General features: G+C 37.2%; 1 protein-coding gene across 5 annotated transcripts; it reads left to right on the top strand.

Moving 5' to 3' along the window:
• Positions 1-26,081: 26,081 nt before the first annotated feature.
• Positions 26,082-125,705, top strand: XIRP2 (xin actin binding repeat containing 2). 5 transcript variants are annotated; one of them, XM_081142117.1, is made up of 10 exons: positions 52,687-52,861; positions 78,562-78,722; positions 83,884-84,057; positions 85,216-85,320; positions 103,055-103,165; positions 103,557-103,629; positions 104,576-104,706; positions 105,345-114,729; positions 117,054-117,187; positions 123,756-125,705. In XM_081142117.1, exons 2-9 carry the CDS (start codon positions 78,666-78,668, stop codon positions 117,146-117,148), a joined length of 10,131 nt encoding a protein of 3,376 aa, XP_080998243.1. In that variant the 5' UTR covers positions 52,687-52,861; positions 78,562-78,665; the 3' UTR covers positions 117,149-117,187; positions 123,756-125,705. The 5 variants fall into 5 exon arrangements, with proteins under 5 accessions (XP_080998245.1, XP_080998247.1, XP_080998243.1 ...); XM_081142119.1 differs by lacking the exons at positions 52,687-52,861; positions 85,216-85,320 and adding an exon at positions 26,082-26,131; XM_081142118.1 differs by lacking the exon at positions 85,216-85,320.
• Positions 125,706-144,179: the final 18,474 nt, after the last annotated feature.

The following is a 144,179-nucleotide window of genomic DNA, read 5'->3' as shown; positions in this document are numbered from 1 at the left end:
TTCTTTCCTTTGTGACATGTTTCTTTGCCTCCACATTTTGGCTACTCCCAGGTGTTTGTTTCTATGTATTAGGTAGAGCTGCTGTGTCTCCTGGAATTTGTAGAGTGGCTTTGTGTAGTAGGGTCCTGTAGGGTCCAGTGGCTCAGCCTCCCCAGTCACCTGAGCTGGGCCTTCTAGGTGCTCCCGTGTGGGCTGTGTGCACTGTCCTGTTGTCATTGAGCCTTGGTTGCTGTTGGCATCCCTGGGAGGAATTGACCCCCAGATCAATCAGCTGTGAGGACCAGCTGCAACTAGAGCCAAAGAGCTGCTGTGCTGGAGACACCCCTGTGGAGCAGGATTTATACTTCAGTGGGGCTTTGGTGCTCACCAAGTCCACCTCTTGATGTGGTAGGGTTGTAATCCAGCGTGGGCAAGTCTGAGCACCAGGTGCACTGTCTCTGGGGCCTCCCGGGAGATGCAAAGTCAGCCTGTGCCAGTGCCTTGCCCAGGGCCACCCATCATGAGCTACACAGCAAACCGTAGTTGGCTGCTACTTGTGCTGGGCTTGGAGGTGCCCAGGAGAGGCCAAGCTATGAGCCAATGCAGGCTGCCGCTAGTGCCAGGCCTGGGGCCACTTATCAAGCCGTATGGGGCACGTTGCTGCTTGTTTGAGAGATTTTAGGAAAGTCCTAAGCATGAGGCTCGAGAGGCCACTTGCACAGAAAAGCCCCTGGAAATGACCTGGATGAGCTGCAGGTGGGGAGGGGCGGGGCCTCCGGGAATCACGGGGTGGGGCCAAAGGTGAGTCAGGTGCTAGCGATTCAAACATGGCGCCTGCCTGCCGGCTGTGTGCGGGGAGGACTCGCCAAGGGAGCCATGGCCTCTGTCAGCCCTTCTGCCTGGGAGGAAGCCGCCCCTCCACCTCTCGCCTGGATTCCAGGCAGGTTAGTTCCTCCCCGAGTGTCCCAGGTCCTTTCAGGCTGCTGCCCGGCGCTGGGCTCAGAGGGACCGTCCGAGTGAGTTCGTCGGAGTGAGTCCTGCAGCCTCCGCGACCCTCAGTGACAGTCCCCGCTGGTTTCATAGCCCGAAGTGTGGGGCCGTCTCTTCCTGGCCCTGGAGCCCTGGGCTGGGGGCTGATGTGGGGCTGGGACCCCTCCTTCCTCCGGGAAACCCCCACCGCCGAGATTCCCTCCCGGGTTTAAACCACAGGGCCGGGTGTGGGCCCGCAGCCGCGTCTCTGGGATTCATCCCCCATCCGCCCTCGTCTCCGCCCCTCCTCCCGGTCTCCGTGCTGCTTCAGTCCCTGGTTGTGGGGCTTCTGTGCAGCCAGGTCTCAGGAGGCTCTGAGTGCTGGTGGTTCTGGATTTTAGTTGTCATTTTGATGTGGTTGCGGGAGGCGCGGGTGCAGCTGTGACCTACGCCGCCAGTTTGTTGTCTCCCTGCTTGTACATTCCTTGCCTTTGAGTACTGCATAGTTCGTATCCCATAACATTTTGATGTTTACCTTTAATATCATGGGTATCAATAACAATATCAAAGTTTTCTCAGTCTCTCCATTTGCAAGAAGTATTTTTATGCTTGAAGAAGACCTTATCAACTGCAATTTTATGTCTCAAACATACTCTGACCTTACTTGCACAGAACTGCACAATATTAACACTGAAAATAAAATAGTTTATAGAAGACATCCTTCCAAATGATATACTTTTTAGAGGAAAGATATTTTTCCCTGTGTGGCATTGCGTTTGTCTGTAACCTGTCCCTGGATTGCATTGTGAATTTAATTTCCATGTTGAATCTAAAAACCATTTCCCAAGGCAGCATTTCTTGAACACTATAATAAGTCCTGCCAATTATCTTTAATGACTTCCTTGACTTCTTGACTGCATCATGTACATGTTATGCAATTAAACATGCCAATGCCATGGCTCTACGTGGTTTACTCAGGTATTGACTTTATAAAATACACATGCTGCTAGAAACTGATGATTAGTTGTGAGTGGTAGAGAGAGATTTAAGAAAATTACAAACCAGATACTGATCTGATTTAGAAAGAGAAGACTCACTAAAGAACTGGGGTATGAAAAGACTATAATAGCAAATTTAAAAATATATCTACTCATATATATATTGCCTAGGAAAGTAATCAGAATTAGATGCTTTTTTAATCTCTTATACTAACATGATTGTACAATGACATTGAAGCAAAATACATTGTGCGAGTAGTTGTACAAGTAAAAATTGTTTTCTTATTCTATATTACCTTAGCTTTAACCTGTACTAGATTTTTCAACTTAAACTTTTAGAAGTAATAATGTAATATATAATTACTTATATTAATTAGTATAATAATGTAAATTAATATATGAAATAATATTTAAAATATAAAATAATTGATATATCAAATGTACATTTGATAATTATATAGATAGATATATCACTACATGTGTTTGTTTTACTTTTTTAATTCAACAAAACTCTTGTATTACCTCATTTACTTCTCACAATGCACTGAGAACTGAATCCAGGAGAAACTTTGCAGAAATGACTCTACCTGTGAGTTTAATTGATGTATGAACACAGGTTTATCTGATCCCCCCAAACCATGATTTTCCTACTATTCTATATTGTCAAACAGGAGAAAAATTGCATACTAGTGTTTACAATCATATATAATTTATGAAATATTGTTCAAGGACTTCTGGTTATGGCTAGGATGGTTAATTAATAGAAAGTTTTTTGAGAAGTGTTTACTTCTTTAGAATTTTTTCAAATTCTTATTCTATCAAAGTGCAAAAAATCCCTAAACCTCAAAATTTACATGAATAGTAAATAATGTAGCAGGTACATGAAAATTATTGAACCATATTTGACATGTTAGCCTGTCCAGATTATTATCCTGAGGAGAAACTCCAATTTAGTAGCGCCAAGTCCTCCCCCAATGAGGCAGACCACTAAAACCTTCAGCACTTCCCCTTGGCCCGAGAAGGAAGCTACATGTAGTGTCAATATTTTCAACAGACTCCTTTAGCAATTATAGTCTCTAATCACTCACCTGGGAGTGAGCATGTGTAGCGCTGAACTGTCATTTGTCTTTCCTGATTAAAAGCAAGTACGCATCTTGCCTACAGTAATCACTCAGAAAATACTGGTTGACATAAAATCAAAAAGCTCCCCGTTGTCAGGCCTGTGGATGCTACATTGATCTTCAGACTTCTACCTCCCTCTTGCTCCTTCCATCATTAGTAGTTCCCTGCTCCCAAGCCCGGAGTAGATAGTCATGTTTTAACACATTTTTCTCATTTCTTGCCAGCAAAATAAGTTACGGAGAAGATAAAATAGAAGTTTATTTCATAGAGGTTTGAGTAAAAAAGGATCTTTTTTCCTACTTTCTCTTTTGTTTTTATTGTTGTTCTTTATTCTGCTTTTCTCATCTCTGTATATGATAAGGTCACTTGAAGACTAAGGACAAAAACCTACTGGGCACTTTGAGTTAGTAATTTTACTAAACTGAGATTTACCTTACTCATTTCTTCCCTGTTTTCTAATTTTAAAAGTACAATTTAAAACTACTATATAGTTTATACATTGGAATACTGTCTAGTTGTGAAACAGAATGAAGAAAGTCTATATGTGATGATGTAGATAATTTACAAGATTTATTGTTCAATAAAAATTAAGGTATAAGACTGTATATAGCCTATAACCTTATTTGTAAAAAGTAAAATTAATTGAGTATGTATATATATATATTTTGACTATGAGTGGAAAGATATGTAAGAGAGTAGTTTCTGAGTTCTGTTAGAAAAGAGACTTTTTTTTTACTCATACACTCTTTCAAAAATTCAAAATTTTAGTAAAATGCTTAAAGTAAGTTCAATAAAAAAATGTCATGAAGTGACACAATTCAAGATTTCTCACAATGTGATTACATCAGATATAATGCATTCATCCGTTCATTTATTCATCCAAAAACCATTTATTAAAACTCCATAATGTGCTACCTATTAAACTTGAGTTATTGTCAGGGAGCAGGAAGTGGAGGAGACAGTGTGCTCTCAGGGCACAACAAATAGAGGGCATCCATCAACATCTCTGAAAGTTAAAAATGAATGCTTATCTGGCCAAGATGAATTTCACGCTCGTGTCCAGGTGGCGCCAGTGTAGATTAGCGGTCTCAACTGAAGAGTTTAGTTGCCCACGTAAGGAAATAAGTGGTTGCTCCTAGAGAGCTTGTCGAACGTCAGTAATAACTGCTTGATTTGGATTAGCTGGGACTCCAGTTTACAGGGAGCAAACCGGAGATTGTAGAAACAGAGTTGTCAGAATAAGAGACATGGAGGAGCACTGCAAAGTGTAGGTGTTAGAATGAAATACTCAAAATCCTAAAGCAAAGGAGTCACCTGGAATTGTGGGGTGTGAAGCTCACCCTTTTCACTGGTCATCTTTATACACCTTAACATGCCCATGTGTGAGTCACTGTCTGTCAAAAATAACTGCAAAAGTATGTATATTGGCTTTCGCGTAAAAAACCTAACATACAAATCAACATTGTAAGGAGCAATTAGCTTTAAGACAACTAAGAATTATAGTTAGAGCTTGAAAACACGCTATGTGAGAAAACTACATTTACTCTATCACTAATGTTGATATATTACTATCAAGCATTTCATTATAAATCTAGCATTTAAAATGGTGGTGATACCATTGTTTTTAGATGGGATAAAAATTGTAATAAATGCTCTCCTTTAATCTCCATGAAAGACCCATCTTCAGAAGGATCAGAAAGCTAAAGAGACCATCAAGTCAGATTTTATTACACACCTCTGCGTCTGAACATGGTTTGATCAGTCTAGAGTGTCTGTCACATGTATTCCTCCAACTTCTTATTTCTCTACAGAATATAGCACACTTTGTTGATAGCAAGTTTTTGCTCTAACACTGTATGGTTTCCAAACAAATTTTTTCCCTTTGAGATTCAAATGTTTTTCTTTATCTCTTGAGCCTTTTTATTAAATATAATTTTTCTATAACTGGCCTGTCAGACAAAAATTAATTCCTAAAAATAAAAATAATAAGACCCTTTGGATTTTGCCCACTGCAATCTACCAGATTAACTTTTTATTATTATTACTTTCACAGGAAGAATTTTATCCTATTTTGGCACAGTTTTTGAAGAATTGGCTTTTTACTTTCCAAATTAAAAATTAGTAACGATATCTGAAGAGCGTAATGGTCTATCACAGACACAACTTGCTTTAGTTTCTTTTTTTCTTGTTGCTCTTTAGGATTAGCCTCTTCTGGATTTGCACAGTAAAACCTTTCTCTATTTCTTACCGAAACAGGCATTTCCAACAAATCTGGAGACTTCAGGGAGTTACCCTTGCTTCCAGGAATTTATGGTGCCCAAAGTCAGCAAACAGACGTACCCAATATTACAGAAATGCTCTAGGCTACAGGAAAGCTGTTATTTGACCAGATGTTATTACAGGAAAGAAAAATAGATTACTCTTTATATTTTGGTTCTACAGAAACCTTTCATAAAGTAGTTATATCGAAGGAAATACAGAAATTTACTTGTCAGAAAACACTTTAGCTAAATGGTGTAAAAAACTAGCTATGTCCTTGCCCAGCTTATAAAAACTCATGCTTATGACCTCACTTTTTAGGGGGGAGAAATAGTAACATACCAAGGCCAAAGTGCAGCTAACTTTTAATGCAGCTACTCTTATCATTAGGCTCTATTAAGTTACTGTGTTATTAGCAGCACCAGTGATTGTTTTTCTGCTCTAATCTGAATTTCCCCTGTTGAAAAGGAGTCAGCTGACACTCCTAGTGCCTTGCGGGTCATAGTCAGAATTTCTCTTACAAAGTGTTCACTTTGAGAACAAAAGTTAAGCTACCAGCACACCAGTTGACATGAGCTGATGCTCTACTACAATTAATTCCCCTTAATAAGAAATTGCCTTATATTCTCTTGTTTTTTTTAGTATTTTTACTTTGCTGGAATAATCTTCTTACTTTTTGCAATATAATTTTTCTGAGTAGTTTTCAAGTTTCATTTTTGTTTTCCAATTTGTTGTTTCCACTTTTAAAAATTAGTGGTAAAAGTGCATACTGGTTAAAATTTCAAAAATATCATCTCATATAGAATAAAAATGATGTTTCCCTTTATACTTTTACTAAGCCTACATAACAATTTGTTTCTCCCCAAATAACCACTATCCTTGCAGAATATTCTTAATTTGCATTTATATACAGTTGCAGATTCTAATTTTCCACTTCTAACACATTAAATGACCAACTATTTACATTTTTTTCTGAAGTAAAATTAAATGTATGAAGTAATGACCTAAACCAAGTGTTTGTGCTTTATTGCATAAACTTACTGACATTTTTTTGGCATCTTAAAAATTTTTACTTCTATGTGCCTTTCTGAATTCTTAATAATTGTAGCTGTCAAATAAGTAACCTCTGGATAAACGCTGTGTTTTCGTAACTTTATTTTAATTTTCTTATTTTATTTCTTCCCACATGAAATTGAGTTTTTGCCATTCTTAGCTGTAGTAGACACATCTGTGAATCAAATCAGTTGACCTACAGCCATAGTCATGATGAATTTATATCATCAAAACTAGTTTTAATTTGCTTTCTCGATCACTCACAATATCTATTTATAATAACATTTAATTATCTTTATTCCTTTTTATAGTTCTTTTTTAAACTTTATTTTTATTGTTGACACTATTACAGATGTCCTCATTACTCTGCACATACCTTTTAGCTCATTTGAGCCACTAGTCCAGATGATGAAATCAGCCAAAAGAAATGTTTACTAAAAATAAAACCAAGTTATCAATAAAATTTTTCTGCTAAATTGATCTAGGAATTAAGTGTTAAATTAATATATTGAGTAGCAAAATCTACCTGTGATTAATAACTAGCTACCAAATGAATTAGTTTTTTAATCAAGTTTTATTTTGAGATTAAATTATAGATTCACACAGTTGTAAGGAATATTTAGAGATCTTGTGCACCCTTAACCCAGTTTCCCACATGGTAACATCTTGCAAAACTCTAGTACAATATCACAAATAGGATGTTCACACTGATGCAAGGTACAAAATATTTTCATCAGCATATAGATCCTTCCTGTTCCTTTTTATAGTCACACCCACATCAATCCCAGCCCCTCAACCCTTAGCTACCACTGACCTGTGTTCAATTTCTATAATTTTGTCATTTCAAGAATATTCTATAAATGGAATCACATAGTTTGTAACCTTTTAGAATCAGTTGGTTTTTGTTTGTTTTTTCACTCAGCATTATTCTCTGGTGATCCATCCAAGTTGTGAACGGTTTGTTTCTTTTCATTGCTAAAAACCATTTCATGATATGGATGTACCAGTTTGTTTAACCATTCGCCCATTAAAGAACATGTTTTTATTGCAATTTGGGGCTATTCAAATATAGCTGCTATGAACATTCATGTACAGGTTTTTCTATAAATGTAAATATTCTTTTTTTCTATGATAAATTCCCAAAGTGTAATTGCTGAGTTGTATGATAGCTGCATGTAGAGCTTTTTAAAAAACTCCCAAACTGTTTTCAAGATTGGCGGTACCATTTCGCCAATCTATAAATGATCCAGTCTCTCCACATCTTTGCCAGCATTTTTGTTTTCACTATTATCATTTTAGCCCACCTGGTGGGTGTGTTGTGATATCTTATTGCATGTTAGTTTACATTTCCTTAATAGCTAATTCTATTGAACATCTTTTCATGTGCTTATTACCATCTGTAGATCTTCTTAGGGGTAATGTCTCTTTTTGACGTTTGCCCCTTTCTAACTAAATTTCATTTTGTTTTGTTTTGTTTTTGTGGTGCTTTTTGAGAGTTCTTTATATATTCTAGATATCAGCCACTTGGTGTATACGTGATTTACAAATACTTCAGTTTGTTGTTTGTCTTATCACCTCTTAACAAGGTCTTTTGCTGAACAAAAGATTTTTTTTTTAATTGATGTAATCTGCCCAGCTTGCATGGTTCAGCAGTTGAACACTGACGTATGATCCAGGAGATCGAGGTTCTATTCCTGGTGAGGGCGCATGCAGGGTTTTGGGCTTAATCCCCAGCAGGCGGTGTGCAGGAGGCAGCAGATCAATGACTCTCTCATCACTGATGTTTTTCTCTCTCTCTCCCTCTCCCTTCCTCTCTCTGAAATCAATAAAAATATATTTTTAAAAAAATAAACAATAAGTAAATTGATGTAATCCAATTTATCAATATTCCTTTTATGGATCAATATTTTAATGTCAAGTCTAAGAACTTTTCACCTAGATCCTGAAGAATTTCCCCTGTTTATTTTTAAAGGCTTTAGAGTTTTACATTTATGTCCATAGTCCATTTTGCTTTAATTTTTCTGAAAGATCTGAGGTTTACCTTTAAGTTTTTAATTAATTATTTATTTATTTAAATTTTTTATTGTTGAAAGTACTACAGATGTCCCCTTTTCCCCCCATTGATCCCCTCCACTTAGCACCCCCCCTCCAGGCCTTCTCCACACTATTGTTTGTGTCCACGGATTATGCATATATATATATACATTCTTTGATTAATCTCCGGACGGATATCCAGTTGCTCCAGCCATTGTTGAAAAGGCTATAAAGCTGTTATGTCCCTCATTGAATTGCTTTTGTACCTTTGTCAAAAATCAATTGGACATATTTGTGCGGGCCTTTTTCTAGGTTTTCTGTTTTGTTCCATAAATCTATGCATCTATCTGTGAATATAACACAGTTTTGATTACTGTCCCTATGTAGCAATTCTTAAAATCAGGTTGATTGCTTCTTCCCACTGTATTTATTTTCTTTACAAAATTGTTTTTGCTATTCTGGTTTCTTTGATTTCCATATAAATTTTAGAATAACCTTGTCTATGTCTACAAAAAAAATTGCTGTTGTCTTTATTTTTGAATTAATTAATTTTTTAAATCCTCATCTGGGGATATATTTACTGATTTTAGAGAGAGGGAGGGAACGAGAGAGCGAGCGAGAGCGAGAGAGAAACATCCATATGAAAGAAACATCCTATGCGCCCTGACCAGGGATTGAACCCACAACCTAGGTATGTGCCCTGACCAGAAATCAAACCTACAAAATTTTTGGTGTGCGGGACGATACTCCAACCAACTGAGCAACCCAGCTATTGTTGCTAAAGGAATTTGTTAAATCCTTAGATTATTTTGAGTAGAATTGGCATCTTTGCTGCCAATCCCTGAACACAGCATGCCTCTCCATTTGTTTAGATCTTCTATTATTGCTTTCATAAGTGTTTTATAGTTTTTAACTTCTAAATATTTATATCTAAATATTTACTTTTTGAACAATTGTCTTATTGTATTTTTAATTTTAATGTCCAAGAGTTCATTGCAAGTATCAAGAAATACAATACTATACTTTTGTTTGTATATCTTGTATCATGTGATTTTGCTGAACTCACTTGATAATTCTAGGAATTTTTTTGTAGAGTACTTGGAATTTTCTATGTGGACAATTATGACATCTTCAAATAAGAACAGTTTCAATGTCTTTTCCAATCTGCATGTTTTTATTTTCTTTACTTGCCTTATTGTACTGTTTATAACTTCTAGTGCTATCTTGAATCAGGCCAGTGAGGTGGATACCCTTTCTTTGACCCCAAGTTCAGGGGGAAGACATTCAGTTTTTACCATTAAGTATCTTGCTAGCTCTAGATTTTTAGTAGATGCTTTTATCAAGTTGAGGAAATTCCTCTTTATCCCTACTTATCAGAGATTTTTTAAAGTCATAAATTAGTGCTTAATTATGTCAAAACTTTTCCGCATTAAATCATATAATTCTCACATTTTTCTCCTTTCACCTATTAATATGATGGATCTCAGGGATTGTTTTTAGAATGTTGAACCAGCCTTGCATCCCTGTAATAAATCCCAACAGCCTGAGAGCTCTTGAAGGACAAGCTTTTGACTGTTCACCTTTATAAAATTTTAGTACTGTTATTTGACAAAGTTTTGGCATTTTATAGGTGCTCGATGATGTTTGCTGAATGAATGGATTATGTTTATGATACCCATAATTATTCCAAAGTCTACTGAAATAATAATTCAAAACACACAAATTCAGAGTTAAAAAGATTAGATATTTCTTAATATGGCACATGCTAAATTTCAGCAGTTTATTTATAGGACAATTTTGTTTCTGCTTCTCTCCCTCATTGCTGCAAATTTTAAACATCAGTCTGTGGAATGCTAAGTGCTGATCTAATTGGTCTATAAGAGCCCTCTTTTCCCTTTCAGCATCGTAGAGATGTCATATGGATAATCCACTTAGAGCCTCCCTTCTGTGCTTCTATATTTAAAATAGCTCATTGTGTTGTTCATGTGGATTTATAAAATGAGTTTCTGAGGGATGAGAAATCACAGAATGCTAGTATGCTTTCCACTTTTCACTGAGCCTTTGAAAGGATTTACATCAGTCACAATGGGACTAATTTCCCTTGACATTTTTTGACCATCTATAGACCAGTAATACAGAAATGGGAACTCTCTCAGGAAAAGCTTTAGAAAAGATGAGGTCCATTCTATACTTCTCCAGTGCTGCACCATGAACTTCTCCTCTCAGGGGCCATATCTGTCTTCCTAGAGCTCCACATCATTATTTCTAGCAAAGAGCACAGTGCCCGAGGGAGGAAGGACTTGAGCATGCTTTCTTTGCCATCTGTTCCTCCATGGCATTGCTATATTCCTCAGGAACAGCAGATAACTGTGTTAGAGTATGCAATATATTTCCAAGTCTCAATATATCTACTCCTTGATTCAGAACAGGTCTAACTTCGAATGGAAGCACACAGCCTCTGAGGTATGTAAGGCATTTTATAGGCACTGATTTATTTTTTTAAATTAATTTATTTTTTTCAATGTTTCTTTATCTTTATTGTTGAGACCATTACAGATGTCCCCATTTTAACCCCACTGATCCCCTCTACCCCACATCCATCCCACCCCCAGGCCCTCCCCACACCAATTGTTTTAAGTAATTATTCTAATTATCACTATGGCAGGTCTGCATTATCATTGCTCTCAATTTATAGTAAAGAAAAGGAGTTACAGAGAGTTCATGAAATATCAAAGTTTCCAAATCTCATAAGAGATGAAAGAACACAAAAGCCCTCTTTGGGGGAGGGAGGTGATTAGAAGACTGTCTTCATAAAAACATATATCTCAGGCTCTTTTATAAACAAAGATCTCAATATGGTATAATTAGCCCATGAATATAAATATTTATACCTTGTGAAGATTACATTTTTTCCTGAATATTCAATGTGGTGTCTATAAGAGAGTTTACAGCCAGAAGACAAATATACTCCTCTTGAAATCTTAGGTGTCTCTTTGAATTTAGAAATCTCAGTTTCCTTCTTAGTATTTCATGGATGGTTGTCAAAATCGTGTATTGAAATATCTATGGAGTAGCTACCAGTGTTGAGTGCCTGATCCACCCAATGCCGTATTTCGTATTCACCTCAAAGTGAGTAATATCATAAGTTTACAGATAAAGAAATAAAAGCTTAGCCCAGCCAGGCGTGGATCAGCGGTTGAGCATTGACCTATGATCCAGGAGATTGACGTTCAATTCCTGTTCAGGGCACATGCCTGGGTTGTGGGCTAGATCCCTAGCAGGGAGCATGCAGGAGGCAGCTGATCAATGACTCTCTCTCATCATTGATGTTGCTATCACTCTCTCCCTCTCCCTTCCTCTCTCTGAAATCAATAAAAATGTATTTTTTTTAAAAAAAGAAATAAAAGCTTATAAAGTTGAAATAATTTTTTCAAGTTCACTTAAGCTGGAAAGTGGTGAAGCTGAGTTTTAAACCCAGGTCAACTAGCTTCCAGCCATTTTCCACCATGTCACCCCAATCAACACAATTATGTGACTGTTCTATCTGTGAAGAACTTTGTGCTCCTTATTAAATAAGCATAATTGATTCATTCTGAGCATTGTTAGATCATCCACACAAACATACATTTTTCACTGTTTTTTGCATATTGTTAGTATCTGAATACAGGATGCAGAATATAGTTTGAATACAGGAATTTGATTTTAATTTATTTATGCAACTCTAGGGAATATCATTGGGTTATCTCATTTTCAAAAAGTTAAGGGGAAATGAAATACCAAATGAATAGAAGAATAGGAAGAGAAAACACTTTGCATGCTAACACCTAAATCTCAAATGGCACATCCATTTTAAAATGTCTTAAAGCAGATTAGCTTTAAAACATTTAGCCATTAGGGATTTTTCCATTGCCAGGAATATGGTCAATTGAAACTAGTTAGAATATTTTAATAGAAGTTTTCTTTTCATTAGAAGTATTTCAAGCCTGGATATAGTCTCAAACTAATACAGATAATCATGAAATGCTTTAGAGCCCCATTTAAGAAAATGAGAGTGACTGGGGTAAGATGCAGAATTTTTATTCTTAATTGAGAAGGGAAAAAAGGCAGTATTTCTACTTTTTATAGAAAATTAACTGCCTAAATGTGATGCCAGCATGAAAATAAGGGTACATAGCACGGAAAATCTGCAACTCATGGGGAATTTTATTCAGTTCTCCCTGAGCATAAAATGCCACAGGCTTTCTTAGGCTCACAGCAAGTCAAATGAGCATGGTCTCTAAAGGAGTGAAAAACAAAGGAATATAATTATATGCACTGCCACTCAAAGCTCAAATAGCAACATGGTTTTTGTTTTATTATTATTATTTTTATGCATATGGGGAACTTCAGTGAACTTTGAAGCACACCTCTTTCAGTTTTGCAGCATCCTCTCTGTTCTGTCAGTAGCAAATAGAAAATAATAAAGTGTAGGTCCAGCTTCTAATTGAGATCAGTCCATCTAAAGAAATTAGGAAACATGCACACAAGACCTGAATCGACATTTCCCCTCCCTGAAGAGTCTTCCTTCCAGGAATATTATATAATAGTACATGCACATATGTCAATACTTTTTTTTAAAAAGTTGGGACATATGAGTTTTAATTTGGGACCCAACCAAAATCGGATATGAACCAGAACTATAACTATAATGTCTCTGTGCTTAATTTCCTCCCCCTAGAAAATAGGGATATTAACATCTAACTAACCATGTAGGGCATAGTACAAAGTTTCACACCCACAAGGTGCCATATAAACTCAATTGTTTTATACCCATCTCCACAATCCAGGAGAGGCAAGGAGGAACAGTTTCACTCTGCAGAGAAATAACGTAACAGGCATGGGAAAGGTTGAAGGCCTTAGTTAATAGTAACATTATTTGTGGTCCCAGAATTAAAGCCTATGTGACAGTGTTGGCTTGAATGTCTAGGCTCACCGGCCTCTAACAGAGCACAGGCACAAGAGAGGACCTGATTCTGTCTTCTGGTGACCTGAGGTCTCCATGGCTGAGCTCTCCTGAGTCTCAGCCACGTGACTGCCCACTAATTGCATTCATAAGCAAAAGTGCCAGTTTGAATAATATATTTATCAAATTATTTGACAATAGAGTAAGGATTAATAGGTGCATGACATTAGACAATCTATGGAAATTCAAGAGACTTTTATTTTGAGAACAATTTTTAATGTATGCCTTCTCCACTCTCAGCCCTATATGGGGCACTAAGAGGGAAAGATGAAAGGCAGAGGAGACATGTTCCCAAGGACTAGAGCATCCGTTGCTTGGACCTTGAAGAAAAAATGTTGGGAAGAATTTTAGTGTGCATCTCAGGTTTAGGAATAATAGACCAGGATGATAAAATTCAAGGTGTCTTTATATTCTTCTAGAACTAAAGTCAAGGTGAAAAAATAGCCTTAAGCGGTAAACCTAGACTTTAAGAAAAGAATTTAAATGTAACATAAAACATAAAGAGAATAACCTTGAAGGTCAATGCTATTTATGTGTTCATAGTTTTTTGCTTTAGGTCTTCACTCTAGAGAATGCTATGGGATTTGGTGCCTTAATCTGTGCTGGCTTATCAAGGGCCAGATAGAACTTGAATTCATTTTATCTGAGGACCTAAAAACCTATCCGAATTTAATAAAATTGACTGGGATACAGGCTGAGTCTCAGTGGGAGTATATTTGAAAAATTCAGAATTTCAAGAATGTTTATCTCATTTTGATCAGGAAGTTACAAAATAGCTAGGAAACCTTTTTGCCTGTGGTCTGCCTCAGACTCCAGGGCCTGCATACTTTATATCACATGTGGGATTTACACCCAATGCAGAGTAAATGTGATAAGATAAATGTACATTCAAAACTTGTGACTGCACAAGTATACTTTCATAGTTCTGTTAAATTCATCCAGTAAGGGTGGCTCAGAATCAGTCATAGTTTAGAAGGAGTTTTCTGCCTGGTTGAAGAGAAACAATCAGTTAAATAAATATCTTGTTTTTAAAGCTACTGAGGGGCTTACTCACTTTAAAAGATATGTTTAATGTCTATTTACATCCTTACTCCCCTAGGTCCAAGTGTAGTGCATTGGTTTTCTAAGGCTGCCATAAAAAAATACACAGCCTGAGTGGCTTAACCCACAGAAATTTGTTTTCTCTCAGTTCTAGAGAAGAGAGTGCACACCCCTGGCATCTCTTTGCTTGTCCAAATTCTTCTTCTTATAAGGACACCTGTCAGATTGGATTAGAGCCCACCCTAATGGCCTCACTTTAACTTAATCACTAATTCAAAGGCCCTATCTCCAAATACAGTCACATTCTGAGTTTACTGGGCATTAGGGCTTTAACATACAGATTGGGTGGAGGGAGGCACAAATTCAGCCAGTGACAGTGGATAAGTGAAATGAATTAATTGATGTTGCTGGATGTGTTGTCTAAGTTTAGGAGAGTAGAGCAGGAGACTGCAGAACTACTTGGGAAAAGAGTGCCCGAAGAAGTTACATAGATGGCATTGATTTTATGGCTGCACAGTCAATAAAGATTGATAAAAGTAATTTGAAAACCATAAAAATTATTGATTCATTTTCTTTCCTGGAAAATTGTAGCTTCTATTTTATTATTTAATACATGAATCCATTCTGGAAGGAGTATTAGAGATACCATGAGAAGTGATGACCCATTTTTAAAAAAGGGAAATTGTTTTATCATACTTTAGAGAAAAATGCATATTTTCTTGCTGATAGACAATTAATTTAATACTCTAATTTTTCTCTTATGTATCATGGATTTTTTAAGTTTGATGTTATTAAAATTATGATAAAATATTTTTGCTTTAGACTACTAGAAAAATTAAGGTGTTGAGTTCTATCCAAAGGAACATTTAAGTAGTATTGTAGGAAGCTAACCTGTCGTCTTTATGTCTGCCCCTTTCACTCTTTGAGACATGTCTTTACCATCTTTGGCCATTTCTAGGATTCTATTTTCTTCTGAATGCTTTATGTGAATATAAAATTTAAAAATTATTACAGTCTATTCAACAAACGTTTAGTAAGTATCTGCAATGTTCAAGGAAAACTGTTAGATTCTATGTGGGCTATAAAGATGAATAAAGCATGTCCTTAATGAGATGACAGTGCAATGGGGGAGAGACAATGTGTCGAAAATAACTAGAGCACAAAGCAGAGTGAAAATGCATTAAGGAGAAGACAAATACAGAAGTAATTCTGATGTTGGAAGGATTGTTTAGTGCTGTGGCATTAGGAGAAAACTTCCTAAAGCAAGTGGCACTTAAACTTCCTGTTAAAGCACAACTGGAGTTTCTGTAAAAAACTATGGCAAGTGTGTGCATACAGGTTCAGAAGCAGAAAGTGCAGAGATGATCCAGAAAACTCCAAGTCCTATCCTGTTGAAACTATAAGGATAGCCTAGCATAGGCTGGTGGGACTCAGTGGAACCATGTTAAAAGGTTCTAAATGCCAAGTTACTGACCAAACATCAAAATTCTTTATCAAGTGTGCTTAAATGGGAGAGCTAGCCTCATGGTTTCTTTTGACCCTCTTGAGTGGTGCATCCAGTAGAGTGTGATAATGTTGTGACAATCACTATGACTTTCCCCATCTAATTATTATATTTGCCTATTTTTTATTTTTTATTTTGCTTCTGTCCCTGGATGCTAAGTGAATATAAAATGTCATGAGATTTTGAAAATTCAGCTCCATTTATGAAATTCCTGCAGTGTATAATGCAATGAGAGACATAGGGAGGGATGAGACATGTTTATAGCTGTTAAGGACTTGACATTTTACCTGTCATCTCATTCAAAGCCATATTATTTCAGTTCCTGGGATTGATAAATAAACTAGGAAGGTAGCTGATATAGCAATTTAAAAATATCAACTTAGCCTGGCTGGGCCTGGCTCAGCAGTTGAGCATCGACCTAGGATCCAGAAGATCACGGTTCAATTCCCAGTCAGGGCACATGCCTGGGTTGTGGGCTTAATCCCCAGTCGGGGGCATGCAGGAGGCAGCCAATCAGTGACTCTCTCATCATTGATGTTTTTATCTCTCTCTCTCCCTCTCCTTTCCTCTCTTTGAAATCAATAAAGATATATATATATATATATATATATATATATATATATATATATAATCAACTTAGAATCAGACAGATCAGCATTTGAGGCTAGTTCTAGCACTTTCTACTATACGGTCTTGGGTCAGTTACTTAGGCTCCTAATCTTAGTTTCTTCATTGTAAAATAGAGTTAGCTACCTTATAGTATTGTTAAAAGTATTAAATTAAAAGAATGCATGCAGAGCAGAACACTTACACAAAGTCATAGTAAGAAATACTGGTCTTTATGATTTTTTTAAAAGGCTATTTCTTTTCTTCAGTTTTCTTATTTCTAAGTAGAAAAATGAAGTCCACAGAAGTTGAACCACATGATGCATAGTATGTGAAGAAAATGTTTTCTGGTTTATTTATTACTGCATAGCAAACCACTCCCCAAATTTGGTGACCTAATACAATTTACTTTTATCTCTCATAGTTCTGTGGGTTGCCTTTACTCAACTGGGCAGTCCTGACTCAGAGTCTTTCATGCAGTTTCAGTCTAATGTGGCAGTGGGCTAAGGTTTTCTGAAGACTCTGCTGCAAGGCTTTTCATGTGACTATCTGATCACCTTCTTCTGTGCGTTCTCTCTTTTCTCTCTCTCTCTCCCTCTCTGTCTCTCCCTCTTTCCCTCCCTTCATATCTCTTCTCCTTCTTTCTCTCTCTCTCTCATCTCTTTCTCCAGGGCCCTTTATCCAATGGTGGTCTCATTTGTAAGCACACCTGTCATTTTCACTGGAAAAGCTGCCATAAGGCCTAACCTGACTCAGAGAGGTGGAGAAATAGACCTTACTCCTTGACAAGGGCATGGAAGGTGACATTGTACAGGAGCATGTGAATGAGGGATACTGTTGGCACTTTGTGGCAGTCATTTTAAAAGTTCTGTAAAAATATTAAGGTAGACAGTAGTTGTCTTCATTTTTCTGATGAGAAAATTGTGGGTCAAGGATGTGAAGAGTTAGCCAAGGTAACTTCATTGTTAAATGGAAGTGCTTGACATGGAGCTCTGGCCTCTGAATCCAAACTGGGTCTTCTGGGAAAGTCACCCTCAGCTCGTCCTCACAGAACTCGGCATGAGTTCCCTACAGAAATGGGAAAGACCATCGAAGCTAAAAGCAGTGATCTTCTTCCAGCTCCCTACACATCTAGGTATCACCCTCACCTTCTCTAGCTGTGCCCTTGCCCATCTCTTATGAGCCCTCAGTTTCATCATCTTTAAAATGGAGATAATAGCACCTTCCCATCAAGTTGAATGATGATTACTTGAGTGTAAAACATGTAAAGTGCTTAAAACAGTGCCTGATACATGTGTGTTCAGTACTTTATAATTATTGCTATTATTATTACAATTCAACTTCTTTAGGATTAGGATAGGGATGTGTATTATTGTTTCTTTCTCCTTATTATCAGTCCTTCCTAAACCAACTCTCTTCTACAGGGATGATTTTTCCCTAGGTTACCTCCTAATTGCCCAAATCAGGAGAATTTTCATTGCTATTTTTATGTATACTTCCTGTGCATTCAAAGTGCCCTGCATCCTTGGTGTTCATGGATTTCACCCTTTCCTGGCTGCTTCAGGCAGCCCATGAAGCTGAGCAGGTTGCAAGGTGCTCAGGGTCGCATATCTAAGGGAAAGCAGTGCACATCAAAAATAAGAGTATTATATTTATTAAGACAATTTTCCAGCAGATGGCAGTAACATTTTCTGGTCTAACAAAATCAGTATCTTGTGACAACTTTTTGATAGATGGAGTACAGTGGCATGAAGGGGAGGCTCCTTTTTCTAATTCACACAAAGGCACCAGGTGGGCTGGGAGTGACCCTACTTCTGACTGTTCCTCCTCTACTGCCTTCACCAGATAATCTCCTTTGCCTGTCTCTTAAATGCCACTGAGGTTCTTTTCTCAACTATGTGACTCACTCCATATACTCTAACTGGGTAATTTAATAGACTCTCACTATTGTAAAACTATCAGCTTCTTGCTAATGAGTCCTAAATCTTTCACTTCAGCATAGACATCTCCTTTGAGTCTAGAAATCTAGCTACCTCCTGGATATCTTCATATATCCACATAGAAAACTCCTATTGAAAGTGTCAAAAACCAATTCATTACCGGCCCCTCAAAAATGAAAGCTGGGAATCATTTTTAAAGCAAGACAACCATGTTATTCTTTATCAGTATTTCCATGGAAAAGTTCAGTCTCACCTTCATGCATGAAATGTGTATTGGGAAAAACAAAAGAGTGTATGTTTGTGGGAGTCTCCCTCTAGCTTCCATCAAAAGAAATATTGCCCCCAAGCTGAGGATATGGCATATGCCTGAGCCCCCAGGATCTCCTCTAGTTCACCTTGCTCTTTCTGGTGGGTCCAGAAGGGAGAAAGAAATTGGTCTTCCCTTCTTTTGGGCATTGATTGGTTTAGAAAAGAGATTCATCCTGTTTTACCAGTTTCATTGATCCATTCAAATTAGAATATCTATGAGTTATGCTAGACTTCATCTGCTCCTCCAGTACCTTTATCCTTTAAATTACTAAATTAATGCCTAAATGTTTTTTAATGTGCTCTCCTCTCTCTACTCCCATTCTCATTATCCCATTGTAGGCTTGTTCTGTCCCTCAGCTGGAAATTTAAATAAACTTCTTACTGTACTTACTGTATAAGATGCTGCCATTTTATCTTATTATTATATATTTTTATATAGCTGATGGATGTATCTAAAGTACAAATCTAATATTGTCATCCCCATTTAATTCATTTTTAAGGATTCCTGTTACCTGTAGGATAAGTTCAACTCCAGCCCATTATTCATCTCTGGCCTAACCTTCTTCAGGAGGCTTTCTCTGACCTCACCTTCCAGGAATCCTCCTTCCGTATGTCTAGGATGCCTACATTTCCTTATAATTATACACATACGTTGTGTTATAAAGCTCAATTGATGTCTCTCTACCACTAGACCTAGAGCTTCTTAAAGACTCAATCTTCCTTCTTCATATTCACAGGGCCTAGAACAGTGCTTGAGACATATGAAGTGTTCAAAACTGTTTTGAATGAATGAAAGATGAGTGTCCAACAGAATGACTGAAGGAGGTTTATAAAGGAGTTTTCACTGACGTCAGTTATGAGGAAAGAGATACTTTTAATACACAGAGGGAGAAGGTAAAGCCTTCCCCAAAAGGGATTTGGACAAAGGGATTATAAAACTTCAGAGGCATGAGTGAATGAGAGAGCTGTTCAAGTCCTTACCGGAGTTCTCCTTTTTCCTCTATACAGCAGAATTCATTATGAAGAAGTTTGTTCTCTTGTCTCTCATATTTTGGTACTTGTCCTTCCTGGCCTTCTCTTTACATTAGCATAAAAATTCCCATGTCTGCTTATTCAGTATTTTTATTCTCTAAAGACAAGAACCCACTGAGTCTGAGAATGTACCTGAACTAGCTCAGCATTTTAAATATGGACAAGTCCAAACATTTTTATTTTATTAGTCTGGCCTCATCTTCCACTGCCTCCAGCCTTACAACCTCCTCACTCATGGATCCATGCTGAGAGGAAAATACACAAAGTAACCAGGCAAACCACTTTCTTTTAAATGCCCAGTAAGATTTTTCTGACCATTGTAGGTTCCATGTTCTCTTGTGAAGTGGATACTAGAATATGATTAAAGGTTGACATAATTCATTCTCATACTTTTAAATATATAGAGTGTCCCAAAAATGTATATACACTTTAACAGCTGATAACTCACTTAATTTTGAAAATGAGCTGTGTGTTAATAAACACTGACTTTATAATCATTCGAAGTTGTATATACATTTTTTTGGGACACCCTGTATAGATATATTTTATCTTCTAAGATTATAATTATACACTATGTTAAAGAAAGAAATGTACATAAATAACAAAGAAAAATTACCTCTTTTCTTTTAATCTTAAGTTTCCCCCTTGCTCTCATGGTTTTAAGGTGTCTTAAAGCTGGAAAAGATTGTCAACATTATTGAAAGATTTTATTTATTTAGGTATTATTTAAGCCAGAGATTTCACCAGTGCTTCTGGAACTACCTCTCCATTACCAGCAACCTCCTGTGCACCCTCAACCTCCTCTTCAAATGTTTCCTTTACCTTCTTGCCTTAACAGAGCATGAGTCTTTCCTGAAAACCACCATCCTTGGATTCTGCTCTTGAACGTTGAGGCCATCGTCTTTCTGACCACTTGTCTCCCACTCTCTTGTTAAAACTCTGCTCATTGGAGGCTCATGGCAGTCAGGTGTATCCACCTTGACCCCCTTTGTCACTATTTATTAAATTTAATTATGTTTATTTTGTTTTCCTGGGATGTAGGCAATTAACTTACAATCTTACTCAGCCTTCCAAGCCCTTCCATTATCCGACACATGAGAGCCTCTGAGCTCCTAGCTTTCCTCCAACTTAACCCCTTTCTCCTCTACTCCACTTTAGCTCTCATTTTCATGGTCACAACTAGATCTTAGCAACCATAACTGCTCTGCTTCCCAAATCGCTAAGGCAGACACTTTGGTTGGCTTTCTTCCTAATTTGCTCTGCCAAGTATTCACAGTTACAGGATTTTCTAGTCTCACCAGGATTCCAGTCTGTTGGTCCTTCTATCTTCTAACCTGCCCTTCCTGTACTTGCTTCCCTTTTCATCTATTGTGCATTCCATGGTGTAGCATTTCAATCGCTCTTCGTTCTCCTGATGGCAACTTAAATTCTCTTACTCTTGTCCCCTCCCCTACCTCAGCCTACCCTGCAGCTCACATTTTATTTTATTTCCGTCCTTACAAAACCTTTTCTTGGCTCAGGCCAGCTATCCACGTTCTCATCGCCTCATGTGGAGCTGTGGAGAATGTCCAGCCCAATTCACTGGACAAGGCCTATCAGTAGCCCTGTGGATAGCGCCCCCAAGGCAGCATCCCCCATGGCCGCTCCTGCCTGCTCAGCCCACCTCCTTCTGCACAGCAGTGAGATTCAATGTTTTTCACTCTCTTCAAGCGCTCCTCCCACTTTCATCACACTTCACATCCTAACAGAAAAAATGGATGATATCAGACTGAAATGTTCTTATCTTCAAGCTACCCAGCATATAAAGCATCTATATCTACATGAATTTCACCCTCCTTTCCCTCTGTGACAGCAGAAATGCCTTCTGTTTTCCAGGCTTTGGGTTTCATTTCTATCTATGCTTTTAAGTCTATCTTCTCTCCTCTCTCGGGGATTTTGCATCACTGATATTTCCTTCTCTCTCCTGTGCAGCCTACCTCTGCCTCAATCAATCCTTCTAAACGACTCTTCAACATATGCAAGTCCCTCCCTTTCAAACAAAGTACACGTCCCTCAAGTCACTGCTCTATTTCTGCCTCTACTTTAATGCTAAACTGCTCAAGAAGTTATGGGCACTTGCCAACTACCAGTCAGCCCTTTACCCACTTTAATCTGCCTTGCCACCTTTTTATTTCCACCAAAACAGTTTGCTCAACAATTTATATTTATGTTGCTAAACTCAAAGGATATATGTAAGCCCTTACCTAATTTATGCTTTCGATACGAGGTCAGTATTGCTAAAGATGCTCTTCTGATTATCTTCCTTTTGCTTGTCTGCTTCTGCTCCTCTGCCCTAATATTGAACGTTAGCAGCTTTTAAGGCATAGTCCCTGTCTCATTCCTCCTCACAAGTTCATTGACATCCATTGTTTCAATTCCCACTAAAAGACAGGTGACTTGAAAACTGTTTATTTTGGACAGGGGTGGGGAACATCCCACCTGCGGGCTGTATAAGGCCTGTGGAATCATTTGGTCTGGCCCTGCCAAGATAACTGCAGGTGGGCCTCGAAAGTTAATAAACCTAGGAGCTTTTTTCATTGCTAATTTTTAAGTTGATAGTTTTATATGTCCCTCGAATGATGTTATAAATATCCAAATGACCCTTAGCAGAAAAAAGGTTCCCCACCCCGGATTTATGACCTCTCCTCTAAGCTACAGGGCTACATATCCAACTGCCTTTGGACATCTTGGTATCCAGCTGATAATCTATCTTCTCTCCCAAACCAGATTTTTATTTTTGGTGCTCTGACATTATTTAATGGTAACACAATACATTTAGTTGTGTACACCAGAAAGAAAATGAAATTCTCCCTCTTACACAAACCTCAGCTTCAATCCATTACCCTGTCTTGTCCGTTTTACATCCTAAATAGCATTCAACTTAGTTCACTTCTTTTTTCATCACCACCTTTTGTCCAAGATGGTTATCACTTGCCTAGAGTACAACCATAGGCTCCTAAATGATGTTCCCACATATATTTTGACTTTCCTTCAGTCTAGCCTACTCTGGAGCAGTAGCTCTGGACCGGGAGTGAGTTGGCTCCCCATGGGAGATTTAGCAAAGTCTGAACACACTTTCCATCATCACCACTAGGGAGCAGTGCTACTGGCATCTAGTGAGGAGAAACAGGGAATGCTGCTAAACACCCTACAGTGCACAGAATAGCCCACAACAAAGAATTATCTGGTTCAAAATGTCAATGGTGCTAAGGTTGAGAAAAGCTACTCTAGAAGTGGACTGAGTTTGTCACACTGCAGAATGATTCTGTCATGGGTGCACATGTACACCCCCCCACACATGTGCGCGCGCACACACACACGTGCGCGCAGTTAAAATTCTTTAGTAATTCCCCATACAGCTAAGACCAGAATAGTAAATATGGCCCTCGAGGTCCTTTGTGACCTAGCCTGCATCTACCTTGGCAGGTCACCCAGCACCGTGCTGTCTCTCAGGCTCCCTGCTCCACTGTGCTTCCTGTCAGCCCAAGACATGTGCACATTTTCTCTCCACCTGGAAAGTTCTTCACTCAGCTAAACCCCATTTTGTCCTTCAAATATCAGCTGAAGATTCTTTCCCCAGGGGAGCTTTGTGTGACCTTCCTCACCAGATTAATTTCAAACACCCACAGTCTATGTATCTCTCCTTCCCAATCTGTGCATAGTTGCATATTTACATTGATTTATGTGCTTTGTTGCTCTTTGTTTCCCTTACTGGACTGGAAGGCACAAGAGATGAATATTTCTTTATTTCAAATAAAATTACACTATAAGTGTTTGATTATTGAATGTTAGATGTTCCATAACTAAATCTCTTCACATAACATTTGAGAAAATTGAGGCCCAGATGGGTCAAGTGACTTGAGCAAGGCCACACAGCTAATAAGTAGCAAAGGGAGGTTTCAGTTCAAGTTTCTCATCAAGTGCTACATCCTCCCCCCCCCCCCCCAAACTGGTGTTTTGTGCATTTGTCTAAGCTAGTAGATTTTTTACTCAAAGGAAATCTCTTGTAGAAGCACAGTACGTAAAACAGGTTAAGAGATTAAAGCAGTTCTCTGCTTAGATTAGCCACAGCTCAATTCGACCTCATCTAAGAAATTCTTTTAGGTCTCTACACAGGTTCCTCCTCACACCTTGCCAGGGCAGTAAGGGATTGCCTCGGAATGACTTGGATCTGATGAGCAAGACTTGAAAAGAGGGTCTACCAACTACATTCATATGTGGACTGTCTGTGGGGCCCCTTACCACCGCAGTACATGAATTCAAAATTGAGAATGCCAATATAGTATAAGTTCATGTCATCACTGGCTGAAATATTTGCTTAAACAGTTTCCCCAAATCACAATTCCAGGTTTCTATATGAAACAGGCAGATGATCCTTTCACATCATCAATAGAGTCCATGGACCATGTTTAGCATTCTGACCTTTGTCAAAGCAAAAATTTTCTGAATGGAATCACTACTTTTTAAGCATCTTCTCTTTATTTATCTTATTTTATTTTTGCAAATGCTAGGAGTTGGATTAAACTGCTGAGACAAAACAGACAAATGTAGCATTAACTTCATAGCAGTCACTTTGCATGACAGCGGGAGAGGCCATCAGAGGGAACTGATGTGAGGATGCTGCGCTCATTCACCAGCTAGGGAGCTCACACCCACATGCCATGGCACGTCTCACACTGCGCCTCAACAGCAAAAACATCGCTGCTGTTACTAACCTTTGGGTATTTGATAATAGTTGGAAACACAAATGTTAAAGGTAATGCACTGTAAAAAGTAGAAACATTTTCCTGTGTTTTTCTTTAATAAATATTTTTCTCCTATAAATGTTTTCAGTAATGAATATAGTATACATTATATAGTTAGGGAGTATTTAAAAATGAGATGATTAAACACATACCAATATTTTTTAATTACTTATATAATTTCACATATATGTATATATATACATTTCTATTTCAAAATTGAGCTCTCAGCTGTTAAAGTGTATGTGCATTTTGGGGTGAGTATGTGTGTGTGTATATATATATATATATATATATATATATATATATATATATATATATATGCAAATGGTATGAAAATTAGAAAACATGCCAAGGTATTTTTTCCAAGAGCCTTGCTTTTTGCAGCCATATTATAGATATGTAAAATGTACCTATTCTAAGAAATGTTTTAGAATTTGTAGCTGTCTCTCCAACTTGACTCACTCAGGTCAGTGGATTTAAAATATAGCAAAAGTGAAGTCATTCGTCAGGTCATTGTTTGAATGGCTGTTGTTTAGAAAACACAACCTCATGTACAAAACTCCAAAACTTTTGAGTAGCTATTGAAAACATTTAAACATATTACTTTATTTTTTTTAAATCACTGTTGCTTCTCAGTCGGCTTATTTACTTAATTTTTATCATTTTTTATTCAAAGTAATTAGTATGATTGACTTGGTTTGTTTTATTGGAATATATTACTCATTCTTTAAAATAAGAAATGCTAGACTCCCTGTTTTAAAATATCCTTTATACTTTTTTTTTTCTTTGGGAACCTTTATTTCTCCAATTTTGAATTAGGTTCTCAAAGAAGTAATTTCACAATCTTTATGAATTGCCAAAATGTACTTACTATATGGTGGCTGAATAGTTTATAATTTGGGAGCACTATAATTACTAAGATTATCATTATGAGGTGAGCATAACATTAAAAATCTCATTTCCTTCTGTCTTAAGCATATAATTTTGATATATTGCTACTTTTTTGGAATCTCTGATGGATATTTCTTAGGCCTCAGGAAGTTGCATGTATTAACATATTAGGTTGTATTATGACCCTTATTTCTCCCTTTTACTAGAGAAAAAATGAGCCACATGAAAGTAAAACTAATGCAGAAGTAGGGCTAGTGGCAGAAAAGTAAACTAAGCATCGACATCTGTTTGCAGTTCTTTGCTAAGTTATCAAAATTTTTCCTGAAGCATATTGGAAAACATCAGTCATAGAAATCCCCTCCCTCTCTCACTGCTGCCTTCTAAACCCCCTGAAAACCACATCTGTTTCCCACTGATAGCTTTTAACACACATCCCTTTCATGTCTTCTAACAGGAAGTGGAAATAGAGAGAAGTTTGTGTTCACCAACATTTAAGAGTCACCCTGGGAGCCAGTCCGATGATTTTGTGAAAGATTCAGACAAGAAAGGTGAGGAAACATCTTTTGACAAGATATCACCTGAAAGTGGTCACAGCCACATCTATGAAGGTTAGAATAATATTTTCATTTTATTTCTTGGGATCATACATTGTATAACATGGATGGTTAAATAAAATATATGAAGGTTTTACTTAAAAATTAGTAAGAACAAAGATGACAGAAGATAGCTCAAGGAGCACAATTCAGGAAAAACAGGTATATTTTAAAACTTTTATCTTCATTATATTTGACTTAAATTTAAAAAATTAAATAAAATCTATTTTAACTGATTATAAACCAGTTCAACAAGTATTTTCAATATTAGACTTTTGAAATAATGCATTTGATTGTCATTTGACCTTTTCTTTTGTGAAGAGAAAAAAAAACATATTTTTTTTTTTCCTCTTTGTGGGGTAAAAAAGAATAAAATATAAGTAACTGTCAGGCAAAATTTAAAAAAATTAAAATACCTTCAGTATCTCTTTTTCAGACAATTAAACTAAATGTGCTTAATGAATTCAGAATAAAAAATAACGATAGTGTCATAATTGAAAGGAAAACCTCATAAATTTGATTAATGTTTTATGATGTCATTAAAAAATTAATAGCTTATATGTTAGAAATTACAGCATTAATATAACTTTCAACTATGACAAAAGTGCAAAATATAAATAATTTATTGGAAAATGCAGATATCATTTATTACTTCTGATTAGTCACATTCTGGATTTTTCCATTTTAGACAGGTAATGCATATTTTAGCGTTTGTGATGTTTGCTAAAGATCATAATTAGTACAACTTTTAGAACCTCATTTCCTGTATATATATTTATACATACCCAGCTGTCAAGTTGCCAGTCAGCAGGAGCAATGTGGCATAGTCTATGGAATGTGACAGACAGTTCACACTTTGGGAAAGCAAATGATACTCTGCTTTAAAACTTTGCTATTTAAAGTGTCATCTGTGAATCAGAGCATGAGTATCACCTGGAGACGCATTACAAATGCAGAACCTTGGGCCCCACACCCGTCCTAATGAATCAGAACCTGCATTTTAACAAGATCCTCAGTTGACTCAGGTGCACATTAAAGTGTGAAGAACTATACAGTGCTCAGACTGAACCTCAGCATAATTTCCATATGAGTTGGCCCATTCTGATTCCAGCTCGTGTAGGTAATTTGGAGTGGGCGGTGGGTGTGGGAAGAATAAAGGAGAGTTAGCTAATGATGAACTGGGCATGGATTACTAACTACATGTAAATTGCGATCTCAATCTCTATCTTTCATTTTCAATTCTTTTTTGTATGCCCAATTGATATCCTAATGTGATTAGTATTAGTCTTGAGGAATTTACTCCACATATTTCTGGCCTGTGATTAAACTTTATGTGCACTTGCAAAAGAATTAGATTAGCAGAGGCCTAAAAAGGGAAGTTGTAGGGGATGATTTATGTTCTGATGATGCTGGCCCATGGAGATCTTAGAGTAGGAAAGCAAATATGAGGTTGGCAAACTGATCAAAATTACATGAGATGAACAACTCTACTCATCTCACCTTACTTCCCTCCTGTGTTTTCTTTGCTTTCCATGCAAAGATTTTCAAAAGGCTCTTTATGTTACAAGCTTAGAAAAGGTTCTCTGGAAAGTATCCATTACTTAGTATCAGGATCTGACTTAAATGTAAGAGTGACCTCAAAATTTCCATGTATTTTGAAAATATCAAGAGCTAAACTTAAAAACACTGGATGGCCCCCGATGTGTGTGGCTCAGTGGTTGAGCATTGACCTATGATCCAGGAGATGGAGGTTCAATTCTCAGTCAGGGCACATTCCCAGGTTTCGGACTTGATCCCCAGTGGGGGGCGTGCAGAAGGCAGCCTTTCACTGATGTTTTCATCTCTCTCTCCCTTTCCCTTCCTCTCTCTGAAATTAATAAAACCATTAAAAACAAACAAAAACACTGGATGGGAAAATTGCTCTAAGGATGAATATAGCAGTGTGATAAATGACATAAATGGAGCCATTTCTAAATGGAAGCAGAGCTGATATTCCAGAGGATCTACAGTTCTTGTTCCCTGAACCTTTGGACCTGGCCAAAGCACAATTGTTTTATAAACAAGTGTTCATAAAGACAGCAGGAAAGCAGACATCCTGATCACAAGGACTGATGATTATGGACCTCCAGTCTGAAGCTAGAATCATTAACCGATCATGTATAGCTAAGAGTAGCTCACTTGTCAACACCAGTAGTATTTTTAAAAATAATTTTCATGTAATTATTCCTCTCCTTCTTCTTATAACAAAAACCCCTTGCTTTCACTCTGCAATCAGGACACTTTGGGTTTCTGCCTGAATCTATGCTTCCAGAATTGAGAGCTTCACATATTAAACATTTTAAGTGGCCTCAACAGTTTCAAACTTGAAGGCACTATTTATTCTTTCATAAACAGCAGAATTTTTAAAAATAAACTTACAATAGATTATTAAAATATAGCTACCTAATATTCTGCAGTTTTAGAATTTAGTCAAATCAATGTAAATTGATAATTCCATCTCAGAGCTCAGGAATAGAGATGGTTGTAGGCTTAGCTCCCGCCCCTTATCCTCAACTACAGGTCCCAGGTAGCAGCACCAAAAGGCACTAGCATTCCCCCCAGACTCCTTCCTATGGATGCTGAACCACTCCTAAGTTGTGTTTAATTGCTCTCACCACCCACCCTGATTTGATCTATTCAACTTTCTTCACGGATGTATTTGTGCCAAGTAAATCATGGTGCTTCCGGTACATGCCAGTGCATTCCATTCACCTTTCCTTTGGGATGTACTCTAGTGGTTAGTTGTTTTAGTGATTCCAGGAAGACTTAGCTCACTGGAAATTAATGCCAAGCATGACAAATCCACAATTAGACAAATTTGGGTGATGTGATAGATATGAGAGAAAAATAAATAAACCTATATAACTGGTTTTGACTAACTGTATTGTAGTTATATAAAAATCTGATCTATAGAATTTCCTTAAGATATTTTAAAACCAGTAAATTGAAAATAGAATATTTAATCTTAGCTACTGATTTGCATAGTTTGTTCTACCTGTATGTAGAGTAAAAATCTATTTTTTTCTGCTGACAATTTCTGGATCAAAGGATGCTTCAAATAGCACAAGTGATTGCACAATGTTCTTCAAGTTTAAATTACTTGGTATTTTTTAATGTGACAATTACCTACTTTTCACTTTTATTCTCTGTACCATAATTTTAATATTAATCTTCTAAGTTATCAAGGTGTAAAATATTAACAGGTAAAATATACATTCAAAGTTGCTCTTTTAAGACGTTTGTAATAAACCTTGGAAATTACTTGCTGTATTTCTCTTTTCACTCTGCTCCATTAAAGCTAAATTCATTTTTTTTTTATAATGGCTATTCATCTTATCTGGCAGGTTTTACAAAACAACCTGAGGCTTCTGTTCTTTTTCATTTTCTACTTCTGTTTAAGTGGTGGGATCCTTTCAGTTATTAATGTTTCTAAAGTAATGGGTGTATGTGCACTATATGTATCTGGGTATGAGTGATTGCTATTTACATATTTTATTTTTCACTTAAAATCAGAATTTTTAGAGTAATGCTTTTTTGTGATATAGAAGTGTTCCATATGTGTGCTGTTCAAGGCGGTAATACTAGTGGCTATTAACCCCTTGAAAAGTTGCTAGTGTAACTCACCAACTTAATTGATACTTTCATTGAATTTTAATTCATTTAAATGTAAGTAGTCACCATTTTGGACAGCACAGTTTTAGCAAATGTCATTTCTCCAAGGAGCTTGTCATTCACCCTTCTCGTAGGAAGGGATCCAGATGCTAGTTGTTCATTATACATTATCCTTTCTTTGCCTTTATTAAAATGTATATGGGTAACAGTACAGAGAATTCATGTCAGCAAAATAAATAAATAAGTAGCAATAATCCACATATTAAAAATATTGCCTTCAAGAGCTAATGATGGTCTCTTTCTATAGTATTTCTTAGTGATAAAATTAAGAAAAAATAGTTTTACCTGTGCTCCTTTTTCAAAGTGCTGAAAAACAATGTTTTGTCACTGGAATACAAATATCTGCTGGGAGGCTATGAATTTGCCATAATATCTTTTCTAGAGTTTAATTGTCTCAGGTCAGGAAGCAAACCGTTCTCTAAATACTTAAGGTCAACAAAGTTAAATGAAATGCAGTAACAGGATACTTTAAAATTAAAAGAACCATTCCTTTAATAAAAAAAAAAGGGGGGGGGCTTCATTTGGAAACATAAATCAGGCATTAGTCACAGAGCAGCTCCAGCGAAGGCCGCCGGCCCCATTGGTTCTGCTCTGCCTGACTCATGCTCTCTAATGAGACTCAGAGGACGGGTTTTCTGACCTAATCTCACAGCACAACACACCACGATGGAGCCAAGACTCCAAAACTGGCTTCTGCTTCCAGACCGGCTTCCTTACCCACCTGTACCTTCTTTCATGCCTTAGACCATCTCCTTAGACCATGAAGCAGCCATGTTATTTTAATTTGCGTAAGAGACATTTCATTAATAAAAATATTTTAAATATTTTTTATTTTAACTAATCCTAAGGTGACCACCTTTATAAAGTGAAGAATTCTTTTGTTATATCAAAATTGTTTGATCTGCTTGATCTGTTTACTCAATTTGGTTGTGTGTGTTTTTTGTCTTTCTTTAAGTGCGTTTTACCTGCGCTGTTTCAATGGCTCCCACATGTTCCTTTAGTCACTTTTATAGTCAGTGAGTCAAAACAAATTCCTGAGTTAAATCATGGGCTCTACTGAAAGGGGCAGCTGGAAGTTTTCTATTCTGAGGAAATTATAATAAAAGGTCTATTCATGACATCTTTCACATGGTTACTAAAATTCAGCCCCTTGGAATGCTGGAAAATGCCCACTGATTAATATTCAAAATCCCACAAACTCATTTTGAGCTTGTGCGTGGTCATACTTAATTTTAAAACATGATGCCATCAAAGAAAGAGAAAAACAAATATAAATATCTCTCTTGAAAATCATTCATTTATTTGACCTCCTTGCAGTTGGAAAGAACTAAATATTATTTTAGCCATTCTGACTGTAGAATCAGAAATGTGTATTCCTAGAGAATATTTTTGTCATGCTGTTTTCATTTGTCCTATCATTCACTTAGCAAGTATTTACCGAGTGCCCGTATGCACCAGGTATCATTCCGGATGCTTGAGGACATCAATGAATAAAAGAGACAAGAGAGAAAAGAAAACCCTTGCCCTCATGCAGCTTGAATTCTAAAAGGGAGGAACCCATCGTGAACAATAAAAACAGTGAAAAAGTAAATTACATCTCAAATGGTAATAAGTGACATGAAAACTATAGGATAGAGGGGATGGGGCGTGATGAAGGTTTGCAATTTTAATTAGAATGGTCATGGTCAGCCAACAACAAGAACATGACATTTAAGCAAAGACTTGAATAAAATATTTTCTCTTTATTTTTAAAAGCATACGAAGTCACATTTTTAATGTATTCAAAACAAATATGTCCAGGAAGATTTGAGGCAGAATCCTTCCTGGGTGATTGAAGCAACTACAATGCTAGTTTCTCTCCAGTTACTTGAAGCAGAGGAAAAATAGACGTCAATAAAATGCTTATACCTTGCCACTGTCACGAATGCCAAGAGCATAGGACTCCACCGCCCTTCGTTTCTCAATATGTGCCCTATACATTTGAGCTATTTATTGCTCTGTTCTGGTCTCCAGAGGATAGGCCCAGAGAGGAAGAAAGGCGTTTAGGCAGAATCACAGGGCTGACTGAAGACCTGGCGCCCATACAAGGGAACCAAACCAGAAATTGGTTATTCCAGGGGAAGGGACATGGGAATCATTACCTAATAGGTTTGAAATTAGAATGTCAGTACGAAGCTGAAACACAAGAACCCCACATCTTAAATTGAGTTCATGATTCCATGTGTTTATCCAGGTTGGCACAGCTCATGTGACCGTCAGTGTTCCAAAATAAAGGCAGCGTAGGGGGTTCACAAATGTGGTAGGTCCACACTGGACGAGTTTGTTAACAGGTGTTGGGTGGTGCAATCCTAGCTGGGTTTAAGAACTAAAAATGCAGTCACTAAGGATTAGTGCATGACTAAGAAAACTCGGTACTTTGAGGCAGTGATTTAGAAAGAAAGGGAAGTGGGAAAGAACAGGAGAGGCAGAGAGGAAGAGGGTGGGGAGAGAAAAGAACAGAGAGAAACGAAAAACAGGAAAGGAAGAACAAAGGCAGGAAGAGAAAGGGAAAAGGTAATAAAGCTGTTCTATGGAGCTTTTGAGAAGCAGCTAGAATCCAGTTAAAGAACTGGTTTTGGTGTCAGAGACAAACACAATGGGGAAGCAGTCGCAAGACCTGTAAATTCAGCAACTGAACACGTACCGTGGACCTTGCCCAGTGCTGGATACTGGGGAGCAGGGTATATGAAGATACAGATCCTGCTCCAGAGTAGCTCCTAGTTTCGGAAAGGAGGCAGATTCATAAACACACAGTATTAGGAGATGAAAGTGCTACAGTAGGAAGACACGCGCGAAGCAACAACTTCTGCCTCTGGTCCCAGAGATGCTTCATAGAAGCACTGATTTTCTTCTCTTTTTATTTTAATTTTTCCACTGACTCTGAAGCATGATCTGGAGATGAGCTAGAGCAGAAAGAAGGGGTGTCTGAGAAGGGGGGCTAGGAGAAAAGTCGGGTATTCCAGGTAGATCCAGCAAAATCGTGAAGGGGCATTGAAAGTAAGGAATTTGGGGAGAATAGGGATGCTTCCACCTGCTTGAGGCTTAGTGGTTCATTCCAATAAATGGTCTTATATCCCCATAACCTGGTGCCAGAGTGGGTTCTAGATTCTGAGCTGGGGGTGACACATTTCAGGTTAATTAGACTTAGCTGCTAGGTTAAGAAGGACGGTTTGAATAAAAAAAAGAAGACTTGATTTTTGTGCTTGCAGTGTTGATTAAAATGTTCATTGACATATTTGAACAATGTTTACAAAATTGAAAGAGTGGAGTTTTGGGCTATTTTTCACCATGATTAAAAAGCTAATATTCTAGGTACAAACCTAAGTTCTAGATATCCTCATATATGGAAAGAGAAATAAAAGATGCTGTGTATTATCTAATTATCAATTTTCAAAACTCAGTTTTCAAGGTATATAAAGTTTTTAATTGTATTTTCAGATTTTGAACCAAATACTCGTATTAAAATTGTGTATTTTATCCACAACAATTTGTTATAGAAATTTAATATTAGAAATATCTTATATAAATATTTAACTTTGAAACATAATTTCTTATTTCTGGTTAATATACCTTCACATGGCCTTTAAAATATCAAGTGTCCATGGTGAATTATACAAATACTAACTTATTAATAATAAATGTGAAAACCCAAGTAGTAATAGCACAGTAACTTTTCTCTTTGTGGAGTTACATTTACAGAGAGCTACATGTTTCTATATTTGGCTCTTTTTTCAACATCTATAAATATGGGGATGGGGCTAAAATAATGTTCTATGAATAAATTCTGCATGTCCCAGTTAGGATTCTTTATTTGTAACTTCCAAACGGGTGAAATAGTATATGAGGCCTCAGTTAGAAGGTACAAAAAGTCCTAGCCAAAGGGTCTCAGGAATTCTTGAAGAATACCACATAACTTTGTATTGCCTAAGACAAAAAGCAAGTTGTTCCATATTTTGAAGATCACCTATTTAAAAAAAACAACAATCCTTTCTTGCCAAACACAATAGAAATCTCACTCTGTTTAATAGTTTATTTGGTCTAATATTTCAGGACTTAACATTCTAGATAGTTCCAGTTTTCTTATGGGATATGTAATCATTCTCTGGTGACTTGGTAAGACCACTGCTTTTCATAAACATCAGGGAAAGATTTAATACACCACCTCCAAACCTATTTTATATCATCATGTCACAATACTTTGACTCATTGCTTAAATATCTTTACTCCCCATCCTTAACAATGGCATATGGGTAGATGGTGTCAGAACATGGAGCCCATTATTTTTCATATTATAAACCAAAAATTATTAAGAAATTTTAATATTAATTTTTAATGGATTTAAGTTGATAAACAGCTGGTAGAAGCAAAGCATAAATGCTCTCTAGAGGAATGCACCTTCAACCAAGGCCTCAAAAAAATCCTGAAGATAAATTTCCAATGAACATGAGCTCACTATCCGAAATCACAATATAGACAAGAAACAAAGCTACATACAAGTCAACAAGTATAACAAAGCAGAACTATACTTACATAGACATCAGGTATAAATTAGAGACTCTAGAAAGATAACTGTATATTATAGAATGTAGCTTATAAAACATCTAACATTCAAGTTAATTGGGAATGAATGTACTAGAACTTGAATAATTGCCTGTCATTAAAAAAAGTTAGATCATCTCTTTTATTATACCCAAAATTTCTTCTGGTTGGTTTAAAGAGCTAAACATAAAACTCAAAGCATAGCATATATTAGAAAAATTATAGAAATATATACTTATGACTTTAGAGCAGAAAGGAATTAATAAGAAAACTCAAAAATAGAAAACAGAAAGAGAAAATATAACAGATCAATTATTATAAAAATATATAAACTTCTCTTCTATGAACAATATATTAACTAATTAAAAGACTAGAAAAATAGAAAGAAAAATATTATAGCACAAGTAACCAACAAAACTTTCACATTTGGGATATATAGAAAGTATCTACCAAAGAAGAAACAACAAAATTTAAATTTGGACAAAGTATAGGAACCAAAGAAAAACAGTGAGTAGATAATAATATGAAAATGTTGAATAGCACTATTATTATTATTATTATTATTATCTTAAATTCTCATCGGAGGATATTTTTTCCATTGAAGTGTGGTCATTTGGGCAGTGAAACTGCCTTTTTGTTGTTTATGTGAATCTAATTTTTTTAGAGACCATTGTTGTTTCAGTTTCTTTTCAATTTGGTGGAAGGTTTTTAGAGATTTTTAAGTTTAAAAAATGTTAGTAAGTAAAGTGTTTTAGGAAAGGTTAATATAAAATCATATAACTTGAAATAAAATTTCTTTGGGGGCACAGTTCATTTTATGACATTTCATTTTCTGAAGAACAAAGTCTAGATTCTTTTACGGGTTTGCAAAGGAGTGAATCCAATGCTTCACTTATCACTAAGCAACCTGGACTGTGTTCCAGTGGCTCTAGGGCTTTGCTTAAATTGTTTGCATTTCAGCTTAATAAACAATTTAGATATCTTAAATGATACTGGAAGTTGTTAATGGCAAAAAGAAGGCTCTCATTAAATGTAAATCAATAGGCTGAATTCCTATTGTGGCTAGTACAGAGCATCAGATAAGAAATAATAGGAAATAAATTTGGAGGCAGAAAAAGATTAACAAAAGAAGAAGTTCAGGAGAAAAGTTTTTCTAGGGAGCATAGATATCTACATTTTAAGAGAGGATGTTAACATGAATTATGTGTTAGGCATAGGCACTGACAATGCAAGGATGCATGAAACATCCTCTCTGAACTCTCAAGTTTACCATCTGGACCTGCATGTCTGAAAACACCTTCCTAGCATGGTTGTTAAAATGCAGATTTCTCAGTGCAACCTACACTTTAAAGCAAAATGTAGCTTAATCTCATGTATTTAGAATCTCTGAATATCAGTGCATTTTAATAAACTCCCCAAATGATTTTTTTTTTTTTTTTTTTTGCACTCTAGTCTAGTCTGGTAAAAGATGTTATCTTGGATTTTTGTTTACTAAGGGAAATACCACTGAGTCCTAGCTGCTCATCTACACCAAGATCTATCCTGTGTTTGGAGAGAGGCTGGAAATGGGCTGAAGTAGGATCAAAAATTTGAGTTTTGGGTATGGGCCAGTCAACATGAAAGTAACTAACACTATAAGGCACAAGAATATAAACAAAATGTGCAGTAAAAATTCAGATTCACAAAAAATATCTTTAGACACAGAGAAATAAAACTATTCTCAAGTGGATTCTGTGATCCTCCCTCTCTTTCCATACAGCCATTCAAGGAAATTATATGTTGGAGTTTTTTTGTGTAAGTGAAGTAATGTTGTAACATCTGGATGGAATAAACTCATTTTACAAGCAATGGTTGAGCATCTCTTATAGGCTAGACTCAGAAGAAACAAATATGAGTTAAGACTAATCCTGTTTTCAAAGAGCTCAGAGTTTCCTGTAGAAGACTGATAGGGATATAAAAACACTAAGATAAGTGCTAAAGAACTATAGAAATCACTATTCATTTATTCAAGCAACAAATTCATGAAATGACTACTGGGAACCATGCACCAAATATACCATGGGGAACAAAAACATGGTCCCTGCTTGAATGAGGCTTTCATTCTGGTGGGGAAAGCAGACAATAAGTACTTAAACCCATAATAAAATAGGCGATTATAAACTGTGAGATTAATGGAAGAAAGCTGGGTGTATGAGGTTGCTATGGGATTTTTAGGGACAAAGGAACCATTGAAACAAAATTTTTACAATTCACTTTCTAAGTAGATTTTAAAAGAATTAACTCTTGAGTCTGGCAAGGTATTTTCTGAACTGTTTATGTGTTAGTAGACTGTCAAATGACCGTAGATTGAAATCAGCTCTGTTTTCCTTGTTGTCATATTTGTAAATCAATTTACAACTCCTGAAGTAAGCTCCCTGTGGCTGACAGTTCTGTCTGTGAGAGGATATATACTTTCCTTTCATTCAACTCAAGCTTACTTTTTAGACCTTATGTTTTTTAAGGCCTCAGTTTTACATATGTAATCTTTTACTTCTCACAGCAGTAGATTTGATGTAGATGTTTTCTATGTTTTCTATGCCCAACATAACCTGGACTTAAAGAGCAAACACAAGATGAATCAGAGTTAATCAGGGCTAGAAAAACAGTGTAATAGAAACTTCAGCCCTGGGGATGTGAATAGCTATTTCCGTGAGAGAAAATGGGCCATAGAGTATTGTTCAGCGATTCGATGCCCCCCTATGTAATCACTTTGAGGAGTACAACTTTCTACAGAATGGAAAATGCTTAGATGGCTTAAAGGGAAGTTGATATTCTGAGCCACTGACATTAAAATAGCAGATAAAGTGATCCCAGGTTGTGTTCTCCCGATGCTCCCTCCAATGCAGCCCTTCCCCCAACTGCACAGGCAAGCTCTACAGACATCTACGTGATGATCCTGGCACGGCCTACACTGCTATGATTTGTCTCTTATCTATAATTACATACCAATATGTGTCCTGTGTGGAGTATATGTTCAAAATACTTGTTGAATGAATAAATGAATGAATGACTTTGAAATACTAGAATCATTGATGATAGTTGTCATTTATGAGCATATCAGAATATGCTCTTTCATATAAAGTCTCATGTAATAAAATAGTTGAACATGAACTTTAGTGGTAGGGAAGCCCAGGTTAAATCCCGCATTTGGCACTTAAAATTGTGTGACCCTGAGCAAGTTATTTAAGTACTCTAAGCTTTAGTTTCCTACTCTTTAAAATAGTAAAGCTAATAATATTCTCTAAGGCAGACTGTAGAGACTGCTGAAATACTATGTGAAAATAACTTAGTACACTTCATAGCACTCAAAATGGCACTATTTTTAATAGAAATTTAAAACACAGATTTAGTTTGCCTTCTAAGGGTGGTGCATTCTATGAAACTTCTTTATAAGACATAATTAGAGTGAAAATTTTAAAACATCTCTCTCAAATGTTTCCAAGTTCTTTGAATTGATAAATAACTGTAAGTTCACTGAGCACAAGGCAAGTGGTACTTGCAGTCTCAGTGCACAGTAGACATTCAATGAATGTTATTTGGGTGAATAAATGATTTACCAGTTTTTGATAAGGTGATCAGTTATGGATTGTGCTTTTGAGGCATAAGCTTAAATGGTAAACACTGAAAAAACATTGTATCAATAGAATCTGCCATATCCATACTTTTATGTGAACTGACTTTTTTAAATGACTGAAGCTTGAAGAGTAAGAGAAACCCACCTGTCAACCTGAAATGACAATCGAAGCAAAACGTGAATAGCTTTTTGGTCAGTCAATAAAAATGCAGGAGGAAACAGGCACTTCTCCGCTGAACTTCAAAAATAGTGAAACTGATGTTTCTTGGTCTCCCTTTTCCAAGCACCATTGCATTTTTTAGACTTTTATTTTTTCTGCCTTATTTTTTCACTTCACAGTCTAAAAATGCCAATCCTAACAGTTCTTACACATATTCCCAATTCTCGATATAAACAAATCAAGTGTTGCTTTAAAAAGTTTACTATGCCTTTTTACTTACAACAAAATGCATCAGGCGCAATAAAGGCATGAAAACAAACATTCTCAATAGGACACAAAGCAGTTTAAGACATTCAAGTGACATTCTTGAAAAAGTGGTAGACTCATGAGAGAGCCCACTGTTTCTAGTTGTGTCCTGCGATCTGTTCCTCATATCCTCTCAACTTTCATTCATTCATTTATTCACCCACTTATCTATAGATCCATTTTTTATTATTTTATATTTCATAAAACAAATATATTTTTGGGTGTGCTTTTGATTTAAATTTAATATTATTCTTGGGATAGCATTTGATCCTAGTATGCTCACTGGGATGTCCCTATATCTCAAAGTCTGTATCCACTTTATAGAGATGTTGTTCATTTATATGAAGTAAAGGGAAGAAGCCCATACATGTATCATACTGTATAAATGTACATGAATAATAGCTGGAAACTACCCTTTGTCTTCATTTTCTAGAAACTCCAAACAGAAAGAGAAAGAGAGAGAGAGAGAGAGAGAGAGAAGTCACTAAAAATTAGTGATACTTCACTTTTTAAAGAAGGGACTTCAGAATCCTTGCCTTTCTTTCCCCCTACGATAAAAGTAGCTTATGTACATGCTCTTAGAAAGAAAACAATGAAATTCCTTGACAAGGCTGCTGGAGAACATCAAGGAAAGTGTTGCAATAGGAGAAACAAACCGTATATGAGTATACAAGCCCATGCACTGATGTAAGAAGAAAGAATTGTACTGCTTCGTCTGGGCCATAGGAACGTATTTTAGCTGGATGCCTGTCAAGGCCTTTTGGTGAAAATATTGTAGGAGAGGCTATCAGGAGTGAAAAAATATTTTTGAAAACCCTTTCTCTTCTTCCTGAAAATAAAGGGCATCAAATGTGAAGTTATTTCTCCACATAAGTGCTTTAAAACAGTGTTGTAGTTGTGCTGTAACATAAACAGTTTGCCACCAGAACCTGCAATTGCACATAAAGATAAAGAAGTAAAATTGTAGTCAATTATATGTCTTATTAGGTTACAAAATAAATATCCTTACAAAATGAACCTGAAAATAGCTAATTAAACGGTGTGCCGAAACTTTAGCCTCTGAGACTACATAGTTTTTTCCATATTTTCTATCTTTGTTTATAACTATAGTGTGTTTGCAACAGATTCTAGAATATTTTGGGATGCAGCTGAAGGATACTAAGTATATTTTTATCATATGATATTTACCTTTTGCAAAGTTGAAAGCACTAAATTTATTTATGTGACATTTTGAAATTTAATTCAAATGGACTTGACAAACATAAAAAGAAGCAATATCAGTGTGTTTATGCATCCGTTCATCAAACCAATAATTATTGAGCACCCACCATGTACCAGGCCCCGTGAGAGGCACTGGGCACTAAGAAATGGCAGGACAGAATGAGGCCCCCTCACAGAGTTTACCAGCTGGTAATAATAATTTACATTTCCATCGTGCTTTCACTATATGTAACGCATTTTCACGAACGTTGCCATTACCTACTCCTTATTTTTTGAGATATGTGTTATTATTTCCAGCATATAAATGAGATTATTAAACTTGGAAATTTTAAGACTGGAATGTGTGGAGATAACAGCAAATACATATACAGGCTATTCAACCACAAAAATAGCCATTTATATTGCACTTAATGTTTTTGTCTCTAAGATTCCAATCAGGAGACAAGAGTCACATAGTAATTTAAACAGATAAAGCTTAAAATAAAGAATTATTAACTGAAAGAGGAGATAGGAGTAATAGAGGATTGGGTACCAAGGGGTAAAGAAAATTCTAACAAATACGGATATGGAAACAGTCATTACCTCTAGGGGTAACACAGGGCACCCAAGAAAGGAACAGTCAGTCACACCTATGAGAATGGCTATCATCAAGAAAACAAGAAACAACTGTGGTCGTAAGGATGCGGAAAAAGGACAACTCTTGTGCACTGTTGGTGGGAAAGTAAATTGGTGCAACTACTATGGAAAACAATATGGAGGTTCCTCAAAAAATTTAAAATAGAGACACCATGTGATCCAGAAATACCACTTCTGGGTATTTACCCAAAGGAAGTGAAAACAGGTTATGGAGGAAATATATGCCTTCCCAGATATATTGCAGCATAATTTACAATAGCCAAGATAGGGAAACAAACTGTCTGTCAATGGATGAATGATAAAGATGTGGTTTATAGATACAATGGACTATTATTCAGCCAGGAGAAAGAGGGAAATCCTGCCGTTTGAGATAACATGGATGGGCCTTGGAGACATTATGCTAAGTGAGATAAGTCAGACAGGGAAAGACAAATACTGTATAATATTGCTTATATGTAGAATATATATATAAAAGGACTCATAAAAACAGAGTAAAATGGTGGTTACCAGGGGCTGGGAGTAGGGGAATAAGAGAGATGTTTAAGGGTAAAAACTTGCAACTTATACATAAATAGGTCCTAGAGATCTAATGCACAGTATAGTGATTACGGACAATATTGTATATAAACATCAAATTTGCTAAGAGACTAGATCTTAACTGTTCTCACCACAAAAGAGAAATGATAATTATTATTGCACTTGATAGAGGTGTTATCAATGGTGATAGCAATGATTACAGTGGCAATAATATTGCATATATATGCATATATCCACATGTTATACACCTTAAACTTCCACAATGATATATGTCAAATATATTTCAATTTTTAAAAACTCTGGAAATGGGCCCCTACCCTATAAGACTGAGATCCAGACCTATCTCGGAAGGGCACTGCTGTGGCCCAGTGGATGGCAGAGAAGTTCACTGGGAGCACACTGGGAAACTGACTAGGAAATCACCCTCTGGGGTGCTGAGGGAGGTGCCGTGGAGAGGTGCCATACGCTGCCGGCCACAAAGCACTGAGGAGCTTGCCAGGAATTGGGATGTACAGAAATCAAGGACTCTTTCTCTTCCAGGATCCCTCTAGGGTCCTCTACTGAGGAAGTTTACTATTTTGCCAGCTGGCAAAAGAGAAATGTTCCAGCATTGCTAGTGGAGCCACAGAAAGTAGATTTGGAATTTAGAGGAACAGAACGATCAATGGCACACTGGCATGTCAAGAACATTTAGATAAATTATATCATATCACTTACTTGTCACAACCACAGGGTTGGGGGGTACATATTTTGTTCTTACATCATGGATAAAGTCATTTAAAAATATATATTATGTAATTATTTTTAAAGGATAAAGACTTTTGAAATTAACTGTTTTGTCCATGATTATAAAGAGTAAAACTTACAAACTGGTCATCAAAAGCACTGAATTTAGGACCAGACTGCTTGGATCTATTTCCTGATTATTTGACTTTGGGTAAAATATGTTGGGGGGAAATATTTAATCTCCCAGTATCTCTGGTTCTTCATTAAAAACAAACAAAAAACAGCCTGGCCAGGTGTCTCTCAGCAGTTGAGCATCAACCTAAGATCCAGGAGATTGCTCTTCGATTCCTGGTCAGGGCACATGCCCGGGTTGCGGGCTTGATCCCCAGCAAGGGGAGCGCCGAAGGCAGCCGATCAATGACTCTCTCATCATTGATGTTTCTGTCTTTCTCTCTCTCCCTCTTCTTTCCTCTTTCTGAAATAAAAAAAAAGATATATTAGCCCGGCCAGGCATAGCTCAGCAGTTGAGCGTCGACCTAGGATCCAGGCAATCGGGGTTCGATTCCCAGTCAGGGCACATGACCAATTGCGGGCTCGATCAATGACTCTCTCATCATTGATGTTTCTATCTCTCTCCTTTCCTCTCTCTGAAATCAATAAAGATATATTTTTTTTAAAAATGATATATTAAAAAACACACACCACAGGACTTACCTCATATTTCTTATGAAGATTATTTGGATGGTGTTTGCAATGTGCTTGGAATATAACTGGCACATACATAATGCTCCTTTTTAGACTACTGCTCTAATTATCATATTTTATTAAGTACTTCTCTCATTAAAAAATCTTAAATATCTAGGATAAAGAATAAAAATCTACAAGCATCCTGGGAACAAAATCAGTCACATACAAAACAACAAATGTTAAGCTGCACAGAGTATTTAATATATGCAATCCTAGAAAACAGGAGAATGGCATGCAGGTTTCGGGAGAAGGAGATTATTAATAGATAATCCTAGAAACAATCTAGTGGTTTCTTATTTATGTATATGCAACAGAAAAATAAGACATAAAATATACTTGGCCCTCAAAAGTTCATCTACTTGTAAACGTATATTGTCCAATGGCAAATGACAGCATGTTTCTTATTTGAAAAAAATTTAAGGGAAGTTTATTGTTTTGTTCTTGTTATAAATTTAATATGCAATTTTCTATGAGAAAATAGAGAAAGTTTAAATTAAATAAAAATCACTGCTATTCATACTCAGAAAGAAACAGGTGTATTTCCTTTTAATTTTTTTCTCTTTGCCTATACATGCCTTAAGCATATGGAAATATACATTTTTAAAAATTATTGTTCTACTAGATTTGCAGTGGTGTTCTACATTCTACTAGATGTGGGTTGGTATTTTATTATAGTTTTATTAGTTATTGTAATTTTGGTGGTTTTCAAATATGCAGTCATGCTATGTGAGAAAAATGTTAGTTGTACTTCTTCCTTTGCGATCCTGATGTCTCATATTTCTTTTCCTTGCCCTATCACCTTGGCAAAGCACTCCAGTGTCATGACAAGTGGAAGGATGAGTGTAGAAATCTTTGCTTTCCTCTTAATAAAGACAAAATATTTATTTATTATCATTCTGTGATGTTAGCTATAGGACTTTCTGTACATACAGTTTATGAAGTTTAAAAAGTTCTCTTTTGTTCTGTTTGTTAAAAGGGTTTTTTTAAATATGTCTTTCAGAGAGAGGGAGGGAGAAAGAGAGAGAACCATCAATGATGAGAGAGTCATTGATCGGCTGCCTCCTGCACACCCCCTTCTGGGGATCGAGCCTGCAACCCGGGCATGAGCCCTGACCGGGAATTGAACTGCAATCTCCTGGATCCTAGGCCGATGCTCAACTGCTGAGCCACGGTGGCAAAACTTTTGAAAGTTTTTAGTCATGAATGGGTATTGTTGTCAAGTGTGTTTCTTCAGTTAACTTGTAGTTATGGTACATGACTCTTTTTCCTTTGGAAATGGAGAAGGACTTGCAGCATTGTTCAGTTTTTCCAAAAAAGCAAATGTGGACAACTGGGTATATAACTCTTCCATTTGTATAAAAATGAAAAGTATAGTTTTATATATATATGTATACATGTGTTTTATGCATATATAAGCCCATGTATGTGCTTTTATAGAGAGAGAGCATTTCAGGATATGTGAAAAACTTAACAGCAATCTGTTGCCTGTGTGAAAAAGGACTGGGTGTCTGGGCTAGCAGAAAGGTTTTACGTACTTGTGCTGTGTGAAATGTTGACTATATATATAACTTTGAAAAATACATACCTCTCTTTTTATAGTTATTGCCTTTAGACTTAAGTATTTTACTAGCTTGGACTATATTTTGAAGTGAAGTATAAAGTAAGCCTTTAAAATTATTTTCCCAATTATTTACTTGAGTTTTTAAATGTTGAAAAATTTGTTACCTTTTCTAAGCACTGTTGTTTGAGTTAAAATGGTTATTTTTATTGCACTTAGAAAAATGTCGATTTTAATACCAGCTTCATAGCCTTTGAATTTATGTAGCTTTGTAAGTTATCATTTTTTATTGGGCCTAGTGTACCATATTGGTTTTCCAAGTTTTTCACCTCACTTTTTTCTTTTTGTATTTTCTTTTTGTATTCTCCTGATGAAATTTAAGAATTGGCCACACCCAGCTGGGTGTGGCTCAGCAGTTGAGCATAGACCTAGGATCCAGGAGATCGAGGTTCGATTCCTGGTCAGGGCACATGCTCGGGTTGAGGGCTCTATCTCCAATGACTCTCTCATCACTGGTGTTTCTATCTCTCTCTCCCTCTCCTTTCCTCTCTCTGAAATCAATAAAGGTATAAAAATTAAAAAAAGAATTGGTCACAACATTAAGATGCTTACCTCCACTACTCAAATTATAGTGTGTACTTTTTTTCTTCACACCACTAATTTCTACTCCTTCATAAACTTATCCCACTTTACATACATATATCTATTTGCATATTTTTTCCTAGGGCCCATCAACGTTTTGTTTATCCTAAAATATTATATCTAGCACAGCACTTGACATATAGTTGACATACAGGTGCCCCATAAATATTTAGTGACTTGCTCACTCAATGAAAGAATACATGAATGAGTGATTGAATGAACTCATCAAACTCCAAAAAATATCCATTCTTGACATTTAACGCCACAGAGTTTATTTTAATTTGTGACTAGAGCTCTGAACCATTACATTACTAATATAAGGTAAGATAAGACAAGGTAAGGAGGGTGCTAAAATGTATTATTTTTCATATACATTTTTTCAAAGTTTTTTTTGGCACTTGCATTCAATTTTGTAACTACAATTACAATATTTGTTTAGTTTTCATTAAAATGATAAATCTTTTAATTCAATACGTTTTCCATTCTTTTATTCTGGATTTTGAACCTTCGTTTGTAGGCATACAGATATATTTTAGTAACTTCCTCAGTGAGGACATATTGATCATTTTATTTATCTGGGAAAATCTTTACATCTTGAAAAGATGTCTCTATATCCACATACATAAATAATAGAAGCCTGTCTGTAAAAAGAATTCTTCATTCAAATGTATGCCCGTCAACAAACAAACAAAAGCAAAACACCTCACACACAATATTCTACTCTTCAGAGTACACGAGGTCTTAGAGAAGAACTCTGAGGACAGCTTGTCTTTTTCTTCATTTGTTATATTTTATCTTTAAAGTTCAAAAATTTACAAGGGCATATCCAGGTGTCTTGATTAGCCTTAGGTTTTGTACTCTCAGATCTTTCTTTAGCTCAAAAACATTTTCTTTTTCTTTTAAACTTAATTATTTATGTCCTTGCTAGCTCTCTTTCTCCTTCTGAAACAGTGATGTTTCTTTGATCATATCTGTGTCCTTCATATTTATCATTACCTAGGTCATCATTTTCATCTCTTTGATTTTGTTCATGCACTATAGGAAAAATTCTCAATTTTCTTTCCCACTTCATTGATAGATTTTATTTAATGTTTTCCTATGTGCTCTTTACTATCTCAAATGCTGTTTTACTTTTTCTATTGTTTTTTGCATTTTCTTGCAACTTGTTTTAGCTTTCACTTCTTCCATTCTTTCATTTAACCCGCTTTTCTCCTTCATAACACCTGTTACAGTTTTGTAGAAGTTTCTCTTCCTGAATCTTTTGAGCACATCAGGAATATAACTTGTAACTTTTCAGCTATTTCAGAAATAAACTAACTTTAAAAGCTACGTTATCAGTTTGCCTCATCAAGCAGTGCTCCATCCAGTCTTCCAGCGGTGCTTCCTCATGACAGGTTGACGTACTTAATTTCACCTGCCTTGTGTTGAGATTGATTCAGGCTTGGCATTTCCTTCAGATAGGTAAATTTTTCTTATTTTGCCATCACTGAACACTTGACTGTTATAATTTCTCCCATATTTTTTTCTCTCTTTGAAATCTTTAATTATTGATCCTATCCAAATTTGCCAAATAGAGGTTGAAACTCCTACCCCATTCCTTACAATATTAAGTTGTCAGATACAATGTGTAAACTTCCCTTTGTAAGGTGCGAGGCATGGAAAATTATACAAAGTTCCACCATTCACCTCAAAAGTGTTTCCTCAGGAACCTAACAACCCATCTCACCTCCTCCTTTCTGTTCTGAGAGATGTGGGTAGATATCTACTGAGAGGGGTAGGAGTGGAGATGAGCCAGGACTATGGCTTGGGTTGGTCCAGAGGGTATTTCACATGGTATTGGGGGAAGCCCTCCTGGTTTGGGTCATAGCAACATGAGAGTGTGGAATGAATCAAAGTATTCCCTGTGTCATTTGGAGAAAGTATGTGTCTCCTGATTCAGAGGATGCTCAATACAATGTGTCATCCAAAACTGTCACTCAACGTTTGTTGTTCTCAATGACAACTACTGTAGAAAATTCTGCACAAACCTCAGCATATTTTCTCCCCTCTGCCTCCTTCTTGTCTCCTTGCCCTTTTATCTTCCTCATTTTTGTTTGTGTTCTTCATCTTCTCTCACACACAAGTGCACACACACACACACACACACACTCAATGTTACCAATTTGTGCTATTTTGTGCTGCATTTTCTTTTGTACTATTTTAATTAAAAGTTAATAAGAAGCCTATCAGGAACACCTAGCTCTCTGTCATTTTTTAACCAGGTAGCTCCCTAATTACAACCTGTGTCTTTCTTTTTTTTCTTTTCTGGATCTAATTTCATAGATCCCCCAGAGTTATTTATTCCAGGTCTTTCTTATAAGGGACATGTCTAATCCAAATTATATTGAAAGGATCAGGATGATTCGTACACTGAAGCACCTAGCAAAGAACTTTTTTCTCTTTGTGCTTTATACTGGGAGCCAGTTCACTAGAAATCTTGCTGAGCATGGACTCCAGTGGAAAGGCAAGAGGGTTTCGTCTGGTTTATTATCAGGTGATTACACATCCCTATCTGCCTTGGACTACCCCAGATTGTTCTGTTGTGTTCACATAGTTATAAATAGTGTTCCTTTCACACTCAGAAGCACGCTGGTTAGCATGATAAATTACATGATCAGTCTACACAAGACTATGAGATATGATTTAAATATGAGTCATATATGCCTAAACACCTTACTCAGACTTCCTTAACATCCTGGTGTAACTTTAATGGAATTAAGCTTGAATAGGTGAAAATAGTAGTTAATTAATAGTAGTTAATAAATGTAAATGTAATTAAATAGTAGTTAATTAAAATAGTAGTGAATTCAGCTACAATTCAGGTACTAATGCCCTAATCCTGCTCACCTGACAGCTGAATGGATCATGCCACCAACAATGTTCAAAGCTGATAACTAAACCCTAGTTGTTGGGCTGGCATTTTATGTCTGTTAGATAATAATGTAGAATTTGAATATATTTAAGTTCTTTTAAATCTAAAATTTCTAGAATTTTTGTTCTTCCTGTCTAAAAATCTTTGATAAGCCCCATTGGTCCAGGGATTGCATATCAGATGACTAAATTATAGTTTTTCCAGCTTTAAAGTCTTCGTTCACCCATTCCTCTTTTCTTTGAGGTGTCCACTGATAGTCCACCTTGCTACCATGAACAAGGAGCCTACCTATTGCAGGCCTACACTATGCCCTAACCACAATATTCATTATTATGTGAAAGAGGTAATCCTTCTGAAAGCATATCATCTCGTACACTAAATAGTAATTGAACGGAACCTTTAGATTAAGGATGGGATAAATAATATATCCTGAATAATCCAAAAGTATGAACAGAGTTTAGTCAACATAACTGAGTAAGCAGAATTGTGTACAATCCCCACTTTTGCTCATTATTAATTTTTGTCTTTGGAGCAGTTACTTAACTTCACTCATCCTCAGTTCCTTTCTCTGAAATGGTGATAACACCAAAATCTTTGGGTTGCTGTGAGAATAAGAAAAAATAAATGTAAATCACATAATTAAAACCCTGGTACCATTCTTTTATAAAGTATAGATATTATTAAGAAAAAAAATGAAGGAAGAAGAAAGATTTACTGCTCTTCTTAGAAACTTTTACTATTAACAAACAAGAAAGAAGGTGAGCCAAATGAATTCCTGGACATGTCTATCTTTTATGTCAAGAATACACTTCAGCCAAAAAATGGGAGTACCAGCGGAAGTAGAAAAAGGAACAAACTTAAGATGCCTGATGACCTAGTAAAGAAGTATGTAGAATTTTGAAAGCCCCTAACCAGATACATTTTGTTTCAGGTTATCAAGAACACCTACAAACGTGGATTCATAAGTGGGCCTAAATTCATATATCAGTTTGCCTAAGAGGGTGGTCTTTATCTAAACAGAGTATAACTTAATATGTTAATGGCTCTGTTTTGTTAAATGTTTTTTATAACAGACCTAGATAAGTCACAAATTTCAATGTGTGAAAAAACAAATCTACTAGATAGCAGAAGCAAGCTGGGGTAACGGGTGGCACTGTGACATCCACGTAGGTGTAAACTGAACAAATATAAGTGAATGTAAGTGTGGCTTGTCGGTTGTATATGCAAAAAGCACTTAGGTGTTAATGGACTATAGCTATATGATTCAGGAGAGTCGTATTGCTGTAGAAAATCCAGGGAATACTTTTTGATATTTGATATAAACTAAACCAAAGCTTTCTATCTCTTACCCACCTGTCTTCCAGGTTACTAAACTTGTTTTCTGCTGTCTCCAGTCTGCTGTTAAACCTTCCATTGAGTTCTTAATTTCTGATATTGTATTTTTCAATTTTGGAATGTCTATTGTGTTATTATTTTGTGATTTTAATTTTCTTATGAAAATCTCCACAGTTTATATACTTAGTTATTTCCTATATATTTTCATAGATATATCAGTTGTAATTATTCTAAAGACCTTGCCTGTAATTCAAGTCTCCACAACATCTGCTTCTTTTCTATTTTTTTCCTCTTGATTGTCAGTGAAAATGTTCTGTCTCTTTGCAAGTCTAGTATTTTTTTAATTGAAAGTCAAGCATCGTGTTTTTGAAAACAAAGGTGAAACAGCTCCAGATGACATTACTTTCATCAGAGGCGTTCAGCCTTTTCTCTGCTAGGCAGACCGAGTGCAAGAACCAAAGTGGCTGACCACCTTTATTTAGGTTTTGTCAGGATCTCTCAAACCTTTTCTCCTCAGCACTGAGACTACAGGCGTCTCTACTCTACTTTTCAGAGATGGTCAGCTTGGATATTTAGCCTTATACTCTGTGAAACTTCAGCATTTAACAAATCTTGAGGGGTAGACTGGCTGTGTTTGCGTAGCCTTAAGTCACCAATTTCATCACCCTGAGCTTGATCAAGTGCTAAAATCTTTTCTGGTTCATTTGTCTCCCATCTTCCAGAGACCAGGACAGGAGCCTTACTTAGCCTCCAGCTAACTCTACATGATCAAGCACCTCCAGCACAAGGCAGTTGTTGCAAATTATTTTAGAGTCAATTCTCCTTTCCTTTGAGGACTATTAACTGTCTTCCTGGTGGATCCTTGTCTCCTTTGTATCGTGAAAAAATGTGGGCTCTTTCACTGTACTTTTTCCATGTTTGGGCTTATGATTGTAGCCTGCTCTCCTGTGAAATTCTGGAATTTAGCAAATATCAAGGGGAAAAACTGTGAGGTCCTGCCACTCTCCAATTTTGTCACTCCAGTCCCATATAACTGTTTTTCTGTCTCAGCAGCAGTACTCTTCCTGGGCCAAACCCATATTCTCAGCCGTGCTGCACCCAGAATTGACAGGAACCCCCCAGGGACTGCCTGAAAGCCTCAGCTCACATTTTAAAGCTTCATGCCTTTCTTGAATTATACTCCCTCTGGTCCTTATGATATGGCTGATCTCTGATGCCTTACAGATATTATTTCTGCAATCGATCTAGCTTTTCTAATTGTTCTTAGTGGGAGCATTGGTGTGATGCTAATTACTCCATCTCACTAGAAGTAACAGTCTTATGCAGGTTGCACTGAGTACAATGCAGGTTTTAATAGGTAGAGGCAATAGCACTGTGAAAATAATTTAAAGTATGTTTATTGATTGGATGGGGAGCAGAATTTTCCATTTAAACTTTCTAATATTTATATACCAGGAATCACCTTGTGCATCTTTCTACCTGTCTGTCTGTCTGCCTATCTATCTGACGATCTAATCATCTATCATCATCCATCTATCTAACATCCATCCACCTGTTCATCTATCCATCCGTCCACCCACCCATTCATAGTAATTTCATAGTAATTTATTATATTGCTATTAAATGAAGAATGAAAATCAATGTCTGAAATAATAAATGGTAAGAATCTAGGTGCTAATGTTTTCATTGTCTTCAAGGCTTAAATGAATAAATTGCTTTGTATGATAGCTAATTATTCTACAACTGAAATATTTTATTTGCTCTTAGGTTAGTCAATTTATGCATGCCACTATCGATCAAACATTTATTGCCCTTAATCCATTATTAACTATTTTATAATGTTCTACCAAGCATTCATTTTCTATCAATTATTTTTTATTTTAACAATGTATAATCATTGAGTCTTTGGATTATTATAAACATGGGAAAATGTATATGTGAAAAATGTAAAAAAAAAATTTATGTATACTTATTTAAATCAAATCTATTTCTTTCCTGAAAGGGCAAAAATGAAAAGTGTGACGTAAGGTTATTTTAAGTGAAACTTAAAAAAAAAAAATGTGAAGAAAGCTGTCACTGCAATGAAATGAGAAGCAGGTAGTTTTGAATAAAGAGAAAAAGATAAAGAGGCTAGAAGTCAGGCCTTGGTGTAATTAACAATATTTCACCACCACGAGTATCTTTAGCATCTATGTGCAAACACAAGAATAAAGATGACTGTATTTATATCATAGGATTAATCTCCCCATAACTTAAACTATTACTATTTTAGATCTAGTGCCATTTTCTTAAGTATATAGTAAGGTAAAATAATAATTTTTAATCAAATATTCTAGATTTAGACTGTAATTAGTATTTTATATGTATTGTGTCACTTAATCTTCACAACAACCACTTAAAGTAGGTGAACACAGTCCTGTTTTGTCACAGAAGAGCAAAGTGAGGCTTAGACAACCTGTCAAATGTGCCAGGTCACAGAGTTTACTTAGGGTCAAAGTTGGGCTGAAATCCTGGGCTATAAATCATCATTGTCTTGTAGAACTTTCTGCAACAATGGAAGTGTTCCATGTCTGTCTAACACATAGCTACGAGCCACGTGTGGATGCTGAGTAGTGAAATGTGGCTAGGGCAATTGAGGAAATGAGTTTTTAATTTTACTTAATTTTAACCGATTAAAATTTAAATAGTTACATGTGTCTAGTCGCTACCTCTGGACAACACAGCTCTAAAATCATTAGACTATACTAGCTCCTGGTCCTGAAAAAGCTTGTGGAGTGAGTATACAGGAACACCATTTGAGAAACTTTTTCTGAGAGTTAGTCAACTGGAATATCACTCCTAGATAGAAATTGATACCGTACATGGAAAAGAATGTAATGTATTACTCCTGGTCTTTATTAGTAAGTAATATGGGAAATAGCTCATGTGTAAGCATCTTGTATGAAATAAACAGTACATAAGCCAGGTGTTTTCCTTAAGTCAGAGGGCAATTTCCTCTTTCTTTGGATTTGTTGTGAGACCATTTGGATGCACACTTAACACCAAACTAGGAAAATAACAGAAGAGAGGAAAGATAGGGGAAGCTGGTTGTTTCGTATTACTTTACAGTGTATTAGATGTCAGTGTTACGGAGCTGAGTGGCAATTCCAGGTGAATTCCCTTCCTTCCAGGTCAGCAGGGTGGCTGAGTAAGTCGAGTGGCAGCAAAGGACATTTAATATGATTCTCGCAGGAGCATGTGAGGTGACTCCTTTCCCCTGCCTGCTCTTCCTCATGCCAAGTGATTTAAAAAACATTAATTAAATCACAGGCTAAGTGAGTCTTTTATTCTCTCTCGAGTGCCTTCTCACCCCCTCTTCCCTCACTTTTTAATCTAAAGAGCAATTCTTCTACTCTGTAAACACTGCAGTAGTGTTTTTGCTATATATGTGAAGCCTCAGAAAGCAAACTGATGTTTTCCATACCTAACAACATTTTTAAAATAAAAAACTATGTTTCTGACAACCCAAATTCCACCAAAATCATTTGGAACTTTTTCTACATGTTTTATTTTCATATTTTGACACTTAAAAGATTGGAATTATTCAAACAAATGCAAGTAAACACAAGTGCTTTAGTCCTTCCTTTTCCTTGTCAGTGCTGGTTATTTTTTAGGCTTTGTTCAGAAGTTGAGAGTTGGCCTGATGGCCATGGATGGGAAGAGAGTTTGATTGACGGCACATGTGTTAGAGCCACGGGCACATACATACCGACGACACTACGAGGCAGAGTGCCCTCAGAGATACACTTCTGAAAAGAGTGGTTGACTCAGGCCCCACCTATACCAGCTCAGTTCCTAAAAATAGGTGCCAATTTGCATCCTTTAGACACAGGGCTAAAATAAATTCGCTGCCCCGTCCCATCTACTTGCTTGACTGACCCGTTAGTGGAGCTGGCCTCCACTCCGCCTGCTTTCAGGGGACTGGGAAATTCGCTGTACACAAAACAAGGGAGGAAACTGATCCGTGAAGAACTGTAAAGATATATGAAATTCCCACAAACTTGGGGTAAAGTCTATCACAAAAGGTACGTATAATATAGTCATTGATGCGCCTGCTTCCAGGGTTGTAAAATGTCCTTGCTGATTGCTTAAGATCAATGAAGACCATGGGTCAAATTGTACTTGTTATAAAAGGAAATAATATTTTGTTTTTATGACAATGTTTAGCATTACGTTATGTAATTAAATTTTGGGCTTCATCTCTTCACCTCTGCAAAATTAGCATTTTTCTTATTTAGTATTGAAGAATGGTAAGCCAAACTTGCCAAACAGTCATGAGTGAAAATTATGCTTCAACTTACAGCTAAGGGGGGAAAATGAAGAGTTTATCTTTCATGAGCATAAATTGGTAATATATGCAATGAATATATTTTAAAATATAAACTGTATTTCTTATAATTTGGTGAGGGAAAGGAAGAGTTTTAAATATTTTCAGCTGTTGCAGCTTGCTCAGAGCAATGTATGAAAATGATTCCTTCGCCAGCCTTAGTGTGATTTTGTGCTTTTTGCTCCAGCCACAGCCTCCTCTCCTCTGGGAGCATTACTGGAGTAAGGATTAAAGAATCAGGTTCTTACATGTTTTGCAGAATTAAGAAAAGCACTGCCAGTTGGATCTGCCAGCCCTAATTATAGTAACTACAAACTTAAAGAGAGGAGACTGAGATTTTACTTTAAAGGTATCATGACCTACATACTATTTCAAATGGATTTTTTCTGCCTTTGATTGCCTGCGAACACCTTAATTTGGTCTTGTGCTATAAGTGTTTAGATGTTAGAGACTGAAGTGATTTGGGAGAGACATTATAACAGAATGTCTTAACATACCAACTAAAAGCAAGGGCACTTTAAGATTACATAATACAGGGTTTAAATTTAGCCAGTTGATGCTGAACAAAAAGATATTTTATTTTTACCAGAGCTCTATTTGGTCACTGATGAGCTGTAGGTTGTTTGAATTATTTTAAAATTTTATATGCAGGGTGCCAAAGGGTGAGTAAAATATTTACCTCAGCTACATTCAGAGCCATGAATGTTAACATGAAAGAGCACCTGTTTTGAGTTTTAAAGATATGACCAGTGAGTGGCAAAAACATTGGGTGAAAAATGATAAAGCCTCACATTCTATCCTTAAATATTTCTCTACATATACAAATATATTTCCTTCTTGCTGTCAACATGTAAACGAACAACTAAATCCATTTTTTCCAGTCAGTGTGCGCTTCAGATGTCTGCAGTATGGCAAGGTGCCAGCTGCTTGGGGAAAATGTAGTCTGGAGTTTTGAATAAATGTTTCTGCTTTCATCCAGTGTTGGGCATCTTTAAGATGCAGCTTCCCTCAACCACCTGGAAAATAAAAGTAGGCTTTTTTTTTAATGATCATGGAGAGTTTTACCTCAGAAAATGGTCATGTAAAAATGTCATCCTGGGCCCCAAGTCTTCTGTGATTACAGAGGAAGAAAGGGGTTGGTTGCCTTTCCTTAGATTTATTTTTGGGTAAAAGGCCCACGAAGTTCATGGATCATTTACTACTGTTTACCATTGCTAGCTGTCTGCTCTTCAATAGTTCCAGCATCTTCCTCTCACCTACATTTACCACAGTTGAAAAAACTTCTGCCCATCAATAGCCTTTTGATTTGTTTGGTAAAATATTATTCATGATGAGGCGATTTGGGGTTGAACTCCTCTGGTGACCTTGGCACTGGAAACTGATATTTCCTCTCTTCTCTCTTTGTCTGTCTGTCCATCTGTCTGTCTGTCTGTCTCTCTCTCACACACACACACATACACACATACACACACAGGTCTGAGCCTTAAGAGACCGTTTTGTAAGACCTGTTTGATAGCTAGGGGGTCATGTCTAAATTCACTAATTTATAGAGCAGGGCAGACAATAAGAGTCTGACAGTGTAATCCCATGAGTTTTGATTGAACAATCTGTGGGGAACAGAATTTAATGGACACTACACTGTCCTTTATATTTGCTTCCCACCTTTTTTGTTGTTGAAATCATTCAAGTTACACTTTGAAATTTAATTAAATTGTAATTTGTTTTTCCTGCCTCTGAAACAAACACTTGCTCATTCAAATTGCAGCTTCATCCCTTGCAGAACGGTGGGTAACTTAAGTCTTTCCTGATTCAGACGTGACTCTTTTAGAACACTGATTTGTTCCATAGAGGTTATTGGTCTATGTATGACTGTGCGATATATCTGTTATATTGTTCTTTTTCCAACGCCATTTCTAATGCCAAATGGAAGATACTTTCTGCCACCAACCAATTCTCCAATTCTCTGACACTCACTGGGTGTACAACAATTCAGTTCTCACACTAGCTCCCATACTTAAAGCAGACCCCACAGATTGGCCCCGCTTCAGCCTCCCATTCAGACAGCACCGCAGGAGCAGCCCACCTCAGGGCCAGGGCCAGCGCAGAGCTAACTCCCTCTCTGAGCTTGCTGCTCATCTACACATCCACCAACCTGTTGTTTAGGGTTTTTATCAAGGTTTCATTAAGTAGGATTGTTGACTAAATCATTGACCATTGGTGACCAGATCCAATTCCTAGCCCTTTCCTCTTCTCAGAGGTAGGAAATTGGGTTTATTGTTTTAATTGGTTTTTCTGGCCACAGGCCCTCATCCTGAAGCTATCTCTATTCCCATCCCCTGCTCCCACAAGAAGCCGGGAGTCATTCATTAGCATACTAAGGACATTATCATCAGGATATTCCAAGGGTTTTAGGAGCTCTGTGCCAGGAACTGGGGCAACTACCAAATGTTTATTTATTCTTATACCGCGTAAGTCCAAAATGTCTCTTTTCCTTCTTTGAAATGCTACCTATGAACTCCGGAGTAAAAATTTCATGCTATTCATTTTCTTAATCATTGGAATCCATCTCTTACAAATTTAACTAACCTGAGTATTTTTTCATTTGTACAATATGATTAGTAAAAGCACAAAGGATAATGACAATAGGCAATGAAAAGAGCAAAGGTTTTGCTTTCTTAAAAAAGTCAAAAGTCAGCAAATTTAATGTGTCATCAGTATCAGGTTTGACACAAGTGATAGTGTGGCTATACTTCATGACTTCCTGGGACTTTATGGGCCTAAATAATGACATAAAAATAATCTGCCAGTGAGCAGCACAATAGGCGATACAAATTCTTGGTAGAGTAGTTGTACTTCTTAAACTGTCACCAAGGCTAAAAGGAGTTTATTACATAGATAACCCAAAGCAATCAACAATTTAATTTCTAGATAAGAAAACTGAGGCTCAGGAACATTAAAGAATAACTCATAATATTTAAAAAGAACTGGAAACCAACTCTCCTGACTAATGCTTCATTGTTGTATGTAATTCTGCAAATTTTTGTACCATAGCATCAGCCCAACCTCACTTCACCCCCATAACCAGATACATTTTGAGGTACACCTTGATGAAATCTGTGTTTTCATTAGTAGCTTTTATTGCTTTTTACTTTGCATTTCATATTTCTCTTAAAACAAGGATAAATTGTGGAAAAGAAGACCTGATCCACATATTCAGTTAAAACTGTTTTTAAATGTTAGTTGGTTTATTTTTTAATTTTACTGAGCGTTAAAGTGGGCTCTTCTTTGTTAGATGAGCACTTGCCCCAACCCCTGCTATCTAGTCATTGGATATGTCATCTTTCACTTCTCTTTTTGGCCAACTTTCAAGCAGGTTTTTGTCTTTCAAACATTTTTTCTAATCATGTGCAGGATATATCTTGTTACCTGCTGAACTAAATGCTTTAGATATGTCTGAATGTTCAGATGTAAATAATTTGCCAAATTGCCCCAGCCATATGCATGTGTTAAAATAAATACAATACTAAAAGAATTTATTTTGGGCAGTTTCTGTTAGTCAAAGATCTAATAGCATCTTCCCCCAAAATCTGAGTATATCAGCATGTGTATTTTTAAATACGTTAACTTGGTAGTTACCAACACAAAAAAATGCACATCGCCATTAATTTTAAAAGAAAAGGAAGGCCAGCATTTTAAATGGTTTCCAAACATGTTCTCAATGTTGTTCATTTAAAGTTTAATAAGTGCAGACTGAATAGAAAATGTTTAAGTAACGATTATTTTATTTTGTAATTCATAGGAACTTAATTTCATTGAAATAAAATATAGACAGACCTCACATCAGAAAGTAACTATCTTTCTTAAAAACTACATATATTAAATTTTTGTAAATAAAGTCACATTTCCTCATTGAAATGTATTATAACAATAGGTACTTTATCAATATCTCTGTTGTTGATTATTTTGGTTTTTTAGTGATCACGATCATTATAGGTATTCAGCTTTATTTTGTCTAACCAGTAACCCTTGTTGTCAAATAATTAAAGTTTTTGAGTAACTGTATTAAATAAGTGCTCCAGGGAAGCAGTGAAAAATATCTTTGTAAAGCTAAAGATTTCCTTTTCAATTGATCTGTTTTGTAAGTTAGAATTTTTGACTGTGGACACAACTCATATTGTTGAGTTGGGATATTCTGGGACAGGGACAAGAATAAAAGTGAATTTGTTCAATGTTATTAAAGGGTTATCCATTCCGACTACAAGCTTTGTTTAAAATTCACTGTCTCCGCTTCTGCTGGAGCCTGAGCCGTGCTCCTGGGCCCTGGGGAAGGTGGGAGCTGGCTGCTCTGCCGTAGTTGGGGGAGGCCTGCAGCCGCCTGCAGCGGGAACGCTGGTGGGGCGGGGGTGCCAGAGGCCAGCGGCTGATGCAATCGCGGCTGGGTGAGCCCGTCTGTCCTCGTGCCGTCCCAGGTCGTCAGAGCTGGAACGGAACCTCACTACAGCCTTAGCTTTGTCGGTAGGAACTATGCTTGCCCTCTGAGTCCCAAAAGACTCAAAAGCATTTAGTGTTAGGAATGTAACTGTATTAGTGCATGTCTGCTTCGGCCACTGACTCATTCTGGAATGGAAATAATTTCAGGATTCGTCATCCGTCGGTCATCTGGAGTTGGACAACAGCCCCAACTTTTATGCTGCAAAATATCAGAGAAATGAAAGTTGAAAGGAAGGCATGTGTTTGTGTTTAAGTTACAATCTTTCTCTTTCTGAAAAGATCTAGTTCAGCTACTGTAACTGTCACCTCAAAACTACTATTTATCGTTTTTAATACTCCACCCTTTAATAGAAGCAATAAATTATCTCAGACTTCAATTTCCACCTCTTTTCATTTACTACACCATTTCGAACCAAATGGCCCCAGCTTCTTGACTATGTCATTATGTTATCTCACCATTTCTTTCAATTATGCCCTATTATGTATATATGCACGAGCGCACACACACACATATATACACATATATATGGTTTACCTGTGCCTGCATATCATTCTCTATTTCTTTCATATTTTTAGTCATTTGGATATTCAAAGAAAGGTTAGTAGTCCTCAAACAACCAGTAACCACAGTATCATCTATAAATACACCTCTTTTTATCCTTTCTGTAACATTGTTTAGAGAGACTGACACAGAATTTTGTAACATTTGTATTGAGAAAGTGTCAAGCTACATCTTTATACTACTACTACTAATAGTAATGAGCATTTTCTACAGGATTATTCTCCCATGGATAGATATATAAAAGGAGTTCCAGGAGTTGATATATAAAATTTCATTATAAAATTTCATTATTAATAACATCTTTATATTTTGATTAATCTGAATAGTTCTTGAAATTAGATTTCACAAATGATGTGCTATGTTCTTTTTTTCTCCTTTTTTTAAATTTACTTTTTAAAATATCCACCCGAGGATATTTTTTCCATTGCTTTTCAGAGAGTGAAAGGGAGAGAGGGAGAGAGAGAGAGAGAGAGAGAGAGAGAGAGAGAGAGAGAGAGAGAAACATCTATTTGAGGGAGACACATCGATTGGTTGTCTGCCGCATGTGCCCCGATAGGGGCTGGGGATTGAGCCCTTGACCGGAATACAACCCGAGACCCCTCAGTTCAAGGGCTGATGCTCTAAACACTGAGCCAAAACAGCTAGGGCTCTCCTTCTTTATTTTTTAATCTCATTTCTATTAAAGATCTCTGGAATATATTCCCTAACTCTAGAACTAGAACTATCTTTAAGATGTATGAATGACCTCAGTTTATCAGAATCACAAAACATTGGTTGGGCCAAAGCAATTCCAAATGAACCACATGTAACACTTTGGTGGGAAACCAGAAAATGCTGCCAGGTGAACCCTAATTAGATGAACACAGACTTCAGAACCAGTCTGGGTTTGAATTCTGGCTCTTACACTTGCCTACTGTTTGACCTTGGGCAAATCACTTAACATCATTGTGCCTATTTTCTCACCTGAAAATGAAGATACTTACAGTATCCATCTCATTGGTTGTTTTGAGTATAAATAAATTCATATTTGTAAAGTGATTAAAACAATAGTGCCTGGTACATAGTGAGTGCTTTTATAAGCTTTTGCTATCATTATCATTACTATTGCTATTATTTAACCTAAGAGGCTAGTATAATATAACAATCGTTATCTCTTTTCCAGAGAGAAAAAAAAGAAAATATAAAGTACAAAGTTATCCTAGGTAATATAAAGTTCCAAGTTATTCTAGATGCTGAACATTCAAAATAACAGCGCACTAAAAAAATTGTTCAGGAGAGAAAATTGTCTACCTGATTTAATAGGTTGTTCTGTTGTTAAAGGATGCCTCAAGTTCAAATTAAATTTCTGTCCTCTCCGGAGTTGTAGAAAGCTATTAAGAATCCTCTTTCTATTATAATCATTTCAACACTAGCAACCTTCCTGTTATCCTCGGTGATGTCAACATCACATTACTTTAAGAAACTGAATTCTTCAACCATCTCAACCCTAATGACTGTCTCTTTACTGATGGAGCCATTCACAGCCACATACTGGACCTTGTCATTACTTTGACTTAGATCTTGAAATCTCAAAATATTCTCTCAGAGCACAGTTTTCTTTCTTTTCAACTAAAACTGATCTTGACCCTCAGCATAAGCCCCTCATCCTCAACACATCAGCCCTCTGCCTTTATCTGCCTTCTCTCTCTGTATCTTGGATCCAAGAAAGTTATTATGTTTCTCTAAAAAAACAGAATATTCTCAATTGTTAGTACCATGGTTAAATGGCACCATGTTTTAAAATACCTAAATGTCTGCTCAAAACTGAATTTCTAACCTCACAGTGAGTAAAGAGGGAAGGCGCTCTTAGTGAAAGGTGGGGCTGTGGGGACTAGACTGTTTATCAAGGGAATCTACAGGAGCAAAGGCAAAGAAGAATCCAATGGCTGAAGAAAAGCAAAAGATCGTGAGCCAGTGAAACGGTGCAGTGCCTCAGGTTTGAGGGAAGAAGCTCAGCTATTAAGCCTGAAAATAAAACAAAGATCAGAAGTAAGGAGAACTTGGGACAAGATAGGATGGGGCCTGTGATGGACTAGGAAATGTATTTCAAAACTAAGGCCAAGAGTAATTTAGGAGTGTTGGAGATCTGGTAGTAAGGGCTCTTGACTCCAGGATTCGGAGATTGGTCGAAGAGCTTAAAGGAACCATGCTACACCTAATGCCACTCAGCCTGGGCTCCCTTGTCAGCTGTAACAGCTGCAGTAGAGTTTCCCTTGACCCCCTGTTTTGTTTGTCCCCACATGCTTGAGCTTAAACTCACCTCAACAAAAGTCAATTCAGGCCCTGGCTAGCTAGCTCAGTTGGTTGGGGCATCGACCCTATGTGCCAAGGTTGTGGGTTTGATCCCCAGTCAGGGCACATACAAGATGCAACCAACGAATTCATAAATAAGTGATGTTTCTCTCTCTCAAGTCATTTTTTTAAAAAAAAAATTCAACATTTTCCTATAAACTGCTGGTTTTTCCCCATTCCCAGACTTGCTCTGTCCATCTAGCCACACCCACCCCCCCCCCCCCCACACACACTGTCTCAAAAAATGTATACACACTTTTTTCTAATAGCTCACATTTAACCCATTGGAATTAATAAGTATTCAAAGTGTGTATACACTTTTGTGGGTGCCCTATATATGGCTAAAGGTTTATGGTTTTGCATATATCCTAATGCTCAAAAATCATTTTATTCACTTTAATTGACTCTTTATCACATTTACCATTATTCCTGACAAGCTCAGATGTTTTCTATTCTAATATACAACTTAAAAATTTGAGAATGGAAACAAGTTTGTGGGTAATGTTAAAGAAAAAAAAGCCATGTTGAATTGTAACAAGTTTGGCAGTGTAAGATTAGGGATTAAATAGTTACTAGAGATATATTTTGGGTTGTAATATGGATGAACCTGAGAGCTGATGGACTGCATGTGATAAGACAAAAACAGAAGACTGGGGATGGAGCCCTTAAGACTATACATGGCAGAGTGTTAGGAAGTGTGTGTGTGTGTGTGTGTGTGTGTGTGTGTGCGCACATGCGTGTGTTTCAGGAGACTGGTCATGATAGACGAGTGGTATTTGTTTCTGTTCTAAGCTACATACCAACTCCACACTCAAGTTTGAGGTTTTATAAAGAACAATGCAGAAAGTGCTTTAAAGCATCAGCATTTTAAATTTCTCCTTTAAAGATATTTTCTGCAATGGCAAATGTCAGGCCTAGTGAAGTTTATGAACTTTCTTCAGGCTCTGCACTGCTGGAGAATAGGACTGAGAGCTTTTTGCCACATCTGCTTTTTGTGGTAGGCTTCCAATTCAAGAGTGCACTGGGACATCCAGAAAACCCGCTGAGGTCTTTTTGCTAGATCTTGCAAATCAAATAGGATACTACTTGCAATTAAATGGTCCTCCATGGAAAAGTGTGTGTGTGTGTGTTGGTGTTTGAATGTTCTGCCCTGAGCTGGCCCACTGGGCTGAAGAGACTAGTTATTTTCTTTGGGGCTGAACTGTGATGGAGACATGAATGTATTTGGAACTTTTTTTTAGCTACAACACTTTTCTAATTGCTTATTGCAGATATGTAGAAACAGGAGAATTTCTGGCAGAAATTAAGTCTGGCAGAAAGCCCAAAGTTGACTGGTTTCACTTTCCAAGCAAACATTTGTGTGCAGTTCTAATTTTCACCTGCCCATGTGGTGTCCTGCTGAGCATTTTTGGTGATGAGCTGGATTTCTTTGTGGGAGACTCACAGGTTCACAGGCAAGAAATTTATTTTTGCTCCCTCCTGGAAGATCTAATCGCAGGTTCCACATAACTTCTCTGTACTGTTTAAATAACTTCTGTTGCAGAATTTGGAACTTATTTTCTACTCTTTAAAAAGAAGTAGGAGAGAGAAGGTAACAAAATCTGTCAGCAGGAACCATAAAAAGATGGGCATTGGGTTCTGCAATTTTATTTCAAGTCACATTCATTCAATAAATGCTTAATGGGCATGTACTGAGTATAAGTCATGATGTTAAATCTTAAATTCTTGTGAAGTTGGCCATTTTAATCTCAACTGTCAGTTTGCTTCTTGGCAGGCAATCTAAGAATTTTAGTTCCGGGTAATAATGAAAGTTTAATAACCAGTTCTGTAAAAATGTTAAGGAAGGTTTTGCCTCTCATTGTTAAGGAAAGCACAAGCATATCATTCTTAGAAATGCTTCATATTTTTCCTACCCCCCACACAAGGGCCTGTAAGTAGCATTTCTGGACACTATGTGATGCCTTTCCTTCCATATTCACCATCTATGTGTTGCTATTTTGCAAACTGATGAAGCTAAGAGATTCTTTGACTGAAATCATCATAGATTATGGCTATGCAGGCCACTAAAAGGCTTGAGAGATGGAAACGGATGTTGAGTCCTGGCTAGTGGTCGATAACTTGTAGTTGCAGTTAAGTATCTAAAATAATCTTTAAAGACAAACGAGGAGATGCTTAACTGTGCAGTCCAAGTTCCCTAATACAGTGGGAGATCACACTAAGTTGAAGTGATTTCTCCATCTGTCCAAGGTTTTTGGTGCCTAAAAGGGATAGTCTAGGAAAGTGATTCTATTTTAAAGCTGTGAAAGCCTAGCTTCATATGGAATTTTACAAAGTAGCCCAATGCTTGTGTATATAGTTGTTCATATGGAAAATAATACAATAATTCATAATTAATAATACAAGAATAAACTCTGGTTTTTGTGTACTTGCAACTATAAAACTACTTTTGCCCCACCCAGTATATATATATATATACTGTATGCTTTTTAATTGCTCTTTACATTTCACTCCCCCACATCCCTCCTCTCACCTTCTACTATACTTGTGTTTAAATACCATTGGTCTAGGACAACTTTAATTTGCAAGTTTTAATTGAATTATTTGTTGTTCATAGATGTGACTGTCTTAATGCGCATGGGAAACAGCAAGTTTCAATCTGAATGACATGTCAAGGACGATTCCCCCTTTAAAAACAGGGGTGAGACAAGCAGCATAAACTGAGTTCTTCCCGTTAAGGCGCATTTATAGGATTAGGTTTTGGATCTGAAGTCAAAGAAACAAATGCTGCTGCCAAATTTTTTAAAGATAAATTACTATAAATAGATTAAGGGATGATGAGACTGACTAACTATGTGCTCCCTGTGTTTCTGAAGCAGAGGAGACTATTAAATTACTTCCACTCTTTGGACCATTCCTGGTATCATTAGGAATCTGACATCATCTCTTTCTTTTGAAATTACAGGCTGCTTTTGTATGCAAAGGGTATTTAGGGCATGTTAATGGTGACAGGGGGAATAAGCCAGCACCTGACCTGATTCAAAAAGTTTGAGGCATTAAAATTATGATAGCTTTAATTTATAAACATTCCTGTTCTAAATGTAAAAGACTTCACAATGGGCACAGTGTTAGCCAGTGTGTCCCAGTGCTACAATTATGGGGCAGGAATCAGAAAGCAGCTGTGAGAGCACAAACATTTGCACTTCTTCATGTTAGAAGGACCTGTAGCTGTGGTAAGGAAAGCCGTATATCCTACATGTATTCTTCAGATTTTTGCTCAGCATAGCAGTTTTTTATTTCTACCCAAGATTAAATGATTAAAGACCACAACTTCTGGAAAGCATTCAATTCTTTAGGTGCAATGTTTCTAAGCGCATCCCGTTCTGAAAGGGGGACTCGACTCCCAGAGGAGTGGTCTTCACCAAGCAATGTGTTGCACTATTTAAGCATTTTCACTGTACTCCTTGATTGCTTAGCTTTTCCAAATAATGTTCAGAAAAGAAAATATGTAGAATTAACATGGTTTTCCTTCTTTGATCAAGTTTATCAGCCACTAAGTTGAAAAGAAAAACATCTCTCTGTATGCTGCTGCGTGTGGACTTAGGCAGAAAGGCATTTTAAACAAAGACTTACTTAAGGTCATTGAAAACTGTAAATTCAGAGACTGAACTTCTCTAAGACAAAAGACAGATTCAATTAAATACATTTTATTATTCAAAGGCAAAGAATGATTACTAGAAGAAAAGTTGTCACAGTAACAATTGTCTAAGTCAGTGAGAGTCAGAATTTGATGACTTGGCTTTTCTTTTCATATCCTTTGTCAGAATAAATTTCAGATGCTAACCTTAACAGGGAGGTGAAAGTTGGAAAGACAGTGAAGAAAAGGGGATTTCCTATAAACAGACCTGAAAACCTCTGACTATTACAGAATGCAACTAGTACAGAAATGATTTAAGGTAATGATAGGAAGTAATTAGCTCTCTTACCCTTGCCTACGCTCCGACCACCAAAGTAAAAGTGGGCATGCCAGGAAGATGTTTTTCAAAGCTGCAAATTATGAAAGGTTCACCCTCATTACATTACTGCTGATTGTTTTTGATCTGTTAATTGCCAAGAGCATACCTGGAACTAAAGAAAACAGTTCAGTAAACACGAACCAGCTTCCTATGGAGTGTTACACAAAAGCCTCTGAAAGTCAGAAGTGCATCGTTTTAGGGAAAGACAGATTCTAAGCTAGTATGCATGAGTCATCTCCATCTATCTGCAAATTGCTTTGACCCCAGAATAAAATCACTTTCTGTGTTTCCGAGGCCCCAGTGGCTTTAGAGGTGCTGGTGGATGTTTTAACCAGTCTGTTTCCGTGAGGCTTTTCAGAGGCATGACCATTTGCTGCCAGTCACAGAGTGAGCTTGATGACTTTCTCTCTGGCTGAAGGAACGAGCACATTTACTTGCCATTTCTCCAGTTCCAGCCTAGAAAAAAACAGAAGATGATATTCGGCTCACAAAGGCACTGCCCGCCAGTAACCGAGCCCCATGTGAGGGAGGGTTTGGAGAGGTGGGGATCGCAGGGACGGCTGGAAAAGCAGTGGGAACAAAAAAGGAATGTGGTAGGAGATAACGGGTGAGAAAAAGAAGTTATATCGAGGAGGTAGCAACTCAGGGAGAGGTGGAATCACGTAAAAATGTTACGAAATGTGGGTATTTTCTAGTACAGAGACTTTAGGAAGAAAGAGATGGCAATGAATTCAAATACAATACTCAAAGTGAAAGAATACCTATATTCAAACCAACCAAGTATAATAACACCTCTTAATTTTGGGTTGCTCCTTAAAATGTAGTTTTTAAAAAATATTTTATTAAATTTATTGGATGACATTGGCTAATCGGATTATATGAGATTGAGGTGTACAGTATTATAACCCATCATCTGTACATCGCCTTGTGTGTTCATCTCGCAGTTTCCTCTCCTTCGGCCATCATATGACTGACTCCCTTCACTTCTACCTCCCCCCACCCTCTTCCCCTCTGGTAACCACCGTCCTGCTGTCTGTGTCCATGTGTGTTTCGTCTTGTTTGATCATTTGTTGCTTTCTGTTTCATATCCCATACATGAGTGTAATCATATAATTTTTGTCATTTTCTCTCTGACTTGCGTATTTCACTCAGCATGATACTCTCAACATCCATCCATGTTGTCGCAAACGGTGGTATTTCCTCTTTTCTTATGGCTGAGGAGTGTTCCATTGTCTACATGTACACACCCTCACAGTGTCGTCTTCTAGAGCGGCAGTGGAATGGATCAAACATGAGGAATCCGAGCCCTTCTCTGCCTCTGGTAGGCGGCCACAAGGGCAGCAGAGACGGGAGTGGCCAGGCCATCGCCACCTGGCAGGTCCAGGCCAGGACTCGCTGGCCAAGCCCACTGCTCAGAGCCCCATAGGGAAATGAAAAATGTGAATAACTTGGATGATGGTTTCATGATTTTACCTTAAATATATAGTGTAGGGAGAAATGTGAGGAGCTACTTGGGGGGACAAAAGGGCAGATCTCCTCCTAATGTATGATATGCTAGGGTGATTTTCATGAATTTTACATTTTCAGAGAACTGCCATGTTGCTGTGTCAGAAACACAAACAAACCTTATGCTAAGTGAAATAAGCCAGTCAGAGAAAGACAAGTATCACAGGATCTCACTCCTATGCGGAATCTAATGACCAAAATAAACTGATGAACAGAATAGATCCAGAGACACAGAAACATGGAACAGACTGAGGGATCTCAGAGGGAAGGTGGGGGTGGGTGAGTTGGTGGGAAGAGATTAACCAAGGAACTTATATGCATATATCCATAACCCATGGACACAGACAATAGTGTGGGGAAGGCCTGAGTGGGGGTGGATGCGGAGTGGAGGGGATTAATGGGGGGAAAGAGGACAGCTGTAATACTTTCAACAATGAAGATAAATTAAAACAATAAAATAAAATTTAAATTATTAATTAAACTTAATTATTAAATAAAAAATAAGTAAAAGTAAAAAACAAACAAAAACACAGAAAAAACAACTCTTTGAATGCCATGTACCTTGAGTTAGTAATTTCTTTTATATATTTTCTCCATCCCTGTGGCCATATGAGGAGGACTATGCCACCTTCTTTGCCCCATTCTCATTGTGTAATTATCCATTCTTTTATGATTTATTGTGTTCTCTTGTTTCAGGGAACATGATAGATACTTGACTTATAAAGAGGAATGGAGCATCCTTACAAAAGGCTTTAGATTCAGATGGACCTGAGTCAAGTCCTATGCTTGCTACTTACTAACTTTGAGTTTTGGAAAATTTTCACAACTTTTCTAATTCTCAGACTTTTATCATCTCAGATTGCCTGGATGATAATACCTACAGTATATAATAACACCTACGTGGTCATTTATTATTTCCTATGTGCAAGGTACAACATACAACTATATTTTTGTGAGATCTCCTTCAGTCCTCACAGGCAATCATAGGTTCTATTATCATTCCCATTACATAAGATAAAAATAAGGAGGCCTAAAGAGGTTAAACAATTTGCTTAAAGCCAAAAGTGTCAGAGATAGAAGCTTCTGTGTCCAGATATGATGGTTAATCTCCCTGTGGGTCTCCCTCCTGCAGGATAAAGTGCCCAACACAGAACCTAGTGTAAGACAGGTTTACAAAATTAGTTTATTCCTGGCCTGTGCTGGAGGAACGCGCATGTTGGTGGAAGGTGAGAGAAGTAGGGAAGACAGAGAGGCTTGCTCAAAAGTACACTAAAAAATAAAAAGTATTACAAATGGAAATATAATTTTTAAGTGTTGGAAGAGAATAACTGAGAGAGCTACTCACTGCCTGGACTAAGTGGGGATAACCCGAAAAGAAATTGAGTCACTGTGAAGCTATATCTAAGTGACTTTTCAACCCCACTGAATCTGATTGGACTTCATCCATTTTGATCTTATTTCACTTCTATATAAATAAATGTGGTTTTGGGGGCAGGGAGCGGAGTGTGAGCCATCAAGTCCCTCAAGATCTCTCACCTGACAAGGGCTGCATTTGGCGTTTCCTCAGACCAGCCCACTTCCTCAGCAGGGGCAGCCATGTGGGAACCTCTTCTGTCCAGAAGTCAGCATGCTGAAATGATGCAACATGTTGTATTTTTGTTTTTAGAGAGAAGGCCAGATCCATGCTTCTTAGAATACTATATCTATTGAGGATCTCTGGTGTTTTTCTTTTCTTCTCTTTTTGAGTAGGGCAGGACTGAATATAATGGTGATTAACTAATGCTCACTCCTGAGCACTATGCTTGGCCAACAGTCGATGGGCAGAAGTTTGTTGAGTGTATGACTAAAGCCTTCAGAGGGAAGGTTATCAAATACTCTCATGTATACCTGGGGTGCAAATTAAACAAGAGGACACTTTGATGGAAGCAAGACACCACCTCCCATGCCCTGGGGCAGATCAATAGAAAATGAGAGCAATGGTCCTTGTTTGCATTTTCCTATTCTTTATAATAAAGTTCATCCCTATACCTCTCATTTGCATTAATGCCTAACCCTATTTCAAGTTCGATCTCCATAATGACCAAAAAAACTATAACTGAAAAATTGGCTTTGATTTCTAATTCTAAATTCAAGTTTCTAAGGGCAAAAAAGGAGCCACTCAGAGCTATAGAAATTCAGCTTATTAGTTTCCCTTTGACTTATCCCTAGCTAACTGAAATAAATAATATCCAGAAAGAATTTTGTGTGTAGATGTTTATGAAGCAGAAAAGATGAGTCATACCTTTAAAATTTTACTTTATAATAATATATTTTAATGAAAATATACTTACATAAGTGACTATGTAAGTATTCAGAAATTCCTGAATTCTATTCCAGGCTCGGCCATTTACAAGGTGATTTTTTTCTTTGGAATGTTACTTTCCTCTTTAGTAAAATGGAAATACCACTACCTATCAGGAGATTATTATAAGAATTAGTGGGATAATACATGTAAAATGATTATCACATAATTGACACTCATTAACAGATAGCTATCATTTTATAAAGCACTCAAAGTCTGATTGTACTAAGGAAATGTCTAACAAGGGACTTACACTATAAAAATATGCATCATCTACAGGCATTTAATGGTTATAATTTATTTGGCCATTTCAAAGAAATTGAAGTCATTTTTTTCAATTATTGATTTTTTTAACTGGCCAATTCTTTAAACTGAGCAATTAATTTTAAAATATTTAATGGTAATATGATTAAATTTTCAAGTGCCCAAACTAGCAATATTAATGTACTAATGATTATCTAATTTCTGACTAAATTCTTTTCATTCATAACTGCTCTAGTACCAGGAGCACTTCTTATGAGACGATAGAAGCTGCAGAAGACAAAAAACAAGTCTGTATAGCAAGAACTTACTACAACTAGAAATGGCAGTTCTAATACTCAGAGAGATTAGAGCCTAACTGGACATTTAAAATGAATCTTATCTATAAGTAAGTGGACATTTCTTCTTTGGGACATGAAGAATAACCTCAAAGATGTTTCCATCACAGAGTAGTTTATATATATAAATCTGTGAGATTTGAGGGAGCTGGAACTAAAACATGCTTTAAAAAGAATTTACTGTGTAGTGATTTCTGACTTGGACAGGTGTAGGTATGTGTACAGTGGATGCTTGTGTTAATTTCCTATTGCTGCTGTAATAAATTACCACAATCCGTAGTAGCAACAGCAGCACAAATCTATTATATTATAGTTCTGGAGGCCCAAAGTCCAAAATTAGTTTCAATGTGCCAAAATCAAGGTGTTGGCTGGGCTAAGGTCCTTCCAGAAGTTTATCATTTTCAGCTTCTTGTCTTGTCATTTTCAGCTTCTAGAAGATGTCACATTCTTTGACTCATGGACCTTTCCTTGAAAGCCAGCAGTGTAGATCTACATCTCTCTGTCTCTCTCCCTCTGTCTCTCTCTTCACCCCCTCTTTCCCTCTCTCCCTCTCTCTCCTGCTTCTATCATAACTTCTCCTTTCTGCCTCTGACTCTCCTGCCTCTCTTGTTTACTTATGAGGGCCATTGGGTTACATTGAACCCACCTGGGTAATGCAAGACACTCTCCACATCTCAATATCCTTCACTTAATCATATCTGCAAAGTCCCATTTGCCATGTACACTGACATATTCACGGGATTCTGGGAATAAGAATGTGAACATCTTTGGACAACCACTGTTTTTCCCCCACACACTGAATCTTGTCTTCTTCCTCTTAAAGACGTCTGGGTGTGCAGGATCTCCTCCAGTATCCAGTTAACTGGGACAATGCTGGTTAGGGAAAGGTCACTAAGGAAGCAAGAACTAATCCTTTCTATTACCTTCAGAGATCTCTTTTAGTTAATGTATAAAGTATGGTGATCAGATGAACAGATGGATTTTGGGGAATGTGACAAGTGTATACTCAATAATGCAATGCATTTGGGGAGAATAGGACCATAGGGAGGTTAGTTTAAAAAGTGGGGTATGATTTGCTGTGTTCATATGCTGGACGGATGCCATAGTATAGTTTTTGTGCGGCATTTCTAATGTTTAAAAGGTGGGTTTTATTATTAGCTGAGGGATATGCAAATATTAAGAATTATAGAAGACTTATTCATGCTTGTGGCTCTGAGCCTAGGATATGTCCATTGGAATGATACCCTGTGCAGAAATCTGAGCTGGGTTATAGATCATAGATTTAGATTTGATAAAATTCAGTTCATCATTCTCTCAATTTAGTTCTAAATCAATTTTGTGAGCACAAAGCAGTTGACTTCTTTATAATGCATCCAGAGTATAACAGTGAGGCTATCGACGTGTCACTGGAAGCCTGCTTACTCTTGAAGCCAGTGTTTGTACTGATGTCAGCTTGGGCTTCCATTTGACGCGCCAGCTCACTCTGCCTTGCTCTTAGTTCCGATTAAACAAAGGCTTCTTGAATTAATTTTAGAAAATTCAAAGAAAAAAGTCATTAAATTTTGTTTTTCTGCTCAAGAGTTCACAGTACTATTAAACTTTAGACCTCTTGAGGCATAATTATATACTGTATTAGCTATCTGGGAGTATTTTATATTTTTTATTACATATGCAAATAAATCAGTTTATAACAGAAAAAGGTGTCCCTTTGTTGTTTGAATTTTCCTTCATCTGTTTACAGGGAAAGTGATTGTTTGGGGTTGTTAGGTTTTTGGACACTTGTAAAGTCACAGAACCTGAAGCCAGACAGCCTGGCTTCCCCATCCAGCTGTGAAGCTCACCAGCCACCTGGCCTTGAGCAAGTTTTATAACCTTTCTGTGTCTCTGTTTCCATATCTATAAAATGAAGGTAAAAAATTAAAATTGTCTCTATTTTATAGGGTGGTTGAGAGCATTAAATGGATAATGTATAACAAACAGAAAACACTTTATGCATATTTGCTGTTGTTTTTTTTACTGTGAATCATTCTTTTGAGTCATTTATCCATTTTCAATAATACTAGCAGTTTTTTCTGACTAGTTTTCAGTTCTTTACTGAAAACTAACACTTTAGCCTGTTTATCATAATTGACCTTCTTCAGTGTTCCTTCAGTTAAACAAAATTGTTTAAAAGATTTTTTACTTTAACTTTTTTATGTTTAGAAAATCCGACTGAAATTATTTTATAAATTACTTACATTTCTCTAAAGACATTTTATCATTTTAAAAAATACATTTAGGCCTTTAGCCCGGCTGGGCGTGGCTCAGCGGTTGAGCGTCAACCTAGGGTCCAGGCGATCAGGGTTCAATTCCCGGTCAGGGCACATGCCCGGGTTGTGGGCTCGATCAAAGACTTTCTCATCATTGATGTTTCTATCTCTCTCTCTCCCTCTCCTTTCCTCTCTCTGAAATCAATAAAGATATATTAAAAAAAAAATTTAAAGATAAAATAAAATAAATAAAATACATTTAGGTCTTTAGTTCATCTAATACTCCATTGTAACATGCAGTGTGATGGGAACTCTTCATGTTTTCCTCAAAAACATTACCCACCTTTCCCAACATGATTTGGTCGTAATGCTGCTGTTTCACTTCCTTTCTGCATCTTTCTCTCTTTCACATACTTGCACGTCCAGCTCCTTCATGTTGCAGTGCAGATGTTCCACTTCTCAGGGTGCCTTCCCCACCACCTGCTCACTGACACACCCCGTGGATAATGTCCTCTCTGTAGGCTCCCAGCTCGCCTGGTGTAATCCCATTAATTCTTGGGTTATTACTGCCTATCTCTCTTTCCAACTAGACTGAAAGCTCTAAAGCACAGGGGACATGTTTTAGGTTTATCATAGAGAATCGGTACTTATTTAATGACAAATAAATTAAACCTATTGATTACATAATTCAAGTCATTTACATTTGAAATTTTCTAGGACAGAGATGGGAGGAGATTGTTAATGACACCCACACCAGCTATATTCCTACAAAGTTCTCCTTTTTCTTGTTACGAATGGTCTTTTTGTGTTTCTGTACTGGGCTAGTGAGTGTGCAGAGGCCTATAAAGTTATAGCTTCATGGTGGGATGGTGTCTCTCCATAGAATAGCCCTCTTTGACTTTAATACTACTTTGCCTGAAAGGAATATAGTTATAATGACTTTTATTCCCTTATATTTGCCTGGTAATTTTTTGCCCAATATTTTCTCTTTAAATTATTTAGGCTTGTTTCTTGCAGGTGGCATATAGTTGGATTTATTTGTCTTTGTCTTTCAGTGTGAAGTTTGACCTGTGTTTATTTTCATGACTCTTACATTTTATTTTACTTCTACCTTCTTTTTTTAGGTATTTTATTTTGAGGCCCTTTGTTCTCTTTTTGGCTAAATTTTGCTCCATAGCCTATGTCTGACTTTTATTGCCTTCTCACATGAGTATCAACTGGGTTCATATAGACTCTAGTTTACAAAACTAAAATTTCAGTAACCAAAACCAATTTTCTACTTCCTGTAAGTTTTTAGTGTTATAAAGAAGATATATAGCCCTGGCTGGGTGGCCCATTGGTTGAGCACCATACTATGCACTGAAAGGTTGCCAGTTCGATTCCTAGTCAGGGCACAAACCAGGTTGTGGGTTTGATCCCCCATTGGGAGGCAACGGATCGATGTTTCTCCACCCTCCCTTCTTCTGTCTCTAAAAACTCAATAAAAACATATTTTAAAAAAGAAGATATATGGATGTCTGAATTTTTTTTTTTATTATTACAGAAGCTCTTCATGTGTCTGGATAATTTAGAGTTTTTCTTTTTCCCTTGAACATGAAATGGTTTACCAGGATTTGCTGATATATTGATGTTTAAAATTTTATTCCTGGATTATTGTAAATATTTTTAATCTATGCCCAAATTTTATTTTCAGCATTTTTTTCTCCTATTATATCTTATTTGTTCTGCCCACTCCCTACCCTCCCACTAAAATGATATTATCTTATAGTTTCAATTTTCCCTTTGTTCTTTCTCTCTGCCATCTTTTTCACATTATGGTTAATATGTTAGTGATTTTCTTTTCTGGAGCATATGTTACTCTATTTACTGCCTTCAATGTGTATTTTAATTCTTCTGAAAAACTTTAATAATCTTCCTTCTTTTCTAATCTGACAACTTTTTTTTTTTTTTAATATATCTTTATTGATTTCAGAGAGAGGAAAGGAGAGGGAGAGAGAGATAGGAACATCAATGATGAGAGAGTCATTGATCGAGCCCACAACCCGGGCATGTGCCCTGACTGGGAATCGAACCCCGATCGCCCGGATCCCAGGTCGATGCTCAACCGCTGAGCCACGCCCGGCCGGGCTGACAACTTTTTCTTCTTCTGATTTCACCTCAGCCAGATCTCTGCTTTAAATCAGACACAGCTAACATCTGCTTCATAACTCACTAGCAAGTGGTCTCTTTATGAAATAAAGAGATCATAATATTTTATACTTTATTCTATAAACTTTCACAATATCCATATTGGGTGAGCAAAAGGGAAAAGAAATAAGGTGATCCACAAAATCTTAAATAATTTGTGTAGGCCAGTTTTGAAGCACCTGGTGTTTAATATCTTTCATCTAATAACAACCAATGTATTGTCACACAGTCATTCTTTCCATAAAACTTTATCCACAACTACAGTGTAGTGCCTTCCATATTTTGAAAGTAAAAAGAAATATTTACATTTAGAAAATGTGCTGAGGTGGAATCTTGCTTTAGAAATAAGATCAAGACAAACCACTTGGCTTTGTGAACCTTGCCACATTAGACATCCTCTGAATAAACACTTTTCTGATTTTTTTAACATTAAATTTATTGGGGTGAAGATGGTCAATATGAACATATAGGTTTCAGATGTAGATTTCTATGTTACAAGATCTGTATACTGCTGTGTGCCCACCATCCAAAGTCTTATCATCTCTCATCACCATATATTATCTTGACAGCACATTTGAACAACACACTGATCCTAGCACTATGTATCAAGCCCTTGACCTTCATTTCCAAATTGTTACTCTGTAAAGATCTTAGGATATTTATAACTTGTTATTTCAGATTTTTTAGACAATTATTTGTTTAGTGGGAAATGAGGATAATTTGTCATTTCTTAATATGGTAAGAACATTTTTATAAACCACGGAATTCCATACTTGTAATTTCCTGAATAGCTAGTTAGAGGAAGGGTTCATAATAAATGTAGCATTAACTTTTTTGAAGTCTCTGCATATGTCTGAGAATTCTATCACTGATAATAGAAATTGTAAAATTAGGAGAAAATTCCAGAGTGTATTAATTACACTGACTATTTCTGGTTGTTTTCTATATCTGACTTCTTAAAGCTATTATTTTAATACCTCTAAGCATACATGGAAGAGTGACTATGCAATCCCTTCTGTGAGTGACAGTGGGCATGTGAATAATTGTTCAAGAAAAAAAGAGTATTCTGCCTTATATTGTATTATTTTGCTTATTAAAAACTGCTTGAGCCCTGCCCAATGGGGCTCAGTTGTTTGGAGCACTGAAAGGTCATGGGTTCAATTCCTGGTCAGGGCACATACCCAGGTTGTGGGTTTGATCCCCTGTAGGGCGCATACAGGAGGCAACCAATGAATGTTTCTCTCTCTGCCTCCCCCCCTCACCCTTCCTTTCTCTCTAAAATCAATGAAAAAACATCCTTGGGTGAGGATTTTTAAAAAATAATAATAATGCTTTAAACATGGACTCTACATAGAAAGTAAAATTCTAGAAGGCATAATGAATTTTTTAACCTGGGTAAATTTGATTGATTGATTGATTGATTGATTGATTGATTGATTGATTTAGTCAGCAGTTATATTGTTTTTTAAAACTGCGCAAGAAAAAGCACATGTATGGAGATGGAGAAAATAGATCTCTAGTTAAACAATCTCTCATGATTTAGAAAATACAAAGTGAACATAAGTTGAATTTATCTGTCATATATATGTTTTTATATTTCAAAAAATTGTAATATAAATCTTTTTCCAAAGAACTTCAGAATTCTCATAAAAGACATTCTTGACCTTGCTATCTAATAGTTTTCATAACAGTTTGACTTTTTAGTGTTTTATTATCTTTCAAAGCACTTCTCTACATGTTCTTTCTGCTTGATAGTGTCGACATAAGAAACATACAAACCTATAGAGAAGTTTTATTTGAGCCAAACTGACAACATATACCAAAAAGCAATACCTCAAATGTTCCAGAGATGAACAGTTTGACAGCTTCTTTTATGTACCTGAAATTAAGAGGGAATGTAAGGAAGATCACATGTAAGGAGGTCAGAGAAGCAAGGCAGGTATTGGATTATAGGATAGTAAACAAGATGATGCTCTTTCTTGAGGGTGGTTACAACTTATTTCAAAGATCTGTTAATTTAGCTGCACTGTAACAATAAACAAGTCTTGCTTAAGACGAAGATGAGCCTTTTACTAAAAAGGTATATGCCTGAGGCATGACTACCTACCATAACCTACCCAGTTAAGAGCTTATGATCGGATTACCCTGTGAGGTTACTTTCTATAGAATCCTCCCTTTTTTTTTTTTTGGTCCACAATAGGATTTATTCTATTATAAAAGAATTAATATTTTCTATGGGTTAGAAATTTTCTTATTGTCAAGTAAAAGGAAATTTTTACTATTTAGGCTGCAATGGACTCTAGGTACAGCTATGCCATTTAGCTGTGGAGACTTGAGAGTATTCATTGAACTTCCTTGGATTTTCATTTATTTATCTGCACAATAAATTACCTCTAAATTTTAGAGACAAAGGACTTCTAGTTCAGTCATTTTGTAATATTACTATTTATAATGCTTCCTAACAGAAATGGCCATCTGAAATTTTATTTTCCCTTCCTCTTTTTCACATTAGCCTTATAGCATGTTCCTCCACTATCTGATTTGCATACTAACAGGTCCTATCATTTCCTATTTTTCCAGGCGTTTTATCACAGTTGCATCCTTATTTGTTCTTCTGCAACTCTTTTCTCTTTGAAGATACCCTGAACCCATTTCACACTGTTCTCCAATCTCAGTTGCATTCAAGTCCTCTGAAATAATGCATTATGAGATCAGATGACAGTGTTCCTATCTCTCCCCTACACATCCCTCAGAATGGGGCTGTCTTAACAATCTTAAAATTACATCAGGTGTCATCAGCATCAGTGTAGGCGCAGGGAGATGCACTGCATCATAGTAGACTGGGCAGGAAGCATTTGGTTTCAGATGAAGAAATCTGAAGGAGGTCAGGAAACAATATGGACACAGCTTGTTGGCTCAAGAAAAGTTTTCTACTCCAAGTAGGCGCCTACCTGAGTAGGTGATGTTACTAATGGGAAAAAGAAAGAAAGGCAGAGATAGAAAAAGAGAGTGAGAGAGAGAGATGAAAATGTGGTGTCTTTACTTTGGTCAGAATAAAAGGCCACAAGGCAACGGAATCCAAATCTCCTAGTACTCAGGCAACTAAATTTCTAACCATTAATCTTAGACATTTCCCAGTAGGATAAAAAAAAGATAACAATTTAATATTTGAAAGTAAATACGATATGTAAATTTTATCAAATACAAACTTTTGACTTTCTGTTAAGATTAATAAAAGAATGACATGCTTTTATGAATAATATACAAAATAAAATTTATATTATAAGGTGGAAAAATCTTATGAAATGATGTTCAATAAATTCTACATAGAGATTACTCACAACAAAGTAAGAAGAGTACATTTGAGTCCAAACTAAACTCATCTGTGCAGATAGATAATATACAGGGGGAAGTGAAAATATATTTTCTTCAGCATGTTAAAAACTTTCAGTGGTTTGTGAGAGTCTCTTATATCAGAATCAACTGGAGAGTGTGCTTCTGAATGGAAATGAGGATTTGGATGCCAGATGAACTTCAAAATCACTGACAGTTGAGAACATATCAGTGTTGTACAATCACAGCGTCTATAAAATACAGCTCCTTCCTTTATATTTTGTACTTTTTTGAAAGTGTGTTCAAATATATTCACAATTTTAATTAAAATATATGAAAACATTTATTTGGATAAGAAGTCCCCATGAAAAAACAAATAAAGAGTCAAAACAGAAATGATTTTTAATTTTTTTTCTGGGTCACCGTTGTTATCAACTGCTGTTGTGCACATAAACCTTAAAGAAACTAATAGAAAAAGCAAACAATTAAATAAGATGGTTTAATGGGGCTGGAGGAGGAGGGAGAGGCATAAGGAAGGGAGAAAACAACATGGCTCTAACTGTTGTTACCTCGGGTTCTTTAATCACAGCGGTCGAAGCGGGGAAGTGCACGAGAGAGCTCCACTCTAGGAGCCCCAGAAAGGGCCAGGCCTAAGGTGGAAGCAGGCGGGCGGATGAGTGATGAATAGACATAAATATACACGCACCTTCCATGCACTGAGTGGCCCTGCACAGGTGTGATTGAAATGATTTGGGAATTACAGTATTCTTTAAGAGTAAATAGTAAACAAAGATCAAGCAGAGTGATACCAAAAAACACCAGATTAAATACAGAAAACAAGTTTTGAGACCAGCTCTGGCACACACAACGGAATAACCTTGGGGAATCACACGCAGGGTCTTTATGCTCCTTTTGGACCCTGAGACATAGTCCCTTACGCCTAGAAGGTGCTGGTCAGACTAAGGGAGACTATATGATCTCTAAGGCCTTTCTGTTTCCAATAACTGTGAGTTTGTGGTCATGCACTCCAGCCCTTTGCTCTCTTTCCAAGTATGTAATTTCCACTACCCTCTAGTTTGGCGGGCAGATAGCTTTACTGGGCAAATAGGCTATCTGAAATGGCGACTAACAAAGCTTTTTCCAACAATACTTTCATTTCTTTCTTATGTAATGTCTCTATGAATAAAAGAAAAAAATAGTCTATATTGCTCATAACATTAACACATTTTAGCTAGATCTATCTTCTTGACAGTTGAGGGGTGGGGAGAGAAGGAAAGAACAATTTTTAGACTTGCTAAAGATGAAGTTCAACCATCTAATCTGCCACTCGTTAATTGTGTGGTCACAGGAAAGTTTTTAAACTTTGACTCTGTTTCCTTATCTATGAATTTTAGAAAATAATAGCACCCACCTTATGAGGTTGTTAGAGAAGTAAATGACATAATGCTCTTAAAGCATTTAGTATAAATCCAACACATAGTGATTCAGGAATGTTTATAATTAACATTATGTATCTTTTAAAGAATAACTATTTCTCATCAGAATAACTGCAGGAATAGGAGTGGGGACATTTTCTCTTAATGTTTGCAAAAGCATATGCTCCTATATAGACATTTTGTAGCTTTTCTTGACACTTGAAGAAAACAGGGTGACAGTGAAACATCAAAAATATTGTGAATGTTGCAGTCAGCTTTATGACCAGTTATTTTAAATGCCTGTTCTCAAGGCGATGCTATTTTCTTTGCCAACCCTAACACATATCTGAACATGCTACATTTCTTTTCAGTGACTATTGGCCCTACTAGGCCTGCACCTGCATTTGCAGAAGACAGTGCTGCCCCGACTGAGGGTGTGTCAGACCTCCAGGAGGTGGTGTCTTTGAAGGAGCGGATGGCGAGGTACCAAGCAGCTGTTTCCAAGGGTGACCGCCACAGCTTCTCTGCCAGCGTAAGCTGCTCCTGCTGGTTTTGTGTTCGGCAATGTGCTTTTGTCGACTCTTCACATACCCTCCTTATGTTGCAATGCTCTTGGACAAGGGGATGAAGTAGAAAAAGCACAGAAATAGTGTGAATCAAATTCAGAGTATCTAAATTTAAGCGTCAGCTCTGCTACTTGTTAACTGTGTGAATGTGGGCTACTATCTTAACCCCTCTCAGAACTTCAGTTTCCTTGACAGAAAATGGGACTAACCATCTCCCACAGAGGGCCTTAGTGAGGAGTCAAAGAGATGATTTATGTGTAAGCCATAAGGCACTGTATAAATGTGTTATTATTGCCATCATTATCATTTAACCTATAGCTATTCTCCTCAGGAAGGTTGGGAATTAATTTCAAATTTTAATCATGTGGGCCTGCAAGCCTCCCTCCTTGGTCTCATGTATAGTTCATTTAAATTCACTGGCAGTATAATTTCTTTTGCTTTTCTCATTTCTCTGTATGCACAAAATCCATTAGGTGTAGGTTAATCAACATAGAAATGAGGGAGATTAGCAATGTAGGCACTCTGCTAAACCAATTATGATTATAGGAAACAGCAGGATTCAGTAAGACCACCAATTTTTAGAGGCAACGCATAATAAAGTCATATTCAAAAGAGTTTGTGTTCCATATTCTGTGGCCTTCAATCCACAGGATTTGATGAGTCATTTTATTAGTAGAAGCTTTACAGCTTAATGGAATATAAAAATATTATTTTATAATTATAATCACCAAATTAGCAAAATTGTTCATTTAACCACAAGAGAATGAGAAAGAATAGCCAAAAGGGTGGTATTCTAAAATAGCTACTCTTAACATTCATTTTTGCAAATTATTTAGAGACAAGGCTGACTGTGCCAAACTCATTAACAATGTTGCAATTCTAGATGACATTTAAGTTTTTACATAGTCGTTAAAATCCATTTTAGATGCAGAATAGATTTTGAATGAATGTAAAGAAATGACATAAGTCCCTAGATCACTTCCAAAACAAATAGTATCACTCTAGCACCTCCTGCCAGTCTTCTTAGATAGCACCCCCTGCTGGATCATTAAGGAACTTTACTACACTTTAGTGTGCTAAATTAGAGAAATGATTCTTGGGGAAACAAGCTGAGAGCAAAGACTGGTTATTTAGCAAAACATCTTTTATTTAGTAAGATGTTTATCTTTCCATGCACTAGGAGAATATACCATAAAACCATAAAAGTTGTATAGGGCATAATTTGTATTTATTATGTGCAAAAAGGGGAGTATTTAAATTGGGCACATAAGGAAACCAAATTATCACTATTTAATACAAATTTTTTTAATGTAATTCTATTCTGGAGATAGTTTACATATAAGAAATTTAATAATCCTTCTCTTTTCTGACAATTTATAAAAAGAAAAAAAACTGAAGGAAAATGATTTATGGAGATCATGTAATTTAATTTGTGACAAAGCCATGCTAAATTTCTAGTCTCCTAACTTCAGTACTCTGTTAACTATATTCAACTGCCTCCTTTTGTCCATGAAAGCATTTATGACCCAACAAATGCCTTATTATTTTATGTGGCCCTAAATAAATATTGTGAGAGAAAATAAACAACACATATTATCTCAGATAAGTCTTGGTAAACATCTAAAGAAAAGTTTAAAAAAACAAAAAACAACCTGCCTTATTTGGTCAGCTGCATCAAATGCTTGTTCAATTTTTTTTTTAAATCATGGAAACAGCTTGTGACTAAATTTCTGCCCACACAAATAAACCAAATATTTTATGTGAAAAATGTGGAAGTCACTGATTCAGCCCCAAACTGTATCCATTATATTTCAATCACATTGAGATAGCTGACAACGATCAGCTTCTCATTGTCCTAGACTCAGCCAGATGGCATTTGGTTGAACATAAATGAAAGTCATGCTCATGAAAAGGCAGCAGACTGCAGAAGCCTCTAGAAGAGGAAGGGGAAGTAACATTTGTCAAGAAACAAATTAAAATGCCGGATTCTGTGCTGCAAAATTTTATTTTCTTTATCTTTTTAACACTCACAAGAAATCTTTGAGAAATAGATTGTTGTTCCCAGTTTATGAGAAATAAAATTGAGGCTCAGGAACACTAGTCCAAGGTTTTAGTGTCAGAACTGGGATTAGAATCACTGTCTGTCCAACTGCCCAAATTACATTACAGTGGCCCCTCGGTTTTCTAATGTACTCCATTCCGGAAGACGGTTCGAGCTCTGAAACGTTCGGAAACCGAGGGATCCACAGCCGACAGCTGGGCCTCAGGATCTTGCCCTCTGCGGAAGCCGTGGGGCAGGTTCAACTTCCGAGGAGAGTTCGAAAACCGAAACATTTACTTCCAGGTTTACAGCATTCGTAAACCGAAATATTTGTCAACAGATATGTTCAAAAACCGAGGTACCACTGTACTTCTATTATGCCCTAGAACCCAAGGACAGTTCTTTGTAAAGAAAATTGGTGATTATATAAAATATTTACCTAGGTTTAAGTGTAGGGTATTTAAATTAACTTATTACTAAGCTAACTTACTATCAGGTAGGTTCTCTGTTAGGTACTTACATTAACTTAGTAACATTATTATTGGCATACGCATTAGATTCTACATCTTATTTCTGACTCCAAGAATAAGAAACCTGGAACAAGGGTCAACATGACAAGGTTCAAAACAAAGCGATCTAAGTTATGTGGTCATTTACAAGAACACGGCTTAGTTGGGATGTTTAGTACACGGTGCTAAACAAGACAAAATCATGGGGCATGATCTCCATCTGCGCCAGCTTATGGCTACAGACTGCTCCTTGAGTAAGTCCTGCAATATACATATGTAAACCTTTATTTACGGTCTGAGCTTAACAACAAAACCCTATCACCACCACTAAACTACAGCTTAAAGGACTTGCCTCACTTGGGTGGGTGAGCAGCAGCTATAGCGGGAAGGCAGTACTGGGGGTGTTAAGGGTAATGGGAGTCCTACTAGCAAAAATAGTCAACTGTATGCATTTCTGCATGTGTAATTTGCTCTGATTCCAAAGCACAATGCTAAAGGGAAGAAATAGGTATATCTGTTTTTTGGTAGATGAGAGGCAACCTGTTAAGTATAGGAACTGATATTTTTGAGAAAATGCACATATTAGGAAAGCATCCATTTATTAGCATAATTACTGGGGTTTACCAGATTAACTGGCACATGATTTGGACATTGTTTATACTTGTCAGCAGGGTTCTTCTTAACAATAATTACCTTAATTTCTATAATTTAATATTTCTATACAGGGCAGGGCAAAAGTAGGTTTACAGTTGTAATAAAAATAAATAATACAATAATTAATAAATAATAACACAAGAATAAACTGTGTTTCTGGATTCACAACTGCAAACCTACTTTTGCGCCACCCTGTATTTCCTATATATAATCAATTGAGAAAGGTCACTTATGTAAATTAAATGGTAGAGGGTAAAAAATGTAGCCTTAATTCACCCTTCTCCTTCTTTATCTCAAATTTCAAAGGGGATGTCATCCTTTCTCATGACTTTATCATGTGTCAGATGGCAGTAATTGACCAGGACTTATATTTGAAGTGTGCTGCAGGTTCTGATAGAATATATATCTAGTACATATAAGTGTACAATCCTATACTTTCTTTCCATAGAGCCATTGTGCATATTCTTAACTATTTAACAGTCCATGTAATTGGGGAAAGGTAATAAACTTAATAATGCAACCACTTGAGTATTTGCTAGAATTCTGATCATCTTGAGTATTAATTTAGTCTCCAATATTTTGGAACCCTCAGACAGTAGTTGTAGTTTTAGTATCTGTTTGAGAGAGAGAATACGTATTGGGGTAATAATCCTGGGTCCACAGGAGTCCACAGTCCATAGTGTGGAAACCTCAGCTCACTGGCATCCAGGGCATCCAGTTACTTCCACGTCTCAGGGCTTCCACAGTTATGTCAGGACTGGGCTAGACCTCAGGAGACCTGCTGTGGTTTGAAGTGCTGCTGAGTCTGCTCCCAGATTTAAGGAGACCTGGGGGGGGGGGGGGGGGGTGTTGGCATGAGGCCTGTTTGCTTGAGAGTTGTCTTTCCCATCTGGGCTTGAGTGCCTGCTGGCCTGGGGAGTGTGCTAAATTATCAAAAGCAAAGCCCTTGAGCTACAGAACTCCCCACTGGGGCATAAAATCTGACACGACTCATCAGTGTTTTTCAAGTCATTCCAAATATTGCCTATTGAAACAGCCTCTCATCTGTAAAATGCCAATGATAGACTGGAATCCTTATCATCTTAACCCCCAACCCACTGCCACCTATTCTCACACACCGATGAGAGGAGCTGAGTCCTGGAGTAGTATAGCTGCTGTTTTCCTGCCTGTCCTTCAGACTAATAATGATGAAGACAGACAGCTGTGATTTAGACAGACTGATACGAGTTCAAATTCCAGCTTCAAAACTCACATCTGGCCTGTGAGCACTTACCATCTGCCTTACTTTTCCAAATCTCAATTTCCTCATTTAAAACTCAAGATAATAAGTGTCCATATCTCACAGAAAATGGAGACGCTTCAAATGACAAAACATACATAAGTACATAGCAACTCACTGTGTACTATGTATTAAGTAGTTGTTATTATTGCTGACATTAATATTTTTGCCTAAGAGATTCTCCGAGGCTATTTTGTTTATCCTTGATGATTTAAATGAATTTTGGAATGAATCGAATGTTTTAATATTCTTAATGTGTTGCCTATAACATTTTGGATTTTAATGATAATCTTATTGGGTTAAAATTGAATCCATTATTTTAATTTCTACCAGTCTGTGTATTATTAGAGAAATACATTCTGATAGTTCTAATCTCCAGACAATGAAATCCGAAAGGAGAATTAACTCAATATTTTGTATATTCTTCTAAGTTATATCAAAAGGCAGATAAATGAGAAAATAACATGGGGAGATTATTTTCTATTAAGGGATTCTATAAGGTCTCCTGAAATAATTGTGTATATTCATATCTTTTTTTAATATATCACCCATCAATAATTGTTAACTTTAAAAAACAAAAAGCTTGAGAATCCTATCTGGAGAAAATGTAAAGCTGATTTTTTCTTTTTCTTAAATTGTTCTAGATGATGGAGGAATCAGACATGTGCACAGTGCCTGGTGGTTTGGCCAGAGTGAAGAAACAATTTGGAAAGGACAAAATTGCTGCTTCCTATAACACCCTTTCTCAGCACCAGCACCAGCACCAGCACCAGCACCAGCACCAGCACCAGCACCAGCGCCGGCACAGAGCCGAGCAGGTAATTCTCCTATAATAACTGGTAAATCCAGGAAGCTCGAAATGCCCTCATCCAGTGCCAGTGGAGGACCTGCCCCTCCGCCGCCCACCTCTTTAGTGGCACATTGACTTTCATTCTCATTACCAAACATGGTAAATTTTAAATGTTTTAGAAAACCGTTTTTAAAGGATATCAGTGTATCGATTTACTTACTTGGAGAATTTTGCCACATTTCTTGGAAACCACACTGGAATATTCTTCCTCTCAGCGCCTAATGTTTCAAACATAAATGAAAATTAAATAGCTAGATTAGTCAACAGGTAAATAGAAATGTTGAGTACAGTGTTTATATTGAGCCTCTGCTTCTAGGTTATAATTCCTGCAAAACTATCTGCTGTTATTGGCACAGATTAAATCTGAAGCAGTATTCAGCTGTTTATTGCGGTGGGTTTTCTGTTGTTTTTTTTAAATCATCAAAAATTGACTAGTGGAACCCAGATGTTATATAAAGCTGGATAATGTTACCTTATATAAAATATTTTTTTCCATGTTATTCTTCCATTATCATATATCAACAAATATTATCATGAGATGTAATGATTTTTGAATGTGAGAATCTAAGTAATAAAACTCTTTAGACTGAGCTTGGCACTTAGAAAAAAAGTAATTGCATCATAAACAGCTGCACTTAGGCCCATGTTTTCCATGAGGAAGAAAGTAACCAGAGTATTTCTGAAATGTAGTGGGAGATAAAAGTGGGTATTTTTTTAATACCTAGGATATTTAGAGTAGCCTAAGTTTTTAAAAAATAAGGCATTTGGGTGTGTTTGGTGCGTGGAGTATATCAGATAGAATGATTAAAAATCTGATACTTGAGAGATTTTTTTTTTCTTTATCTGGCTTTGTCTGAAAACTAATAAGTGTGCAACACAGGTAGCTTAATACATTTATGTAAGATTTATTTTAATTTTACCTAAAGGAAACATAATGTAAGTAAGAAATTAAGATTGAATATACTTGTGATCTAGTTAATATATAGCAGTTGCAACATATAAGTGAGTCAATTGTGCATGTTTACTTAAAATTGGTCAATAAGAAATACAGTTATCACTAATAATTTAAATAACAAATTCTACATAGAAATGTAGGTAATGTATTTACAGAGCCTCTATTTTGCAGAGAAGCACTAAAACAGAGTGTAAGAGCTATGGGACCTATGGATCCGAGTTCACAGGCCACCTCCTTCAGCAGCTGAGTGACAGAGACACAGGGCCACCTTCACAGGTGTGTGGCTGGGCCTTTGCACAAGGCCCCTTTCTTAGAAGGGGCCTGCATTTAGCTTAATGCCCCACTGTCATCATCTTGAAATTCTTAATAATTTCTTAACAAGGGGCCACACATTTTCATTTTGCACTGGGTCTGATAATTGTGTGGCCAGTACTACATAAACCAACTTTATAATCCACTCAAGCCTCAGTTTCTGATGAGTGAGATGAGAAACATGCTGAGCGACTTGTCTGTCTCATGAGCTTGTTATAGAGGTCTAATAGAATAACAAAGGTCTAGTTCTGTGAAAGTATTTCATTATCCATGAAACTTGGAATCAGTTAAGACTCTTTAATATTACAAAGGAGAGAAAACCCAACCCAGAGTGGCTGAAACCAAAAGCAACGTTACAGATTCACCAAAAGGCAGTCTCATGGGAGGGAGGTTCAATGTGAGCTCTGTTGGTATACCAGAGCAGCTGCTTTATACCAATGCTTCGATGATTGAATTTTTAGGAATTTTGTTAACCAGATGATGTCATGTTGATAGCTGGAATTAGCCATAGTGAGAATATTTATATCAGGGAAATTGGCAAATGCAACAAATCCTCCCTTCCTTCCTTCCTTCCTTCCTTCCTTCCTTCCTTCCTTCCTTCCTTCCTTCCTTCCTTCCTTCCTTTTTCTTTTTAGAACCCATTTTTAAGTAGGTATTACCTTCATTAATGTAAAGGCTCAAAGTGCGCTCCTAGCATAGTGGCTAAGCACAGAAACTGAAGTCAGATCACTTGGACCCAAATTCCTGCTCCATCATTTATTGGCTGTGTGACATTAGGCAAGTCCCTTAATTTCTCTGTGCCTCAGTTTCCTCAATTATAAAGTCACCCCCTTAATAAGTTTGTTAAGAAGATGATTAGTTATATTTTTAAAAAACTGTGCCTGGCCCATTGTAAGCACTACACAAGTGTGTGTTAAAAAAAATTAAGTATCCCCTTGATTGTATTTCTTCTTTTTTGCCTCTCAGCCTTGCTTCCTCTGAACAGCCCCCATTCTCACCCAGGTTGTCCCCAGATAGTTGTAAAAAAATTGCAGAGAAAGCAAGAATCCTTTTTCTAGAAGTTCCAGGAAAAGACCGTACCACATCTAATTGTCCCTAAGTGGGACACACACGCCTCGCTAGCACTGCTATAGCCAGAGGATGCTGGTTGGCTGAGGCCTCTGTACCTGTTCAGCTAAATTTTTAACATATATGGTTATCAACAAGGAATAAATGAATACTAGGTAAAAACAAAGGCAACTGCACACACTATATGTATTCAAGATAAGCTCCTTGCAAGTGTAGTTTATTATTATAAGATGTAGTTGCTGTTCTATGAATATGAAATACTTATGTGTGTAGGAGTAGCAAAAAAACTAACCATGCACAGAAGTCAAATCAGCATGACTCTAGGCCTGTCGTGACCTCTCAGTTTCATTATGTACATTTAGACATGCTAATAATACCCAATAATTCCACGAGGAATGACTAAACCTAACTCATAATGCAAAGCAATATAAATAAAACTTAAAGGAAACATATATAAGAACAAACTAACCAAGACCATTTCTTGAACAGTACGCTGAAATCTGTGGGAAAAGAAAGAAAAAAGTTACCTGCACATTAGAAAATTAATAACTTTAATTTATAACGCTTATTGGAAATTTGAAATACATATCCAATTTGGTAATAGAGTAGAAAATGTAGAAAAATCATGTCTTAGGTATTAACTTAAACTTTTAAAGCTCTCAAATACATTCTAAATATCACTTCTCTTATCAGCAGAGATTGAGGGCAAGATGTTTACTGGGCAAGACAGACAGTTAATTCTGTCTACCCTAAACTGTTGTTGGTTCTAAGAGTATTTTCAGTCTTTTTGCTTGTTAAAAGTACTTGAGTTATATCCCTCAGCTAAGTCCGCCCTTGTCCAAAAATGTGTATATTTTTTATTTTGTTAATATAAAGTTAATATTAATTTGGAAATCAACTTTAATTAGAATTAAAAGAGAGAAGATTTCTTTTGGATTTCTGACAATATTTAATGTCACCATTAGTAATAATTTCAAAAGGTTTAATAACTAATTCAAATCTGCTGTTTTTCTTCCTAATGTATTGAAGTCAGATGGTTCAGGATAATTAGCTGGCAGTTTGGGAGATCAGCAATGGGGCTAAACAAGTTTTGAAAATTAAACTCTCAAGGTTAAAGATCCCTTCTGTTTGCTAATTAATCAGACTGTTTTATACCTATTGAAAAAAGGGGGTTCTGGAGTAGAAAACATGTGGCACAAGGTATAGAAACATTCATTTATGCCAGACATTTAAAACTTGGGAAAATATCTTATTTATATATTCTAGACATGTCAGGCTTCATGGCTCTGCCTGTGTCACATTTAGCAATGTCACTGCTCACCTGGGCAGCATCTTTACTTAAATTAGAAAAAGGAACCACTTTGGACAATCTCGACCCCTCCTTCTGGGAGGTGCAGGGAGAGGGGTCAGCTTCTTAAAACAACATGTTGGAGAAACTTTATTTGGTCAATCTGGTAGTTAGTACTATTTTTAATATCACCCATTTAGATTCTGCTTTTCAAAATAATCATTATGATTCCAATATCTATGAATGAAACTCAACCCTCCAAAGGGATTTTAAGCCATTCAGTTTGTCTGCTGTTGGTATTTAGGTTAGATATATCACATCAGCATTGTTTCTGGCTTTGCTTTAGGATTTAGTTCTTAGCGCTCCACACAAGTGAAAATATTTGTTATCCTTAATGCTAGAATGGAAAGGACAACTTAAGAGGGATGTTTTTAATCCACTCGTCACCACAGGCTCCATTTGGGAAGAGCATTCTGAATATTCCATCCCTCTGCCTTAAAAGGGTGTCTTAAAATATGCTGGAGCCAATTAGAATAAATATGTTATGGGCATAAAATGCCACTGTCTTTTCTCTGAGATCATTTTCACTTGCCCATTCTATGGTTTCTTTTTTTTCTTTAAAGACATTCTTCCTCTTTTTTTTTTTTTTAAATATATCTTTATTGATTTCAGAGAGAGGAAAGGAGAGGGAGAGAGAGAGATAGAAACATCAATGATGAGAGAGTCATTGATCGAGCCTGCAACCCGGGCATGTGCCCTGACCGGGAATCAAACCACGATCTCCTGGATCCTACGTCAATGCCCAACCTCTGAGCCATGCCCTGCCGGGCCTCTTTTTCTTTTTTTAAACAGCTTTATTGAGATATGATTCACATACCATAAAATTCACCCTACAATGAAATGACTAGAATATTTACAAAGTTGTGCAGTGTCGCCACAACCTAATACTTGAACGCTCCCATTTCCCCCAGAATAAATCATGGACCCATGAGCAGTCTGAGATGTTCGTTTTTTGTGCCAGTCTCACACCTAGCCTTTGATTTTTCATCTCCTGTGAGTTTCTTCCTTGTGTCCTTTCCCACATATGTATGCAGTACTGAGTAGCTCTTTGCTTATTAATTGTGAAGTCCTGGAAGCCTCTTCTTTTTTGGAATTGCTTTTTTATTATTTTTAAGTGGCTTAAGTAGAGAAGGACAGATGGAGTCCCCAAGTTTTTGGAGGTAATTACTGCAATACAGAGCTTAGGTAATTGCTTTCATGTAAAAATGGTTGCACTGAATCCATGTCAAGAGCCTGAAGTATTCCTGACCTTCACTCCCTGCTGCCAAATCTGATGTGGACCAGGAGGGAGCTGCAAGACAGAGTGTCTCTTTCCACATACATCTGCTGCTGCAAAAATCCTAATGTCAACATTAGCACTCTGTAAGATTTTTTGGATTTGGAACAATCCCTGGATGATTTTAGGTTGATAGAAATCATTCTTGACAGCTTGTGACAGATATAATCTGACATCTGTGTGTTTTAGACTCTTTAAAGGTGACCCATGATTATTTTCTAGCAAACTAAACATATTTTTATCAGCTAAATGTCCACATTGCAAATCATTTCTCATAAAAGTGCTTTAAACCTACCTTTGACTTTCTCCCAAAGGCATAATTTTTCAAGGTCATAGATTGCTATTCACAGCCCCAACCTAACCTAGATCTCTATCAACATGTAAGGTTGTGACCAAAAGTATGTCTTGTGTTGTCTTTTAATTGTGTGCGCCGATTTTAAGTAACTATTACAATTTAAAGTAGTCTCATTCAAAACGAGGCAGTTTAGAACAATGGGTAGGCCTGCTGGCTCCAGAGTCAGACATCTCGAGTTAAATTATCCCTGAGTTAGCTACTTAATCTCTTCTGTAAAATGAGTATGCAGTAACAGGCAGGTTTTAAGAATAAAACAAAATGGTCACTGTAAAACTCCTACTGTAACACCTGGCATATATGAATTGTTCAATAAACACCATCTATGTTTATCAGTACTATTACCACGGTGGCCAAGAGAGCAGAATCACGTGGTACCTATTCCCAAAGTAGAACATGATTCATGAACATTTTATGTGTATGTAAAAAGACAAAGAAGGGTGACATCATTCTGTGCCTCACACCTTAGCTTTCTTTTCAGTTCTTTGGCCCTGGGGACCAATCATTTCCCAGGAGCTCATTAAGTACTTAAAGATTAGTTGAAAATTAACATGCTTGCGCATGCTTTGGGCATATGTTACTCTGGAGTAATAAGTAACTTGAGTGCATGTTTTGAAAGTTGTGATAGCAGGTCTTCTTTTGAGGAAAAAAATGCTTAACCTTGACTCTAGGAAATGACCAGAGGGAGACCTCTCGGAAGGCGGAAGAGAGGAATGGCCATAAAACGTGCTCAGGTTCGCCGCAGCCTTGGGATGCCATTATGAGTCCAAGCTTGTTTCTTAAGCAGGAACAAATGAATAACACAGCATTTGCTTGAAGACTGCTTTATTCACAGTCTTGCGACAAGATGCACCTAGAGGAAAATAATATAATTAATATATGGATTGAGTCAGGCAGGAGAGAAAAGGCCACTACACTGCTTGAATAAATGAGGAATAGAGGAAGAGTTGAGGGAGTATTGATTCTTTTCAGTTTCTATGAGTGTTGTGGTTTCTCAGCATGTTTTAGCTGATGAATGGAAGGGAGAGAAAAGTATTTGTGAGGGATAAAAACTACCTTGTGACATTTTCTGGTTTGTGCAGTTGAAACAATGAAGATAAGTGTATTCCTACAATTGTCTTAATAAAATATAGCAAGTGTTTTTCAACATACAATGCTAATCTGTACAAATACTAAGAAATAAGGACCCCTGTTTGCTAGAGCACTGTTCTTTTCCTTTGACACAGGCCAGGGAGTCATCCTGACCTTTCTCCAGATAGGCTGCTGGACACATGAGCCTTACGCAGGCTGAGTGATCACAGCAGGGTTCCCGTGCATGCAGGGTGTAAGCTTGGTCTCAGGGAAACACAGACCAGAAAGGACACAAGTTTTGTCCTCAAGAGGCTCAAAGTAAGGTTAATAGTAGATTAGACTTAACAGTTTTACTCTGTTAAAAATTAAAACTATAACAACAAATCTTTCACCTTTTTTCCCTTCCAAATCCAGAGCCTTTAAGCTGTTTATCTTCTGTAACTCTTTCTCAGTGCCTGTTTCTGAGTGGGCTTTGGTGATGAAAAGAACATAAAATTAATTTTTGAATGCTGGCTCAGAATCAGAAGACCAACTCTTTTCTAAATAAGTCAAACAATAAAACAATGGCCTCAAACAATTAAGGTCTATAATCCACTTGAGACCAGAGCTGCACAGCTGGTTTATGCAGAATTAAGCTGATTGGTAATATCTATTAGTCAAAACATCCCAGTTCCTCACTGTGCCATACAGCAGACCGGCTACTCTCTATACTAGCAATTCAGTTTTTCTTTCAATTCAGCAAGAATTGGAAATGCTAACTCTAATCTAGCTGTGGGTTTCTACATGCATATTTAATGAATAGACTTTTTTTTTTTTGCCTCTGTTCTTGCCTTCAAACCTATCTTTGTCATGCTCGCGATTGTCCCTTTCATTGCCGCTTTCCACACCTGTGTCCTGGCTGCTGCCGCCTTGCCACTTTGCAGCTGGTGACCTCTGACTACTCTGTCTCTGTCTGTGTCTCCTCTCTTCCTACCCATGTCTACCTTCCTGAAGTTCTGTAGGTAGGTTAGTGTGGAATCCTGTACTTTTTTGTACAGAAATTGAATAGTAAAAAATTATATTTGAGTAACAATTCCTTGCTCAAGTTGTCAAATAAATTCGCTGCATGTAGTACTGCTTGCACCAATATGAGGAAAACAAAGGCAAAGCCCAAACTAAACTTCATGACAACTTGTATTTCTCAGGAAGAAAGGAAGAGAGATTTCTCTACAAGCCCCAACAAACCACTAATTGTTTCCCTGTTTCCATTAAGGTTTGCATGAGTCTGATCTGTCTAGAAATGTGCCCATAGTCCTTACAAAGACCCCACTATGTGCCCCAACCCAGGCTTCCCTGGGTTGGGGCACAAGAATGTAATGGTAGTGGGTTTCAATGAAGCCTCGGTCTGCTGATTTCCATGTCACCCTGGACGTGGACCAGGACACCTTTCAGAGTCCCTGACATCACCTCCAACCCTTTCCCTGACTGGATACGGAATCAAAACCAAATCGCTCTCCCTGTTGGGCTGGGCACGGAGTCTCAGTTGGAGCTCTGGCCGCCTAAGTCATCTAAGCCCTCAGTGAGGTGGTCCTCGGCTCTGGTGCTTCACAGAAACTCCCAAGAGCCCAGGGATTCTGATTCAGTTGTCCTGGCACACGGTCACAGATCAAGGGAGTTTATAGCTCTCCGGGTCATTCTAATGTGCAGCAGTGGACAGGACTGACTGGTTATCCCAGAGATGACCTCTCCCCACCTAGTTTCTTCCCTGAGGCTTGTCATCTGCCCACTTCATTTCTTCACTCTGAAAGCAGGGGCCTTCTGTTTCCATTGACATTTCTCTTGAGATGCCTATTGCAGTCAAATAATAGAACAGAGGACTGTGCTGAATAGAGAAAGCTGGAGTGTAAACAAATCATGGTGAATATAACCAATGTCAAACAGCCAAACAGCTAATTTACTACTATCCCAGACTAGTTAACTCCCTTGTTAATGGCAGAAAGTATTAAAACAGTATATTTGCATATATACAGATATATATCTGAATGTTAAAAATAAACTAAATAATAAAATGATATAAATGAACTAAAGAAAAATATCAAAACATTAAAAATGAGCCAGTTAGAATAAAATTAATTTAAAAATAATGAAATTATTACCTTAGGCCATACTGATATACCAATGATTAATTAAAACAGATTTAACTTCTTATGGGTTACTGTAATCATTCCTTAAAAAACCTTTAATTGCATGGGATTAGACAATCTAAGTTTGTACCTTTGATATTTCTATACAAATAATATTATTTTCTGAAAGACACAGGAGTTACTTATAAGGTAACAAACCTTATTAAATAGTGTAAACATGCTCATAGTCATTTGGCTCTGTAAGCAACTAAACCAATGTGTGTGGTCTTCCCCCAGGGTTACAAGGTGTGTCCATAAAGTTAAATAAGACTGTTTTCTGTGATCTACTGACATCAATTACATTACTTTAGAGCCACACACTGTCATTCTCAACCTTTGCTGTCCCCGAATGAAGCTGATAGTAATTGCTAACTATCTGCTGAGGTGTGACCATAAAGTCTCAGTCATGGTCCCTTTGCAAGTTCTAATCTCAGCTTCTCTGTGCAGACTCTGTTGGTGTATGAGCTTCCTGCCAATGCAGAGAGGGACTCGCTCTCACCTCCCTGCGGCAACACTGCAGGCCATCCCAGTGCATCGTTATAGAGGGAAACTCATTCCAACCCCACACTGGGAAGACAGCCACAAAAAGTGTGCGAGGGTCTTTTGTGAAAACTCTGTCTTCTTGGTGAAATAGTACAGTCTGTCCAGTGTATGCATTCAGTCCGCATTCCTTTTCTGTGCCCTTAATAACTAAACAAACTAATCTGCCTGGTAACTGGGGCTGGTTTAGAGACATTACCATATGGAGAGTGCTCTGGCACTGTCTCTCAGGCAGTCAGAGCCTCAGTGAGTAGTACAAATACTCATATGTAAGACTGAGATGCAAGTACAGCTTCAAGGGCTTTCAACAAATCCTGAGTTGGCGCCTTTTCTTCCTTCCTTTCTTTTTTGTTTGTTAATCTTCACTTGAGGATATTTTTTCCATTGATTTTTAGAGAGAGTGGAAGGGAGGGGTGGGGGGCAGTGAGAGAGAGACATTGATGTGAGAGAGTGATATCGATTAATTGCCTCCCACACATGTCCCGACGGGGGCTAGTGATTGAACTTGCAACCCAGGTACATACCCTTGACTAAAAATGGAACCTGAGACTCTGGCCGGCTCTCTGATTGTTGAGCCACACTGGCCAGAACAGTTGCTCTTCTTTCTGTGATACATCTAACTCACTTGCAGAAATAGGACTTGTAGGAGCAGTGTTTACCCCAGTTATGGGAGTACCACGCGCACAGCTTCTCTTCTTCTCGATGGCATTGTGGGTTTCCTGTTTCTGTAAACCCATTTGTTCTTATGGGGCCTGTTTTTAATATCATTGAGGAAGACAAGCGTGCTTACAGGTACCTTTTATGCCTTTAAAGTAAAATGAATTGGGATTGCTTTAGGAACAATGAAGGGGTTTTGTGCTTATCTCAAGGCCCAGAATCGTTGAGGGCACGTCACCTGGCCCTTTTTCCCATCAACACATAATCACAGCACAGAATTTCTTGTCTCAGTGTTGGAACAGATGATCCCCGAAAGTATTCAATGTTGATAAAGATGCAAAACACACATGTTTTGCTATAATGGGATTTTGTGGTTTTTTGTGGGTTTTTTAATGGGAGGGAATGAACATTGAGGGAAAGTTGAAATAGAAGGAATACATTTGTATAGTGCCTTCTTCAATAGGAAGTCTCATACAAGCTTAAAAATATACATGTGCTCTTTGTATAATTACACTTAAAAGAATTCTCAAGTATATAGACAATATGTTATAATAAATTTATTTTTAAATTGTTAAAAAGAATGGCAAGCTACAGAATTTTAAGCTCTTAGATTTTGCTAGTTTTTGAGGACCCAGGACAATTATGATGAAAGAGATCTTTAACATCACAGAATCGTTATATTTGTAGAACATAGTAAAATCTGCAAAATGTTTTTCCACATAGTTACCTTTATGAAAATGGGTGTTTTCTGTAAGCACTTGACATAGAAGATGTTATTAGCTCTTTCTTCTTTTGGGTCTGGTATTTTTCAAAATAAACTGATCCTCATGGTCTTTGAAAATGATGAGATTGAGTCAAGCTTGTCTATTCTTTGGGTTGATCACTTATTTATTAATTACAAATGCATTATCATGCTAAAAAAACAAAACAAAAAAACCCACCACACACACACACACATAGGAAAAACACGACCCGAGCAAAAGAAAGACAGTAAGAGATTCCGTCTTCAGTGTTAGGCCATTGCACAGATACTTTTGGGAAATCCTTCGTTGTTTCCTGCACATGTCAGCATCACAGCACGTGGAGTGAGGGTGCTTCTTCCACAGGCTTTTCCTGTGCTCGCTCCGTGTCCCTCGCCCTCCCGAGCAACCCATGTGGGTGGGGAAGGAGCGAGTCACTGTCCATCTCTTCAGGAATCGTGGAGGCTGCTTCATTTCCAGCCCCTTCGGCCGGACAGGGCACGTTGTTCATCTGCCACTAGATTGTTACCAGCAGGGAGAAGCAGGCACGGAATCGACTTTCCTTATCTTTGGGTAAATACCAGAGCCTTCTGGAGACATCATCCCACTGTGGTGTCTGAAAGCCATTTCTTTTCTTCAGAGGACAAATGATAGCAATCGAATATTATAATTCCCCATGCTGCACAGGGTTCAGGAACATTTGGGGGAGATTTTGGAGACTTCGCTGAAGTCCACTGCAGTCTGGGTTCGGTTTGTGAGCCTAACGTAAACGTTTGTACCACTATTCCAAAGTATCCGCAAAGTCTCCCCAAATCATACTTTCTTTTGTTGTTGCTTTTTTCTTTTGGAGAATCAAAAAGGTTTTCCTTTTGTCTCTCAACTCCCTTTCTTTCCTTCTTTTTTTTTCTAGGCCTAATGCCTTATGAATTATCATTATCATAATACGTAAGGCGTTACGATAGTGAGAAAGTATACCATCAAGTCTGGGTGCAGAAAATAGAGAAAGAAAAACAACTTGTGGGAAGTAGGGAGTGTGAAAATGTATAGATGAGAGAATTATAGACACGTATAAAACTAATTTTCTATATCAGAATCAAATACAAATATATTGATTTCTTCCTATAAAAAGAGTGGTGAGACAGACAATATCATTTTGCACGAAATGCAGGTTAAATTACTTAAATAAAATGATCATGGGCTCTGTGTTTGGCACCTATGCTCATTGTAATATCTATTTTTATAATTTTGAGATATGTGATCAAACTTATCTTTTAGTGTTTCACAGACCACAATACTTGAAATAAGTGTTAAAGACCTATTATTCCTTCTTATTAAAGCCTTTTGGAATCTCATCTGCTCTGACCCATCCTTATAGAACAACCTTGGGCTTCAGTCATGGGTTTCTGGCAAGTGCGTGAGTGTCCTGTCCTTTACCATGCGCTGGCATTGGTAACCTTAACTGGGACAAAATCCAGTATAGCTCAATGGATATGACTTTAAATTTCATTTCATCTGATTTATTTCTATAAATCTATAGGAGTTAAACGGCTCAATTTTATTACTTGCTGATGTATATTTTTGTGTAAAATGAAACTATTTAAGCAGCTACTTAAAGCAAATAATTGTTTGTCCTTTTTGTAAGAACCTCTTTTCAATTTTAAGACCATTTTAACTTCTGATATTGATTTTTCCATTTGTTAAGTCTTTGCATTTGATGACTAATATTATATTGCTAAAAACGATGTTTCACTGAATCACCAACCCTAAAAGAAAGAAAGCAAAATGTATAGTTACCTGGTATAGTAGTGAAAAGAATATTATGATGAAAGATCCAGTGATATTTTAAGAATTAATATACAATAAAAAATCACTGCACGTGATTATTAATTTTTGGAGTCTTTAAAGGCATTTCATCACTATGCAGTTCTTTTGCATATTTAGTTTCTTAATGATAATGGATCTCCTTTCTTGTTCCTACTTTATTTTATTTTTTAATTAAATGTATTGGGAAAATTGGTTATATAGGTTTCAGGTGTACAATTTTATAATATATCATCTGTGTATTTCGTCATGTGCTTACCCCCCAAAGTCTGTTCTCCTTCCATCACCATACATTTGACCTGGAACCCGCTTCCCCCATTGGTAACCACCCCACTGCTGTCTGTGTCCATGAGTTATACGCCCCACCCCAGCAAACCAACATCTCTTTACCAGATTACCTTCCCTGTTTAAATCAGCCAGGCTCTGATGCTTGAAATTGGAAGCTAATAGTAGATTAAGTCATTGTGAAGTGTGGTATCAGTTCCTAAAAGATGAACCATAGAAGAGCTGGATTAGGAGATCACAAAGCCACTCTCCGGCCATGTGAATATAAAATATTTCCATGTCCTAGGGACCAGAATGATTTGGAAGAGTTATCATATGAACAGGCACTTTTTTGCCTCTCTCTCTCTGAATAAACCCCTCCACACACACCCCAAATCCACTACTTCTGTAGTGGGGGGGAAATGTATGTATTGGAACCTGCTTCTTTTTTAGTTTCTGGGTTTAATTCTATAATGAAACATTCATGGTAAAATTCATTGACATAGTCACAGATAATCTTGCATTCAATCTTTTTTCTTTTTCTTTTTTGGCCTTGCTTACTATGTATACTGAATTACTGGGGAAAATAGCTCACACAAAGAAAGTGTGCAATGAATATTTGTTAAGTAAAGATAGCAAACACTAATATAGCACCTGTGAACCAGATTCTATGAGAAAAATATAAATGAAGTTTATATTTTTGGACACAAGAGGTTGTGATAAACTTTACTTTGGATACAGGATTGTCAAGAAGGACATCTGAGGGCAGGGGATGCTTCAGCTGAGACTTAAAATAATTTTTCATGCCCGCCAGGTGTGGCTCAGCAGCCAATCAATGACAACTCTCTCATCATTAATGTTTCTATCTCTCTCTTTCCCTCTCCCTTCCTCTCTCTGAAATCAATAAAGATATATTAAGAAAATAATAATTAAAATAAAATAATTTTTCATGAATATGGAACTGCATTATAGGCTAAAGGAACAACTTATGCAAAAGGTAAAATGGCATGATGTATTTGTGAATATGATGAGGCATATTGAGGCATAAAGCTTGAGATGCAAACAAAGGCCAGATAATAGAGAACATTATATGATATGTTAAAGAATTTTTACTTTACGCTCCGGCAATAAAGAACCATTGAAGAAACTTACACAGGGGAGTAATATGAATAGATATGCACTTAAGGAAGACTGTTATAGCTATATAGGATTTCTATAAAGGGGGTCAAGGTTCGATAGAAGAATACATGTTAAGAGACTACTGAAATAGCAGATTAAATCCATGAGGACTTAAATGGGTCAGAAGTTCTAGAGTAAAGAGGCCATAGACTCAGAGATAATTAAAGGTAGGATTGGCAGGGCTTATAACTCAATTGAATATTGGTGAGGGAGGGGTTTGCATTAGTTAGCATAAGATATATGCTACCTCTGTTTCCTTTTTCTTTAGAGTATTTTCAGTCACTTTGCAAACTTTTTCTTTGCAATATCACTGCTCCTTCAGAACTCTGTTTTAGCTTCTCTTATTGTACTTTTATGTTGATTTATATCCTAGTGCCTCTTTGGTTTTAAGATGCTATATGACTATGTTAGGTTGAAATATTATGTACAAATATATATATATATATATATACATATATATATGTATATGTGTATGTGTGTATATATATAATATACATATATATTTAACATACACCTACATAAAACTTCTGGAAGGCATCCTTTACTGCAAAATGAATGTTTATATATCTTGTTTTTTAGTTTATAAAATAAATATTATTTATATAACTAATGTGTTTGATGGCCCTGTTGAGAATTCATCTTCTATATATTTTTTATGAATCTTCAGCATTTTTGGACACTCGAATATGACTCTATAAATAATACTTTTCAAGAAGAAGAGAACATTCAAAATTCTAGGAGTGAAAGCTGGCATTGCTTATTCAGAAACCTCTTTTTTAAAAGTCAAATATTTCTACTTTTAAATTAGTTATTTTTTCAGTGATACGTTTTGCTCTTTATGGCTAAATATGACCAAAGCATAATTGTTTTGAGTCAAGGAAAAGTTGAAATTAATTGAATGATGACACTTCTTTCATAGGTTACACAATAAAGCTGCATAATTCATGAATCTGCAGATATAATAAGTATTGTCTTAAGAGAATTTCAAGCTAACTGGGCCTTTTCATTCTATTAAACATATATGTATGTATTTTTATATTTTGTACAGCTATAGAGATAGGTGGATGGACAAATGACTGATAGAAAGGTAGGTAGATAGACAACTGGTAGATAGAAATATAACCATAGAAACTTTTATTAAAATACTGACAATGCCTAGCACAATGTTATGGAAATGGTTGATGCTCAATCGCTGTTGGTTGAATAAATAAATGCATAGGTGAAACTATATAAAATCACTCATGTTTAGGGACGCAGTGATTTTAAAGGAAAAAGTTACTACCTTAATCTTTTTAAAAAGTTTTTCATCACCAGTCTCTTAGGATCCAACAATCCAACTAGTATACACTCTTTAGGCAGGACTACAACTAAACCATGTAAAACTGGAGGCTTCACTTCTGAGTATAATGAGTCATACAAAGAATCAAGACTGGTGGGGCTTCTGGTCAAGATGGCAGGTAGGCAAATGTGGTACTTGGAACCTCCCACACATGAAAATTACAACTAAGCTACAAAACAACCATCATTCAAAACGGCCTGAAATCTAGCTGAACAGAACTCCTATAATTAAGATGTAAAGAAGAAACAACACTGAGATTGGTAAATGGGCTGAGATATAGATCAGGCTGGTCCCATACCTGTGTGTGGCAGTTAAATATCAGGAGGAGACCTGGGCTGCAGAGATCCCCACTGAGGATCAAGGGGTCCCAGTCCCACACCAGGCCACCCAGCCCCAGGTTCCAGTGCCAGGAAGGGAAGTTCTCATAACTTCTGGTGAAAATCAGTGGGGATGTGGCTGAGCGAAATGAAGGGCTGCTGGTTTCCCAGGCTTTCCTCTGAAAGGGCTCACGCGTGGACTTACTCGGACTCCCTCACTCTGAGCCCCGGCACTGGGGCAGCAGATCAGTCGAAAGGCTCCAGGGACACATGGGGAGGAACTGAACTGTCAGGCTTCAGGACTAGGGCACCGATTATCCTTTCAAACCTTGACTCCATGGACATTTTTCCTAATATAAATAGCACGTTTTTGGTATTGTTTATGTCTGTGTGACAAAGGTGAGAATAGCATTAACGTATCGTAACACTCTAGTTTTATTAAAAATGAGATTAGTGATGGGTAAAATTTCTTAATTACTAGCACTGAGTATGAATTTTTCACTGTAGTGAGGCAGTTATCATTAACTATTCTGCCAGTCTTTCATCACACTGTTTTCTATTGGCTATACTTCTAGGAGTCAAAATAATAGTGAGTCACCATAAAAATAAAAAAATAAAAATCTGTCTTTTTCTTTCCTTGCTCATTATATTAGAATGAGTTTGTATTTTTTTTTTTTTTTTTGGTAGAAATGTATGACGTCTTTTTCTATAATGATAACAATGATGACAGGTTGAGTAGGCGTAATGCGAACTCTTTCCTGTGCTGTAAAATCTCCTTAGAAAGAAGTGTATATCAAGGGCAGATGTTTGCAGTGTACCTGGCTAACCCATGAGCTGCTATCAGATTGGTATGAGCTATGCAAACATGACATTGTTATGTGATCATGCCACACTTTCTCCTCTGGGTTCCAAAATTAAGAGTACATATCTCATCTGTTTTTCTTTCTCTTAATGGATGAATGAGATGAATAAACCAGGTTTAAATGTGATTTAGTGACTTACCCAAGATTAAGACATACCTAGTGGAGGAGGGCATTAGTTCTAATGCCCCATTTCTGACTCCTGGTTAATCCACCTGTGACAAACTGCACTTTGTCTCTTGCAGACTTATCTACATTTGAATTTAATTATGGGGAACCAATTCCCTGAATTGTTTTGTGTGAATTTATATATGGTGTTCTGGCCAGAATGTTTTATTATATTTTATTTGATTAATTTTATTTCTTCTGGAGCATTAAGATGTTTCATCATTTTACCTAATCCTATACTCACTCTATAGATACCAGCAATTGGGAAGAATGAAAGTTGGACTGAAAATCCAAACAAAATAGCTGCAAAATGATGGAAACAAAATCTTGCAGTATTTTAAGACAGACTTTATGTAAATTACATTAACCAGAGGGCAGTAAAATTGATGCATTGAAACAAATCTATCAAACTAATGTGGCAATTACAGTTCTGTTTAGTAATAGCACTTAAGTGCTGCAGTAGGAACTTATAACTTTAAACTGTTTATGTTGTGTCATCTCTTACAAGAAAATATACTTGAAGATGATAGTCATGGAGTGTTTTTACTCAACTAGATACATATTAAATATAAAATGTTTGCTGCAGAAAATGATAATTTTTAAAATGTCAGAAATACATTTATTTACTCTCAATATTTTGTAGTTGTCATTCTCAACACACAGATTCATAATGCTGATTTTATTCTTTCAGCCTGATGATTAGCAACAAGTATCAGAATCCAACATTTCTGTGGGTTCCAGGCAGGTTTCTATAAAATGTCAACTTGGTACTAAATATGAGTGAGTTATGGGAACGGTGATTAACTGAGAAGTACATGCCCCAACTAAGAAGGGTGGCTTCCCTTTTGGAATGTGAAACCTAGTGTTGCCAGATCTTCAAAGTTTTCGAAAGCAGGCAGAAATCTTGATTTTTGTGGGTGTTAGCTAATTCAAAACTTTTAAAACATTGAATGGGCCAAATAAGTATGCCCCTGGGCCGGAGCTTGTCCCATGGACCTCTAGGTATAGATGTGATTCTATAGCAATGATCATGGTGCCCTTCAAGAAAAATCTTGGTACTGGTCAGATTCCCACTCTCCTTTGTTCTTTCACTTTCTGTAAATGTCCGACTGCTGCTTGGTTAGTCATAACTTCAACCCTTACTCTGGGGGGTGGGGGAGGCAGGGAAGCCACATACTGCAAGTCCACTAGCAAAACAAACAAACAAAAAAAAAACTCCCACAAGTCAAGATCTCATGAATTTTAAACTTATTCTTGATTTAAAGGATTAGAATTTGATAGCTCATAACTATGTAATTCCATGTAAAGCATAAACAAAATGTAACTTTAGTGTTCCTATTTGAATAATAATAATAATGCACCTTTGCTCACTTGGCTATGCTCTATTAAGTCAAATTTTTCAAAATCAAAATCGGTGTTTGTTAGTCATGTAGGTATCAAGATAAAAGTGAACTCCCAACTTCAAATGAATTCAAATACATATGTTCTTGGAGAGTCATCTGTCCTAAGATTTTTAGCAGTATGTCAAATGCCTCATCAATCAATCAATCAGTCAATCAGTCAATCAGTCAATTGTATACTTGTGTCAGACCACGTTCTGTAGTAACAGCAGGGCTGGATCAACAAAGTTAACAGGAGCTTTAAGCTTACAATTCAGCCAGGGTCACCTGTGCTAATCAAAATCAAAAATATGCCTATGTGTGAAGAGAGAGATACACACTAGCACAGTGTGATCTGTTTATATTGTTTATATTTAATGGTTACATTCTTCAGTTGAACTCTGGATGTGTCATCATACTAGATGGCCAACTTGAAGACTGGATGTCTTTCTGCAACATGAAAATTTGGCTTATAAACAACAAAATATATTTATTTTTCATCCATCAAGGATTTGCATTTTTTTTGAAGTTCATATTTCTGATATTGGGTACAAGAGGCTTCATTAACATTTGTTGCTTACTGTGGGTAGGAGGCAGAATAATGGCTCCCGAGGGTATCTATGTCCTAATCTCCGGAATTTGTGAAAATGTTAAATTATATGGCAAAGGAGAATTAAGACTTCAGATGAAATTAGGACTGCTAATCAGCTGACCTTTTGACAGGAAGATAATCCTGGATTATTCAGATTGGTCCAATGTAATTTACAAGGTCCTTAAAAGTGGAAGGGAAGAGGGTCAGATGAGAGAATCAGAGAGATGGCAGCGTAAGGAACTCTCAGCCTGGTAGAGAATGGGGCCATAGGTCAAGGAAAATGGGTACCCTTTAGAACTGCAAAAGGCAAGGGAATGGATTCTCCCCTAGCTGCAGAAAGGAATGCATACCTTCTGACATCTGCCAGCACCCAATGAGATCCATTCAGGGCTTCTGACTTATAGAACTCTAAGATATTAAGTTTGTGCAATTTTAAGCCACTAAGTTTGTGATATTTTTTTTTCCAGATGCCTTTGTCACTGAAATTGCATTAACAAAAAAAGTCAAAAATTTCAGACTTTTCTTAAGGTATAGTTCATTCATTCATTCATTCATTCATTTTCAGGAGGTAATCCGCAGCAGCCACCTTGACATTTCAAGAAGCAGCCAGGGAATGGAAAGAAAGGAACAGGAAGCTATCAAAGCACACAAAATAGATGTTCTTGGAACAGAAATGGTAACTACTTAAAAAGACATCACTTTCCAAACAGTTTTCAGAACTATGTAGAAATTCTGACCTTGTTATAAGCAATTGTTTTTATTGTCCTTGATTTATTTAATATCAATACATATCAGTGTCTCCTTCCCAATTTTGGAGTTGACATTCTTTGAAAAAATAAAACAAGCACCTTAAAAATATGAGTGTACTTTAAGTGTCAGTCCATATATGTTCTGATGTAGCATGAGCCTATGCATTAAAATGTAGGCTAAAAGTGTTTAATTAGCATCTCTCAATGTGCTCTGAAGTCTTGGATGAAAATCACTGTGAATTAATGAATACATGTGCAGTACTGAAATCACTGACTTCTTAAAAACATTTATTTATTTAAAATTACCTTTAAACACAGGTCTCTCATCTTGAAAAGCACACTGAGGAAATAAACCAAGCTTCCAAGTTACATCAATATGTTCAGGAAACAGGTAAGAATCTGGTATTATTTGACCCAATGTAGCTTTCTCCTATTTATATGTCTGAGTTTGAATGGGGGACTTCCAAAATACAGTCTTCTCACTATGTAATGTTGGTAACTATGACTCATGATCCCAAAGGGAACAGCATAGTATTTCTGTATATAATTAGGTTCTACCTGTGGTGATAGATGCAATAAGCTTCTAAAATAGTTCATTGCCCATCAACCCTATGATTTATTCATCCTAAAAGCTAGGTGATAAGCCAGCCAACCAACTCTGAATTGTCTTTTGCCTCAGAACTACAATAAAAGTTGATGTTTATTGAGCTCCTGAGAACAGAAATGTTTAGATTATATTACTTTTAATAACAGATTTAAGCTCCTATAAGTGCACTTCTCCAACCTACAGGTATGAGATCAGACTGTAGGTAAATCTGTGCAAGTTTGCATAAAATGAGCTCAGTTTGTCTTGCCAATACAAGGGGAATGAGTTTTGCTGTCCTGAAGAGCTAAAAGGGAAGACTGAAGCCAACTGTGACTGAAATGTTACTTGACTATATCTGTATTTTGGTTTTATTTTGGTTTTGCTTAAGGAAGTCAGTCTTCCTTTTGTGTTCTTCTGCTGATCTTTTTCTCCTTTATAACTTTTATTATTTTTTTCCTGAGCATTAAAGTAAAGCATGCTTGTAGTAAATTTGGAAAATATATATAATTAAAATAAACAACAGTTTCATCACTTTATGACTTCCCATTCAGAGACAACCACCACTATTTTTCTTTGTATATTTCTTGACATATACTAACTTACATAATGAAATGATGTTATATGTATTCATTTGTGCCTTGAATCTTTTTACTTAACATATTGTGAGATGTTTCCTATGGCAATATAATTTCCTCTCAAACATAATGTTTATTAGTTACATAATATCCTTGGTCTTCTTTTCTGTTTGTAGTCATAGATACACCTGAGGATGAAGAAATTCCAAAGGTTTCAACCAAGTTTTTAAAAGAGCAATTTGAAAAGTCTGCCCAGGAAAAGGTTCTTTGTTCTGACAAAGAAGCAACCCCAGCCAAGCAGATTAAGGTATGATAATTTTTCTACACAGAAACATATTAAGTGTAAAACCAGATATAAATGCATAGCATTTTCAAATTATTGAATATTTGAGATGGTTTTTCAACAACCAAAAATATTCTAAACCAGTACTTATTCTGTCCCATAGAAGAATATTTTTCTACATGTGAAAAGCAGTAGAGTTAGAACTTTTCTCTCTAGAGAAAATAGGGGAAGAAAAAATCATGTATGCTCTAAACTTTAATAACTAACATCAGATAAAAGAATAAAGTCAGGTTTAAATGTCAGATACTTAAACAAAACAAAACAACCCTCAGAAGTACTGTAAGACTTTTATTGTTTCCCTCTAGATTACTCTGCATAGTACATCAACTAAAGGAGGAAAATTAATCAAGATGATATGTATAGGTTAAAATACTGAGTCGTTGATGTATTGAATGGGGAATATAACTCTAAATGTGCAGATAGATTACAGGAAAGATAGTAACAAACACTGAATATTGCTCCTAAGTAGATTTCTAAATGGAGTATGTCACCTGATGATCCCAGTGGAGATGGCATAGCAGATGAACAGGTGAAGCACAATACCTAGGAAGTCTCCACCACTCTCCTCCTCTTTATAAGATTTGATTTTCTCTCCCTTAAAGATTGAAAATGAATATGAAGAGATTTTAAAGCCATCATCAATGGTGGGTACCTCTACCACTTCTTGCACTTCAACCAGCCAGAGGAAGGAAACATCAACCACAAGATATAGTGACCAGAGTGTCACTTCCTCAACTCTGGCACAAGTTCATGCCACTCCTTTGGGAAAGACAGAAGAATTTCCTCCTCCCCCACCTGATATATTTCAAACTCCTTTAGATGTGACAGCATTTTCCCAGTCCCCTGAATTGCCCAGCCCTCCTAGAATACCACCAGTCCCTAAAGAATTATATTCCAAGCAAAGAAATTTATATGAACTAAACCGTTTATATAAACACATCCATCCCGAGTTAAGAAAAAACTTAGAAAAAGATTATATCAGTGAGGTTTCTGAGATTGTTTCTAGTCAAGCAAACACAGGGAGCTCAGTTTCAGCAGATGTGCAACAAACCCGGTGCGTTTTTGAAAATACAAATGACAGTTCTCAAAAAGCTCTTAACTCAGAAAGAGAACTCTTGGAATGGGATGAAATTCTGAAAGGGGAGGTGCAGTCCATAAGATGGATCTTCGAGAATCAGCCATTAGACTCCATCAACAATGGATCTCCAGATGAAGATAACATCTCCAAAGGCATTGCTGATCAAGAAGTCATTGCTGGTGGTGATGTGAAATATACCACGTGGATGTTTGAAACCCAACCCATAGATACACTGGGAGATCATTCTTCTGGCATCGAAGAAAATGCTGAGAAAATTCCTGAGCTAGCCAGAGGAGATGTCCGCACAGCCCGGTGGATGTTCGAAACAAAGCCGTTAGACTCAATGAATAAAATGCATCAAGGTCAAGAAGAAGAATCAGGGGTAACGGCCATAACGGACATAACTGGGGGAGATGTCAAGACCGTGAGATACATGTTTGAAACTCAACATCTGGATCAACTTGGGCAGCTTCATTCAGTAGATGAGGTTCACCTACTGCAACTCAAGTCTGAGCTCAAAGAAATTAAGGGAAATGTTAAGAGAAGTATAAAATGTTTTGAAACTCAACCGTTATATGTTATTAGAGACGGTTTAGGTCAAATGCTAGAAATTAAAACTGTTCACAGAGAAGATGTTGAAAAGGGTGATGTGAGAACAGCACGTTGGATGTTTGAAACACAGCCCTTGGACACAATTAACAAGGATATTACTGAAATTAAAGTCATCAGAGGAATATCCATGGAGGAAAATGTCAAAGGTGGGGTGAGTAGGGCAAAGTGGTTATTTGAAACTCAACCTTTGGAGAAAATCAAAGAAGATTCCGAAGAGGTCATCACTGAAAAAGAAACAATAATAGGTACAGATGTCTCCAAAAAGTGTTGGATGTTTGAAACACAGCCATTAGACATTTTAAACGAAGTTCCCGATGCAGATTCTCGAAGATCTGAAGAGAAAATAGGGGGTGATGTACAAACTACCAAGCATCTCTTTGAAACACTTCCAATAGAGGCTTTAAAAGATAGCCCTGATGTAGGAAAACTTAAAAGAATCACTGCCTCCCAAGAAGAAAAGGGGGATGTTAGGCACCAAAAATGGATTTTTGAAACCCAACCTCTAGAAGACATTAGAGAAGATAAAAAGGAATACGTACGAACAGTGAAACTTGAAGAAGTTGACAAAGGGGATGTAAGGAATTACACACATATCTTTGAATCAAACAATTTAATTAAATTTGATGCATCACATAAAATAGAGGTGGAGGGAGTTACAAGAGGTGCTGTAGAATTAAATAAATCGCTCTTTGAAACGACACCACTTTATGCCATTCAAGATCACCTTGGAAAATATCATCAGGTAAAGACAGTCCAGCAAGAAGAAATCCTAAGAGGTGATGTAAGAAGCTGCAGGTGGCTTTTTGAAACAAGGCCAATTGACCAGTTTGATGAAAGCATTCATAAATTTCAGATAATTAGAGGAATATCTGCTCAAGAAATACAAACTGGAAATGTGAAATCTGCCAAATGGCTGTTTGAAACCCAACCTCTTGATTCAATTAAGTACGTTAGTAATATGGAAGAATTAGAAAGTAAAACTGAGCACGCTACAGATATTGTTAAAGGGGATGTCAAAACCTGTAAATGGCTTTTTGAAACCCAGCCAATGGAGTCGCTTTATGAAAAAGTTTCATTAATGACTGGCAGTGAAGAAATTCTTAAGGGAGATGTCAAAGCCTGTACTTGGCTCTTTGAAACTCAGCCACTTGATACCATAAAAGATGACTCTGACACAACAGTCAAATTGCAAACTGTAAAACAGGAGGAGATCCAAGGTGGGGATGTTCATACAGCACGTTTTCTTTTTGAGACAGAAAATTTGGACAGCATACAAGGAGAAGAAGGAAAGGAGACCAGGGCAGTCCGGATGGATATCCAAGCTGGCGATGTCTCCAGCATGCTGCATAAATTTGAAAATCAGTCCTTAGATTCTATCAGTTCCAGTTCCGAGGAAGTTTTGAAAAAGATCAAAACCCTAAAGACTGAAGATATTCAGAAAGGCAATGTTTTAAATTGTAGGTGGCTTTTTGAAAACCAACCCATCGATAGGATAAAAGAAAGCCAAGAAGGTGATGAATTAGTTAAGACAGTGACAGACATACAAGGTGGGGACGTAAGAAAGGGGTGCTTTATCTTTGAGACTTTTTCTTTAGATGAGATTAAAGAAGAATGTGACTCTATCTGCACCAAAGAATCAATTGCTGAGGAAGTAATAAAGGGTGAGGTAAAAAGCTACAGAATGCTCTTTGAAACCCAGCCGCTCTATGCAATTCAAGACCGAGAAGGGTGTTATCATGAAGTGACAACGGTTCAAAAGGAAGAGGTAATCCACGGAGACGTACGAGGGACTAGGTGGCTTTTTGAAACAAAACCATTAGATTCAATTAATGAGTCGGAGACTGTGTATGTTATTAAATCTGTCACACAAGAAGATATTCAGAAGGGAGATGTTAGTTCTGTCAGATATAGATTTGAAACGCAGCCACTGGATCAGATTTCAGAAGAATCACATGATATTGTGCCCACTGTAGACCATATTCAAGGTGGGGATGTAAAGACAAGTAAACAGTTTTTTGAGTCTGAAAATTTTAATAAGAATGCTTACATAAGAACAGTGAGTGTCAATGAAATACAAAAGGGTAATGTTAAAACATCTACTTGGCTATTCGAAACCCACACTATGGATGAGCTGAGAGGAGAAGGGTTGGAATATGAAAATGTCCAAACAGTCACCCAGCAAGATATACAGAAAGGTGATGTGAAGCAGGCAGTGTGGCTTTTTGAAAACCAGACTTTGGATTCTATTAAGGAAGCAGATGAAAGCATCACAAAAATCACCAGGGAAGAAATCCCTCCTTCCGATGTCAAGACAACTACATGGCTGTTTGAAACTACACCCCTTCATGAATTTAATGAAAGTGGGGTAGAAAAGGTGGAAATTATTGGCAAGAGCATTAAAAAAACCTTAGAAGAACTCTACTCTCAAAAAGTTATAGAGGCTCCTGGAATCATCATTGAAGCTGATGAAGTTGGGGATGTCCGAATGGCAAAATACAAGCTAATGAATCAAACATCTCCTGAGATACAGAAAGAAGAAGTGATCAGGGCTGATCTCAGAAATATAATGGTGAACCTACTTTCCAAAAGAGACTGTATGAAAAGAGAGATTATGGTTAGTGAAGAGGAGAAGGGAAATGTTAATTTGACCAAAACTCAATTATTAAACAGATCAACAGAATTTCATGCTGAAAAAGAAGAGATAGTGAGTGGTAATGTACAGCAAGCAATAAAAAGCCTGTTCTCAGAGGAAAGGTCTGTAAGGAAAGGCATTTTAATTCAGGAAGATGAAAGGGGAGATATTAACATGACGATCTACTGTCTTCTTCATGAAAACGCCAGTGATACCATTGAGAGTAAAGAAATCATAAAGGGTGATGTAAAACGTACCATTCATAATTTGCTATCTTCCATATCAAATAATAAAATACCTGAAAGGGCAAAAATTGATGCGTCTGAGAGGGGAAATGTTCAGTTTTTCACAACATGCATAGAAACTGGAGCTTTGGATTATCTCAAACAACTCCAGATGGGGTCAGATGAAACACTAACAGCTGGGACACAAGAAACAGAGGAAGAGATAATTGGTGGTGACGTAAAGGGCACAAAACTATTACTAAATAAAAGGCAGTCTCAGGTTGAACGTACTGTTAATGAAACTGATATCATTCCAGGAGATGTGCATAATACAGTTAAGGTTTTCATGACAGAGCCTCAGAGTACAGCTAGTAAGACACCCAAAGAAGAAATTATAAAAGGTGATTTGAAATCAACCCTCAATTCCCTTCACCAGGCCATAAATCAGAAAACAGTGGCTAAAACAGAAGAAATCATAAAAGGTGACATGCTGGCCACACTCAAGTCACTTAAGGAATCAACCCAGCCATGGAAAGAATCTAAACAGCCCAATGCCATCCCTGATGATTTTGAGAAAGCTATTGAATGCCTTGAAAAGACAGCAAACACAAGGACAGAAATCCTGAAAAAGGAGATTATCCTAGATGATCTTGAAATGTCATTAAAGAATCTGAAAGAAGCAGAAAGAGCTTTCAAAGAGGTAAATAAAAAAGGTGTAATCAAAGAAGGTGTGCAAGCTTCGATGGTAGGATCCTCACAAGAGCAGAAAACAGAGATTCATCAGATGGGTGTCCAGACAGACAGAAAACATGTTCTTCAGCCAAGACCAGGACCATTTGAGCCAGTGGCCAGGTGGCAAGGAGGAACAGACACTCTGAAACAGACTATAGGCACATCTTGTCATGGGAATTTATTAGAAGAAAGAACTGAGGTAAATCTTCCAAAAGGCCCCAAAGGCACTGTAAAGATTGTGATAGATCGTGAACAAAACAATGATGCTCTTGAGAAGAGCCTTAGCAGACTATCTAATTCAGACCACAAAGTTATTAAAAATGTGTTGGACTCAAGGGGCAAAATGGGTATCTGGACTGATACCACAACAGAGCAGCATCTTAGAGAGGAACATATGAACAAACGATTGACTTCAACTGTGTCAGTTAAGGAAAATCTAAAAACTAAGGAATCAGAGACAGTGATAGAACAGAAGAAGGATGCCATCTTTAACTCTACCCCATCTATTGATAAAGCAGTGGGAAAGCAGCAGCCTCAAACTTGCAGACTGAGGGAAGACCACCAGAAGACTGAGTCTTTCCCTGTAAAGAGCTTTAAAAATACCCAAAACACTAAAATATCAACAGATACACAAAGCTCTAACCCCAGTCCAACCAAGGGTCCAGTCAACGAGGCAGTCAGAGAATCCTGTGAAGTTTCAGGGAACTTTCAGAAGCAAACCTTGTTAAAGCAAGAACTACAATATTGTAATAAAGATATAAAGAAAAAAAATGTGAACCCTCAGCCAGTGTGGCAGACTTTGCCTGTAGATCAAGACATATCAAATGGAACAGAAGTAAAAGTCTCCCAAAAAAGCTGCGATAAATTTCAAACCACTGACAAAAAGCAGAAGAGTGATGTTTATCTGAACAGCCAGGACTTTCTAATGAAGACAAATACTTCCACAGACTTAAAAAAGGCAATGGAAATGTCCTTTAATCCAGTCAACTTGAACCTGGAAAATAACGCAAAGGAAAGTGAGTGCCCTCCTCCACCTCCATCTCCACCTCCTCCGCCTTCCAATGCATCATCTGAAATAGAATTTCCTCTCCCTCCCCCACCTGCTTTAATGATGTTGCCTGAAAAAAATGGGTTTCTTCCTTCACTGTCCACAGAGAAGATAAAGGCTGAATTTGAAAATTTCCCAGGCCTCCCTCTTCCTCCACCACCCGAAGATGAGAAATCTGCAAGAGAATATCTACCAGTGTTTCTCCTCCCTCCCCCTCCCCCAACTCCATCTCTAAACCCAGCACATTTCCTTCCCTCCTATGTTCAAGAAAAGCACAGTGGAGCATCCGTACAATATTCCCAAGAAGCAACCTCAAGCTCTCAGCAAACTCATTCTCAGGCTAAAATCAAAACAGGAAAATCAGGAGCCCGGCTGCCACCTCCCACATTACCAAAACCCAAACTTCCCAAGCACTTAGAAGACAAAATGTTTCATGGTTCCCCAAGAGTTGAACTGAAAAATTCCCTGACAGATACGGAATGTAAAATCACTCCCCCGAATGATCAGGAAAGAGTAATAACGGCGACTAGCAGTGAACACACAGAGACAAAGCAGAACATATCTAGAAAAAGTCTTCCTGAAAGAAAACAATTATCTGTGGACTCTCCAAGGTCTCTCTCACAGACAGCTCCAGAAACTTTACCACCCAAGGATAAACAAGGAAAAACACCTCTCTTAAAATCTCATTCATTTCCTGCGGGTTCAGGACAACAAAATCCAAAACCTTACATGAGAAAATTTAAGACACCTTTAATGATCGCTGAAGAAAAATACAGACAACAAAAAGAAGAGCTTGAAAAACAGAAACACGAGAGTTTTTGCTATAACGTAGCCAAAACAGAATGCCAAAGTCGAAACATATCAGAGTTGGGAAAGCAAGTGCTGTTACAAAAAACAAATGAGGAGGTTCCTTTCCCTGGAATGGACTCGGGGGTCACTGTGGCCCAACCCAACCCAGACTCTCAAAGTCCTTCTCAAGTACGAGGAGTGTGTACTGATAACAAGCTTTCCACAACACCAGCAGTAACAGTTGCCACCAAGAGGCTCCAACATGTTCTAGCAGCTGCAGAGGACAAAGATGCCATGAAGCAGGAAGTTTTGCAGAGCTCAAGGGACATGATAGAATCTAAATCAGCTTGTGACGTTAAACAGAGTCACCAAGAATGTAATGCACAGCAAACACAACAGAAGTATCTGGAGCAGTTGCACTTGTCCCAAAGCAAACCAGCTTCCCCAAGTTTCAAAGTTAGAACCATCAAGCTTCCAACTCTAGACCATAAATTAAATGAGACAGACCACAGCTACGAAAGCCATAAAAAGCAATCCAAAATTGATGTTCAAATCATTACCAAACAACAGCATCAGGAAACCGAGAAAACTGAAGCAAGCGCTGAACTTAGTAATCAGCAATCGATGGCTGAAAAATGTCATCAATTACCTAAGAAGGAGAAAAGAGTTACAATAAAATTGCCTACGCAACTCTCAGGGAAGAGCTGTGAAAGTAAGTTCAGTATAGTTCATGAACAGCAAAGAGAATGCAGAGAATCTGAGAGTGGAAAACTTTTAGAAAGTGAAGGAACAATTCAGGGCCCACTGACGATTAGTCCAAAAGAAGAGAGACTAATAGTTGAAAGAAAACAAGAACATTTGAATACATCAGCACAGAAGGCAGTCAAGCAAAAGGTCACTGATGCGCATATTGATTCACAGACGGAGAATTTTCAGCAAACACAAATACAGACTTCAGAAAGTCAAGTTGAACATAAAAAATTGCCGCAGCCATACAATAATGTTCAGGATGAAAAATGGCTTGGCGTTGAGGGCATACAACAGAAACAAGCCTTTTCCAATACTAAAGATTCAAAGCAAGAGATTACACAAAACAAATCTTTATTTTCCTCTGTGAAAGAATCCCAGGAGGAGAATGGGAAATGTGCTATAAATATATTGGAATTTTTGAGAAAACGTGAAGAATTACAAGAGATTCTGTCTAGGGTGAAACAGTTTGAAGCAGAGTCAGATACAAAGGGCCTTAGAACATTTCAGACACTGTTAAATATTATCCCAGGATGGCTATTAAGTGAAGAAAAAAGGGAGTACGGAGTTCGCATTGCTGCGGAGAGTAACATAGGAAAAGTCAAAGAAGAAATAACACATATTAAGACCCAAGCAGAGGCTATGCTCGTGTCTTGTGAAAATATAATTCAAACAGCCATGACATCCTCGAAAGCAGGAAAGCAGAGAAATAAACCTAGCAGTCTTAATGAAACTTTATCTAAAGTGTCTAATGTTAATGTCAACTATAATAAAAACACTCAACAGGAAGAAAATACCATTGTAGCAAAAACGCAGCACCACCAAGTAGAAACGCATCAGGCAGCGACTACTCACAATCATGTGAAAACCCATCAGGAAATTAAATTGGAGGACAGCAGGATTCCTCCTCCCTCTTTAAAAACACGCCCACCATCACCAACGTTCATAACAATAGAGTCTACTGCCCGGCGAACAGAAACCTCTCCTAAGGATGAGCCTTCTCCGTCCCCTAAGAAGGACAGTTTTGCTGAACCATCACCAAGGACGCCTGTGTCACAAACATCTAGAATTCACAGAGCAAACACCTCCCCTTCCCCACCCAGGAGTCGCTCTGAACAGCTTGTCAAACTCAAAGACACCACCGCAAAGTTATCTAGAGGGACCCTCCCGTGTTCCTCGGGAACCCCGGTTCCAATCGTAGAGAAGAGGTCTGAGATCATCACGTCTCCTGCAACCCTCCGTCGCCAAATCAAGATAGAGACTCGTGGTAGGGACTCTCCTACAATAACCATACCTATCAGTGTAAATCCTGTTGATAGCGGTTCCTTCAGAGAATCCATGGAAGCTCAAGAGGAAGTGAGAAAAGTGGAGAAAAGGGCAACTTACGTTCACAAAGATGGAGCAAATTCCACCCAGAGCATGGTGCCGGAGGCCGAAAGTTTTGACTCAGTTGAAATCATCCGTAGAGTGGAAGGGCCTTGCCTGTCGGAGCACACACAGAGATACGGAGCAGCCAACCGAACTGTTCAAATGGCCGAAAACTTTGTGAATGACCATGAAAATGAAATAAACAGGTGGTTCAGGGAATTTGAGGATGGCCCAGTTTTTGAAGCAAAGTCAAATTCAAGAGTTTATGTAAATGGAGAAGCAAACCGTAATGTAAAACAAGAAAGTCGTGCATTTTCTAAGGAGGAATTTGGATTAACATCTTTAGAGAACACTAGTTTTACAGATTTTTCTTGCAATCGTCCTAAAGAGTGGCAGGAAAACATTCCTGTTAAGCAGCCCAGTGTACACCCTGAAATGAGGCCTCCAACTGAACATTTCTCAGGTGTGGATGCATTTGAGAGTCGAGTTGTTGAGTCAAGGAGGACAGTGTCTCCATTGCATAACTCAGAAATTGGCAAATCTGGCTTCAACTTCAAGCATGCCCCACCGACCTATGAAGATGTCATCGCTGGCCATATTTTAGATATTTCTGATTCACCTGAAGAGCTCAGGAGGAATTTTCAAAAGACGTGGCAGGAGAGTGAAAGAGTTTTTGAAAGTGTGGGATATGCAGCTTCAGATGCTTCTGCAGCTGAGATGAGAACCGCCTTCCAAGAGGAATCTGCCTTCATACGTGGTAAATGAGCTTGCAAAACATGAAGTAAGATTAACCCACTGAAAGGCATATGTTCCATAGTTAAGATGCTTTGCAGTTAAAAGAGTGCATGGCAGTAACCAAACAATATAACCTAAGACTAACAGCTCTCCCTGGTTGCCAAGGTCCTTCTCTTTACAATGCTTGCCTTTACTACTTTCTCTTTACAAAACCATCTACTATGATTTGTATGCACTGTGTGAGAATAACAAATACTATTAAAAATATAGATTATTGAGACCTGTATTTGTCAAGGTAAATAAGGGTTTGGAAAAAGCAGTAGATATAATAATTGTTATTATAATAGAATTTAATGATTATATATAACTATATGCTTATAAATAATTGTACACACATATGACACAGTTAATATTCCTTATTAAAAGTTATTATTTCATCCACTTATTTAAGACAATATTAGATAATGTCCCTTGACCTACTATTGATGTATTTTTAACTGCCAAACTTAAATGGTGTCTGTGTTTAAATCCAATATAGCCTGGTAATAATCCAAAAAGCAATTTATGTTCATCATATGTGCTTTAAGGATTTTTATTGATTGGTATCTCTGACAAAAGTGTAGGTTTAAAGTTATACCTTTTGTATATTTAGTTATTGTTATTGGGTTGAAAGGAGTTAACTTTCTCTAATTCCACTGTTGTTTTTTTCTTATCTATAACATATTTTTTCACCTTTTGTAAACCCCAAATGATAGCTCAATTGGCCTCATTCACAGTTAGACATGAACAAGACATTTTTAAAATTTGATTATATTTGGAAGGAAGGAGACTTAAAACATAAGAACTTACTACATTTAAAAAAATTGATTTTAGAGAGGGAGGAAGGGAGAGAGAGAGAAACATCAATGTGAGAGAGAAACATAGATCAGCTGCCTCCCACACTCACCATGACTGGGGATCAAACCCCCAACCGAGGTATATGCCCTGACCCGCAATCGAACTTCCAACCTTTTGGTGTACGGGACAAAGCTCCAACCAACTGAGCCACCTGGCCAGAGCAGAACTTAGTACGTTTTTTAACATCAGAGAACAGCTCATTTATTTATATTTCTCTACATTTTACAATTAATGAGGCTTCACAATAAAAGGATTTACATAATTAACGTGCATCATTAGTGTAGTCCATTCTTTTAGACAGATTGAAAGAAATAGCAAGCTTAGAAATAAAAATTGCTGAAACTGATAATTATGCCTCTATCATATTTGCAACATATGTGTCTAGTTTCTCAGGTTAATATGATTTCTTAATGTGCTTGCTTCTGGCATAATTAAGCAAAGCTGTCTAATTAATTTCAAGTTCTCAGTTTTACCTATCTAAGAGATACACACAAAAACACTTGATGTTAATTAAATATAGAAATGTGTCCCCCACTAGAACCAAATAAAAGAGAACTCTCAGTAGCCCAAATTGAGCCTCAAAACATTAAAGTACATATATTTATTTGTATAAAGAACCTTGAGCATATGTGCCTTTATATATAACTAATATGAAAGCTTAGTTATTCTCACTGGATCATTGTGAGGATTAAAACAATATTGAGGTGAAAGTTCTGTGTCAATTTTGAACCACTATGCAAACACTGGTTAGAAATATAACTACTGTTAATCGTAGGAGTGAGCATTCAAGCAGTAGCATGTGACTGTAGACACCTTAGAGCTAGGGAAGAGGTAGGGAGACTATAAAAGGCAGCCTTGCAAATCCAAAAGGCCCTAAAATCTAAAGCCATTTAGTTTGAGTACAAATGGCCTTGAACCTTTCAATGTAATCAGGAGTCTCACTGGATTAAAGTTAATAATTGCTGTCATAGAGTCAACATTATCATTAAGAAAATACTTAAACAAATGCAATGTCCTCAGCTAGAAAAGATATGTACATATTTTAGAAAAATCTCTCTAGAATGTTTTAAAAAATAAAAGCTTTGGACCAAGTTAGAGGTAAACCTTTATATAGATGGAAAGTTTAGTTATCTAGAATGACAAGTGCTCTCAGGGTTCCTCCTGGCTGAGTTTACAATATATTCTTTTTAATGATTTAAAGGTAATGAACATGTTTTGCTCATGTATGCGTCCTTAAATAATAGTAGAGACACTAGAGTAAGGTTGATTGCACCAGATCTCAGACCCAATGTAAGAATGGCTTATATCCGAAGAGGCAATATCAGGACAATAGTCAGAGCTTTCTACGTTAACTGCATGGCCAGTTAATATGCTGCTCTTGTTTGTTTTGTTTTTACAATGTGATTGAAGATAACTCTAAATAAGCTTTTGTAAATTTTTTATTTTTAGAAGCTGCTACTCCAAGACAAGGAAATATGTATACTTTGTCAAAAGACGGTTTATCCAATGGAGTGCCTAACAGCAGACAAGCAGAGTTTTCATAAGTCCTGCTTCCGATGCCACCACTGCAACAGTAAACTGAGGTAAATGTTTTATGGTGCGTGGTACAAATATTCAGCAGCCTGCAGTGTACTTATAACATCTCCAGGAAAATGCAGATTTTTCCAGATCTTGCTGCCGTCAGTTAACCCAACTACAAAAGGGATGTGGACATGTTTTGTTGTGCTTTGCTCAGGATGGCTGTGACCATTTTCCTTTTGAAATTTTGCTTTCCCAATCAAATCAAGAAGGATTCCTTTTATGTGAACATGGAGATCATATAGATAAGAAAAATTAAGAAGTTACTGTGCAAATCAGGATTTTTAAGTTACTACTTTAGCCTGAAGTCTAGACTCTAGATCAGGGGTCAGCAAACTTTTTCTGTAAAGGGCTATATAGTAGGCCTTTTCACCTTGCAGGCAATGCTGTCAATGTTGTTACTCAGCTTTCCAGTAGAGTGGAAAAGCAGCCATCGATAATCAAACAGGTGAGGCTGTAAACGAAGGGGCCTAGCTGTATCCAGTAAAACTTTATAAACAGAAACAGGTGGTGGGAGCTGGAGTTTACCTGTGCTTGGGCTATTCCATCTAAGGGAAAAAATAGAAGCACTCATTTTTCAAAACTCTTGAAGTAAGTGCAATTAAATGAATGTGGCCTTTGTTGCAGGTATAGTCTGAAATGCTGAAATGTAATTATTTTGCTAAATCCAATGTGCATCTTTCAGACTATATCTTTCTGGACTTTAATTGACAATGTCAAACACTCGTCATTGCAACATTCTTTTCTCTTGGTTTCCGTGATACCAGAGTGTAATGGTTTTCCTCCTGCCTTCTGGGTGTTCCTTCTCAGACTCCTGTGTGGGCGATCCTTTCTCTGTCCATCACCCAGATGTTAGAGTTTCTTAGAATTCTGTTATGGGCATTTATTCTTTCTTGTTTATAAGAACCATGCTCATAACTTTAATCATCACCCATGTAGCAGTAACTCTGAAATCTGTACCACGAGCCCAGCACTCTCTTCTGTGTATCAGACACTTGTATCTAAATGACTAGTATATTGCTCCAATTAGATTTCTCATAAGTACAGCAAATCCAATATGCCCCATTATCTCCTCTCTACCAAAATTGCTTCCTTGACTTCATGGCCTGTATGCTACTCTCAGTAAATAGCATTAACATTAACTCAATGGCTGAAACAGGAAGTTACATTTGACTTCTTTCTCTCCATTCCCTGCACCTAAGCAATGACCAAGTCCTGTAATTTATGTCCCACAAATTCCTCTTGAGCTGTACACTTTGCTCCATCCCCATGGACCAGGTATCTTTTAAGTGTGATCTCTCACCTGTAGTAATGTAACAGCCTTTCTAGCTAGTTGGCCTCCCTGCCTCCAGTGTCTCTCACTACCATCATCGCCACCACCACAGTGCACAATGCCATGCTCCGTGATGTAATGAGAATGATCTTTGTAAATGCAAAAACTTTCCTGTTTAAAACAGATAATGCCTTCCTTTATCAAAAAAATTAACATCTTAATATTAATTAAAAGGCAATTAAGGATCATCCCCTGCTCCTCTCCCAACACCCCTTCCTCACACTGCATGTTACTTTTCGTGAAGACTGTATTTCTCTCAGTTCTTCAAAATCATTATTTTTCTCTCTCATATCTTTCTGGTCCCAAATGTTATTTCCACTCCTTGTAGGGGTTTTCAAATGCCTCTCCTTCAGCTCTCCATCAGGCTAATATCCACTCATTCTTTAGACTTCAACTGAGACTTCACATCTTTGAAAAAGCCTGCTTTGACCCCCACCTATGAAGCAAGTGTGCTGCTTCTGGGCTCCTAAAATATCCCCTGTGCTTGCTCCATTGTTAACACAATCTGATGTAATTGTCCCCACTGTAGGAAATGTGCTAATGTTTGTCTTGCCAATACCTAGTAAAGCTGACATATAACAAGAACTCAAAATACTTATTCAATGACTGATATTTTAAAAAATCATTGTACAAAGAACCACAAATAGAGAAAAACAATCAAAGCAAGTATATGGCTCAATAAGTTATTATAAAGTGGCCCTGGCTAGGTAGCTGAGTTAGTTAGAGTGTCATCTGATATGCTAAGGTTGCGGGTTCAATCCCAGTCAGGGCACATACAAGAATCAACCAATGAATGCATAAATAAGTGGAACAACAAATCGATGTTTATCTTTCTCCCCCCCCCAAAATAAAAATAAAAACTTTAAAAAAATTATTACAAAATGAACATTTTGTAGCCTCTACTAAGGCCGAGAAATACATTACTAGTTACTGCAGAAGGTCCTCCCATGTTCCCCACCCAAACGCAACCCACTATCTCTCTCCTGTGAGTAAATAGTATCCTTTTTCAATAACTACTTCATTGCATTTTTATAGTTTTTTATACAGATGTGCTTTCCTAGATACTATACTTTAATTTTATCTATATTTAAAAACTTTTATGTGGCTTTTAAGTTTTAAGTTATAGGTTTTCCATCCATTCCTTTCAATCCTTAAAATTTATTTGTGAAGAACCCAGGACTTTTGACCTGTAGTTTTCCACAGTCTGGATTTGCTAATTGCACACTCATAGTGCAGTTCATATGCTCCTTTTCCCTCAGTATTTCTGTCAAATTGTCACCTGAATCTAGATTTTGGTTTTTGTAAACTAAGATTTGATGCCTTTCAAGATAACATAGGGAGTGTTGGCAAGAGTACCATAAGCACATATGTCTGCTTGGCTCTGGTTTTGTGATCATAGCAGATATTGAAGCTTAATACCTATATCCATTAATTGATGTTTGCAAAATGTTGATATTCTATTTTTGTTCTTTCCTTTTCATTATTAATTAGAATATTTTAACAGGATATGCTTCCTGTCATATATTATTTGGTTAAATGTTGAGTAGGTGAAGGAAAGGCAGAATAAATGTATAATCTTTTTCTTTTATTTATGAGTTTTGCCAATGTATCAATTATTTAACAGTATAATGAAAGGGCCCCTTATCACCCCTAGAGGTAACCAATTTAAAAATGTTTTTAATATCTTTTTAAACTCATATTTGCATGTATGTAATTGGTTTCAATCAGATGTAATTATTATCGTTACTGATACATTATTCTATCCCTGGAGAGTGGAAGCCCCTTCAAGCTGTCTTCTCAGTCTTTTTGACAAGACCTTAGTAGTCTTTGATAGTTTCCCTATTATCTGATAGGACTAGTTCCCTGCTCATCTTGGACACTTACTTCTGCAGGCCTGTAATCATTCATTTCTCTAAGTCCTGGTTTCTTTTAGTGAGAAGTGGCATTTCACAACAATAATCTTGATGCTCTTTCTACTGGGTTGGTCACTATTTCTAAACTTTTTTAGTGTTAAGAGTTAATACAGTGATCTTCAACCGGTGTGCTGCAAGAATTTTTAAAACATGCATTACCTGACTATTTAGTCAGGGACACTGACCTCTTTTTTCTTAGATTGCCAAATTTTAAAAAATGACAACAGCCAACACAATAATGGCCCGGTATGAATGCCCTGTCTTGAACCGTAAATATATAGGTCATACAATAGAGTTGCATCTTATTGGTCACATCACATAATAAGATTGCATCTGATTGGTGAATTCTTGGAACCAGAAATCCTTACATACAAGTATAGGTACCTGATTTTTAAAAGTCAATTTGGAGCAAAAAACGTAGATAATTACTATTATTATTATTTTTTAAATCAACCAAATTATACATATTTTTTGTGAGATCAGCAAAAATATATATTTTTTGGTGTGCCACAGAATTTTAGTAATTAGTTTATGTGTGCCATGAGATGAAAAAGTTTGAAAATTGTTGAGCGAGTAAATACTATAAAGAAAATATATATCACCATTTTGTAGTGACATTTCTAAATTAAATTCAATACTCACTGCTTTTGCTTAGCTTCTTCTCTATGATATCTATGTCTCTTTTCTTCTACTTCATGACTTCTGGTTCTCAAAGACAAAGGAGATAACAGAATTAGAATATCCCATACTCATTTGGACAATAGTTTTGGAATAACAAAACTATCAGCATCACTCATTTGATTATCAAAACATTAAAAATTGCATTTGCTCTCCAGTCACTCACACCCCCATTTTAAAAAAGTGTTGTTCCATATCTCAGTGTCATATTACACAGCCATTACATATCGTATTATTTCCCTCTTTGCCCTCATTCTTAGATTATAGGTAACAATGTATTATATCTTACTATCAGTCTTTATGCTGATGTTTCTGTAGACATGATGGTTGTTCAAGGTTATTTTTTAGTAGATTCCTCAGAAAAAGCTGATGGAAACAATATTCCTTGAGTTATGTTTTATCTTTGGAATGTAAAGCTATTTTTAATTAAAATATAGTGGACATACAATATTATATTAGTTTCAGGTGTACAGCATAGTGATTTGACATTTATATACCTTACGAAGTGATCACCACAAGAAGTCTAGTAACCATCTGTCACCATGTAAAGTTATTGCAATATTATTGACTGTATTCCCTATGCTGTACATTACATCCCTGTGACTTATTTATAACTATAAGTTTTTATAGCCTCATAACAATTTGTCTGTGATCTTTACAAGGGAAAGCCAGTTTTGCTGAAAGTAAAATACTCTGTTTACACTTTGTTTCATTGAATATCTTAAATGTATTATTCTATTTTCTTCTTGCATAACATGTTGGAAATATCTGATAATACTCTAACTTCTTTTCTTTATAAGTCATATACTCTTTTTTCTGTTTAGATACACAAAAAGATTTAAAAGTCCAGAATGTTTTCTAAAATAGTTCTTGGCATTCGTCACTCTGGGCCAATAGGGTCAGCTATCCAGTGTGCATTTTCATTTGTAGTTTCATACATTTTTATATCAGGAAACTTTCCTTAAATTATAGCTTTTTAATATTTAACCCATTTTATAGCTTTTCTTTCTTCTTCCAGAACTCCTCTTAGCTATACAAGGATATTTTGTGCCTATCTTTATATTTGCCTTTCTCTCAAATCTTTATCTCTTTTTTCACTTCTGATTCTAAGTTTTTATCTTTATATCCTATTTCTTTTCTTAAAACACTTTCTAGTGTGTTTCTAGTGTGTTTATTTGCTCTTATAGTTTTTAGTTTAGTTTTTATTGCTGGCGGTTTTTCTCCTTTGCTTCTATTTTTTCTGGTTCCTGACACCTTGTTTATGACTTTTACTAATTACAGTTCACTGTGTTCTTTCAGGTCTTTGGTCATTTCCTCAATGTCTTCTAGCTCATTTTGAAATAGTAGGTTGAAGTTTTGATGCTTTGAGAACCTGTTTTTTCTAGCATGTCTTTATTGTCTGCCGGGATATTATAATGGTCCTACTCTTGTATTTCTTATAATAACTTTGTGTAATATTTGGCTTTGATTCTTTTTTGTTGCTCACTTTTACATGAAATTAGTTTTCCTAGATCTTAGAAGGAGGTAAATTCAGGATGGTTTTCCCAACTTCACAAAGCTTCATCTTCTGGTATTTATATTCTGTGATGGCTTTACTTCTGGGATTTCCTGCCTTGGTTCCTCTCCCCATGTTAGTCAGGACCTTCTTTTTAAGTTCTGTCATCATTAACCAACTCAATTTTGATTCCACTCCCATATCTTTTTCTCTCAGTGTGGAATCGTGTTCTCAGTGTTTCAGTTCTTAGAGTCTGGCTTCTGCAGCCGCTCCAGTCTTTCCTAGCACAGGCCCTTGCTCTCGCTGGCTATTGGAGAGTGCAAAACCCTTCCCAGTTTCTGCTGCTGTGCTCTCACTGGCATGTGGTACTTTCCAGGAAATACTGTCTGGCTATTTTGTGGTCTCATATCTTCAGGTCCATCAGAGACCTTCCTTGCTCCCTCTGCTATCACCCATACAGATGTGACAATCATGCTAGTCTTGTCGTTGTAGGTGGTTTGTCCTTAACTCCTTGTATTTGAGGTTGCTGAGGATATCTTGTCACTTAGTTTTGTTACAAGTTTTATCTATCATGGGTTTTAAGTTTTACTATCTCGTTGATATATCTGATTTTACATGGAGATTCAGACATATTCAAAAATGCTGCTGCTGCCTTGGACTCAATTTGATTTTAATTTTAACAGGCACTCTATTTGTTGATCTCCCCCCAAAGGTCAGATAAATTAGTGCATAGGCAAGCTTTCCAATTCATTCAAAACCCAGTTACCAAGGAAATTCAAATAGTTGATTTTTGTGTGTGCTACTTAGGATTTATTGAAAATTCCAACCCCTCACCTAAACCACTGAGTGAGCAAAGATTAGCCCTATCATTTTCCACCATCTGCAAGTCATATGCATTACACTATAATACCTATTATGCCAACATCTGACATACAGTGTGCCATTCTCAATACTACAAGACATGCGTCACGTGGGGTATTAGTTGTAACTGTTATCTAACAGGAATGCTGGATTAGTAAGCACATTTTTATTGCCGGTAAGCTAACTGTACTGAATGTCTCGCTCACTCTTGAAATAATTAATTTCTAAACTCCCTATGACTTTGCAGGGTATATATGGAATACTAATTTTTTCTCCTTTGTTCTTTCTGGCAGTTTGGGAAATTATGCATCACTTCATGGACAAATATATTGTAAACCTCACTTTAAACAACTTTTCAAATCTAAGGGAAATTACGATGAAGGTTTTGGACACAAACAGCATAAAGATCGATGGAACTGCAAAAATCAAAGCAGCTCAATGGACTTTCTTCCTAATGAAGAATCAAATATTAGGAAAAACAGTGTAGAAAACACCCCCATACCTGGGGATCTTAATAAACATCTAGATGCTGATGACAGTGAAAGGCAAAGGGATGTTTTGAGAAAATTCGGGGAAAGGGGAAAATTAAAAATCATTTGGCCCCCTTCTAGGGAGATGCCCAAGAAAACCTTCCTCCTTGAGGAGGAACTCAACATGAGTAAACCTAGATGGCCTCCTGAAACGACAGCCCCTACATCTGCCGAATGTAGAAGTGGGTCGCTGATGGAGCACATTAAAACTCTGGAAAATAAAGGACAACAGCAAGATAGCATTTCTTTCCCGCAGCCCTATCTGCAGTCCATCCCTATGTATCAGAAAGAGGGTGTTACAGGAATCAAAGAAAAGGAAATGTGTGAAGCAAGAAAAGACGAGAGGGAAGGAAATAAGACTGTGCACGAGAAGCTGAATGACACTGAAGACACAAAGAGCTGGAGGAAGAGTGAAACGGATCTTAATGCCAACAGTAGTGTGGTTGTGCAGGGCGCTGAGAGGGAGAAAAACGAAAACACCAATGAGCCTGATGGTGCAGAGTTTTTACAGGTCGCTAGCACTGAGGATGAGGTGGTGCCACAAAATCACAAAGAGAACTTGAATAAGAATAATAATAATAACAATTATGTAGCAGCCTCATCTCTGAATAATTGCAGGCAGAAGCCAGCTACTTTAGAATTTTCTAATCTATTACCACTGTCAAGTGAAGCAAACTATACTGCAAGTGAATATCAAATTGGCAATTTGGAAAATGCATCTAGAATCTCAGAGCTACTTGGTATATTTGAATCTGAAAAGACTTACTCGAGGAATGTACTAGCTATGGCTCTCAATGAACAGATGGCCAGAGCCCCTGTACAGTCTGCCCCCAAATCAGGCCTCAGTGGTGGGTTAATAGTAAAGGCCAAGAGTTCAATAGCCTCTTCGGATACAAGCATTTTAAACATCAAAGGAAACCATTCAAATAACAAAAGCCTACACTTCTTCTTTTCTAACACTGTGAAAATTGCTGCTTTTTCCAAGAAGAATGAGAACATTTTTGAGCCTGATTTAATAGATTCTGTAGATCAAATTAAAAATATGCCATGCCTGTACTTAAGAGAACTGGAGGACATCAAACGTTGGAAGCGGGATGGAGCAATAGGCGCAACCCAAGTTAGTGGAAGCACAAGTTTTCATGCTCCGAGGAGTGGATGTGCAGCTGCGCCTACGTCTCCCCAGGCGGAGGCCCCGTGCGAACAGCTCACCGTGGAAGAGCAGATTAAAAGGAATAGATGCTACAGTGACACCGAGTGAAACAGCCCTGGCCGCTTCCAGTCCGCATTCAGCCACTGAGACACAGCGTCGTCCTGAAATAAGACTTTCGGGATTTTTAATAGCCTTTTGTTGAACTTGTAAATGTAATGCTCAGAAATCTCGTTTCTACCACAATGGGATATTCACTGTGTGACACTACAGAATGTTTTCCAAAATTGGTTTGAATCTACCTTTATTCTGAATAGAATGAAGAGGGGAAACAATACGGCTATGTTTTCCTGTCAAGTGACATGTAAGCATATGGCTCTGGTTTGGGACATGCCAGATAACATCACTGGTGTGATTCTATACTGCTGATGTTTATCACGATTCTTATACTTTCTCTATAATTTCTGCTGAAATAAAATTAAATTACCTGAGGTGCAAACAAAACCAGTTCTGTTACTTTTTTCCATATATGTTGTCATTCTAAGTATATATGTTTTCCATGATTTAAGAAGTATTTGTCTTGGGGCAAGTGTTTAATACACATGTACACATGAACACACACGTGCACACACACATGCACACACACACACACAATCCTGGAAAAGAATAAAGTACTAAGCCAAAGCCACAGTATCATTAGAAAATTTAAAATGTTCTTTCTCATTTTTGTTCTCATCTGAAAAACAAAAGGATGATTATGGTTCTTTAAATAATTGCCTATATTAAACTACCATAGAACATGTCTATAAACATTTAATGAAAAATATCAATTTTCCTCTAGAATAATGTGGAATCCAAACTTAGAAGTTAACTTGAACTGAAAAGGTTCTAGACGTTACTTAAGTACATCGTGCACATTGCACGTTTTCTTACTCTACGCGATTGATAAATATGCAAACCATACACTACATTTTGTCAGGCTGGATGCATCACTTTCCTAGGATGATATGTAGGAGTTAAAAAACACACAAATATGCTTAAGAAGGCCAAATACTGTTTTATTTAGCAATGGGTATCGCTTCACCCTAATTATGACAAATTTCCCACCAAAATAAATAGCATTTTTAGGAACTAAAGTATAGCTAAATACAAAATAAAAAATCGAGTAAATTTTCTTATTGTTGCTGACAGTTTGCTAGGGCTGACATAGCAAAGTACTACAAACTGAGCTGCTTAAACAACATAAATTTATTTTTTCACAATTCTGGAGGCTAGAAATCTGAGATTAAGTTGGCAAGTTGGTTTCTTCTTCTGAGGCATCTCTGCTTGGGTAGTAGATGGCCGTCTTCTCCCTGTACATGGTCTCCCTTTCATATGGCCTGTGTCTAGGTTTCTTCCTCTTGTAATGACACCACTCATACTGGATTAGGGCTCACTTTAATGACCTCATCTTACTTTAATTACCTCTTTAAATACCCTGTCTCCAAATATAGTCATGTCCTGAGATACTGAGGGTTAGGATTTGAGCACGTTAATTTTAGGCAACACAATTCAGCCCCATAACTGTAGTAATCACATTTCAACTTTAGGTTTTTAAAAAAATACTTGTCTATTAATATTATGATACAACTTTCCAATAACTTTTCACTTGGATTTATATCACAGAACTATGTAATATATAGACTGATGCTATAAAAATTAATATTCCCAGGAACATAATTCTGTTTCAAAGGAATCAAGATAAGCTTATGATAGACCATATGCTTAACCAGAGGAGGCCTTGTGATGGCAGAGCTTGGCACATAAGGGATTTGCATTATTTATTCAAGAATAGGCCTTCCAATGAATCTTACAAAAATGTTCTATTCCCCAGAAAATTGTGCTGAGTTGTCTTTTACAGCTTTCACACAATCAATCCCTATGACAGATTTGGGGCTTTGGGCAGAACAGTCCTGGGATATAGACAATGGTTTTCCCATAGAGCAATAAAACTGCAGAATGCAAACCTACCACCAATTTACTAGTGTGCTACCAAATGCGCACCTGGCATATTTCCCCTCAATCTACAATTTTCTATAAACATCTCTAGAGTAATTTCTAAAAGCACATTAATTTTTAAAGAACTGGAAGATAGAAAAAGAATACTTTTTCTGCTGTGTTTTGATAGTTCCTAACTACTGGCTCCTATCCAACTGAGTAGAAAAGTTTTCCCATTGCTAAGGAAATGAGCTTATAGAAAGACAGTCACAGATGTTGAAGTGAAAGAGAAGTGCAATACATGTTTTCTCTCTCTCGAAATGTTATTAAGAAACAAGGGTAATTTCCAAATCGAATGGAAAAGTTTTGAAATCTACAGGTATTAATGGTAATGTGAAATCTTATTTTAGAAAAATTGAATTTACATGGGAGATCACAAACAGGCCAGGAACATGACACTTAGATTCAAAATAAGAGCCATGAGAGGCTATGAGAGCCCTGAAGAGTGCAGAATCTCAATCCCCTGGAAATTAACTCAACTAGAACACAAGAAATATTTTTGGATAAATATAACCTAAAAGTAACTTAATCTCACATTTGATGCAGTCCTTCAGAAAGGCTAATTTAAGCTCCTTAAAGGTCCATTTACTGTGCAGGTTTCCCCCTAAACTGTTATGAGAAAATTTTTAAATGTTAGGTATTTATATGCAAATGAATCAGTAGAGAGAAAACAATAGTATTAGACTAGCTACAGTGTTTTCATGATTTTTTAATATAATACATTTTTGTAGAAAGTAAACTGATGTATAGAAAACCTGACAAATAAGCACTATGGTGTCACCCAGTCAACAGCCATTTCATAAACATTATGGAGCCCTCAGTATGTGTTGGCAGACTGATTTGTTTTTAAAAGGATAAAGCATGCTTTCATATAACTTCTTTACTAGAGAGAGAGCCATTCAAGAAAAAATTAGTTGATGCTCATGGATATATATGAAAGAAACCAACCCAGGAAAGTGTATAACCACAAAGAGTTCTCTTAAATTGGAAGACCTCAGAATAACAGTAAATAAACAGGTGGAAAATTTTCAGGTTCGAAAGCTGTCTTCATTTTGCCACGGTCATCATTTCCACAGATATAATTATGTGGTTGTGGACGCCGTGATGCACAGCCAAGATCCCCCTTCAGGAATGAAAGATTTACTTCCCCAGGTGCTGGAAGTGCTGCTAACAGAGGGCCCTCAATTTTCAGCCCGCTACCAGGATTGCTTTAGCTGAAGACACTTCCCCCAATTTGGACTGTATTCAGCGAGTGATCAATGGAAGGACAACTTGGCACAACTCTGAAGAGTCACTCTAGTGTCAACCTCCCTGTTGGGCTGACTGAGGCCTCACTGAGCCTGGATTACACAACTCTTCTTCTTCTACCCAGTCCTGCTCCTTCCTTTCCCCTTCACTTTCCTTGATGCCAGGAGCACATTCTGCCAAACCTCCTCCACTTTAATCTCTGCCTCAGAATCTCCTTCTTTGAGAACCCAATTTCGACCAGCTGGTAAGAGGAGTTGCCCAAGAAAGCAGCCCCTGGGATGATATTTCAGAGCTGAATTATTTGCTACCTGGTTGACAGCGGGCACAAGATGGCAGAGCAATTGTTAAAATTCTCAGCAGTCGTGAACTAGGATGGTTATACCAGTTGAAGCAAATGCATAGCTGGTGCCATGTACCAAATATTTGAGACATGGAGGAGAAGTTGCAGTTACAATTAAATTGGAATTGAATGACCCTTGCTAACCCCCATCACTTTGGGGAGAAAATCAACAAAAACCTGCAAGTATTAACAATCAAAGATTAATTTAATTGTAAGAGTATCTGAGGTCCATGGAATGGAAGGTTAAAGGTTTTGCCAAAAAAAAACCCTTTAAAAAAACCTTAAAAAAAAAAGTTATGCCAAGGTCAGGAATTTGTTTGGAACACAATGGGACCCAGAACATGGGTAGAGATAAATTGGCTGATGCAATAAAAAATGTTGAAACTCCGGATTCCTCTGAACCCACTGAGCCTATAGAGTGGCTCATTCCTCCCTCCTAAGGGTTAGCGCTTATACCTTTACCCAAAGATAATGCAGGTGCCTCTTCCCAAATCAGCTGAGTGCTCCTGCTGGTCTCCTTGGCAGTCCTCACTCAGGCATCAGCAAGTCTGCTGGAAACTGTGTTCTAGGCTGAGCTTGCTTGGGGTACCTGAGCTGGGACAGCTCTGCTCTGGGTGGTTGTCACTTCCTCCTGTGACCGGCTCTTCTGATCATGCTCTTCCCACGGTGACGGTAGAAGTAAAAGAGAAGGAGCGACACTGGTACACCGTTGCGCCTGCCTCATTCTAACGGACGAAGCAAGGCCTGTGTTCAGGGCCAGTGAGAACACCGCAAGTCTCACGCGGTGCAGTGTTTACTTATAGCAAGAGAGGAGGGAAGCACACAGGACCCAGCCCCTTGGGGTGCTGAGTCCCCCGTGGCTGGTGGGGCCACTTCATGCTGCAGTAGAAGGGCCCCAACCCTTGCCCTGTAGGATCGGAAATACAGAAAGCTGGGGGGCATTCCCAAGAGTCAATGACACGCCATAGCTAAGCAGTTCCAACAAAAGTTCGCATGTGCCGGATACAGAGGAAACGGGGATGTATGTGCTGGTTGTGCTCTGAGCTCTTTGCACGCAAAGCCATCTGTGAGCTTCCCAGCATGTCCTTTACCAAACACCAGGCTCTTTGGGGGAACAATGGGGAGGTGTCCAGTTGTGCTTGGACCCATCCCACACATTATCATTTTAACTTTACATCATTTCTGATGAATGAAGATTTAAAAGGGTCAAAGAAACAGTACTTGGTAACAAGCACTACTGTATCCAACCCTCTAATTTACTGCATATTTTGTAAGATGATGGCAGATGTTTATTTATTAATTTTTATGGTATTCCTTTCATCTTCATTAAACCATTTCCTTTAGGAGGACAAACTGGAAAAAGGATATTTCTGGCGAACATACCTTTCTATATTGTCTTTATTTGCCCACATAGAAATGTCCTCAAATTAGTTGAGAAGCCAATTCCAAAATAAATCACTATTTCCTAAATTCTATCTAACCTTAAATATTTATTGTTTAATAAAAGTTTCAATGATTTTATAGCTAAGGTAATATGTAAAACACAATGAACTCTGGCAAAAATTTATTAAAGCCCATCCCTTATCATTAAGTGATCTCTTTGAAATCTTAACCCCTGAATACTGTAAGTGTGCATGTTCGCATGTGTAAATGTGAGTGTATGAGTATTATTTAGTAATGTCCAAATTATGAAAAAAATCAATATCAGGCAATTTCAATGTTATTCAGGTTGTCTTTAGCAAACCAAGATGTTCAATCGTAATGCCATCAAAATCGCCAACTCTGAATACATATTTGTTAAAAGTTAATAACAAGGTTATTTGGATAAATATTATCAAATGGATAAACATTTACATTAACAAATGTAATATTCCAATTATTCATTTTACTCCTCTCAGTTTCATTAATACCTGCATTGGTTTGTTGTTGTTGATGTAGTTATAGTATTTATAAGCAAATGTACATCCACTAACATAACTTCTTATAACCTTATTACAGTTTTTCAAAATATTTTATTAATCTGTCTCCTTTACATATGTTTTTATTGATTTGAGAAAGACTGGAAGAGAGAGGGAGAGAGAGAAAGAAACTTCTATGTGAGAGAGAAATATCCGCTGGTTGCCTGCCTGCACGCACCCCAACCGGGGATTGGACCTGAAACCTGGGTATATATGTGCCCTGACAGGGAATCGAACTGGTGACCCTTTGGTGCAGGGGACCGTGCTCAGCCAACAGCCACACAGGCCAGGGCTTAATAATCTCTTTAGATCGTCATCTATACTATTTCTAGCAATTTTATCCATGCCCAATGCTTTAATTATCTCAATTCTGATTCCCAAATATACTCACCTTCCCTGAGCTCTCTTCTGAGTACTAGAATCATGTAGAGAACCACTTGACAGTGCCTCTTGGATGTTTCCATACACCTTCAATCAATACGTCTGAATCAGAAAACCACCCACTTCCATCTCAACCTCAAACTTGGGCCTCTTTTAGTATTTTTTATCTCAGATACCATTATCCATCCAGTTGTGAAAAACAGAAAACTAGGAGTCATATTGTATACCTATATTTCTTTTATCCATTCCCAAATAAAATCTCTCACCAAATCCAGTTAATTTTTACTACTTAAACTATTCTCTATTCTTTTCTAACTAGCCCATACCACATTTTTAATTTTACATGTTTTTGTAAATTATTTTAGTGCCAGCAGCACTCCACCCCCACCTCTTGCTCCCCAACCGATGGGCAACTTTACAAAAACAGGAACTGGTTCTGATTATACTCTCCAGGCTTCCCCAAATTCCAGTAAAAGGTTTGTATGCTAGATATTTAATATATTTTGTTGAAAGAGTCAACCACCATATAAATCTAAAACTTGAGCCACTGTACACACTGTTTTAGAGTAACATATGGAAAGTAATAAGGACACCTTCTGGAATTATTTTTAGGTTGTATACAAAGAATCAACTACAGACTATTTTGATAATATGTTAAAACAGTTCTTTTAAGAGAACTGCAGTTACATTCCCAGATTGCATATGTGAGTGCCAATGGCACCCTTGGGTATTTTTCTAGAAAAAGAGCTGAATGTGCAGATTTTACAGGAAAACACATTTGTTACCTCTGAGATTTCCAAAATTAATCCAGTACCTAAGGATAGACAAATTCATTTTCATAAATACACACATACAGATACATATACATTAATTTGTATTAATATTTATTACAATAGCCTCAAGATGTACATTTCCTATATACTAGAAGTTACCTTTTTCTCTACAATAATCTGTATATAACATTTAGGTTAGATAGTAAAAGATTAGAATGATGGTAAGTCTTTAATTTGGTGGTCACATTTCAAAAAATATACTCACATATAAATAAAATGGTGTTATAGATGGAATTTTAAAGGAGCTATTCTTTCAGTTATTCAAAGTATAAGAATTCATATGGTAATACCTCTGTTATTTTTACCAGCTCTAGAAGTTTGTTCTTTGTAGCTTATAAAGCGTGTTGATATGATTTCTCTCAGTCCTCACAACAACCCTACACTGCATGTAAATCTTTATAACATTTGAGGAAACTGGGGTTCAGAGAGGTTAAGTATTTACCTCAAGATAACCCAATGAGTTATAAATGGAAGAGATTTTAGTATTCCTCATTTATATTTGAGGAAAACAAGATTTAGATATATTGAGTTGCCCAAGATGACATATTTAAGTACTATGACACAAAGACATGGAGAGGGTTATTGTTTGAAGTTTCAAACACTTTCCTCCTTCTACACAGTCTTTGAGACAGTATTGTAATTTTTCTATCATGCATTTTATTTTTATTCTCTGGCTTTTAGTTTACTCTTGCATTTGTCATTGTATATAATTGTGCTGTATGCATATATGTACATGTATGCATATACACCCTGCTGTTCTAGAACCAAATAAGCACCCATTGCTTAATCAAGATCCTACTCATAATTTGGCTGAAAAATATTAGAATTTTTTAGTTTTTACACATGCAATTCATAATTTCAGTATATATATTTAGAATTTTAGCACATTGATCATTTTTATGAACTTAGATAACCTGTGGAGTCCACTGGTCTGGGAAAGTTTTAACAAGAATTAAAAAGAAAAAAAAACTTCTTGATTAACCATTATTTAACCAGAAATTATAGATAGGAAGGGAACCAATTGCTGTTAATGAGAGAATGCCTAAGCATGCCCATACAAAATCATATCAACCAGTAGAAGGTAGCATTTATCTTTTTCTGTATTCCAAGCTCACAGCAAGGCAAGCACTGTGGCCTTAATCTTATTTAATTTTCACAAATATTCCATGGGTATGATATGAGATAAGGTTTTATTATTCCTGAAGAGTCTGTGCATTAGGGAGGTTACGTTACTTGACTGAGTTTGCCAAGTTATCCAGCTTGTAATAGCTGATACATGGACTAAAATTAGTCCTGATCATAAAGCCCATTAATTATGGCTTTTGCCTGTGTAAAAACATGCATAAAACGTTCACATATGTACATGTAAATTGAGTATGCATCAGCAATGTGCCTATGGTTATATAAATATATATATTATACTGAAGACACATATATACTGTATATGCACATTGAATTTTGTGTGTGTATCTATGTGCATAGGTGTGTTTATACACACAGGTATATTACACCATGAGTACAGCCAGGTACCCATGCCTGTACATTCAAACACATTTATAATGCAATGTAGAAAATAAAAAAAATAAGATTACTTATTGAAAATGTCATTAACTTCAGGGAATGGAAGTGAAGGAAATACATAAATCTTTGTGCCTACCTTAAAGGCAAGCAGAAAGCAGAACTGCTCTTTTTAAATCAATGAAATTAACCAGAGCAATTGCATGTGGCCGAGAAGAGTAGTCAGGTAGGAATCGGCACATGTGGGACCCGAAGGTTGTGAATAACTTAGAAAGAAACATCGATGCCTCTGCTGCTAGTGATTACCTCACTCCCCGTGTGGCTGTAAAACATGGCAGCACTTGTCCCTGTGCCAGGAAATGTCAGGACGGTAAAAGTACAGCCCTGGTCAGGACAGGAGCTCTTTGCCCTAAATACTAAACCTTTTAATTTTCCAAGTTCTGAAATATTTAAGCTAGAAATACTTCCAACACTGGCAGATGTTTAAATGGCTACTTCATAAAGAAGAAAGGAAAGGCATGTGCCTATTTTTTAATTCATAAGAAAATTATTAGATGGCTAGCGTTTCAAAGAGCCCAGTTTCAATTACCAGTGAAGAGATTGCCTACAGGAAATGTCCAATTCCAGGCGGTGTCTCCACCCCACCCAGACCACTGCCTCCCTTCCACCTGCGCCTGTGTCCTCAGGGAATGAGAAGAACCTTCAATATCAGCAGAAGTAAAACATAATGGCCGCATTTACAGAATAATTTCCTCTGATATTTTTATTCCAAGGCAGAAGGAAAGGAGTTACGAACATAAATGGCATACCCTGGGTTTCTGCTCCCTCTGCTTTCAGTGGCAATATTCTACAAGATCCAGCTAAACACCTTCCCTGTGGTCTTTCCATCTTGCTCTTACCCTCAGGGTATGCAGCTACTTACGCCCCCACCAGCTTTTTCAGCTTTTTCATTGGCTATGGCATCCTGCCTCTGTCCCTCTTAACACTAGCTGAGGGCTCCATGACGATTTGATAATGAATGAATGAGTGAGTGAATGAATGAATGAATTAGTGAATGAATGAATGAGTGAATGAATGAATGAATGAGTGAATTAATGAGTGAATGAATGAATGAATGAGTGAATGAGTGAATGAATGAGTAATGAATGAATGTTACAGGTTCCTGTGCCCAGCAAATAGCAACACGTTGCAGAAGCATATTCAGTCCTTTGTCCCCCAAACATAGCTTATAATAAAGAGCAAGGGTAAAGGAAGAAAGGAAGGGAGCTTATATGAAATGCCTACATTTTGCCAAAGTTCAAGGTTTTCGAAATAAAGATCTATCCATATGCAGTTGATACTTACATTAAAATGCATGGCATATACTTCAGTGTCATGATTTTTAAAGTGAAACAACTAATGTTCCCTTAGTTTAGACAACATTCTTCTGAGATATTATCTCTATGTAGAGAACTTAAGGGTTGAAAAGGTTAAACTACATTCCCAGGGTTACCCATCTAGAAAGCGGCAGATCATAGTAAATTGTAAGAGACCATGGGACAACTCGCCCAAAATTAGTATACCTAAATTAATCCAGGAGATCTGGGAAGTAGAGATATGTGGGAAGTATTAAGAGAGGAAATGATATAAACAGCTGGAAAGGGTGTTTTTGATTTTTGCTTTTGTTTTCGTTTAAATGAAGGCGGTATGAACAGCTGAAGCAAAGTAAAGGGCGCAGCAGCGTAACTGGAGCTCCGTCAGTGAGGACAGGTGAAAACAGATTGCCTCAAGTCCTGTGGCTGAGACCCTGGAAACAAAGAAGGCATCTGGATGTAACGGATAGGTGAAGGTCAGTAACTCCAGATGTAACAAATAAGCCCTGAAAACTCAGTGGCTTAAGACAAGAATATTTCCATGCTTGCTCACACCACAATGACTGCCCCATAACGTCCTTCAGGAGCTCAGTCCTTCCGTGGGGGGGCTCTGCCCTCCTCTGAGGCCCCGGGCTCCCCTCGATTGGCAGGCAGAGAGGGAGAAGAGAATGCCGCTCACCAGTGGGGCTCCCCGCGGGCCAGGCCTGGGAGTGGGGAACATCACTCTTGCCTGCATTTCATTGTCCAGAGCTCAGTGACCGGGCCGCAGCGGCCTGCATGGGAGCCTGGGAAATGTAGTCGATGTCAGGCCCAGGAAGAGACACTCATATAACTGAACCTTCGCCACAATGAAGTAAAAGCAAGTCCAGACTTTCAGATGCCCAGTCACCTCTATTTTTTGATACATTTTACTGAATATTTTTCTTTAAAATCTGTACTTGTACGGTTTATAGTTTCTCATGTAAAATACCAAAAAGTATCCCTGCAGAAGGAGAGGGCAGAGCTGCAACAGTTGGTGGCAACTGCGCTAACATGTCATGTGATCCATGGGTCATCAAAGAGATTTAATTTAGCCCTCTAGTTTTCTCTGTGTGTTTTGTGGGTTCCCTCATGTTTTTTCCTGCAATTATTCAAATTGGGTGCCTATATAAGCTTATGAATCAACAATCTGGGACTATTTTGGCAGGTATGGTGTCTATTTTCAATCTAGGCTTTCATATACGTCAAAAAAAGATGCATATCCTGTTCCTGTTAAGATAACGAGAATGTTGTCTTGTAGAGCTTGGTGCATGGAGCAGAATATAGATATTTAATATATAAATGGGTAAATAGATTTTCCTTTCAAGTATTAAAATGCAGTTATATTTATAGAGATACCTGGCTTAGGTGCCTAATCAGACACAGGTGTTTTCTAAAGTCTATTTGAATTCTAATTGTTGAAATAACCTTCAAACATATTAACTAACAAGTTAATTAAATTGTGTTGGATATAAAATAACTAGCACCTACTATGAATAATAGGTTGAAAAAATTTAGTGAAAACAAAGAAATAAATTCTGCCTGTGAAAGAGGAGCTATTTTCCCCCATCAAATAAATGAGCAAATTATGATGCACTAAATAGGAATATAATTAATAGATTCAGGTGTCACCTTATTATTTCGTTGATTTTCTCAATGCTGTTTTTAAAAATAAACTGTTGAACACTCATATAAATGAGCTTAGATTTTTTTTGGAAATTGTGTGGCACTGTATCAAAGGTATAAATGCGTTGTGCTTCAACTTCTCTAAATGGTGCAGCCAGGCTCTCATACTACACTTTAAAATTTTACTTAATTTCATCATTATTATGGACAAAATAGGATAAATGAAAGTTCTTCCTTTTCACTTTTTCCCCCATATCAAAAGTCTCAGAAGCCAAATATGGCTAAACTTCCCTGCTGCCTTGCGGTTCCCCTCCTGCCTGTTCAGGGCTCTTGTTCCATCGGTCACGCTTCCTGTCTCCCAGAAATGCCCCCTGTCCTTCGTCCGCGTTCTGATCACTTCTATCCTAAAGAAAAACACTTTCTAGATTATGGATCCTCTTCTAGCTACACGGTCTCCTTCCTGAAAATACACTGTTTTTAGTTGCAGTTGATTCTCCCCATTTTTCAGACACGGCCCGACAGCCATAACTGGGATCCCCCAGCCCTCACTAGTGGCGCCTGGGTAGGAACCTAGTGACCACTTGTCAGTCTGTAGGACGCTGGCCTTTCAGAACCACTCTCTTTCCGGGTCCCATTAGTGCTTTCCTCCGGCTCAGTAACTGCATTTTCATACATGCTATTAACCTCCCTGGACCTGGTAATGTTTTTATTCTCCTCCTGACATTTGGAAACTTGGTGTTGTATGCGGTCTTTCGCTTTACCTCTTTTTTTTTTTAAATCCTCACCTGAGGACATTTTCTCCATTGCTTTTCAGGGAGAGTGGAAGGGAGAGAGAGAGAGAGACATCCATGTGAGAGAGACACATCCTGCACGCTCCCTGACCAGGGTCAGAGGCATGTGTCCCTGGCTGGAGTTGAACCCAGCACCCTTCAGGCCCCTGGCTGATGCTCTAACCCCTGAGCCAAACCGGCTAGGGCTACCACTTTTTGTGTCTTGGGGATCTTTTCTTCAGGCAGGGATCACTGACCTGGTTCCTCAAACTGTAGAAACTTCCCAAAGCTGGTTACTTGGAATTACCCCCTGAACTAGAAGAGCTGGTTCAATTCAATTCAATGTTCTGCTACTTCTGACACTGTCGACTGCTCCTCCATCAAAACCATCTTCTCTCTTAGCTCTCCCGACAACACCTCTGCTGTTCTATTCCACCCCTCTAGTTATTCATTCTCTGTCTCTTCCATGTGCAGTTTCTTCTCTGCCCCTCCCCGGAGTGTGTATCCTGCAGACTTTTGGCTCTCTTCCGTCATTATACACTCCACCGAGGCAATCTTATCCACATGCACAGTCACCTTGTATGGATGAATGTCACTGTGTGTCTCTAGCTCTCAAGACTGGACCCTCCTCCTGAGCTCTGGCTCTTTGTTTCTAATTGTTGGCTTTTCCACAAAGACTTTAAACACAGTAACTTGAGTGTTCTCCACAGCATTGCCCCTTTGTGTGTGTATTTTTGTGTCTCTGTGTTATGGTGTGTTGAGTGGGATTGCCACAGATGGCACTCAATTCAGCAAGCTGGTCACCATCCTTAACCTTTCTCTCTCTCTCTCTTTCTCCCTCTCTCTCTCTCTCTCTCTCTCTCTCTTCTCCTCTCCCTCAGACTATTCTTCCTTCCTGGAGGTCCTTTCTCTTGCTTTGACTGGGTTAACTCATATCTCATATGTGTCTTTAAAGATCAATTGAAGCATCACTTCATTTTGAAAATATTCTTACCACCCTAGACTGACTTAGTTGCCTATCCTCTACACTTCCTATTGTCTTTGTGCATGGAATTATAACAAATTGTCAAACAGCTTGAGGTTGAAAATGTGTATGTTTATCACATCTGTATTCTCAGTTACAAAAGAAAAGTAAGTCAAGACCAGAAACCTGGAGGCTTCTGCTTGGAATTCATCCACACAAAATGGATATGGGTTTGGATAAAATTGCCTCAGCAAAATCTATGAGCACCGATGACATGAAAACATCAGAATTGTGCGTGAGCATTACAAGATGTTTAGTTTGCAAAATCAATGATTAAACTTTGTATGTAGTACCTATGACTCGGGATTTAAGACAGATAACATTTGATGTTGACAAACTAATAAACAACCACAACCAAATAAAACAGAAGCATGAAGATACATGCTCCATGAGTAACATACGCCAAAAAGGAGACAAGCAGGAAGGCTTTGGGGGATAACTACTCTGACTTTACTCTGACAGAATTAGAAGCAAGGTCTGAGGCAGTATTTGGACAAACCAAGAAGAAAGAGTTGCATAAGATACTGAAGAGGAGAATAATGCCAGGAATAGGATGTTGATTGTGAAAATTGGAGTAGAACAATCAGATAAAGAACAAATATACTGAGGTAAGTGCACCCGGGGCATGTGGACTAGTGTTAAGAGAACAGTAATCAAATCTCCAAATAATACAGGAAAGAAGATTTTGCTAATGACATGGTCCCTTTCATTTTTAATGTTTAAATTCTAAGTGCTATGAAGATATACTTGTTTCCTGTTGCTGCTATAACAAATAACCGCAAACTTAGTGTCTTAATACATTGATAACCTTACGCTTCTGGAGGGCACAAGTCCCTGCATCAAGATATCCTCAGGATTGTGTTCTTTCCAGCAGCTCTGGGTGAGGATCAGTTTCTTTGCTTTTTTCTAACTTTTTAGAGGCCTTTTGCAAGGCCTTTTAGAGGCCTTCACTCATATGTTCCAGGATAGCAGCGATTCAGGAGAATCACATCATCTCAATATCTTTAACTTAATCACATCTCCTAAGACCCTTTAGCCATGTAAGTAACATACTCATAGGGTCTAAGGTGAGGAGGTATATATCTTTGGCAGAGGGGGGAGCAGGTGCATTATTCTGCCCAACACAGGTCCTCAAAAGGATATGAAATTAGGTAAATATTTAAATTTCATTTAAAAGAAAAATTTATTGAATTTATTGGGGTCACATTGTTAAGAAAATTATATAGGTTTCAAGTGTACAATTCTATAATACATCATCTGAAAATTGCATTGTGTATTAACCACCCCAACACAAGTCTCCTTCCATCATAATTTAACCCCCTTTACCCTCTTTTACTCCCCCCAACCCCCTTTCCCTATGGTAATCACCATACGGTTGTATCTATGTGGTTGTTTTTTTCTTTGCTTAATCTCTTCACCTTTTTCACCCAGCTCCCCAATACCCCTCCCCTATGGCAACCATCAGACTCTTCTTGGTAGCTATGAGTCTGTTTCTATTTTGTTAGTTTATTTTGTTCATTAGATTCCACTATTAAGTGATATCATATGCTACTTGTTTTTCTGTGACTGGCTTATTTCACTTAGCTTGATACTCTCCAGGTCCATCCATGCTGTTGCAAAAGGTAAGACTTCCTTCTTTTTTATGGCAGAGTAGTATTCCATTGTATATATGTACCACAGCTTTTCTATCCACTCACCTACTGATGGGCACTTGGGTTGCTTCTAAATCTTGGCTGCTGTAAATAACACTGCAATGAACATAGGGGTGCATATATTCTTTTGAATCGGTGTTTCACATTTCTTCAGACATATTACTCAAAGTGGAATCACTGGGTCATAAAGCAGTTCCATTTTTAGTTTTTTGAGGACACTCCATACTGTTTTCCACAGTAGCTGCACCAGCCTGCATTCTCATCAACAGTGCATGAGGGTTCCCTTTTCTCCACACCCTTGCCAACACTTGTTTGTTGATTTATTGATGACAGCCATTCTGACAGGTGTGAGGTGATATGTCATTGTGGTTTTTTAATTTCATTTCTTCATTAACACTTGAGAGGCTATTTTCCATTTAAAAACAACTTACATTAAGAGCTTCATGCTTTTTAAGGCATTTTCACACTCATAATCATACTTGAGCCTTAAGACAATCCTGTGAAAGAGAAAAGGGAGATATTCTATCCACTTTATAGATGAGTTTAGATGTGTTCATAAGAGGTTGGTGGTGCTCAGAGGTGCTCATCTGGTGAGTACCAGATTAAATCACAATACCAAGTTTTCTACCTATATAAGTCTAGTGTTCTTTCCACTATTGTATAACTTTGCCTTGTGAATAAAACATAAAGAAAGATTCTCGGATTCACCAAATGTTTCACAGCCCAAAGAAACAATATGGTAATTTATATGTGGATCCATCATTATATCTTTCCTAAATACATTCCTCATCTTAAATAAAAGTGAAAAGTTGACTATCCCTTTCAAATTTTGGATTTAAGGCTGAAGCACAGAGTAGTCTAGGAGACACTGGACATAGAAACTGGTATAGACTTGGTACACCGCTTGTTTCTGTCCTGTAGGTCTGAAAATGCATATAGGTCTTCATAGCAAACACAAATGTCTTTGGAGTAGAGCAGAGCTTTTAAATTTGGTAAGCAGATTGGTTATGAAATGCAAGCTTAATCATATGTAGTAATTTTCACTCACCTTCCACAACAAGGAACAAAGGGGGGTAGTGGGGCCTGTTGCAAACTGAAGTGTTCTTTGTTCATCAGAAGGGCAGCTTCTTCTCAGTACCAGACTATTGCTGCTTTGGAGAATGTGACTACAATGTTGACAGATAATCATCTTCAAAAAGAAGGGATAAGCCAGCCCTGGCCAAGTGGCTCGGTTGATCGGAACATCACTCCATGCACCATGTACTAAAGGGCAGCAGGTTTGACTCCAAGTTGGGGCACATACCTAGGTCGCAGGTTTGATCCCCAGTCAGAGCATGTACAAGAAGCAACTGAATGATGTCTCTATCATCTATCTATCATCTATCTATCTATCTGTCTGTCTGTCTGTCTGTCTATCTATCTATCTATCATCTATCTCTATCTATCATCTATCTATCTATCTATCTATCTATCTATCTATCTATCTATCTATCTATCTATCTATCTATCATCTATCTATCTATATCTATCTATCATCTATCATCTAATCTATCATCTATCATCTATCATCTATCTATCATCTGTCATCTATCTATCCATATCTATCATCTATCTATCTATCTATCTATCTATCTATCTATCTATCTATCTATCTATCTGTCTATCTATCTATCTACCCATCAATCCTCCCTCTCTCTCCCTCCCTCTCTCTCTCTCTCTCTCTCTTTCCCTCTCACCTTTCCTCTCTAAAAAACATATCCTCAGGTGAGGATTTAAAAAAATGGGGGGATAAGTCAGAAATTTGAATTTTTTATATTAAATCTCCAAAATTTTAACAGTTCGCATTTTAAATTGTTTAAAGACACTGAATGGCTGGTGAAAACATGTATAAAGACCAGAAAGAGTCTACAGGGGATTGCCAATTTATAATTTCTAGCCTAAGGACATTTATAGTACTAGACTTATGTGTCCAAAAAATCTTTGGAAACAAAGGGATGTGGAGTTGTTGAGAGGCAGCCAAAAAGAGATAAAGTGTGGAATGTTGTCTAGACTGTCCTGTTCACATGTCAAAAAAATGAATGACAGCTGCTTCTGCATGTCTCCCTTTTTAAAAATTAGACATGCAGAATTACATCAAAATGGGAAGAATGATGTAAACCCTGGTAGTAGTATTAGATAATTATTTCATAACAAAACAAACACATAAAAGAGATGTAGGTGCAGCAATAAGACACTTTTTTTTTTTCTACACTAAAAAATAAAAACAAAAACAAAAAACTGAAAAGACTGAATGGCCAAAAACCCCCCACAAAAAACGTTTAATCTTGAAGAGGTGATGAGTGATTCTGGAGCAACAGATCCCTCAGGTTAGTGGGAGTGTATCCTGATATTCCAACCGCAAAATCTGCATCATGTTTAAGAGGTAAGTGTAAACTAGAAGAAAAATCAAATGAATCGTATGCACTGTAAGTTAAGAGGATATTCGGGATCCAGTGAGGATCCTCTCTGCCAGAAGCTGCTGGGCAGCCAGGACAGACCAGAGCAGGGAGGCACCCAGCAGCTGGGGCGCCGAGGAGAGCGGGCCGACCTTGCAGCAGCTGTCGCTGCGGTGAGCAGATGCACGCTGGGGCCGAGCGAGAGGTCGCTCGGCAGGTGAGGGACAGCTTCCTGGCTTGTGATTTTTGAAGGTGTGGACAGAATTGAATGGAGCGTGCAGAGGCTCTGATTATGGAAACTCAGTTTGCGCCTGTTGGTTTTCTGGCTGAGGAAGGTGTTACAGGTATGATAGTTGATTGTTCGTAGGTCTGGGAACGTCTCCACAAGCCTGAATTTTGAGTGGCAGAAGCTGTGTAAGCCAAGAAATGCCTCAAGCAAGATAAGGAACTTTTATCATTCTTCCCATTTTGATGTAATTAAAATACATTTCTTTGAATAGTCCATGCAATTTTATAACTGAGAGGTAATCATTGCTATTTCTGGGTATATATTTATTAATGTATCTTTCTTCGTGGTATCCACTGGCCCCCTAGATGATTTCTTTTTTGTTTTATATATTAAGGTTCACTCTGTTTACTATAAAGTTCTAAGAGTTTTAAGGAATGCATCATGTCACGTATCCACCATTGCAGTGTTCCACAGAATAGTTTTACCACCTTAAAAAATCCTGTGCACCATCTATTCGGCACCCCTGACTTAAATCCCTGGCAACCACTGATCTGGCTGTTTAATCTCTCTGTAGTTTTGCCTTTTCTAGAATGTCACACAAAATGAATGGCAGAGTAGGTAACCTTTGCAGACTGGTTCCTTTCACTTAGCTTTACGCATTTAAGATTCGGCCATGTCTTTGTGTATCTTGATAGCTCATTATTTTTACTTTTCCTCTCTGATTAGTATTCCACTGTATGGATTACTACAGTTTATCAATTAAAGGCCATCTTGATTACTTTAGTATTTGTGATTATGAATAAATTTACTTTCAACATTTGTGTGTGGGCACAGCTCTTCAAATCAGTTACATAGATTCATGGACCATAACCGCTAGATGCTATGGGTTACCACACCCTCTGACAAAGCACAGCAATAATCAGCTTGGTGAGAAACTGCCAAACTCTCTTCCAAAGTGGCTGTACCATTTTGCATTCACACCAATAATAAATGAGAGTTCCTGCTGCATCACATCTTCAACAGCAGTCTTTTTAAAAAGCCTTTTTAATATGTGCATAGTGGTATCTCATTGTTATTTTAATTTATAATTCCCTAATGACATATGATTTGAACGTATTTTCATATGCTTGTTTGCCATCTGAATATCTTTGTAGGTGAGATGTTTGTTCAGATTTTTTGTCTAATTTTAACTGGAGTTGTTTGTTTATTTACTGTTGAGTTTTAAGAGTTCTTCGTATATTTTGCATAGAAAGCACTGTGGTCCTCCCACAGTGGCCCTGATAACCAAGCTGGTTACTAAGCGGCTGACAGGCAGGAGGAGTGGACAGCATGGGCACGCTGGGCAAGGGGACGGTTCACATTCCAGGCAGAAAGGAGCAGGATGGAGCAGGATTTCATCGCATTACTCAGAGCTGCACACAGTTTAAAATCCAAATTGCTTATTTCTAGAATTTTCCATTTAATATTTTCAGACTGCGGTTGACTGCAGGTAACTGAAAGCAAGACCACGGATAAGTGGGGATTACTGTAGATTTTGAACATATTCCTTGCTAATAAATATACACTGATAGTTTCAAAAAACAGAAAAATATTTTCAGACGGAGAAGAGAAACAAGTAG

The sequence above is a fragment of the Miniopterus schreibersii genome (genome assembly GCF_964146895.1).
Source record: "Miniopterus schreibersii genome assembly, chromosome: 7".
Lineage (NCBI taxonomy): Eukaryota > Metazoa > Chordata > Mammalia > Chiroptera > Miniopteridae > Miniopterus > Miniopterus schreibersii.
Note: the sequence above shows the minus strand (reverse complement) of the source record. Positions and strands in the feature narration are given on the sequence as shown.

Bases quoted from the DNA above. Each gene is read 5' to 3' on its own strand.
- XIRP2 (XM_081142117.1), top strand. From the start codon at position 78,666: ATGGCGAGGTACCAAGCAGCTGTTTCCAAGGGTGACCGCCACAGCTTC. The intron at 85,321-103,054 runs GTGTGTGGCTGG...ATTCATTTTCAG, and splicing joins ACACAGGGCCACCTTCACAG to GAGGTAATCCGCAGCAGCCA. The intron at 103,630-104,575 runs GTAAGAATCTGG...TTCTGTTTGTAG, and splicing joins TCAATATGTTCAGGAAACAG to TCATAGATACACCTGAGGAT.